This window comes from Phoenix dactylifera, chromosome 2 (genome assembly GCF_051530095.1).
Source record: "Phoenix dactylifera cultivar Ajwa chromosome 2, Ajwa_hap1_PhDact_Kaust_v1.1, whole genome shotgun sequence".
Classification (NCBI taxonomy): domain Eukaryota; kingdom Viridiplantae; phylum Streptophyta; class Magnoliopsida; order Arecales; family Arecaceae; genus Phoenix; species Phoenix dactylifera.
The window spans coordinates 405,565-507,275 of record NC_143191.1 but is presented as its reverse complement, the minus strand read 5'-3'; the positions used below and the strand labels follow the sequence as shown (position 1 = coordinate 507,275).

The window sequence follows — 101,711 nt, the reverse complement described above, 5'->3', positions numbered from 1 at the left end:
AATCCACAAAAATACTAGCCCGGCTCAATCTTGACTCAGAGAGTAATTGGGCTCCTAAATCGTGTTATCCCTACGCCTGAATGCTTGTGAATGCATACGCTTGGACACTTGATTTCCATTATTTCTTCATTGGCTGCAGGCAACCATTTATGATCTATACAATCTCTTAGACAATCTCGACAGTTTCAAAATATCTTCAGAAAGCATTTCTCTCCAAATTAATGTTTTCCCATAAAAATCAATAAGGGCTCCCTCAGTGAAAACCCATAGGATGTGTACACTAGCTATAAACTAAAAATTATACTTTATTCTTGCGTCGAGCAGATATAAAGAACTTTTTCTCTAACCATCAAAATTAATTAAGTTTTGATCTTTATAGATCAATAATTTAGGTTTGTAAATAAGATAGTCGAAGACTCTTTGTTTCCCCATTAATTATGTTATTACCATTAATTCTGTGCTTCTTTAGTGTGTAAAAGATATCTAAAGTAAATATTTTTTTTTGTTTTTAGAAATTTCAATATCATAACTTGTTATAAACAATGTGGATTTTTATATTAAAAAGTTATCATTAACTTTAATTGGAAAAGTTTTTGAATTAATATTTTCAAATATATGCTGGCCTAATTCTATAGGTTTGTGCCCACTTGTGTTTGTTTGCCCTAAGCGAGGTGTTGGCAAAAACATGCATCAGAATTGTTGCCCAAGCCAATTATTAATTATGGACTGAGAATATATATGGATCAGGAATAGTACATCTCACAAGGTGCTTGCTGAAAAAGATGAGGTGAGGCCCGCATGTTTGGCAGAAGTCATACTTATTTAATACGATTATAGCAAGATAGGTCATATGATCGTATCTAGCCCCAGAAAAGGCTAAGCCAGTCTGCCGTAGGGTCTACTTCCAAAAGCTCTACTGCCAACAATCCTTCCACATAGGGTTTAGAAAGTGCTACTTAGCAATAAGCACCAGTTCAAGCAAACGAGATGACATTTATTAGCCAAGCATGCGACCCAGCGTGCAAAGAGTTGCAAACACATCCATGGAAACCACGGACAACATGTTATCACTTATGAAAAAGCTTTCTTTTTTTTAGAAAAAATATATGTTTTTTTCTTTTATACAGATAGAAGAGGCCCAGCCAGCTCACTCTTACCATATTTCATCCTTCTAAGACCTAGACTTGGCTCCCGAGGACTGTGCCTAGCGCTAGCGGAACCTGTGACTTCAATCGAGATCCTTTTCTTTTCTTTTTCTAGATGTTAATGAACTTCATTAGTCACCAAGAATTTTATTAAAAGAAAAAAAAATATGGAAATGGAACGAAAAAATATATAGAGTACAGCAAAAGCCTCCAAAAAGTCATTATAGAAGTACTAGCGGAGAATCGGCCACGCACATTACGAACGGGAGCTATCACAATTCAAGGCTTTACCTAAAAGGCTAACCGAAAGATAATTTTTAAGTTTCTTAGTCTTGTATGAGTACACAAGATCTCTTCGACGAATAACTATTGTGGAACTAAACACACGCCTGCACGGATCCTCACATACTTCTCCGTTCAAGCCCTGATGTCTTCGTCAAGCTAAGAGTTCAAATCCATTCAAATCATACTATGATCGGTCCGTGGTTAGCCTCTATGAGCTCGTGATTAGTGTCCCCTCATTCACATAGAATTTTTGATAAATAACTGATATGGAACTAAATACATGTATGCATCGATATAGGAGCCTTTGCAAACGACCAGTAAAGCCGGACGCGAAGCAATAGTACAGGTGCCATCTGAAGAGGAGACTTGGGCTGGAGCGGAGGAGTAGGGCATGCAAGGTGAGCCATCGGCTTGGCCCAGAAGAGGCGATGTGGGGCCAGGGCCCATGAGATCTACAAGCGAAGCAAACCAAGATCGCCTCAGAACCATGGGCCGACTAGTCCGGCAACTAAGCAGCCGAAAAATGAGGCTCCGGATCCAATAACGGCCGAGTGTTGCCTAGAGATCGCTTTTTTTTTTTTTTAATAACAAAAACCACTCGAGGGATTTCAACCCCGAATCCCTGAGTCCAAGTATTGTGGTGTTATCACTAAAAGCAGTCACTGGGGATTTATAAGTTTTTGCATTCTTTTCAAAGTTACTCTAAATATTGAGGAGTGGATGTACAACATGTTATTTATCTAGTCACACCACATCAATATGCCACTTAGGTGTCTCCAGAGTGGAGTTCACTATGCTCCTATTGCAACTCTTGCATTATAGGTCCAATCTGTTGTGAGAACTATCTTTTCATAAATTTTACCTTGGTATATTCATGGTAACGAGTATATCCTATATGTCCTTTTTACTATGTAGAAAAGTATGAGAAATCTTTAGTTTAAAAGGCAATCATCTCACCTGCCCTCCTAATTCTCTCCAAAATGTCTTGCTTCTATTGAAAATTATCAAACTCCCCAACTTGTTGAGTTGGTAAACCCACAAAAGTTAGTCGATTGAACCATGTGGCTGGTGATCATTGATTTGGCACACCATGCATTCGCATGAATACTATCCTTGATTAGGTGCTCCAAGTATTATATATACATAGAAGGTTTTGTAGCTAGATTTTTCTCTATATATCTTTTCATCTCGAGAGACCCTTCATTGATTTCCACTAAAAACAATTGGGAACCAAATGTTGTTGGAAGCATTTAAGACTATATATGTATAAAAAGAGAGAAAACTTGGACACTGTTCTTCTTGAGAGGAGAGTATGTCTTTTCCTCTCGAGCCCAAAATCAATAATGAGGCACCTAAACATTTAGAAACTAAAAATCAAGTATTTTGATAATCTCTAAATGATGCATCAAGTGAGTGCAAAAATGAAAGGTTAAAATGATATGAGTCCATATTTTGTTATGATCTATGAAATAAAATCTATTTTTTTTTAATCTATATTTGTTTTAGTATGTATAGATTATGATTAATAAGATGGATTCTAAATATAGATACTTTATTATGTATTTTAGCACAATGGTATAATGAAAACTATTTCGTTTTTTGTATCATATGATATAGATGATAAAAACAAACAAAATATGTGATATTTGATTTCTATATGTTTAGTAGTTTAGATTATGTTCAACAACATAGATTTTCATTTTAAATGCTCTATTATTGACTTTCGACCCCTCCCGAGAGGAGTAGATTTCCTCTCCTCTCAAGAGGAGCAAAGTTGTCTCATATCTATAGGAAGGATTTTGCTCCTCTTAAGAGAAGAAGGTATCTACGCTTTTCAAGTTCCAATCAATAATGAGAAATTCAAATCAAAGATTCCTATCATGATCATGATCATGGTACCAAAAATACTTTTAAAAAATGACAAGTTTTGGTAGTTTGCAACTATGCATTAAGTGGGTCCAAAAATAAGAATTAAAATAATATGAGACTATTTTTTCAAAGACCTAAGTAATAAAATCTATTAATTGTCAATCTATGTATAATTTAACATGTATATATTATGATTGATTAGATTGGGGGATATGCTATTGTATGCTTCGATGTACCAAGAAATCGGTACATCCTCTTGAACATTAAAATAAACTATTAAAATCAATGATGCGCCAAACTAGTATAAAAACTATTAAATTCATGATGGAGTATCCAAATTCAAGATCCACACTATTAAAGATCCAAACTACATTATAAAAAAATCTTAAAAATCAAAATTCATGTGCTTTAATGGTCTCTAACCTAATCATCAAGTTGGCATCAAAATGAATAATACCAATTATACTAGTATAGTCAAATATATTGTAGGGCACGTAAATTAAAAATTACTTTTTGAATCATGATCTACATATCTTAAAATATGAATAGAATTCAATTAACTAGGTTATGATGAATAAATATGGTAAAATACGATATCATGCTATTACAATCATTCCTATTGACTCAAACGTGATGATCGAGTTTGAGATCACCAAGATACATGAATTTTAGTTTCTATGCTTATTTTGTGGTCTAAATCACATTTGAATATTCAGTAGTTTGGGTTTTGAATTTATATGGCGCATCATTGATTTATTTACATATACATACATACATGTATATATATATATATATATATATATATATATATATATATATATATATATATATATATATACTTTTATATACATATACAGATACACAAACATATATGCATGTATGTATTTGTGTATGTACTGCATATATGTATGCATGCTTGTGTCCATGGTCATGACATGTAATTAAAGGGGTTGGGGGGTATCATCGAAAAGAGTTGATTTTCATAAATAAATGCACGCTGGTTTAGTTCTTGCTATTTGAGGATAAGAGAAGTACCGACAAAAGTAAATTATTTTTATCATGTTAAATAGAACCTACCAAAATTTTCTAATATGCATTCTGTCAGCTGCATTGGGCCTGCCAAGGGCTAGTGATATATAGCAAGATTGATTACTTATCAAACACCAAGCTAAGTCCATTATTTTTGATAATCATAACAACCGGCTTTTAAGAAGAGGTAATAGAGGCCTTTGAGCAAGCGCTATGGATATTAAAGTGAGTCTAAGATTCTGACTAGCCTCCATCAACTTTAGCCATGGATATGAATGAATGATGCGAATCACCAAAAGTTAATTTATATTCCACAGTGATTGACAAAAGGTATCAGATTCCTTGGCGATTATAGAGGAAGATGATTGTTCCGATTGTAGTGCATTCCTTTCCATCCTTTCAGCTGCCGACATCTTATAGACAATTTAAAATGGAAAAACAAAAGAAGCCACATACTTCGCTGTCAGAAAGCTCATTATCTTTTGGGGATACTCTTTGGGTGGGAGAGAGGAAGAAGCTTATTATTTTTTGACTTTTTTTGGTTGTATTCATACCCATAATAACAAAAAAAAAAAAATCGTTATCATGCTGAGAATTTGACGAGGGATATATATATATATATATATATATCGCTAACTTTTTTTTTTTCTTTTAACGCTATTTGAGTTCTCATAACTCGTTAGATATTTTTTGTCAATACATTGACTCCTGAATTCTAAGCAAGGAGTTATAATGCTTAATTTTTTCTCAAAAAAAAGAATTTTAAGCAACGAGTTCTAATATTTCTTAGCATGCCGGTCTTTTCAAGGAACAACACTGGTTGCTGCTTGAGTGGTTCTCTTTGCGACAGAATTAATGGAGACTGTCCTATTTTTCCCCGCTCATCACCCAAAGCTAATCCTTATTATTATGATTTTGCTTTTGACTGCTTGCGTTGGGATTCAATTCATTGGTTGACTTCACCTAAAACAGCTCCATAGCCAAAAGATCATATCCTGAATTATATATGGTTTATATTAGTTTCTAGAGATGGATTCCTGTGTCCATGATTTGAACTTTATATTTTCGCAGCCACGACATGGGCAATGCTGGTAATTCCGAGCTCCCTCCATCATGCTGAGATGGATCAACAAGCAATTCTGATGGCTACGAATCTCGGAGGTCTACCTACTCCTCCTCCAACAACCACAATTTGATTGACTCGACTATGAAGTCTATATTTGAGATAGCCTATCCATCACAGATGCTGATGGAGATGGTAAACACTTATACCAGGGCCTTTGTCTTAATTTGGCTTCCACTCTTTGATTGGCTTGGCTCTCCATCCTATCTCTCCTATAGCCTTCTCTAAAGATCCACCCTCTCATGAGTCTCATGCATCCATCTTTCTTTATTTCAAGTTGGCGTCGGTATGCGGTGACGACAGAGTTAATGTGACGAAACACTTGATTAGTTAAATCCCCTTGGTCCATCTCTGTCCCTGCCGTCTTTGGCACAGTCTTTTTTCCTTTGGCTTCCTCTTCTGAAGGCGCACCAAATCCATTCTAATGAAGTTTGTTATTTCTTTTGACTCCATCCATCATAACTTTAAGCGTAGTTTGCGCTCGCCCGTTGTTTCCACTTGAATTATTCTCTCCTCCTTATGATTTGATGAGGCACCTTTCCTCTCACATGACAACCCATCGGCCTGCTCGATCCAATGGGTGTTCGACGCCTCGCTGGGTCGAGGAGAAACATGAACACGTATGGAATCTTCAAGCATTATTATTGTCTAGCAGGCTCATCAGGGCCTAATCTCCCTCAAATCCCTTGAATTCTTGCCAATGATGTAAGGTGTGATGAAAGATGAGTCTCATTTTCCACTAAACAAAAGAAGTGGGTGATAATTGAAGGTTGGGGGGAGACATAGCAGCACTTTCAAGCAGACAAGGGTGGGGTTATAAATGTGTTAACAAACGCTTTAGACCTTTTGAAAGTTCTGTTTCGCTTCTTAAAGTCAATAGCCATCATACTTTTGGGCCTCCACCAACATTACTTTCATGGATCAAAAGAGAATCCCTTTTTTTCTTTGTTCTTACTTCTCCTGCGACATCAACCCATTAGACTAACTAATTCTCGAAATAACATCCTGAAATGCTTAAGGGTGCAGCATGCAATGATGGCTAGGAAGTGGGAGCTGGGTGTTGCAAGTCATGGTTCTACCGCTACTTTGTAGACCGCCATCGAATTATAGAATGATGAACGAATCGCGCACATGATCATCGAATTTTATTGCACGGTCTATGGAAGAGTTTTCATGGCATTCAACAAAGAGTGTGATGCTCAGCTTTGTGGAGGCATGATTTGTTCCTCTGCTTGCTTATTTTCGCACGAGGCCATCCAATATGTCATGTGCCCATGTTATCGAACTCTCAAAGACACAGTTCTTGAACAAGGGACATAAAGTATTGCGCCGAGTTATCTCATAATGTGAAAATCATGTGCTGCTGCCATTATCCATTTACGATCGAGGACGCTAACAGCTAGGCTTAAGACTTATGAGCATCATCATCAAGTGACAGTTGCTCTTTCTTGTCAATTAGCCGTCTTCCTCAATGCTAATATTATTGTGGAACTCAAGAATGTTGATTAGGGGCCATGAACTGAGCTAGCACTTCCCATTATGGAATGCATTGCTGCAAAACTGCTGCTATTTCCACCTTTTGTTTTCTCTTCTTTCAAAGAACCAATTTGATTACAATTTTGTAATGCTTCAAAATCCAACCACAAGAGGCCCATCACAACCATGGGAAATGCTTGCATTTGAATAGCCCCTTTCCTTGATTTTTTTTTTTTGCCTTCTAGATTTTGACAGGAATAGGAAAAAGTAGCTTCTTTTATTTTGGTGAGAAAAATAACTTGCTTAGCGGACAAGTGAACCAGTGGCCTAGTCCATTTCGCGAAGTTTCCATGTTAAACCTCTTGACAAGTGACCATGGTGAATACCTCATCAAGATAGTAGGAAGCATGAAAAAGGGCCTCATGTCATGTGGTCTAAATAAGGAAGAAAGAGGTTCATATGGAGATCAACTCTCAAGTTCAATTCTAATTGTCCTCCTTAGCTAGGTTTCTTTCCTCCAAACTGCCAAATTAATTTGAAAATTCTCCATGTTATAAGCTATACGTAGGACCAACCAAAGATGGCCTTAAATGATCGAAGATGGTTAAATCTAAAGGCCATCTATAGATTTTTAGATTTAGAAATCACTTGACACGATAATCTTTGCATTGTGGATGCGCAGATGGTTAGAGTTGAAGAAATAATGCATCTATTTGATTTGTGAGCCATAGGAGGAGATTCACTACTGTTTTCTTTTTCCAGACCTAGCTAAGCTCAACCTCATTAGCTCGGACATCTCTCGAAGTTGAATCAGAAGTTTTTTTGTTTGCCAACTTCCTAGTGGTAGATAGTGAAGCTCCATCAAATGATTGGAAGTACACTCCCAAGTCTGCTCTCAATTACATTGGCATAGACATGGAAAGATAGAATAAATAGATTATAAATTATGCGAAACAATAGAATCATCCAGCATCATCAGATGCCAAAAGCATTGCTTGTTTTGAATTCTTTGGTGATCCATTTTCCAAAAGAGTAACCAGCTCAGAATTTTCATAAGAATTAAAAGGGAGACAAAAGCCACTTTTTTTTGCAAGCAATAGAAGCCAGCTAGAAGTTTATTAGTGAATGATCCTCCCTTCCCCTCTATAGTAACCAACATATCCAGTTATTTTTGCAAAAATATCTATAAAAAAAGCACAGCAAAAATATCTTACCGAAGAATATGGTATAAATTATTTTGGTATGAAATGCATAACAACAATAAAATGAACATATTAGTTTAACAAATTTACCATGGACATGATGATGGAATTAATTGACCAAAGATAATCTTTTAAATCTTCACCAATTCTCTTAACATGAAATATACAATTATGAATAGCCCTTCTATTCAACTTCAAGGAATTTCGAAAGAGAAAATTCCACTTTATTTTCTTTCTTTCTTTTATATTTGCAAAAAATAAAAAAATAAAAAAGTTGGTTTAAACTTTAATAGACAGTATATTCCAACATTAACATTTTTTTGCATGTATATCAACATTTTTTTTGTGCATCTATGTCTCCACCAACCATCATAGCATGAGATATATATGGATGTTCATTTAAGAATAAGCAAAAACAGCAACAATAATTGTAGTAGTGGCTCATTTTCTTAAAAAAAACATATCAACAAAACTGAAGTTTTCTTTAAAAAACAACTAGATTTGTTAATGGACGCCCTTATCTTCCTTTCAGATGATGGGCCTTTGCAGATCCTGTGGTCTGTTTCCCGCTTTCTCACCCTCTTGCTAGGAGAGCAAGATGATGTGGGCTAAATAAAATATTCGTGCGCTGCCTTCACGGGGCCCACCGGCCTGGCGCTGACTTGGAGGCCCCTCCTCCCGACAGCACGATTCACGGAGGGAGAGGGCCAAACAAAAGACACCCGGCAGCGGGACCCGCCGCTCCCAGCGCGCCACTCCGAGGCGGACACCTCGTGGGGGTGTCGCAATCCGGAAGCGGACGTGCTCGACGGGAACCCCAACCCGGCGATCCAGCTGTCTGATAGCGAGTACGACCCGGAGGGCGGGCCCACGAGCGTCCTTCTGTAGTCACACGTGCTGGTCCGGTGATGAGGTCCCTTTCTGAGAGTGGAATAGGGGCATCCCGCGGGAATCCCGAGGGTGCCGATCCTGGAGAGCCGTCGGCAAATGATTGCAGGCCGTTAGGAGTCCCCTTCTCAGGGGGCCCACCATGGTGGGTCCCACAGCCCACCATCAATTTCCCCGGTCCCTGCTGCCGGGAGCTCCGCGCTCCACTGGACTCGCTTTTTCCACACGTGCCCTACTCACGTTTGCTTCTGCTTTTAATTTATAAAGATTTTTATCGATTGTGGCAGTGTCTGACAGCTAAATAATTTTTTTAAAAAAAAGATTCCACTGTTAAATATTTTACTTGCTGATTTTCATGCTTATATTTATTTTTATTGGGTTTAATTTATTCAATTTATCATTTTCTACCCTATTTTATGTCCATAGGTTGAATTGCTGCGTGCTCGTGGAACCGAATAAATTAGTTAAGATGAGAAAAAGAAAGAAGGGCTATGTCTGCATAGAATTTAATTACTAATTATCTCGGTGTCTAAACTAACATTATTGCTTTACTGGTGTAGGATGATATACGGGTGAAGGAATAGTAGAGAAGTCATCCTACAAGCGAACGGGTTTGCTGCCGATGAGAAAGACGACAAAGGTTGGATTGGTACGGCGAGGGGAGGAATGATGCATAATATGACATATTGAATTGGCTGGAGAATGGTGGATAAAAGTGCATGCTGTTTTGCAGCATATTTTTATCTTTGTATTGGTTTTCTGAGGTCATCGTCCCTCGTCTCTTTTCGGAGATTGCAGACTCAAGGGGCATGGCGTGCATGGGCCGTCGGCGGATTTTAGTGCGGAAAAAGGAAGGTAGCCATTGCAGCAGCAGCAGCCTGATAGAGAACACGTAGCATATCCTGAGATCCCAGGAAAAGAAGTGGAGTCACACATCAGTTCAGTTGAAAAGATGAGAACCATCAAAAGTAGCTTTAGGTCGAGGTAGTCCCGTTAATTTGCACTGAAGGGACCTGACAAGAAAGTCTTCATTGGCGACGCTGGTGATAAGACAGCGCATTGCAAAGGAAACCAGCCTTCGTTACCCAACTTTGTAAGGACCTATGTGCTGTAATTTTTCCCCATCATCATGCTATTGATAACTGTCATGGAAATGACACCATGAAAAGATGGACGTTCGATTTGTCATGATCCGGTCCTCGAAGCATTTCTCTGATCAAAAGCTATTTAACGTCAGCCATGCTCATAAATCCTTTAATTACATGATATCATTGCGTAAAATGCGAGCAGCAGATGATCCCCTGCAACCAAAGCCGCAGGAATTTTCTGCAAGATATGTACGTGGGAGCCGGAGAAAAAGAGAAAGTTAGCAATTTTTTTCCCTCCTCGTAAATATTAAATCCAATGATAGACGAAAGAGCCTTCTGGAAAATTGGTAATTAATGAAGTTAAAAGATAACCCAAAGGAGACATTTTTATTAGGTATATAGAGCACAATTAGTGCACAGAACAGTTAGGATCGAATAGAGTCTTAATTTTCTGCAGCCACATGCTGCCCATGCACTACCTAATTTTATTTAGGATATATCATCAAAAACTAATGCCCGTCGAAGATAAGCAAGAATTATACATATCAGCAGCACAGTTACATATGATGGAGAGAGGGCGAGGCAGGATTTTGAGTCCGGACCAATGGAGGACCCATGAATTAATGCAGCTTTTCTGTGGTGATGCGGAAGGTCTGAGGTTCTTGGAGGGGGAGGTGGGGGAGGGTGGGCGACATATTCACGGTCCACCTCTTGTAAATGGACAGTGGACCAAGGGCGTACGTGTCCTTCATAAGCCCTATGGCTTACAATTTCATGAAATTATTGGTGCCCTTTTCCACCTTATCCTCACGTATTGTTGCAAGCGCTGTACTTTGATTTGAAGGACATAACCTTATAAGATTGGTGGTGCATGGACGGGGCCACATTCTCTCTCGTGACCATCCTCGTGGGGACCCCCTTGTGTCTTAAAGGACAATGCCCCTTCCCCTTGGAGGATGAGAACATCAGAAACTATGGCCTTTTCATGTATATCATGGCGGGTGTCTTTGTGTCGGTACTTCAATTCATAGTTCCAACCGCATTTTTTCACACATATATATATTCTTGGCTGCTCATGATCTAGGGTATATAATTCTTTCATGCCCTCGACTATCGGGCATTGGCAAGATTCCTTTTGGTATTATCCACAAACGTGTGGCAATTAGGAGTCCTACCTTGGAAAGAGGGATAGGGTCCATTAATTTGTAGGGTAGTGCGAGCGAACTATATACATACATACATACATATATGTATATATTGGACTGTGCAAGTCACCTTGCCCCATCCCTATCTTCCGTTAATTCTCTCCCCTCAAGTGAGAAGGTCCGGCCGGGGCACAGCATGCTCACAAGTTTTAATGGTGGATGTAGAAGAGGACTAACTCTGTCATGCACGCAGCTCCATCAATGACACATGACACATTACCAGCGGCTATGGATAATAATGTGGGATATTATCGATCGTTTGGCATTGCCGTCTTCATTTGGCATCCCGGGAGGGCCCATGTCGACAAACCTTGGCGACGTGGTGTCAAATTTGGTGTGGAGGCAGCCTCCTTTTAAGTCTCGGAAGCTGGACAATATTGGAGGCCGTCGAGTGACACCTTGGGCGCATCATGACTTCACGGGTCCAGGCCCATTGGTGGGCCTAAACCTTAATCAATAGTGACTACGACAACAATATCATGCTCCTAATTAAGACATTCACAGCCATGAACCTTATACTTCCTTGGAAATATTACTAGTTAGAAATATTAATCTTGCAGCGAATAACAACCCGCGAATTTGGAGAAAACGGGCAGCGTGGTAAATGCATGTATTTCGCTAAGGTTGACTTGGAAGCAGCATCATGTGCTTCCATATGATAAGGGCCAATGAATGATGATGACTTTAATTCTTTGAACACTGGCCAGCATCATATATATGCTTTTCAATATTATTGAAATCTATCTCTGAATAATAACATGCTCGCACTAGCCTACATCGCTACGGCCAAGGGAAGCCACATAATTCACAAACAAGGAGAGGCAAGTTCCAAAGGAAGAAATATGATACCCTTCATGGAGTTCTCCCAAAAGGCTATCAATATGGAAGATGCCCTCCGCGAGCTCCGTTGTCCTGGTTGCATGCATATCTCGCATGGAGCATCTGCCTTTCGGAATGATATTCTAAATATTTCGGGCATCTTCCTACATGTACCTACATCCAAAAGGACATCACATATATACATATATATATATAATACTTTTCGTTTTATATATAAATTTCATCCCAGTTTTGTGATCTCGTAAAGTCATGCTTGACTTGATTGAAGAACATCCGGATTAAAAGCAAATAGAGTAAATTACAAAAGCTCCTTTAGAATTAGAGGTAAACTACACTTACATCCAATAATTTGAGAATTCTACTCTTAACTCTATGAAGTTTATTTCTATCCAATACTTTAACCTATAACTTAATAGTACGTTCGTCAGACCGTTAACTTTAAATAGAACCTAAATACTACATCAAAAAAAATTTAGAAATTACCTAAATAACCTTAAGTGACATAACAGTCATCCAAGGATCGATATAAAAAATGCCTGCATCATCCTCCTCCTCCTCCTCACCTCAGAGCAACTTTGACTTTTTATACGAGATAAATGGTCTCACTGATGCAGTTAATTTAACTGGACGTAAATGTAGGTTTTACAAACTATTGGGTGTAAGTATAATAAATGTAAAATCTTAAATATAATTTTGTAATTTACTAATAAATAAACTGCAGTTCCATGGACCATTTCAACGCATTCATAAAGCAAATATGAACAATCTCATGGTCGTCCCACACCATTGAAGAATGGATTGGATAGTTTCTATCGCTGGCCTACAAAACATGCACTCAAAAATGTACCAAGCATCCCACTTGGGGCAACTTTTGGTACCACCCCCTTTAGACAAACACACTTGGATGGAAAATGACCTTGTTTCCGTAGTTTGAGTGGTCTCTTCCATCTTTTACTAGTTTGAGCGGTCTCTTCCATCTTTTAATGTCTGCAGCAACTTTTGAAGGACCTTGCAACTTATATGTTGTGTAATTATCACATAATAATTCAGGCGAAACAATGATTTCTCCAAATTCAGCTCATGCATGCACCATAACCTATGTGATAGGAGCATAAAAAGGTAAAAAGGATGCTATATATATAAGAGGGTGTGATACCTTTTTGCTACCAATGTAAAATGGATTGAATCAGGGTGAGTATTCTCCCTCCCTTTTCTCAAAGAAAAAATAAAGTGCGATGAGTTGTCATTTTATCTGTAAAGGGAACACATATATACTATTCAAAACTCTCATTACAATAGCTTTTGAAGCAGGTATCTCCATAAATAATTAATGAAGTAAGACGAAGCAGAAGAAACATGGAAATGGACCTTTTGGTCATTGCAATGAGATAGTGGGAGACTTTTCTCTTTGTTCTCTGTCGGTGGGGAAGTGCAAGAACAATATTCCAATAAGCTCAGAGGGTCCCGCTTTTATTTGGATGAGGATACCTTTGTTTTTGTCTTCGTTTTCATTTATGTTATCCAAGAAAGGCCCAGCTATAATCCTTTAAAATATCCACATGTTATTCATCCTCACAAATAATTCATGACATTAATGTAAATGCAACCAAAATTGAAATCTTGGGGGTTAATAGATGAGAAGCAGACACTAGCTAGGCTTTCAGGTCTTGTTAACAAGAATGGACATGTTTCTTGCTCAGGCCTTCTCTTTCTCACTGCGGATAACATTATAATTTGATGACCGACCGTGGCTACTTTTTTCACATCATCTATTAAAAAATGGAGAATGCACAATAGATTAGCATGCAATTTGTGACCCTTGCATGACCATGATTGGGGCATCAGTTGAACTTTATATATATACGGATTAAGATGACAGACACTAGACTGATCAGAACACTAGGATGCTTCTTTTTTTTTTCTCCATCATGACCTGATATTTTTAAGGTTGTACACCTTAGCATGTCATGCACTTGAGACCCTTGACATGAACTTTGACGCTGGCACCAGTTGATATTTGGGTACATATTAAGAAGAGGATTCAGTTCGAACACAACGATGACAACTAGACTGAAACGCTGGGTGCTACTTTTTTATGTCATTGACTAAAACTTAGGACTGGACTCCTTATATTGGTATGCATCTTTCAATACTCTAGTCGCATGCAAGAGTTATCAAGCTAGTTTTTCATAATTAATATTCATCCTTAATTAATTGAGATTGCAATTCAGCTCAAACATTAGGATGACACTCCTGTAATTTTTTTTCCTGTAAATTCTTCAGTGTTAAAAAGAAATCGTATTAAGTTAGATTGCAATTTTCACATTTGTAATTTGATGGTTACACGTAATGAAATTGGTGTGACATAATATGTAAAAGTCCTAGTTATCGTTATTCAGTGGAGAATCATATGTTGTGTGACTTCTGATAGAACAAAATGGCAAGCAGATGACAAGCAAAATATTTGTCCCATTTTATACCAGTCATTTTATTAAAGACCTACTATATACAATATCTAGAGATGTCAGCCAAATCCCTAGAAGAGGCTTTGATATTAACACGATTATAGCCTAGAGAAAAGGCAAGGAGATATGTAATACACTATTAACTAATTCTGCTCTATTTCATGAACGCCGGATGAGCTTAGTTACAAAGCTCACCGATAGAACCTCAATTTTCTAAATACAAACTTAAAGTTCTGAAATATTGATTCACAATCAAGAAATTTCAATATGAGTAGCTTCTGTTTTTTTCATCTTAAATTTTTCAACAAACATGGACTACTTGGCCTAGCTGGCACATTAATTCATTAAACTCCATTATAAATGTGATGTTTTGGATAAAATTATGGTGATAATATGCATCAACATGACGATGAACACTTGCACTATGAATTAGGTCTCAATAAGTATACAACAAACTATAATGTGGTAGTTATCTAAAAATTAGACCCGTCGATGGGTTAGATTTGATAGGACCTGACCTATAACCCAACCCGACCTGAGATTTCAACCCAATTACCCCAAGCGAACTCGTTGGTAGCACCCCCGACTCGATGCTGGCTTCAATCGAATCTTCTGGTAGGAGTGGGAAGAAGGAGGAGGCTTTTGATGTTTGTATTTAAGGGAAGGGTGAGAACTTCGGTAAGAGAGAAGGTTGGAGAGGGGTTGGAGTTGTGGGGGTCTCTAAAGACGAGGTCGTCGTTAGAGCACTAGGGTTGAGGCCGTAGGCGTTGGCGACCCGGAGCTGGAGGCGGCGAGGAGGCATTGGAGAAGAAGGTCGAGCCGAGGGGGATTGGAGATGAGATGCCGCCTCGGTGTCCCTCCACGGCGAATCAGGAAAATCAAAGAGCGATGTTCAGGTCGAGTTCTTGGTCAAGGCTGGGTCAGGTCAGATTGGGTCTCGACCCTACCCACTAACAAGTATAGTTCAAACCGTGCATGTAAATTTGAACTTCTACATAATGTATTATGGAAGACTAGAAAATTGGAGAGGGTTAAGAGGAGACTGGGATATCCTCAGGAATCACAAATGCATGAATAGGCTATTTCAAGCACATGGCACTAGCCAAAAACATCTGAACAGAGCTTTGGACATTGCCCTAATTAGTGTTTTCACTGTTGCTTGTGCCGGTGGATACGAGATAATACATAAACTTTCAAGTTCGTCTTTGTGAAACCAGGAGATGTCGAAACAGTAACCTGACATTCGGCTTCCATAGAGGCTAGCTGTGGAAAGTTTGATGCAATATCCCCCCTAGCTTCTCTTTCATATGAAACGAACTCGATCTATGCACGACGCCAGCACGTCACTAATTTGTGACACTGTAAAGTTGGGCTTTAATGAGCTAGTAGTGTTGGTCGACCATGTCAATTTTGCTTTGCAGGGGTTCGGGGCTCGTTGGATGCTATTTCACATCATAGCTAGGGACTAAAGACAATGCATGTTGCTTCATCAGATTGCCACTTGCAACCATAACCGCCATTAATTAAGTTTTTCTTGAGCTCATAGAGAACTACCTCCAATCAGGAACTGTACCAGCTCAGTTGGATAAAGACTTAACCAATCTTTCTTCTTCTCAAAGTTGGGTAATTTGCACTCGACCCAGACAATAAAGTCCACAGCATTAGTGTACTATGTCCAGCACCTCAGTCTAGAGAATGGACCCCCAGGGTTTACTTTCTATATATTGCCTTCTAATTATTTCATTATGCCTATATAGTCCGTTCTATAATTCACTGCAGTTCTACCAGATCAGATGCACAAGAAAAAGTGCTTTCAGCTAGCCTTTGAGAACTCATACTTGCATACTGCATCGAGACTGCACCTTGTGTTGATATATAAGTTGCAATATGTACCTTGCTCCTTTCAGCTTGACCATCTCTTTTCTTTTTCTTTTTTTTTTCTTTTTTTTCTTCTTCCTTTTCTTAGGAAAATTCAGCTTGGAAGTGAGCGACTAGTAGTAATCTTAATTCCACAAATGCCAGCAACTATAAGTACTATGTTTCCAATCCCCCTACTACCTGCGTTATTCGAGCCCATTTCCCATGCTCGATCGATCTACCAAGTTCTCAGCAACAAATGGACTCTTAATTAAAATCTCTCACCACCATGAGCATTTTGCGCATTTAAAAGCTGTACGTCTTCGCCAGCTATCACCAAGCCTGTCTTAGTTGGCCATGTGGCCATGCATGTTTATCGCCCATAATCCAAGCGAGAGATCAACAACTAGCTCTCGCTAGCTCTCTCTAAATTTCTGGAGGACTATATCAAGATTCTCCTAATCATTTTTTCGAGCCAGGAGTGGATGAAGATAAATATCTCTTTTCTTCCATATCAGGTGCTCTGATTCCCATTCATTCTCCTGATATCATCCCCCCGATTCCCCAACGACCACCATAGTCAGATGGCCGTGCAAATCAAGATTTTCGAGTTAATTTTCAGAGAAATTGTAGGCACGCAAAGGTGGTAAAGACGGTGCCGGGACCATTCTGCATGAACTCACTGACGTCGCTTAACCAACTTCACGCCATGGTGAAAAGGGGATTTCGGTAAAATATCGTTCCTCCCGTGGGACTTTACTGTCATTTTATCGACAAAGATAAAATAAAGTGCAGCAGTAGTTGGTGGGCTGAGGGCCCGTCGATTCCGACCCTCGAATTGATGGACACCAGCCCGGTGCATCATTCTCGCTGATCCTACCGGGAGACTCGCGGGCCGGACGGGTCGATTTTGGATGCTGAGGCCGCGCATTATGGAATCCACCAATCAGAACCGTCTGATAGGTGGTCCTTCTCCAAATGGGCCCAAGGGACCACAACCAATTGGCTCTCTATAATCATGGATCAACTATGAGCGCCAGATCACGGCCGGTTGCACGATGTGCCCACAATTAGGCCCATCGGAGCTGTACAGATATGATCGATGTGACATGGATGGCCTAATACCAATAGAACATCACCACGAAACTGTTAGTCGAGATGCATATTGGATTTTCTGCTCCAAAAAAGAACATTAATCTACAAAGTTGTTATATAATTTTTGTATCGGATGGACTCCAGAGTCCAGACAAAAAAAGGGAGGTATCTGCTCCTTTCATATTAAAAATTAATAATCACGTATCACAATCCAACATCCATACCATTGATCAAGATCTGAAATATTGAGAATACCTATAAATCAAAAATCATATCTAATATAAGCAGCGAGCAGACAAAAATTAGATGATTTCTATTGTAGTAACGTGCTAAAACGCAAGATAGAATAATTTAAACAGTTATCTTATTGATCATGATCTGCACATATCAAAATATGTGTAAATTAAAAAATCAATGTTTAGATAATGGCAAAATATGTTTGCATATAATCTTAATTGTTCAATTTTGTAACTACTTCGTGTATAGGTTAGAGACTATCAGAATACGTGATTTCTAATATTTGAATATTTTTTAATGGTATAGGTCACGATCAATTATGTGAATCCATGATTTGGATGTCTGGTGATTAATTTTATACATGTGAAAAACAAAGTTCATCTCTTTTTATATTATTTGGATGCAGACTAGAAGTCTTCCATGTGCTTGGCGGATGGCTAATGTCAAATAATAATACGAAATAAACTTTATGATAATTTTCTCTAGGCTTGAATCTGTTCGATATTCGTCCATGGAATACTCAAATCTAGGATTTTTTATTATTATTAAAGTTACAGTAGTCTTCTATTTCCAAATCTTTTTCATGGTTAACAGTCAGTTGAATGCCACAGAGCCCATCTCACATCTCATTTGCTGGAAACAGCAAGGATCGATCTGAGATGCCTTAAGGGGTCCTATATATGCAACAGCAACCACAGACAGAGAAATGGCCAGAATCTACAACTATTATGATATACTTATCATGATTAATTTCCATCCTTTTTTTTAATCAAGAATTACCTAGGATCACATGCACTCAATCATGAAGCTGTACCCTTCTAATCATTTATGGGGAAATAAAATTAAGACGCCAACATATATACTGCGTGCATGTCTGATTATTTTATTCTTACGTTCTCCTCCCACAGCCAGTTATATACTGGTGCTAGAAAATTTCTTAAGTAAAACTTCACTCCAGCTTGTAGTCTATGATTAAGACTAGAAAGACATCAAGCTGAACGGCATCAGATAGAGAGACACAGCTTATTGAGTCCTCCCACTTGCGCAAATAAAGCCTAAGATAGCCTTTCCATTGCACCGTATTAAGCTTTCAGCTCACTGTATTACCTTTGCACCGCGCATACGAGAAATCATTAGAATTTAAGAAGCAATGCAGAAATGTGCGGGCACCGATCAGCATTTACGGAAACTACAGAACAAAACGTACTGAAATTAAGTTTTGTGATGAAATTGCAGGTGTCGCAGCTAGCACAAGTGATCGAGTATTAGGCTTAATTAAACCTGTATTTTGAGATTATGCGGTAATATGGGCAGAGCTAGCAGAGCATTATTTAATGACTCTGTGTCTTCGGTTATAAATATAAAACCGAACTTGTTCCATAGGTAAGTTTCACTGTCCTGAAAGAAAGCAAGGGGGGTGGGATCCAAGCTATGTATTCTCCCAAATGGAAGGATACCAAATTCCGAGGGAAGTACATAAAGAAAGATGCCATCTGTTCTGGAATAAAATAAAAAAAAAATATAGCATGCTGTTCTTTCGGAACAATGATGAAAACTTTCGGAAGGCGATCAGAGATTTGGGAATTTACCCAGAAAGTAAAGAGGGGCCCTGTGAGCTGCTCCCACCGTCACAGGATCATTGCGGGAATTCGGATGGGTATCTTATTTTTCTGGCTTTCTCGGGCAACGTAGAAGCAAACTACTATATTGGCAAAACGCTCTCAAACTAATCATAGATGGGTATTTCTTGCCATGACAAAACTTTCCAACCCCTTCCCCTTTTCCGAATCTGTGGGTGCTGTGGGACGAGATCTTCGTGATAAAGGGTAGCGAGAAAAGGCGAGAGGTTGGATTGCTTGGAGTCCAATGCAGAAGAGACTAATGGGGAGAGCTAGTTCAGAGTCAAAAGTCTTTCCCGATATGTTTTGTGTTAATTTGTTACCTTGTTACTTTTACTGGCTTGGTTGTAAAGCTAATTGGAGATGGAAAGGCTTGTAGTTCTCTCCATTAGAATATCGGGGTGACTGCCCCACCATTGCTGCACCGGAGGCATTAATTCTCGGAAGGGGATGAGACATTTGCTGCTGAGATGATTGAACCTCCTCCCCCTTTCTCGCCACCTTCAAAAGAAGGGGAGGAGGAGAGAGCGAAAAAGGTGGGAAGAAGACCTCGGCTGAATCCCCACACGCTTGACTGCGACCCCTCCCGCTCCCCTTTAAGGTCAGCCCCTTTCCTCCTAGTTCCATCCCTTCCTCGATCGCTGCTGCTTGGTCGATCTCCATCTCTTTCCCTGACATTCCTTGCGACAATCGAGCAGGACTGATACCGAAGCCTCTGTCGGTCGGAACGCATTTCTCGGCGTCGAAATGGGGAGGCACTCCTGCTGCTACAAGCAAAAGTTGAGGAAAGGCCTGTGGTCTCCCGAGGAAGATGAGAAGCTCCTGAAGCATATAACTAAATATGGCCATGGATGTTGGAGTTCAGTCCCCAAACAGGCAGGTAAAGTGGCACCACACCTGCCATACTCCACACATAAATAGCTGCCATGCATTTCTGACATGACCAAAATGGAGATGTGGACATGCTAATCTCTCTCTCTCTCTCTCTCTCTCTCTCGATTTTTCTCACAAATCCAACACAATTCAGGCCTTCAGAGGTGTGGGAAGAGCTGCAGACTGAGGTGGATAAACTACCTGAGGCCTGATCTAAAGAGGGGCACATTCTCACAGGAGGAGGAGGACCTCATAATTGAAGTCCATGCAGTCCTAGGAAACAGGTACAGAGCGCCAGAATCTCTCTCTCTCTCTCTCTCTCTCTCTCTCTTTTGGGCTTTTCATGGTACCACTACTGACTGACTGCCGAGTTCTGACATGTCTCGTTTCCCAACACATTCTTTCTGTTCCTTCTCTTTTTCAACATTCGGCAGGTGGTCGCAGATTGCAGCGCAGTTGCCAGGGAGAACTGACAACGAGATCAAGAACTTCTGGAACTCCTGCATTAAGAAGAAGCTGAGGCAGAGAGGCATCGACCCCACCACCCACAAGCCGCTCGCCGAGACGCAGCAAGGCGGGGACGACAAAGTCCCTGCCAACGGCGGCCGGAGCATTTCTGGAGCCACTGACCTCGGCCTCCCCTCCTCTGCTGCTCTTAATCCTTCCATACCCAAGTCCGCTCGATCTGTGATGCAGATGGTGGATAAGTTCGCCGGGGAGAGCTCGAACCCGAAGAATTCGGCGACAACGGGCGCTCCGCAGTTCCTTCTGGACCGGTTCGTCGCCAGCCAGGACAGCACATCAAGCTGCCGCTCATCCAACTCGCCTGGCTTCTTCCCTCTTCCACAGTCGAGTTATGCCTCCGACTGCGGTGGCAATCGGACTGCTTCGGTCGGCCTCGCCGTCACCCCCAATCCACTTCTCTGGTTCAATCACGGCAGCCAGTTAGTTGATTCGAACCCGGAATTCAGCTGCTGCAGCGCGATGTCCACTCTGCTCCCGTCTGCCTCCGGCTCAGCTCTCTCGACTTGGATGGGCTTGAAGCCTGTGATGGATAATCCTCCACCGAGCTGTGCCGGCATTTCCTCCTACTGGGAGGCTGCCAATTGCAGCAGCAGCAGCGGGAGCAGTGGGAACACCGGTGGTGGAATTGAATTGCAGAGCAACAGCTCCTACTTCGACAACGGAATCTTCCCATGGCCGGACTTGCCACCAGATAGAGACGCTCCAATCCAGCTCCAAGGGGAGCCCGAGGACCTGAAATGGTCCGAGTACCTCCACGGCGCCTTCCCGGCATCCGCAGCAATCCAGAATCAGAGCCAACCTCTATATGGCGACATCAAAACAGAGAGCCAGTTCATGGTCGATGGCTTAAGTACCTGCTACCTGAATCAGCAAGCACAGCAGCAGCAGCAGCAGCAGCAGCAGCAGCAAGCTTCGAACATCTACGGCAAGGATTTCCAGAGTGTATCTGTTGCTTTTGAACAGATTTAGATTGCGAGAAGATGAGTACAGTGGAGAAAAAGAGAGATACCGAAGCTGGAGCTATCCTACGAGGAGAATTTTCGACTTCAGAAGGCTCGAGTAATATAAAAAAGAAAAAAAAAACTTCTTTTAAATTTTTACAGGTGTGCGCGCCATAGATTTTTCTCTTGCAGATAGGTCTGATGACACAACAACTTTCAGCAGCTCTTCAGCCCTGAATATTTGTGCAGACTGAGTGAGACTAGCTAGGCGCAGAATAAAGATTGTTTCGGTGTTTTTTTTTTTTTTTGTCTGTCCCTGTTTTCCTTTGCAAATTCCCATATCGATGTTATCCCTTGTAAACAATCAAAATCTCTACTTTTTGTTTGTCCGGGTCGTCTTCCACTCTCCCTTCTTTACTGCAAATATCATATCATATCAAACGAAGAAATCACCACAAGGTATGGTTTCGTATCGGCAGTCCTCCGAGATGCGAATGGTTTCAACTTTTCCAGCAGTCAACATGCGCTACCTCATACTGTATACGTTCGCAAGACTAGATTTATACGTACCTGTCCGCCTGTCGCTGGCTTATGCGATAGCTGCTCGGATAAATGCATGCTTTCTACTTCATGGGGAGGCTTTGGAGGCAAGGGACTGAGATGCTTGGTTCTTACTGTCGAAAAAGGCGATTCCATCGCCCTCCCTCCAATGAGAAAAGCAAACCATCCATCCAATAATAGACGGATAAGGATCTATTGCAGCCACCTAATAGCAGGAAGAAAGTGACCCTCGAACCCATATCGATCACAAGCCATGTGATCTGGTCACCTTTACCTCTAGGCATTATTTCAAGCCCCCCTCACTCTGGAAAGCTGGAAGCTTGCAAATCAAGAGAAAGCATGCGACGCATGTCCATGTTTTCGAATGACATAGCATAGAGAAAAAGCAAAAAGAAGAAAAGAAGGCTTATTCCGCATTCCCAATATTCCTGCTCTCTCTCTCTCTCTCTCTCTCTGTGTGTGTGTGTGTGCGCGCGCGCGCGCGCGTGTGTTCTGCGTGCGCTCGCAGTAAGATGGCATCCATCGTAAGTTAGAACTTAACGGCAGACCTGATAAGGATGGGGGGCCAGCATGTCTTCAGAACTTTCTTACGTCTATTAATCAAAACGAAGAAGGTGACATCGGATGAAACAGGGGGCCCAACATTGACTTAGGATCATCAGCGGACAGAAGAAATACTAGAGATATGCAACGTTTTCACCTCAACGTAATTTCGCCGACTACATGATAATATCTAAAATATTCATCATCTTGCGAGGGCGTGACTCACAGCAGAGGATGACCTGAGGAACAAGCGTGGCATGCTCTACAGCATGCACAAACGGATTGTCCCCCATTAATTTATTATGGCCCTCATGTCTATTAGAAATGCATGTGAGCTGTGTGGTAAGATGCTTTTGCTTGAGCTGGAGGAGCTCATCACTTAAAAGAAGGGGATGAAACAAGAGGGTTAGATTCAAATGGTCCATAAAATTTGATCTTTATGCGCCCCCATAGCAATTATGGAGGTCTGTATGACGGTCTTTCCAGGCTAGAAACCTCAGGCCCCCACAGCATTTAAGCTCCACAACTCACCAATTTTTGTCCCGCAAATCGTTGCAAACCCGCAGAGATGATCTTCAGCAGAGTGTTCGAGCAGATGTTATTAATGGAGGGGGAAATACATCTATGATGCATGCGGAGAGAGCATAAGTAGGTGATGAGCATAATTGTATACTGGTGCCTCATTATCCAATGTATTGCACAGTATATGTAATTCAGTCTATGCGCATGTCATGATGTACTGAATATGTTTATAGAAAATACTGCCAGAAAGAGATCAGTCAGTCATCAAATGGCCATGTCCAAACCTATATAACAGATGAACACAGGCAAATCTTTCTCCCTTGTGCCAAATTGCCTAGACTGCAAAATATGTATCTTCTCTTTTTTGCCTAGACAAGTTCTATTTTGTATTAAATCATCAGTACGGTCTATAATAGAAGCCTACCTGGTGCATCGAGTCCTCTCTTCCTCTCCCTCTCCCTCTCCCTCTCCCTCTCCCACACACTCTCTCACAAGAGAGAGAGAGAGAGAGAGAGAGAGAGAGAGAGAGAGACCGAGCACCATAATTATCCAAGTCTAAATGCTCGAGCAATCGGCTCATTTATATCTGCAGTTATACTGCAGCCCCGGGTGTTTTATCTTCTTTCTGACAGGGGGTGCGACATGAGGACTTCCAAGGAAGTCATACATCATCTGCATCACATATGAGAAGTTCTTTGATGGATATTTGAAACTCTTTTTGATCATTTGTTAGTCAATGATGTATGGAAAACTTCACTAGCGAATTCATGCTATAGCCTATTAAGAGGCGGCCTATCAATTAGGTGCTACTGCTCGAGGTTATGATGTGGAGGCAAAAGACGGAAACAACCACTGTTGACACCACCAGGCATTAAGAGAAACCAAGTTCCCAGCCAAACATGCATTCCTCCTCCAGCAGCAGCGAACATGACACAGACCATGTCTTACAAGAGAATGAATGGATAGGGAAAAAAAGAATGTGAAAAATAGGACATGGGTACCAGGAGAGCTGGGAGAGAGAAGAGACAATCAGTGACCCATGGAATAAGTTAAGATCTTTTATTCCCTCCACTGTTATTGTCTTGACGCAAGCAAGGACAACGAGAGCAACAATGGAAAAAAGAAAAGGAACAGATGTCATCCAAGCTTGGGCAACCCCAGCTCTGGGCAATGATATCAAGATGACTCGAGCGAATGTTATCAACTTCGAAGGCTTGAATAATAAAAGGCTTCTTCTAAATCTATACAGGTGTGGAACAGATTTTTTGCGTCTCAATTGGCCCGATGTTACAAAAACTTCAGTAACTCTTCAGCTTCGAATACTAACTAGTTCAAACAAAGTGGGGCTAGGATAGGAGCGGCTCAACTCTTAGGTAACTCACCTAAGGCCCCAATCCAAAAAAGACCCACCGCAATCCGCAAATATAGTAGAGCTACAACAATTTCAGTAACAGAACATGCACCCGGTACTCCAGATTCATACTCCAAAGAAAAAAGGCGCTCGACGTGGAAGGATGGACGGCCGAAAATTGCTGTTGCTAATTCATTTTGGTACAGAGTCGGCTCAATTCTTAGATGGCTGAGGTTGTCGCCTGAGACTCCGGTCTGAAGAAAGGCCCACCACAGCCAACAAATAAAGTAGAGCTACGGCAATTTCAGAAGAGAACAAGCACCCAGTAGTGCAGATTTATACCCCCAGAAAAGAAGACGCTCGACATGGAAGGATGGACGGCTGGAAATTGCTATTGCTAATTCATTTTGGTACCTAGTACCTACCTCATGCCTTCAAGACGACAAGACGTCGGAAGGGGAAACGTCACCGTCCCAATCCCATCATAGCCAAGAACAGCCGAACAGGAGATCAAACTTTTCTTCTTTCGTTGTTAAGGAAAGGCGAGTCCTTTCCACTTTCCAGCTTTTCTATTGCTTATCGGACCTATTCCTTCTTCGCCATTCCTCCTTCCCCAATCTTATTGCTTCTCGCTCAGGGCAGTCAAGCTTCTCACAGAAGCGTGACCCGGGCCCGGCGACAACCTCCAAGTTCTCTCCTATTGGACCTCTCCCCCCTTCTCTGAGTTCTCTCCTCTCCAGCCCCCACCTCGCCGGCTCGCCAAGAGGGAGAGAGACATGGACTCAGGGAGAGAAAGTGAGAAATTGAGAAAGAGAGACTGAGAGAGTAGGAATACATTATACATGTAGGGAAAGAAGCGGAGACGGAGAGAGCGTGGGATAAGAAGCAGAGAGGCCCAAAAAGAGCCAGAGAAAGCGTGGGGTTTGTTGGCTTACTTGGCTACTTGGCTTCTTCTACTTCGTCTTCTTTTCACTTTTCTTGGGGAGCTAGAGAGAGCTAGAGACCCAGAGAGTACCACGTTGTTTAGATCATTTTTCAGTTTCCTTTTTTGTTTTAATTTTCTGCACAAATAGTGATTTCTTGATTCTCAATTTCTTCATCCAAAATAAAATATTTTTAACTAATGAAATATATTTTCTTTTCTATTCTTTTTATAATCTTTGAATCTAGGATTATTTTGTTTCTCAAGATTTCAACCATTCAAGTGTGTTCTTGTTGTCAATTCTGCTTGGTTGATAACTGATAAGGATTTAACCTTTTTTTTATTCGCTTCTACTGTTGATCTGGGTGAGATAATCAAATGAAGTTTTAAGGGTCAGGGCCTCTGAGTCAGAAGTTAGAGTTTTAGTGGATTATTCTTGGATTTCTTGTTCTCTAAGTCAAAAGTTAGAGTAAAAATTAAAATTATCATGTATTAAGTGAAAGAAGTGGAGAAGAATTGAAGATCTGAAGTGTTTTTGTGTTATGCTTTGGTGTTGCAGGGAGCTGCTGGGCGTTCTCAACAGTTGCAACTTCGGCCACTTCTCCAACTCCACCCTTTCTCGATCATTTATTATTTTTAATTTTTTTATATTTTTAATTATCTTAATTGTTTTGATTGATAATATTATTTTTAGATTCAAATGTCTAATAGAAAATATAAATATGAGTATGAAAAACTCAAAAATAAAGAAAAATCGAAAAATTCATTCAATCTCAAAAAGAAACTCTAGATAGATTTGTTATCACAAACAAACAAAACATCACATCAAATTCAACTCAAAAAATAGTAACAGAATAAGCATCCGAAATAGTATTAGAATATAACATTAAAAGAATGAAACAAAATGAGATTGACAACTAGATTCATAGTAGTATTCAAACATCTACTGAAACAATCTCTAGTAAAGAACACAATGAGGAATTAGATGGAGATAGGATAAACAAGGATAGTGTAGAGCTTAGTGAAACTAATTTTATTTATACAAATATATATGATCCTGATTAATGGAAACAGATTGATACAAAGTTGAGAGAGCTATTATTGGAAAGAAGTTCAATTAGAGATTATGATCTTCATTTTTCTAGGGATGAAAATAATAGATACTTCTCTATGATATATTACATTCATAAGTTACCTAGTGGTGAAAAATATGATAGAAGATGGTTAGTGTATTCGAAGAATTTGGATAGGATATATTATTTTTGTTGTAAATTATTTGATTCAAAGTTTAGCACGAGTCACTTAGTTAATGAAGGAACTAGGAATTGAAAAAAATCTAGGTATTAAGCTCAAAAATTATAAAATAACTAATGAACATATTACTAACATGAATAGGTGGATTAATTTAGAAGTGAAATTGTTGAAAAATAAGACAATTAACAAAAGTCTCCAAAAACAAATAAACCAAGAGAAGGATTATTGAAAAAAAATACTATTGAGAATTATTGTTGTCGTGAAAAATCTTGCAAAAAATAATTTAGCATTTTGGAAAAAAAATAAAAAGATCTACTAAAGAAATAACGAAAATTTTCTAAGTCTTATTGAAATGATTGCAAAATTTGATCTAGTAATGCAAGAACATGTTCAAAGCATTCAACATGGTGAAATTCACAATCATTAATTAGGTCATAACATTCAAAATGAATTAATTCAAATGTTAGCATCTGAAATTAAAACTATAATAAGTAAAAAGATTAAATAAGTAAAATATTTTTTTATAATACTTGATTGCACTCCTAATGCAAGCCATCAAGAACAAATGATCCTAGTTTTAAGATGTGTAGATACTTCAACAAGTCCAGTAAAGGTAGAAGAATATTTTTTATAATTTTTAGAAGTAGATGGTACCTTTGGAAAAGGCCTTTTTAGTGAACTTATAAATACAATAAAAAAATATAAAGTTAAGGTTAATGATATAAGAGGACAAGAGTATGACAACGAGTCTAATATGAAAGAAAAGCATCAAGGCGTACAAAGAAGATTATTGGATATAAATCCTAGAATATTTTACACACTATGTGGGTGTCATAACTTGATTTTAATATTGTGTGGTACTGCTAACTCATATCTTAAGGCTATATTTTTTTTTGGAGTGATACAATAAATTTATACCTTATTTTCTTTTTTATAAAACGATAAAAAATTTTACAAGATAATGTATCCACATTGACTCTTAAACTCTTGTCACAGATACGTTGGAAAAATTGTAATAAAAGTGTCAAAGCAATTAAATACCAAGCTCCTTAAATAAGAGATGCCTTAGTTCAATTAGTAAAAACTAGTAAAGATCCTAAAACAAAGAGTGAAGCCACATGTTAGCCACATATGAGATTGAGAATTTTGAATTCTTATTAGGCATGAATATTTGGTATCATATATTGTTTGTTGTTAACTTAGTTATTAAGAACTTACAAGCTGAAGACATGTATATTAATGTTGTTATAAATTAGTTAAAAGGTCTTCTTTCTTATTTAAAAAGTTATAGAAAAAATGGATTCATGGCTGCTTTGATTTTATTTGAAGAAATTGTAAATGAAATGAAAATAGAACCTACATTTCGTAAAAAAGGTATGATCCATAAAAGAAAACAACTTAATAAAAATAGTGATGATGAGACAGCAAAATCATTTAAAGAATCTTTCTTCAATTCAAAAAGGTGAATCTTTTTTTATTTTAGAATTGATTACGTTTTATATATAGGAGATCAAACTATTTCTTCAATTCAAAATACGTTTGAACAATTTACCATATATAAAGATGTTTTTGGTTTCTTGTTTAATTTTAGAAAGTTAAAATCTTTGAATAAACAGGATTTGAAAAGGTATTGTCTTAATCTTGAAAATTTTTTGAAGCATGGTGAATATTCTGATATTGATGGTTTTGATCTATTTTCAGAGTTAAAACTTTTAAAAAAAATTTACAAACAAAAACTTGTACCCTATTAATACTTTAAGTTTTATAAAAAAATAAATTCTTTTCCAAATGCATACATTGCTTATAGGATATTATTAGCAATACATGTAACAATTGTTTCTGTTGAAAGAAGTTTTTTAAAATTAAAGTTGATAAAATCTTATTTGTCGTCAGCTATGTCACAAGAAAGATTAAATGGATTAGCTATATTATCGATTGAAAATAGTATTTTAATGAATCTTTAGTACAAAAATTTGATTAGCAATTTTGCATCTCAAAAAATTAGACGAATTATTTTTAAATAAATTTTTAAAATATTTTGCATTTATTAAATTTTTTTCATCATTTTTTTTTAAAAAATGTTTCTCTTAGTGAGTTCGTCTTAGCCTCTTAGGCACCCAAATGCATTAAGCCGCCCCCGAGATAGGAGCAGAAATAAAACTTATTTTGGTGATTTCTTTGCTTCTGTCCTTGTTTTAATTTTCTCTGCAAATTTACAGATTGCGAGGCAGGAAGAAAGATTCTCACTTGGACAGGAGATGCGGACGAGTTTTGGCCGAGCTCCAAGAAGCCTGGGAGAGAAGGAGTCTTGTAAGCAATCAACCGTCTACTTCTGGTTCTTTTGCGTCCATGCATTGCCTTAAACCAACAAGGTAGAGTTGTATAAGTTTGGAGATGCAAATCCCTCCCTCTCTCTCTCTCTCTCGATACAGTAAGGATGCCACCACCAGGCTTAAAGCTTCAAGCCTGGACATCTCAACAAACAAATCCTAAGACTTCTCATAAGTGGAGAGAGATGCCAACCAGCTTAGGAATGCTGGTTCAGATATTGTATATACTTCCGAAGAGTTGATTTGATGTTGTCTACTGCTTAGTAAATATAACTTATCGAAAACAGCTGCTCTAATGAATTCACAAGGAGGATACAAGTTTGATCCGGAAGTTGGGCAGAAAGCTGCGCATATGATCTCGACCAGAGCGTTCAGGTAAATGCTAATTGATGGAAGAGGAGAATACATATATTATGCATTTGGAGAGTGTTGAAAATAATCTTTTATATAATTTTATTGTTTTATTTTAAATATTTAATTAATAGCTTTCTATCCACACTAAATGAATAAATTAAGTTTTGATGTTATTCGGTTCGAGGCACGCTATAGAATGTGCTTCCTTTAGAGTAAAATTCGCCCTGTCTAGATGCAAACAGTTGATGACGGTCCGCTCCTAAAATACAACGAAGCACTTCATATTTTTCTTAAAGTGCACTCTAACAAAGGAGAATCGGGATCGAATCCGAACTAGCCAAATTCGGATATGTTGAAAATCAGCAAAATTTGATTGAAGCAATCTCTTTCATTCCTCTTATATGTGAACACAATTTCCTTCTCAAATACTTATTGGGAGCACTTGAGTTTACTTACTTAGTGCTCTCAATTCTCTTCTCTAATTTTAATGTTATTCAGATGGAAAGGAGATGTTTTGATAGATGAAAAATACGTTCTCTTTTCTATTTATAGATGTGAAAGGGTAAGTATGATTAGATACTTAAGCATCTTTTTTCGTTGTATGTTTTGGTCCACTGTCTCTTTGAGAAATGCTGGCCCAGCAGACTTTTTATCTTCATGTGCTTTCTAGTTTCTAGGGTTGTAATCTTTCTATTCTGGTGCTCATGCATCACATCTGAGAAGCTCCTCGTTTAGATGTTTGCATTCTTCTCTTTGATCACTTGTTACTAACATCAACAATGCATGATCTGGGAAGGGAGAAAAAAAAAATCGCATGTAAATTCATACTATAGCCTACTTAGAAGGCTTATCAATTAGGCCTCACTGTTAAAGGTTTTCACAGGGAGGCAAAATGGAGAATCAGTTACTGTTAATGCAGTCATGCATCAGAAACTCAGTTACCAACCAAAGATGCATTTTTGAAGCAATTAGGGATATGACAACGACCATTGTCTTATGCAAGTACGAATTCAATTAAAAAATTTAAAATAAGACTTGGATATTATTGGCAGAGCAAGAAGAGAGAATAAACCGTACCAATAATACAAGCAATAGGCCAAGATCTTATATTCCATCAACCGTGAGTCTCAAGGAAAAGGAAGACAAATTCTTACGAATACCAAAAGCCAAAAAGAATGCAACGAAAACAAGCAAGCAAAGACCAAGAACTATCCAACACATGAAGCAGAAGCCAAAGTCACATAAATACTCTCAATCTGAAAGGAGCGGGGAAATTAATTCAAAGCATCAAGGATACTTGTGATACATATGCGATGAAAGTTTTCCCAAGCGTTAGGCCATCTATTATGCGATATTCCATTGGCTGGGGGCATCCATACTGACTCCATTGCTGACTTCACAGATTCGTTCATATTCCTACCAAAATTAGCCACAAGTTTCATTGAATGAAGTTCCCCGACATCATGATTACTACCGAGTCTCTCTCAGCTTACCCAGACATGGCATCCACATAAACATAAGTGCGACACAGTTGAAACCTGCAGTTGACTCAAATTATGCTCTTTTTACAAAAGAATGTCTTCCATGAAATGAATTTTCATTCAACTCAGCAAGAGTTGACACCAAAACCAATGGTTCTGATAAATTTAAAGAACAGACTGAAATGGTTGCCACTGTTCAAATGTGGTGGGCAGTCCTGAGAGATCAAACTCAGCAATAAATTCCACATTCCTGAAAATTTGGTCCGGTAAACCTTGTAACATATGGATTCATGCGAATCCACAACAAAGAGAATATTGCAGCAAGCAGAAGTGACCAAACTATGACGACTGTTGGGATTCGTTGCTGGCGGACTGCCAAGGCCTTCAAGAATGGGTATAGATGGATGATCACCAAGGATGAGAAGAACAGCTTGGCAAACAGTAGACCCCAAGATCCATACCCACTATTAATAGCAGAAGAGATCCCAGAGACCATAGCACATAAATTAATGAGAATTATTGTTGTTGGCAATATCAAAAGAGAAGTCCATCTGAAAGCATATAGCTCCTTGAGATCATTTTCAACAGAGTTTTCAGTCAGCACAGTCAAATTAGCTTTCTTCCCCATTAAAATCTTCATTGGTCCATAAATAACTGCAAACAAGTGGGGCGAGACCCCTCCAATCACCCACAACTGCTGGCTTCTCCACCACTTTTGGGTCCCAACACCACTCCACCTCATTTCAAGAAAACCCGTGGCAATAATTGAGAAGAAAAGAAGTGTGAGCAAGATGCTTCCAACATCACCGATCTGCAATTTTGAAAATATAATAATAATAGTTGTTACAAGATTTATAACATGTGTGGCATTCAAAACAAACACCTTCCAAAATTTCCCTTTTGTTTTTTCTTGGTTCATAAAGAAAAATTATTTAGCAGTTGAAGCTTTTTTCTCAGTTCATGCAACATACCGGTGGAACAATAAACTTTCCGGTGATAAGGCAGACAGCTGGTAGAGTGCAGTATATAACCAGGGGAATGGATGTGATGGGGTAAATGGTAGCATTGATGTAAGCTATTCTTTCTAATAACCTAAGCTTGCCACCATATGCATACCATACCGGGCAATGCCAGCTTAAAAGGATCTCAACTGAACCAATGGCCCACTGAAGCAACTGATTTAAACGGTTAGAGAGGCTGATTGGTGCAATTGCCTTGAAAGCAGGAATTAATGGCATGCAATATATGGACCTCCATCCTCGGGCATGCATCTTAAGACCCGTAAGGATATCTGAAGTCAGAGAGCCATACATCCAACCAATCTGTGCACAACAAGGATAATTTAGCAATTCAGAGAAAAATTAACCAGAACATATTCAAACTTCATTTCTTAAAGATACCTTGCCTCCCACTGGCCATTATCTAGCCATAATTAACTTTCATTCCAAACATATGCATTAATAATTAGGTTTTTTTTTCAAATTATCAGAAATTTATAGACATACAAATTCAAAAACATACACCCAGAATAACAGAATATACAAAAAAGTAAGAATTCATAGCAGATTATGGGGATCAATTATTGTACAATAAGCAATTACCTCTCTTCCCCAAGCAGTATTCTCCTCATAATCACAGCTTATTACGTGAATTGCTTCTTTTAAGAGATCCTCACGTGTTGCAGATGTTGAGAATCTATCATCCTTGACAATTATCGAAGCAATGAGAGTTGGTGACCGACCAAAAAACTTCTTCAAGCTCAGAAAAAGAGAAGGATTTTCCATTTCAACACTACTTGGTTCCATGTTGTATATACTTAAGTTGTTTGATTCCAGATATAGGGTAGGGGCATAACCACAGCCATCAGCAAAGTATTTCTTTCCTGGTCTACCCCAGCTAAATCTGCAACATTTGGGTTCTAAAGGAGGGTCATAACCATATAAAGCTTTCCTGTTAAAGAAACATCCAGTGCCCACATAAAAGGGCCCTTGTATTCCATCAAGACCCTTTAAGTTTATCTGCACAAATAACAAGGACTTCCATAGATTATGATAACAAATTGCAAAACAATTCATGAAGAAACCCATCTATCAAATTGGTTTATTTGAAAAGAAGTTTATCAAATTGATTTTTTTTCCATAGCAACAGTGACACTACACAGTTATAGTAGGCAAGTGCCAGAATTGCCACAAAGTGGCAATCATATATTACATCTATACCAGAATTACCCAGAGTAGGTTATTTGGTTATCAGCAATACCTCATGTATATAAATAAACATATTGGCGCATGTCAGCAGGGGAGTACTATCTAGAACGGACTGCATTCCACAGAATTGGAATTTGCAAGCAAATGTTCTTGACTGCAAAATGACACACTATAGCGCAGATGCAACTCGAAGAATGTTGTGCTCAGATAATAAAACTTACAGTAGTAACTATTGATACATCCATTTACCTATGAAAACCATTCTTAATTATATAGATACTTTCATATTTTCCCTCACAAATAAAAAAAAACTATATAGATATTGATCATGAAAAATCATGGAATATGTGCTATTAAATACTGCATAAATTTCTTAGCACCCTATGCAAGTCTGCAAGCACAAAATTTTAATCCTCTAACAAGTCAGTTACCTAAATGCATATGGATCAATTCTCCATATTTAGTCAGTTCTGGATAAGTATGTTGGAAGCATTGCTGCTTTGATACACATATGAAATGTATAAATGCATCATGGATGAATATAACTGCATACATGCTTTCTTAGATGCATGCAATTTAGGATGTGCATCAAACATGCAAGCATATACATCCAGATCAAGAATCAAAACATCTTCATACATCTGCAACACACAATCAAGTTCCAGCTAATGCTTGGATTGGCTATGTTATCAGGGTTAATAGCATGATACCGAATCTTGATGGCCTTTTTAAGATATGTAATTGAGATTGCAGTTCTTAAGTTTGTTGCAAGAGGCATTTAAATCTGGTAGAAAGCAACACTGGTTTATATGGATGTCTTGACTCACATCATAGAAGATTGTATTGTGGCTAGCATACCGATCACTGGAATCAATACCATCAAATCTTTGTGGAAACTGAACATAGCATGCCTTCTTTGTGATATTGGGATCCATCATAAAGCACATGGCTTCTAGGAAAGCTTTGCTGTTGTTGACATAGTGATTGCAGTTAAGGTTTAGAATATATGTCCCATTTGTCAGAATGGCAGAAACTCGAACCTGCAGGTTGATCAACAAGTTCCTAAGCTTTTCTTGATGTTATATTTACAATGCCTCAATTGATGAAACATCACAAATAATTTACCAGAGAATTCAAAGCTCCTGCCATCTTGTTGTGCTCGTAACCTGGACACTTTTCACGGGAGACATAAACAAGCTGTGGAAGTTCTTTACCCTCATTGTCATGTAGACCACCATGGCCTAATAGTATCTAAAGCAAAAAACTCATTTCAACACATCCCAAAAGTTGGTACATGGGGCACATAAACAATAAGTGTACACAGCCTAACATATATAAGCACAAAAGAAAAGGAGATAAAAACCTGTATCATTCCTGGATGATTTTGAGTGTTATTTCCCGGCCATGGAGTGCCGTCTCTCATAATCCATCCATCACAAGGGACATTTTGAAACTTCACAACTAAGGAATTAATTTGGATTTTGAATTCCTCGTATTGCCTCTGAAGACAAACGAAGTCAGAGAATATGTAAGTTACTGTGACCACACATGGTTAAACAAGAGACAGAACCTTCTGAAAGTAAAGCCAACTGCAATACTCATTCTTTATGTCTTATCTATTTTTTTGGTCATAAACAAGATTTTATTCATGTGAAGAAAAGGTACACAAAGGGATGACTACAAACAAATCAAACTGACAGCGCAATGACATCTCATAATCGTGTAACCGTCCTATGAACAACTCTCTCTCTCTGTCACTTCTGCATGGCTGCTACCAGATTTAGCATCCCTACTACTATTAGCAGATAAAAAGAATCCATGGAGGCAAAGGAAGACCTCCACAAGATTCACATAACTGACCTTCTATATGCATCCACCGAAATGCAAAAAATCAAATCAACTCGTACCACAGACTTCACAAATTGCAAGGACTAAAAGTTTTAAATGACGATCAAATTTCAAGTTTACTGGAGAAAATAAAGCTAGCTAGTCCTGATGAAGTAATCACCAGGAATAAGATATTGTTTATATGAAATTCTAAGATCAAATTAACTAAGCAATATTCTTTACCAACCTAATGAAATTAAATAATCTAAATCTTTAGGAGGTATTGTCTTCTTTCAATTTTTCCTTTTAAAATTTTGAAAAGAAAAATCATTTTGCTTCAAGAAATTAATCTTGTTTACTTCAAGTAATATAGGCTCTGCAGATGCACTTCAAGTCCCCAACCTTTTCCAAAGCCACTAAACAATGTTCTTGTTCTCCAAAAAAACCAAATTCTACAGGAGTTCAAATGCTGCAGAATCATGAAGCCTTGTAAGGGTAATCATTGGAATTGATCACCAGACGCTTTTGCCAACAATTTTAGGCTACTTTTGAATGCATTTTAGGTACCATGGAGCATAGATAATCATATTTTTTTCAGTAGTCCAATCATTAGCAAACCATGAGAGAAGCTCTGATCCTAGAAAAATGTTGATTCCAAATTATGAAAATCCTTACATGTACTCAAAAGGAGGGTAAAATTGAAAGAACAGGGATTGCATGTAGAAAAAATAGGCGATCAGAACTACAAGGGTCATTATTTAACAGAATATATCTTTTCCGTCAAGAACTATTTTACAAGTTATTGAACAAAGAGAGCGCCCTGTAGGAACCGCCAACTATATCACAGATTGATCAATCAAAAATGGAGCACTTCAAACTTGTTGCTTAACAAAAGATCATAAAACCCCCAAAATGTCAATATGCTTTGCCGTTTAATGGCTTGCAGCAGGAACAAGATTAAGAGACAAAAACCAATGATTAAAAAGTCAGCTTAAGTGTTGGGGGACCACACACAAAATTCAAAAAATATGATCTCAATAAGTAAGCTTATATACCCAATCTGAAAAAACAACTCAAGCCAGCAAATCAACTACTAGTCGCGCACCAAACTAATCAAATGTAACATTGAGCTCAGAATAATCAGCTAGATTAAATAGTCAAATATGCCTACATTCAACCAAACAAATGCAGAGGATCTCTAATTCCTCATGAATTCCACAGAAAATCATGTTGCTCTTTGACCTTGAGTTGTCTTTCTTCTTTGGTTCCACATCACCCACAAAATTCAAAAAATATGATCTCAATAAGTAAGCTTATGTAACCAATCCGAAGAAAACAACTCAAGCCAGAAAATCAACTACTACCCGGTGCATCAAACTTATCAAATGTAACATCAAGCTTAGCAAAGTCAGCTCCATCAAATGGTCAAATATGCCAATATCCAAACAAATATATGCAGAGGATCTCTCATTCCTCATAAACTCCACGGAAATCATGCTGCGCTTTGACCTTAAGTTGTCTTTCTTCTTCTGTCCACATTTCCTAACAATTCAACTCATGAAAAGATACTTCTCAAATCTAATAGACCCCTACTATGAAAAATCACTTGAATTTACAGCCTAAAAGCCACAGCATAACTTCCCTCCAAATCTAAACCTTCCATATCAGTTTCTTCATTAGTCACCAACTTAAAATTTATGGTTATCTCACTTATTTGTTGATTGTTGTCGCTCACAAAATCTGAGCTATTAAGCTCAAATCTTGGATTGTTTTTTCAAAATATCTGGCTCTCCCTTTAGTCTATATAAATTTGATTTGCCATTGAGGATTTTCAGTAATGAATCATGAAAGATAAAGTCATGTAGTTATGTATCAATATAACAATCCTAAATCAAATCTTATGTAATGACCCATGACCTCATCCAAAAAGACTATCCAGAAGGTACTATTTGAGTCCCTTGGTCCGATAAAAATACCCAAAATCTTTTCAGCGCACAACCAATGTGGGACAAAACATGTGCCTGCGTGGGTCCCCACGTACTCTCCCAATTTAAGCCCTGACATTCTTGCAAGGCAAAGGTCTACATATAGTCAAATCCAATCGAAATTACCATAATTGGCCCGTGGTCAACCCCAAAAGAGCCCGTGCTACTGTGTTCCTTTGTCACACATGGGTTGTAGCTAGGTCCATTTGATATCATTTATAACAACTCAGGACCTCATCCCAAACTAGAAGAAATTATTTAAGTTTCTTGATCCTATATAAATATCCAAGATCTCCCTATAGCATAACTGATGTGGGACTGAACACACGCTTGCATGGGTCTTCACATCTTAGTTCACCGACCATCCTTAGCTTAGTTGGTCGCCATCCCTATCCTCTTACGAGATATCTAGGTTTCAAAACCTGGTGGTGGCATCTCCATTGTATTTCTTGAAAAAAATGAATTGCACCTTAGTTCATTTGTAAATAGGCTTAAATAAATGTTATCTAGTAAATCACGTGATATACCTTGATATAAAGCGATATGAAGTAGAGGTTGACAATCATCAAAATGCGACACCTACGAGTGACCAAAATTGAAGGGTAAGGTACAATACACATGGACATGTTGACCCTTGGTACTCCTTTAGATCTTTAATAATCTATTAGGACAGAAGTAAATGATTTTTGTTCATTCCATGGATAAATAAAAACATTATTACTTACACAATTCATGTACAATTTGGCAGTCATGCGTGTATGCAGCATGAATAACTCATACACAAGTTTCTACCTGTTCTGCAATTAAATGTAAGTGGTCAATAATGATTATGATTTGTCCAATAGACAATTATGGAGATTAATTTTGGTTTCACAAGCACACAAATGTATATTTCCAGCAGGCTACAGGCAGTTACCATAAAGGTAGTTCCGATATAACAATTAGAAAATAAATGAATATAAAATCAAACAGAACAGCCACGAAGACTTAGTACCTTCATTGTCCTTCGTTCCTTAGCAAATGTTGGCCATATGTTGTGCTTTAGATAATCCACCTTCTGTGAGAAATAACATTCAGGAGCCCTTGGTTCAATATTGAATTTTTTACAGAATGGCACCCATTTCCTAGCAAACTGACAGGTTAATGATAGGGTTTCAAGAGTCAACAGTGAAGCCCCATCATCAGAGACATAACATGTAACCCTCTCAGATGGATAATCCACAGCCAGGATTGAAAGCACAGTGTTTGATGTGACAAGGGGTGGTTCTTTCAATGGATCCACAGTAGTAACAAACACATCAATGCAGGCAAGCTGACATGGTTTTCCTGGTTGGTTATGTCTGAAAAGAAGATGATTCTGCACCTTATACACATATGTTGGACAGGAAAAACTTAGAAAATTAAAATAGATATCCAGAAATATATACACGTGCACGAGCATGCACGCACGCGCACACACACACACAGAGAGAGAGAGAGAGAGAGAGAGAGAGAGAGAGAGATTTACCTCAAACATAAGCGTTCTGGATATGTTGTCCTGGTAATAGGTTGCATTTTGGGGAGCTAATTCAGAATCCAAGATAAAGCAAACCAGGATTCACAGATAATTGAGGTTAACCAAAGTCCATATGCATTATGGACTGGATTAACAAGCCGGTACTGGAAAAAGAATGCTAATGCTACAATCTGAAAGATTATAACAACCCTATATGGATTAATCTTTGAGGAGGGGATAGACACCTTTCTAGAAAGTGGCTGACGAAGTTCCTCATCCCTAGAAGCAGGGAAGAAAATAACTCAAAAGCATATACTGGAAAAAAAATGTACAAACAATTAATGAAACAATAAAAAAATAGGCACTTTCGAATCGTTTTACAAACTACCTAAAAAGAAATAAAACCCCATAACAATTCAGAAAGTCCTTCGATGTCATTCCATCCTCTGATAGTATACTATTGAGACAATGAAAACAAAATTAACAAATGCTTCAAAATATCTTATATAAAAACAAAGTTTCAAAATATCTTATATGATCAATTTTATCTGATGCACCATCAGCATATTCATTCTTAACCGGACACTTGCTTCATATAACTTCATTTGTTTCGAACAGACTTCAAGACACTTATGTTTGTAGGGCTCTGCAACATTTTCAGATACCAATCAACACCCCTTGTTTCAAATAATACATGACATGAGGATAGCCGTATTTTTTTTCTTACAAGTTTGTAGACATAAGGACTACGAGTCCCCACACTCGTCAGCACTCCATCGTCCAGTCATAATTCAGGATTTGCAATTAAATCTAAAAACTTGATTGGCAGCCAAAAAATTGGGCAAATTGCTAGAGAAAATCAGGAATAATGAAAACTATAATGATTGGATCTAAAAACAAACAATAAAAACATGTCAGTTAATGCATTGACTTATACAAGAATTATAAGTTCAATATTGAATGTTTAGATATTCACTGTATTTTGTGAATCATTGGTACATAAACACTTATTTGAATTTATTTATAAAATCAAGGAGAAACATTTGACAAAAGATTCCAGTAATTTCAGAATCATGCTATAGATTATAGAAGCATGAGTTGGAAGCATCATGCATGTTATTAGCATTGGGTTTTGTTTATTTATTTTTTGGTAGAAGTTTTTTCTTCATTATGATACATTTTTTCTCAACATCAATTGCCAGAATTTGTTAATTATCCTTGTCATATATTATCATGCATGAACTGTTATCACTCATTTCTTTATTTTTTTTTCAACCCTTTAATCCTTTGAGGATAAATAACAGCCTCTTATCCACCAATATACATGCATGGCAACTCTTCATAAAAATGGATTACAAACCGCTTAATAAAATTTTTACTCATATGTAGAATTCTTTTGCTAAGAAACAGCCCCGTTCAAAATGAATTAATCATAGATCTAGTGACAATGCTTAAACTTGTCAAAGTAAGCAGAACTCTTATAGTCGCAGACAACTAAAAAGAGAGGCAAAAATTGTTACCAACTTGGACACATCATTCATTTGAGATTAATAAAAAAAATCTTAAAAAACATAAACTGAGGAGACAGCAATCAAAAATATATTCCATAATATTAAATTTTACTAGAACTTCTACCAAGTTTAAAACTAAAGTTACATAACTGAACATTGTATAGCTTATTGTAATAGCGAGAGTTCCATTGCTTTACCCATAAAACCATGAGTTAGACAAAGTTTCCATGGTAAATCAAGAATCATCCGGGCAGATATGAAAACTATGATACGTCAAAAACTTCATACCTTTCTAATTGATCCCTTTCCACTTCCAAAAGAGGACTAGAATCATTTACTTTAAGAAATGCTGTATGCCCTCTAGTTGTGCATGACATTTTCTGCTGAGAAAGCTTCCACTGCTGAAGCCTTTCCTTCCAGAAAGGAGTATTGAAGCTCATAAGGACTGATGCCTATGGATGTACTTCTGGATATCTGGAAATGATACAAAGGAAGTACAATCATGAAACTTCAATGAGCAGAAAGGTTGAAAATGAAGATGTAAAGGCGCATGCACAATTCCCTGCAATTTGGTGGAGAAGAAAGTTTTAAAACTAAAAATGCCTAGCAAAGCAAATACCAGAATAGCATGGTACAGAGAAGGAAGGAAATAATCTGTTCTCCCACCCCAAATGCCAAAAGATGGATATGAGAATGTACACCTCTTTATGAAATGAGAGGGTAGCCCAGTATATGCCTGTCACCAGCGAAAACACTGCTTACAGACTGTGATGAGTCCAAGATAATGATTATAATGGATAGCCATTCAAATGACGTAAAGCAAATGCAGAAAGAGAAAGGTGACTATAAATACTAAGTTTTAGAGCCTTCCAGATAGTTCTCCTTTGAGGAACATCTAGTGGAACAATTGTCTTGCTTGGATAGTGTGATATGTCATTATCACTATAAATAGCTAATTGCTGGCGATCTTGCTAAGAGAATTAGCTCCATTCTCCTTCATGTTTCCTATGCAATGATGCTACAGATATTGAATTTCGTTTGTCATGTAGACATAAATTGACAAGAAGAATTCAGAAGAGTTGTAAGGAAATGTTACAATTTAAAGATTGGCCTGGATCTGTACTTCTACTTGCAACAAGTTGGTTATGGCAATCTAGTGGACTATATGGAAGCAGAGGAATAAGAGGATTTTCAGTTTTCCACAGATAGATCCAGAAGAGACAGAGCTTTTGCAAGAAATTACCAAACACTAGTACGAATGGCTACATCTACATCTTCGAAGCATGAAAAATCTTCGAATCATGTTAAGAATCTTTACTTTTCTTGATGCTGTTTTCTGAATGTTTTGTACTTCATTTCATTAAGTCATAAAATGCACTGATGGATACTCCCGGCCTTCCAAAAAGCTGATGAAACATTAAGGAGACTTAATTATGACCAAGAAGGCGACAACATAGGTCAGGGGTTTAAATATCAGTGCTAGGCTTCGTCTTGGTATGCTCCTGAGAAGGTATGGTATTGGGATCGGATATGGTTGGGATGGACCAAAATAGTCAAAAAAAAAAAGAAGTAAAAATAATAATAATAAAAAAAGTATCTAGGTTCATCCGGACCATCCTACTGCAGGGATGCAACTCAGATGATTGGGACAGGTCGGAACATCCAAATTCAAGAGAGAATTAGTGTTCCACACCTGTCTCAATCATGTTTTCCTATGAGAATGGTACCATGGACACTGTCCCGTTTCAATAGGACCTTATTCGTTGATGCCTGTAGGAGTTAGAGTGAATTTGGGACTTCCAAGGATCAGAGCTAAGTTCATTACGCGTAAGTTTTAATGCCTAAAGCACCTTCAAACCTATTTTCACAACAAGTCTTCCAGTTAACAAGGAAAAATCTCTTTAAGTATTTCCCTTACAAAGGCCCAATGTATCATATCAATTCTTTTTACAACTAAGATGGAGTAAGAAAAACAAACACGAAGTTCTCTAACAGAAAGGAAACAATGAAGTTGACAAGATAACCCAGCCACAATGTATTATTACCTTTTCAACCAAAGAGCATGAATTAGACCAAGCTGATGAGGGAAGACAAGTCGTCCTTCTTAGGGGGTCCAAGGTTATAGGCAAGGCCAAGACACTTGATAAGAAGAGCTCCAGGTTTGTAGTCAAGGGAAGAAGCAAGCTTGCTATCTCTGGATGCTGTGAATATATACAAAAGAGAGCCCTTGCAGTTTACACTAAGTCCCTGAAACTTTTGAAGCTAAGATGGAAAAATTTACTTGCCATGATCTGGTCCAAAACTGGAGCTGGTTGTACTTCATGAAATTAATTCATTCAAGCATGACCTCCATATGGCTAGATGGCAGACAACTTTGCATATCAAATTACAACCTGTGAAGTTTGAGATTGTCAAATGGCCTCGGAACCTAATGCCAGTCATATGACTAGGTACCAAATACACAGCCAAGGTTCCTGTAGGCAAGAGGAACCTGAAGACCAAAACCAAAAGGCTAGTTGGCAGGAAATATATTTTAATGTTAATTTATTTCAAGCCAATGCAACAAGGGAGATCTCTAGGCTTCAATGGAGTCTACATGACAAAGAAAAGTATTTAGATTAAGTTTCAATTTGCCTTTTTGGCTTGTAAGTTATGCGTTGGAAATGAAAGGCATTTCTTTTGTAAGATATTTGTTCCTTTCTATTTCTCCTAGACTCTTTCCAAGTCTAAATTAACCTAGCATGGTTGCGTTCCACGAGAATGAACAGTTAGCACAACAGCTCTCCTTGCATGCAAACAGATGCACAGGTTTCTTGCCAAGCCCCTTTCTTATGCATATTTGCCTTAGCTAGGAATTTGACTTCCAATGCATAAAAGGATATGAATTAAGATCCAAATGTAAAATATTCTCTAACCGTTGTCTATCTAGTACTTCCATACATGTAACCATGCTTGTCTTCACCTAGTAAGCTTTCAAGTACTTCAGCCAGTCTTGCAGATCACATTTAGCTTATCTCAAATGAGAAAAACCTTATAAAGTGCAGTAGTACATGGACATTCCAGTCTACGTTTAGACTGCATTAATTATCCTGCCCAATTATCTTTGTAATTTACCATGTTTAGGGGGTTCATACGACATTTCATTCCACCAATCATGTAGTCCGACATAAAATTCTATGAACCGGCCAAGTTTCCTACTGATGAGTTATGCTTGTGCGAACCGATGTCTTTCGACCAAGCCACTTAGACAGCAGAACGCCAAGAACTTTGCAGAATTTAGCGGAGACAAAGGAAGAAGGGAAAGAAAAGAAACGATCCCATCTTTCATCCCTCAATCAGAACAAAGTATTGCAGAGCAACAGAAAAAGGCAATGTTTCCCAATAATAGGCAATCCAATCACGGTAAAAGTTAAACAAGGTTAAATGCAGCATGTTACCACAAACCCCATAGCCTCAAAGGACAGCGCTGTAAGAGATGATTCAAGGTAAACAAGGTCGAGACGTTCTCTCACCGGTTTCTCCATCAGAGGGAGATAGCCCTCGCTGGACTATAGTCCATGTCCTCCTCTTCGTCTCCCCCGTTCCCTTGGAGATGGCCCGAGAAGGTAGCAAGGAGGAGGGCGTGGAGCGCCGGGGGACCGGGAGAAGAACGGAAAGAGGAACAAGACCCGGTCCTGAGGGCAGGGATGCGGAGCTCCATGGGCGGGTCGGGGAAGGGGGGGAGAGCGAGAGAGAGAGAGAGAGAGAGAGCGCCACGGGAAGGGGATCAGCTGCCATGGAAAGCTCCCTGTAAGACCGAGTTAGTTATATAGTTCGCGAAAGACAAGCCCTGGGGGGGGGGCTCCGAGGGGCAGGGAACTGGAGGAGGCCCAGCTGCCGCTACCGGTGAGAAAAGAACCTATGCGGTTGCGGTCTCATGGAATGCCGCATATTATGCGACATGACAGATGATGCGATCACCGGTATCACAAAGGCAAACCCATGAAAACAAGTCATATTTTATCTTTTTTCTATAATTTGTTTACTTTTTTTTATTTTATTAAAAGTAAATGTCCTCTTGTTAATCCAGAGGGCCAATCTAAATATATAAGTTAGACTTAGAGATGAACTTAATGGGAGTCAATCACCTTTGAAGAGGTAGGATGATCTAAGTGATCCATCTTCTTTCTCTTTCTCCTCTTTTCCTATTTTTATTATTTTAAACACAAAAAATCAGAAATTGCAGCAATTCATAGGATCAGCCCGATGTAGAAAGGTGCTTATCTAATCCATTGATATTTTTGTAATGCATTGCCCTGAAGCTTTCTTTTTGAAATAAGAATTAGAGCTATGGCATGTTTGATTTTGTTATTCTCTTATAAATTCTATAGCGTGATTTTATTATAATTCACGATGAACTTGAGCTCATTACCAAATAAATAAATAAGTAAATAAATATCCGCTTGATTTCCAGTTGGGTTCTATGTTTGCGGTTTGGATTAAAGACTTCGATAACCAAATCAAATCTTTACGCAATGGAATTTTTAACTTAATCCAGACATCAATACTACATTGATTAAGTGCTTGCCACCTGATCTTGCCTAAATCAACCATATTCAGGGAACTTAACCCACCTTAAACATCTCATATCCAACATAGCCATATCAATCCTTTCTTCAGAATTGTTCATATAGTGGAAGACCACGATGCCAGTTAAAGTCAAAAGTTTTCTTAAGCTTGTTGTGAATAATAGGACAAATTATTAGGTATACCCAGTCTGCTAGCTCGGCTATAGATACCAGGCATATCCAATCGTACCATGTGGACTGAATATTCCTTCCCAAGTTAAAAAATAATAATAATAATAATAACAAAAGAGCGTGCCACCCTTTCCCTCCCTCTCCCTCCCAACGAAATTTGAAACCTTAGCTGCTTCGGCTCTCGTGCACCTCCAAAGTCCTCTCAAGCGCCCCCCCACTCCCAAGTGCTCCGTCCTCTCTCGAAACCATAGCTGCTCCGCCTTGAGCATTCCTCTCGAGCGCCCGCCATTCCCAACTTCTCTATCCTCTCCCAAAACCATAGCTTCTTCACCTCGAGCATCCAACATCCTCTTGCCTCTCGTGCACCGCCCATGCACCGTGTCCTCCACCTAACAAGCACCCTCCACTTCTGGGCTATTCGGAGGATGCCGGCCAAGCCGAATTGTTGCTCAAGCGCCAGATCTGCTACCCGAGTGTCGGATCTGCTACCCCTCTATAGGGACAAAGTTTCATGAGCATATTCTCTAGGATGGATCATCCGACCTCATAATTCAATACCATTATTCAAAAAAATTGATAGTGTTTTTAACCAATAGAATCAAAGTTTCATAATATTTTTAGTATCATTGCACAAAGAAATTGATAGTGTTTCTAACTAGTAGAATCCAAGTTTTCACGATGTTCGTTTAATACCATTGCTCAAAGAAATTGATAGTGTTTTTGACTAGATAGATCTAAGTTTCTATAATGGTCAAGTCCATACATGTAGAATTGCACATCTTCCCCTCTACCAAAGATATAGATAGAAGAGAAAGGAAGAAAAAAATAAGGATAAAGGAAAGGTGGACGGTCCTAGGGTTGAAGAGAGAGTTCACAATGCCCATCCTCATCGGAAGAGATAGGGCGGAGCACTGGCTTCAAAGTGGGTAAAACACTCTCTTTTTTCTTTTATTTTTAACCTAAGGTGGAACATTTTGTCCATGTGGCAAGATTGGATGGGCCTGGTCTCTAGCCAAGCTGGTCGACTTGATCTACCTAATAATTTCACGGACGATAGACATCGCCTACTGAGAAAGAAAGAATGGCCTATTGTAGATGGTTGTGTTTCATGGAATTTTTTTGTATTTTTCCTAAGCTTGGATTTTTTGTTAGTTGGTGAGAATCTGGTTAGGTTTAAAAGAAAGGATAGCCTTGATTTGTTTGTTATGACATGTCTGGAGGAGGAAAAATGTCGGTGGGGGTGGGGGGAGAGACGTGGCTAGAATATGTTATTTGGATTTTTTTAGTCTGTATAGGTACTCAAGATTTATACAATGCATAACAGGTGTAGACTAAACATACTTATGCATAAATTTTTATATACCTTTTCCTTTTAAACCTCGGTATGTTTGCTGAAAGATGTTATCTAGATTTTTTGATCATGTATAAGTATCAAAATTTATCTAGTGCATAACTAATGTAAAACTAGGTACATATTTACAAAGGTTCTCATAGCTTCTACATGTATGGTGTTGAGGATGGATGGTTTTGTTTTGTCCTAAATGCCAACACAATAACTTACGGGAAACATCGGTTTGAGATGGATGGGAAAGAACCCAGGCCATTGTTCTCTTGGTTCGGGTTCCATACACCAATCATGAGTTATTCAAGTTCAAGAGAGGAAAAGAAGAAGTGTTGGCTGTTTGTTTTCAAAATTCAATTTTTTATATCAATTCTCTCCTTCAGTTTCCATTATAACAGCGTATAATATCGAACATTATGATAGTGATTATTTTTTAGGATAAAGAAGGACTGTTGCAACCCTTACAACAATCAACAATGGGACGGCTATCACCTATCAGAACACATTGGAGGAGTTAAATGTGAAGCCAAAAAGAATAAATTATAAGCATGCTCATGGTGAATTTGAATTGTTGAACTCTGCTGGACACAAGCCCATGATAGATTACCATGCATGCATCAAAGGCAAGCGACCTTTAATTATTAATCTCTACATATAATATATATATATATATATATATATATATATAGACACACACACACACACATAGGAAGGGAGAGTAATACCTTGAATGGAACTTGAAGTTTTAGGTGACCCCTCTGGTGCAAGCCCTTCTTCCTCGTACGTGGAGATTAGGTGGGTGCGGCGACACGCATTCTCACGGCGGGTCCATACTTATAGAAAAGCATAAACCAACTTCCCTCCTCGCCAAGGATCCCTCCCACTTTCTGGAAAACAGGTTCCGTCCTTTAATAAGAAGCAACAGCACCCAGAAGGGCCTCCTCTCACACTGTAGTAAATTGCTCATACCACCTGTAATACCCCGGAGAAAAAAAAAACTTTTGGACTTGTGGGCCGACTTGGACTGGCCAGGCCCATCTCAGACTCAGTAACCAGCCCAGTCTCATGGGCTTGTGGGCCGGCCCAAAAGAGGCTAGGCCCAGCCCGACCATGCTTGTGGCGCAATAAGAAGACTCCGACTCCTCCATTTCTGGCTAGAATCGAGGATATCCAGACAATCCGAGTTTGAATCGAACTTAAAAGACCTTGCCTCTCTAAGGCTTCTTCCTCCTCTTAGTTCCATTGACGAAAATCCGAGATATTGCCGCTGATTCCCTAAGCTCTTATTTCGAGTCTCCTCCTCGAATCCTTGCCGGAAACATCGCCGAATCTTCATCGGGCACCCAAGCCCATTTAGTGAACACCAAAGTTGCTTCTAGTCGCTTTGCACAAGGAGACGGGCGTAAATTCTCAAAAAAAATTAGTGCAATACATTAGAGTAGCTACATGCGAAGCCACCGAGCCAGCAAAGTTTGCCCCAAGAAACTTTTCATGTGTAAATAATGGATGGCATTGTTAATTAGAATCTATACACATCAGCATTATGTGTCAATAACTATTCATCTACATGGAAAAGAGGTGCTACCATCTGATTATTACCCGCTCACTGTATCTTTTTGAAGAACTAATTGGTTCGCCTAGATCTTCCAAACAAAGACTAACCCGACGCAAGAACAAGACAATTTAAACTTAGACATATGGATTCAATAAATTAGGTTAGGATAATAAGGTTATGCTGGTATGCTGTTTTGAAGGCCGACCGTGTGAAGCAATGCAACCTTACAATTGTCGATTCATTCTGCTTAGGTCAAGGGATGAATTGAAATGAATAAGATAGGACTTGTGTCCCCATTCTTAGATATCACTAGCGAGCTAGCTATACTCTTTACCTTTTTCTCTGATTTTTTTTTTCTGATGAAAGAGGAGAGAAGCTCCACCACCTATATCTCTTCATTAGGTAGATGATGGTAACATACATATCATGCTCTAAAACAAAGGCAAGCAAGCAAACAAAATAAAAGGGAAGTACAAATTTTATTATAAGATTTTGCATTCAGTATCTTAAATTTCCAGCTAAATTTGAAGCTATCTCAACAAGTGAACTGCAATTAGAAAGTAATGTCGGGGGAGTGGAAAGCAGCTTTGCAATACGAAAAGAATTAGCCTGCAAGACCGTAAGGTGGCATGAGAAGGGCAAACAAGTTAACTTGCGCATTCATATAGCCCATAACTGGTGATTAATAGGCACTGTGTACGTATGCTCATGTACCGAGAACTAAGAAAGAGGAAACTCCGAGCGAAATCAGAGTTCGAGAACCCAGATTCTTGATACCAAAGCCAAGGGCCTAAACTTATAGATGTTACGTAATGTAAATACATGACATATATAGACTAACAATGTGGGCCGAGTTAAGATTGTTTTGAGCCCATTTCAACCTGGACCCAGCCCAAGTTAGCTTTGGAATAAGAAATCCTGGCCCAATCTGACCAATAGGCAAAAGCATCACATTTGCTTGTTGTGCAGTGACCTTGCTTCTTTCTCTCATCGTTGGAAAATAAGGTTGAAATCGGATCGGATACGGATCAAATCCTACTATATTTATATTCATATTTATTTTGTTTGACAAACATAGATACCGATACCAATGTTAGTCGTATGCAATAATTCATATCCATATATGTTTTAAACGAATAAGAATGCAAATCGAATATCGGAAGCATAGATACAAATAGGAACATAATTTGGATAATTAAATTTTACGGCAGCAGAATCAAGGATATTATTATTACTAAGTGATTGATAAATTAAGTTAATATTATGTTAATATAACTATTTATTTTTTAAAATATTATAAGTATTATATAAAATTAGATAAAATTACAAATAAAAATGGATATTTGGATATGGATCGTAGAATTATCTAGCGATATCTATATTTATTTTTCTTTGACGGACATACGGACAAGAATATTAGCCGGATTCTTAAATTTTTTTTATCGATATTCAAATATATTCACACATAAAAATAAATTCGAACAAATATCATCCCACTTACTTCTATCCCCACGGAGAAGTTCCTCGCATGGGTTTACTATGAATTGCCCAATCCTCCCATCTGGCGTTCCATATACGAGAATCCATTTCCAGACGTTGACATGGGAAGCATGGAGTGAAGCAGGTGGGTCTCCTTTAGTTTTGTGGTCCATAGCCTTCGTTGCAAGGGAACACTTGTCCTCCTCCTTGCTACTGTCACCGGCACATCCCATCGAGTCGCCATCGACGATTGGTACATGACCCATGGCAACCACATCATCACAATATCACGTGGAAACAATATGATAAAAATTCACCATGCAGCCCTGTTTACACCTTGAGCTCCCCTAGTATCAGGGCCGCGTTTCCTTCGCTTGCAAGCCTCTTGCCTGACCAATAAAGGAGAAGATTATCTCTCCACCATGTAGTACTGATGTCCACCTTGTATCTAAATATATATATACACATAATAATATTCATCAATTATCAAAAATAAGTTATACTGATGTGCACATCAGTATTTCTTTCTCCTGATCTGATCTAATTTACCATCGTGATCGATTCTAAATGGAAAGAGACGCGCACGAGACCCTGCTGTCCGTCCATTCAAGTTGTACGGATTGCCTGCTACTTGGACGGTAATGGATCCGCCGGCTGGCTGGCGGCGGCTGCCCAAACAAAGGATCTTCCCGGCCCCCATGTGGGACCCAAAAGGCTCGCCCGATCAAATGGAAACGGTCCACGCAGACAAGTCCTACCCGGTCAATCTCGGACCGGACATACGCCTTTCTTCCCCACCTGAGTCCCCGTGGTGGATGCGAGTTGGTCGCGGGTCCTTCGCTGTCGGCCGTCACCTTTCAACGCAATAATTTATGGCGTTTGGCCGACATTAAGCTTACGATCACCGAGCCGCGTTCCCAAAAGGACGGTTTGAAATTTTCAAAGCATTCATGAAATAATTTCCTGGGAGATATCCTTGAGCGATCTGGTTGAACGGCCGAATCCATGATTCATTCACCCTCTCTTTTTTTTTTTTTTCTTCCTCTTGCTTGGATGAACGACCCCATGACCTGATGCAGCAAGCTGCAAGTCAGTACAAGCGTCTTGGAGGATCACTTTCTCTATTCGTTATTCCCTAAAAAAATAATCCCATATAGAGATTGATGAAGGACACATGTTAGGAGGTGGGCCTCCTTATAGTCTTACGAAATGTGGATGGGTTAAAAGGGTAGATTCTAACAGGCAAAAAGAAGAATAATTAGTTATTTTGCTAGTTAATTCAACAGGCAGCTGTGGTAGATTCTAGTAATCGTGGAGCAGTGTACTTAGCTATCAAGTCATTTCTAGTGAACTTTTACTTGCTACTCATGGAAGATATATACTTAACATGACTTACATGTCATAAATAGCTTCAAATAGCAATGCTTTAAAATTTTAAATCAATCATATATTAATCATCCATCCAATGGAAATCGATTGTTTTGCATTGATGGCTCAGCATTCTGTCAAACCGAATATATTCTTTGTCTCACTTATCCATCAAATGCCTCGAACCTAGGCATAAAAATGATCACTCACTCTTTTTTTAAGGTATCTTTTCATCATTCTTGTTGACGTAGCCTCCAAGTCCACGTTAGCATCCCCTCCAAATGTTCAAGCTGCGTCTTTGTTTCCATCTCCATGAAGTTCCAACACACAAAACAGCGAAAACTAGCTCTCGGCCAGCAGGAGCGCATGATTCTGAGGGGTCCACAAAGTTGACGTGGAAGCAGACTGGTGGAAAGGTTTGGTGAACGTGTTCCGAGGACGGCAGTAATATTGGCCATCACGGTCGGCCCCCAACTTTCTCCTTCTCCCCCCGTAGTAATTGTAAATTCTAAATTTAAAATAGGATTCCAAGGAGGCGCGTCTCTTTCGCGCATACGTGTCAGCCCTTCGCTTGCAACGATCAAAACGCGTGGAGATCAGACGGCGGCCGAGCCGTCCGACGCGGAGATCGGGCGGCCTGGAAAGCGATGGTTTACCCGAAGGGTGTCGCGTCCGCGCCGTGGGCCGCCCCGGATAAGAACCCAACCTCGGTGGACCTTTCCACGTGCGCCACGTCGCAGGGCTGGGTGGTTCCCCGCGTTGGCCCGCCTCGCCCCTCGTCGCCTTCCGGCTCGGCGTTTACGGCGCGGTGACGACGGAGAGGAAACTACTACCCGGGGATTGGAGCACATGGAAGAGTGGTCCATCTTTTTGAGTGGGGACCACCGTAGCTCCAGAGGGAGTTGTTTGTTTTGTAGGAAAATTACGGTCTCGCTCTCTCATATTTCCACAATTCTCACGTACCTCCCTTATTTTTCTAAAATTTTTGAAATTTTTTTTTCATAATTTAAAAATATTCTAAAATGACCGTGCCATCCATCTCTATTAACGTTGCTGGTGCAGGACGACCGCATAATAAGAAAAAACTGTTGTTTGATCAAAATATCTTTATTATCACTTGTTTAGGGTGGCCTATCTCGAGGCTGTATCTTCGACGATCTGGATGTCTTCGTCCATATCACAAACCTTCTTGATTGTAAGCTCATTGACATCTCCGTCATCTGCTATGAAGAAAATGATCTCTATATTGTTAGATAAACTATTACCTAGAGATTTCTATATCGTTATTTTATAATAGTATTATAAAATAATAATTTACTAAAATAAATTTATAAAATTAAAAAGAGTGATTCTCTTCTATGTGCAGGTTTACAGCAATCTCGTTTCCAATGTATAATAATCTAACTTGGTGGAGAGGCTTGACCTGATTGACTCTTTCAGATATAAAGGAAAAAAAAAACATTGAAGAGTGGAGTGGAAGAAACTCTCGGGAGAGAGTACTAGAAAGAGAAAAAGAGATTGGATTGAATTAGGATTAATTCCAACGTCTATTTATAGACTCTATCCAAAGTCTGAAGAGACGCAACAGTAATGAAAGGATATTTTAAAATATTAAAACAACTAAAAATTAGAAGATTAAAAAAAATTAAAATTTTTAATTAAAACTCCAACCTATATCCTATTAAATGTTTAAAAAAATATACTTCATGATGAATGGATTCCTAGAAAAGAATTAAAATGTGAAGGAAACTAGAGGCGGAGCTTGGATACTCGACAAGAAAATTTAGAGCAGCGAAATGGACTTCAAGGATGTTTGAAGTGGACGAGGATATTTTGGTTTTTTTGAAATGATGGGCCAATATCTTTGGCTGGCTGATGAACCGCAGAATCGCTAGGTTCAAAGGTTTTTTCCTTTTTTGTTTTTTTTTGTACCAATAGGATGTGTCGCGTCCCGCAGCGACGAACAGATTCCGTCGAGCACCTTCGGGAACTCACGTGGTGACACGTAAATCTTTCTTTTCTTTTTCTTTGTAATTATGTGGCTGCCTGCCTAACCTCACTCGTAAAATCATGTCCCATCCAACTGCCCTTATTCCATGGAGCATCAGAACAATTTTTTTTTTTAAAAAAAAAGAGATAACATAAGAATGCTTTATAGATAAATAGATAATTGGATAGCGATGGAAAGATTCGGATATGAAAATTAAATATTTAGAATGAAGAGTATATCCTTAAGATAGCTCAGATAACCTCAAACTAACAGCATGATTAAAGCAGCAGCGACGGTTATTCAATTAGGGATTAAGATTTATATAATTCCGTGATAAGTACGAAATAAGCAAGACTAATCAAAACTGTCTAATGTGCATGTTGGTAGCTCTCGATATCCCGTCGATTTAACAAAGTTTTCTAAGAACTTCTCAGGAGACTATTGGAAGATAGTGTGCTACTGTGCTTTTTCAGGAGACTATTGGAAGATAGTGTGCTTCTGTACATGAAGCTCTCAAGATTACATCCACATATAAACTAGTCCTAAAAGTTTCGTCCTTTAATCTTCGACAAAATGATACAACTAGGTGAAATTTTCCTTTTTTTGTAAATTTAATGGTTGAAGAACTCGATTAATTTGTAATTAGTTGCACAACATGCATCAAATATTCCGTGTATTACTTTAATAAGAGTGCGAGCACTACAGCACCCAGTGAGAGGACTCCACGCTCCACAGGAAGTTGTGTTTCCGTAATCGAATGTAATTCTTCTAAACTAATCTGATCCAAAGAGATAAATCATAAAAAAATTAAAATAATTCGTTGGCTTACCGAATCCAAAAAGGACATTATGGTAAGTTTCCAGTGCCGGACCAATCATTATATACTCCACCCACCGCACGCCTTCCGAGCTCCCACCAACGGAAAATATACTCCCCATCCGCTCCCCTTCGCCTCTGCTTCCGAGCTCTCTTCACTACTTCGATTGTCTCTCGGAAACTAATTGCCAATGGCTTTGGATGAGACCATGGCGGCCGCTCACGACTTCGTCAAAGATGATGATGATGATGATGATGATGATTACGGCGGGGCCGTCCGTTTCATGCCGGACGGCGGCGGCGGCGACATCGGCTATAGGCGGATCTCGCGCCTCTCGATCGAGAGCTCGGACGGCAATGACGCGGACGCCGAGGTATCGGAGGAGGAGAAGGTGGTGGTGAGGAAGAGCATCCTGGCGTCGCTGATGGAGGGGGAGGGGGAGGACTCCGGCAACGACTGGGCATCGACGGGGACGGCGTCGCTGCCGGGGACGCCTCTCCGGGGAACGCCGGGTCCGGCGGCGAAGGAGTACGCGAGCGAGACGGAGGCGCGTGGGCTGCGGGTCGGGGGCGGGGGGAGGAGGCGGCGGAGGGCGAGGGAACGGTGGCTGGAGCGGTCGTGGGAGAAGAAGAAGAGGATGGCGGAGGAGGGGCCGGCGGCGGCGGCAACGGAGGGGATGGTCGACGTCGGCGAGTGCAGGGTTTTGGTGCGGCCGAGAGGTGGGATGGGGACGCTGTGTATGGATATGGAGGAGGTGAAGGCGTGCCGGGATCTGGGGCTGGAGCTGCCCAGGGATTGGACGGTCGAGATCCCGTGCGCCCTCTCCGGATCGACGGTGGATACCAGCAGCGGCGGCAACTCCCCCATAGCTAACTGGAGGATCTCCAGCCCTGGTAAGACCCAGAAGCCCCCATATTCTCTCTCTAGTCTCTACAGTCACTGCAACCGTCGCCACCGCTAGCGTCTTCCGTTGCAAGATTTTGATGGACGGTGATGGAGTGAGGTGCCGTTGATTTACTGTGTACGGCAGAGTGGATTGGGTTTCCATAGGGTAGGGACGGGGAAGCGGAGGCCGAACTCCCAAGTGGAGCTGGAAAGATGATGGGAAGGGAGTTTAGGGAGGGAGCCCAATGATTCCTTACATGCGATTGCACGAGCTAAAGTAGATCATGCTTTACCAGTAAGATTCGATGGGGCCTGACCACGATGATGACGATGACACGTGGTACCGATCACGGGATTGCGATGTACGAGCGCCGTTTGCGAGGAAGGAAACATAGCCATATACACCACCTTAGAGCACAAATAAAATTTCACTGGATCTAAACAAAACTTAGCATAGGAATAAGAATGATGCTTTAGAAATGTATGGTTGGATGAAATTTTTATCAGTCCATGCTTTGGAGGTGTGTTCTTGCATTCCTAACAGCGGCATTGCTGTTTTTTTATTCTTGGAAGCAGGCGATGACCCCAAGGATGTGAAGGCTAGGCTCAAGGTTTGGGCTCAAGCAGTGGCACTCGCATCTGCTTCTCGTCTCAGCAGCTGACTCAATCCTACAAACTGCATTCACATGCATGTTTTCAATCGTTGCTTTCTGCACTCGGTTTTGAGGTTTGGATCGCGGATCTGATCTTTCTGGCTTTCTTATGTAATTTCCTTTCTTTGCTTCAGCATTCGGTGTGAGTTTCCCTTTTTTCTCGTTTTTTTCTTTTTTCTTTTTTGTAAATAATGTGGTGGATGATTAGATAAAACTAGGAGCATATATACAAAGAAAAAAGAGTATTGAATATAGCATGGTGATTTGGAGGTTTTCCACATAGCTCCAGTCCAAGTGGTTGCTGCACTCGCCCGTTTGGAGGCATTGCATCGACTCAAGCAGCATGGGGTTTCAAGCTGTGAAAGGGGTGACATCCTTGGAGGTTGATGACGAGATGGAGTCTCTTGGAACTAATTCTGCACTGAAACTAGTGATGAGATATTTTGCCCTTGTGCTAGAGACCAAGGTCCTTTGTATCAGCCTTTAGGCTCATATATAATTTGATAAAAAGGAACAAAAAAAAAAAGATTTTTCAAAACACTACTCTTGTGCACACTCTATTGGGTACTCATTTGCATACATGATTGCCATCGAGGCCAAATAAGTAGTGCCATGTAATGGCAGAAATCTCTTGAAAAAGATACAGGGGTTGAGTAAATCAATTCACTGATATGTGGTTGTGTATAGTCTTTTGATTGGTCAATTAACTGATATATTATGCATCGTCGAGTACTAACAAGCAGTCAGTCATCGCACCGACCAAGAAACATTTGCTAAACAAGATGAAGTTTTCAATGACACATCTCCATGTCCATTTGAGAATGTGCAGCAACATTGAACCAGCTGTGAAGGTTCTTCATGTATGATAAACACCATTGCTTCTTGTTACTTTATATCTGTCTCGAAGTTTCTTGAGTTTTTCTCTTGTAGTTATTTTCTTTGGGTCTTATTTTGCAGGTAGTATGTTAAAAGAGCCATTACGTGTGAATGCTGAAAAATGTAAAGCTTCTGATAATGAACCTGGAAAACTGAACTGAAATGCGCAATACAAAACAGCTGATCAGTGAAATTAGTTTTGGATCACCAAACAGGAGAGGTAAAAAAATCTCGAAATAGCAAAAGAAAAAAAAAAATCACCTTGCAACTGTTCGTTTTGGAAAGAGCAGACATAAATAATAGATGCTTTAATATATTTCTAAGCTTGAATCTGTTGAGTTATACAAAGATACAATTGGCGTGTGCTATAATGATAACTTTCAGATTTCTTTGCCTTCCATGAGCATGTGGAAGAATCATTTATTGGATGAATGCAGAATCCAACAAGTTAATTTCACTGCTGGATTCTGGCTTGCAGCAAGCAAGAAACTTACAGACCTCTGTATTCTTTTTTGTTGGCTCATGTCTAGTTATTATTTTACCTAAATAAGACTACGCAATGCTGCAAGATTATGAGGAATCATCAATGGTCGTTCACTGCCTTCTCCTGAATATCAGATTGTGGCAAGTCCTGTCACAAGGGTATGGGCAGTCTATTGTCTTCATGCTGGATCGATCAAAGTACCAGTCACCAACAGCTGTTGCAATTCTCTGTGCAGTAACAGGAAAATTTTGATAGTCGAATTGGTAAGTGGTCTATCAATTATACGAACAAATGAGTAATGGATGAAACAATGATTTGATTCATGGGTGGCTACCAAGAGATGAATGTACAGACAACCAGCATTCTAGAGAATTCGAAAGTTCATTTGTCACAAAAAATGAAAGCAAATCTGGTGATAGTACTGGCCTGATCAACAGAAACATCCATTCTGCACTGTCATAATTATGCCCCTTTCTTGAGCAAATAGCTTCATGAACTTTATGATGGAACGCAAGTTTTATGGGTTTTATGGAATTTTCAGATGACCAGTTTATCTTTTAGCTTTCTAAACCCATTTTTCAAAGGAGAATTGCAGAAACAGTAAATTAAAATGCGAGCCAGCCGATAGGGTTTCTTTTATGGCTTGCACAGATCAAATTGAGTCATATTTTTAAGAAATTTAAACAAACAAACTGTTTCAGTTGGAAATTTTTCTGAGTCTAGCTTACAAGAGTACCTATGGAGACCACAACCAGATGACTGAAGAACTGAAACAGTTAAACTTAAGGGAAAAGTAATAACTTAAAATGTGATAATCAGACGACAGGTTATAACATCAATGCAAAAACAAACAGCGACTAGTATTTTTTTCAATGCACAAAACTTCTTCATTATAACATGAAATTTGCTTCACTATTTCTTTATTTTTTTTCCTCTAGTAATTAGATACTCCATCAATGAAGAGTGCAGCTAGTTTCATCAAAATGAAATCTTATAGGAGCGCAGGCTTGAATTTTACAGAAACAAAAATGGAAGCAAGCAAGCAAACAGACAGACAGTTTCATCAATTATACATTTTTATGGAAAAAAAATGTACAATATGATGCTCCTTGACATTAAGACAGTCAATTGAATCTCCACAGAAACTTATGAGTTGGACATGTCAATACCATGAGCAGACAATGTTGAGAACTGCTTGAAAGAGCTGTTAAATTTAATTCAAAGGACCTAACAAGACTTACCAACCAAACTGCTCATTTTCATTATACTTAAGTGTGCCCTCTTCACAGCTTACCATTTGATTCCATAAAACAAATTTATCATATTTTTGCCAAGATTCATGTTTTCCCCATGATATGTCACCATTGCATCAGAATGTCAATCTCTGTTTCATCAATATTACTTAAATCGTATTTGAGGGGCATTCTGTTTTTTAACTTTACAGGAAAAACAAGGAGATGAAAATGAATCGTTTGGGAAAATTCTTATGCTTCTACAAATTTAAACTCTGCTAAAGCTGCAATCCGTGAACAATATATTGGTCTCTTAATTAGTCATACTGTTTTAAAAATCAGCCATAGGGCTGCCATAGAGATTTTGGACTTAAACCACTATGCTATGTGCTATAATACCTTGTAGCATTTGGGCCGATAACACTTAATATAGAGGGTAACAAAGTGTCATAGTGGCCACTACGCTTTTGGGTTATAGAGGGAACCATGTGTGAGAGCTAGATGCGATCAGTCTTTGGGATTCAAGAAGAAAAAAAAGATACCTGGAGGTCTTTTTTCTTCCTATAGGATTGGGACTGGGAGGTGTTTCGTTGATAGAACCATGCTTAAATGAACAGCCCATTCCATAAATCCTGCAAGATTTTCAGCTCAAATCTGTAGGAATATCCAAATTCGAAACAGGTCCTTCAAAGAATGTGGCAAGACCAAGATAGACTTGTTTTGTAACTTTTTTAAACTTGCAAAGTATGATGGGTAAGAGAAAGAGCTAGTGATTGGGACAATTCAAGGAAGCAAGATCCAAGGGATAGTTCTAGGCTCCAATTTTGGAATAATGTGGCATTTGCTTTGACATTGTGGGAGCCCTTAGTAGAAGTGCTTAGGCAAGGCCATGGGTTATATATGGGATGATTTGATGAATGCTGAGAAGATAACTTTCCATTTGAATAAAGATGAAAAAAAATACCTTCCAATTTGGGCATTTACTGATTTAAGATGGGATGTAAAATGCAAAGGCCCATTGCATAGGGTAGGGTACTTCCTGAACCCCTACTTCTATGCTAATAAGAATAAAATTGAACAATTGAGTGCATTTTAAAATTCTGTCCTAATGATCAGAATTTGCAAGATGAAATTTCAAGGGAGATTCCCTCACACACGAGTTACAGGATCTTTTGGAAGGGAGATGGCCATTAGCCACAGGTCACAGCCCAAACTTTTTAACGTGTTAATTGTCAGTAATATGTCTTTCGGTCGTGATATGAATATCCTATTGAGAATAATTCATCTTTTAATCAATGAATCAAATATATGAAGTTAAAAAACTTATTATGTGCATAACTTATGAAATTAGGTCGGTGATGTTTTATAGCTTTGTACTTAATTTGATGTAAAGTATTGCTTTGATACTTAGAAAATATATTGATATGTTTTGACAACCTACTTTGGGTTTGTAGCACCTGCTATGGTGCCTGCTATCCACTGTTCACTCTGAAATCCCCTAGCCACAACATGCCCATTTATCCGTTATCACACTTGACCATTCTTGAGTCATATCAGTTAAGAACAACAGGTTTTCAGTAAGGATTTAGGTTCTACAGAAATGAGATGGTACCATCAGCACCTCCAGTTCTGATAGGATTCAGGACCACAAATCTACAGGACATTGATCGATTAATAGGCCAGGATGTCCTGCCTATTCTAACCAATACGGTTTGAACCAACAAGTGCCAAGTGCGGTCGGCCGGTACCAGGAGCGATCTACCACGTTGATTGATTTCAAAATAAAAAAGAGAAAGAGAGCAATGGGGGGGGGGGGGGGGGGCATTCTCTTTTTCTCTTTGGCTTAGTGCAGGGGGCAATGCAAGCAGAGACAAAGAAAGAGAAGGGGAGAGAGAGAGAGAGGGGGGGAAGAAAAATAATGAGGAAGGAGAGGATAAAGGAGGGGAAGGAGTGCAGATCCAGCATATAGCATCCAGCCTGTTCCATGCTAGAAACCTCCTCGAAGACATATCAACATTCAGTCAAATACTCATTTAGGACAAAAATGAAATTCAACAAGAAAAAATTGAAAAAAAAATAGTGTCCTTATACACTAATTGGATGCCAGACCATCCCAAGAGTCGGGCTGGTAGCATCCCATACCATCCCAAACTAGGACAAGACCTTGGTAAGTTTAAAATACTCATTTTCGTACCCTTGATTGTACCCAATTGCTACAGTATCATTATGGTACAGTTTTAAGTATTGACAGTACGAGAGGCATATCGCGAATTCATTTTCTACTAATATATTATGATACAGTCGATACAGATCAATATAATGCATTACTCAAAATCATGAACACCATAGCATCTGTAAACAATATGAACCATAGAGGTCTCCTCATTGATTTCAATGATTGTGAAGTTTGCAAGAACCAAAAAGGGCAGCTTAAAATAATTCTACAATGTACACTTGTCATTATTGGAAACTCACCAATTTCCCATCAATCTATACCATTGGACTAAAGTCTTGTACAAGCCTATGACCCTGCATATATGTAAACAAGACAAGCCTTTCTCATGTCTTCTATGATAAAATCTTCCAAATTTCTATCATTCTACTTCCATGAACATGGAAGAATGATATATAAGATTATTGATTTGCAGAATTAACATGCCATTTGCTTGTGCTCGAATCAAACATATAGAAGAAACTAAAGGATTATAGATTCTCTTATCCATCAGCTCTTGCTATTTATCATTGAGATTAATGAACTAAGGATTGTTATTGTGCTTTCTCCTGTGCTTCTTAGCTTTTCTCTCGATGTTGACAGTTCTTGTCACAAGGGTATGTATGGAGAGCCTATTGCCTTGACTTCAGACTAATTAGAGAACCAGTCACTAACAGACTTCACAATTTCCTGCTCACTAAAAGCCAATTCATCAATGATGGGCTTGAATAGGAGTTCATCATCTACTAGAGAGAAATAGGGCATAGGATCTGCTTTTATGAATAGGAAGCTAACAATAAAGGCGGAATGTAATAAGGCCTGATTAACATCCTTTTTTCTTTTAGATGATGGAACAGAGTGATTAGCAGCTTTCCCCACAACTAATAACTAGAAATAATTGTAGGAGTTTTCCTCATGGTCTAGCTATTCTTTGTTTATCATTTGCAAATATTCTTTTATGGACTCTTGTAACTAGTTATTTCAGGAGGATTAATATATTGATCTAGTTCATAAAGATGAACCTTGATATCAAATAAAGAATTGTTGGCTTCTGGTATCTCATATAACCAGTCGATTCTCCATCCTTCCGACCATGACAAAGAAATGTATAGCAACAAAAAAATACCATGCAAAAGAGCAACTATATATGATTTTGTTTAGGATTATTTGACATACCATAACATATTTCCTAAAAATTAGAATAAAACTTTCCAAAATTCCACAACTGTCTCATCATGGTTCCATAAGACTAAAGCTGCAGCTACATAGCCATACATCTCCTAGTTATGGGTATGTGTCAATTCAAAAGATTTGGACTGTTTATAGTTCAACATTTTCGTACATCTTATGGGCAAAACTGGAGAGAAAGGTAAAAACTTTTAAAAATTGAGGATCGAAGTACATCTGCTTCAGCTCTAATCATTTTTCTAGGGTACACAACGTGGACAGTTCAAAAATGAAAGGTATGGTTATGAGCATATAAAGGCATCACTCTGACCAGGGAACAATATGTTACCATGATGAGATATTCCTTTATGTTCACCACTTATTCTATAAAGTTTTCTTTTTCCATCATTTCTTTCCTTTAATGAGTATTGAATGGAGGTATTTTAGCAAGGAATAGAGTGCAGTCTGTTTGATGAATTAGACCAGAAGAAAATTTCAAGTGGAAATAAAAAAATCAGGTAGTTTATGGAACCCTTTGTCATGGGGATAGTAGATTGCAGCTTTAAAGAATAATGAGGCCCCTAAAAGACTATCCACTTTATTATGTGAAGAGATACAACAAGGGTCGAAAAAAGAGTGGTTGCAATGGCTGGAAAATGGGCAATGACAGCTATATGAACCAAGGTCCGTAATCTCGGTAACGGATATTGTATCAGTACCTTATCGGTTCAGTTCGGTTCATTATGATACACTTCTGTACCGAAATAGCTTTCTAGCCACTTTTTTCAATTTTTATTTCGGTACGCCTAGATACAGGTCGGTAAGCCTCAGTACGGGCCGGCACGCTTCGGTACAGGCCGGCACGCTTTGGTACAGGCCGGTATGGAGCTTGTACCGACTTGAAGTTAAGTTTCGTACTAGTTTTCTTCCAGTACGGTACGATACGCCTTATACGAGACAGTATGGCAGACCATGGTATGAATATATGTAACTCTCCCCATACCAAAAAGAGCCTAAAAGTAGTTTGACGGATCGCTAACATAATCTACCACTTGCACTAGCAGTCCTACTTTAGTGATTACTCTTTGGAGCTACCAAGATCCGTCGTACCGGTACCGGTCGGCGTACCAGTGGCAGCCCGTACCGGTCCGAACCGGTCGCGTACCGGTCCGAACCGGTCGCGTACCGGTCCGAACCGGTCCCGTACCGGTCCGAACCGGTCCCGTACCGGTCCGAACCGGTCCGTACCGGTTCTCCAACAATAAACTACCGGTACCGGATTCCACACTGATCCGGTACCGGTCCCAGGCGGGACCAGTACGTACTGGCCCATACCGGCCGGCACGGACCAGTACGGCAGACCATGGAAGCTACTTTCTAGGTTCTTGTGTGTCGATTATTATAAAGAATGTCTACTATATGATAGTTAACTCAGTAGATAACCCATATTGCCCGCCATTACCGGTTTTCCAAGTTGCTCTCTGATATTTAAAAAGTAGCTAGACGAGAAACGTACAACGGATGAAACCTATCTACCATATTTATATTCAATATAACTGTCCCTGTCATAATCCACCAGTAGCTTTACATAATCTCTGTCAAACGTCTCTTCAGAAATAAAGATAAAAGCCATGTTGAGGCTCTTCCTTATTTCTTACAGATGTTCTCTTTGTTCATATCATTTTTGTGTTTCTTTTTTTTTAAATGAAGTTCTTCCTTTTTTCCTTTGGATTGGCATCCTTTTATCATTTGAATGAGTGACCTATTGGCATGAAGCCAGTTTGGATTAATGAAATTCTTCTTATTTCTCTGTATATCGTTTGACTTCCATCTAGATTTCTATGATATACTTAAAGACTTCATAAATTCAGCTTAGATGATAATGGGTTTGTTGAACCGATATTGGGGTCTATACTGGTCGGCAACTGGCATGGTACAGTATGGGTCCGTACCGTGCTGTTCTGGGATGAACCACATTTTTTTTCCTGGTTTCGAACTGAAGTCAGCAAATGGTCAATTTTTTGCCCATTTGGAATGTGAACTAGACAAACCATTTGCTGACTTCTATTTCAAATCGGCAAAATCATAGGGCATCTTCTATTTCGAAAGGAAACATAGGAACCCTGTACCAACAAGCTATGAGAGCTTTTAAGCCCTCCCTCCCCCTCCCTCCCTCCCTCCCTCCCCCCATCTTTTTTTCTCTCTTTCTCCCTCTCTCTCCGTTTCATAACAATGCACTGAATCGTGCCGGTAACCGACCGATCCGGTTCGATATGCCCCAAACCAACTAGTTCAGCATGGTTCAACAATCCATGGGCGATATGATACTTGTCTTCTTGGCTCATTCTTTTGAAAAATATAGCTAATTCAAATAGTGTTTGAAATTTTACCCATGGAAGGCACACATATGCATGAATATACTCTAACGTATAATATTACAACAATTTATTCTTGTATTCAAATTGAATCCAAGTAGTTTTAGTGTATGATACCTTGTTCCCGATAAGGGGAGAATTATTTGAATACCATGTATCCTGCCTCTCGCTTTGGCAATGAGCAAAACATGAATTTATAAATAACCCATGCTGCCCGGACATGGAGAATCCTTTTACAGCATTAAGCATTTGATTCCTGAACCCTGCATTATAGAAAGAAGCCATGTGCATGAAAAATGGTTTACCTGTTTTAACAAAGCCAAAGCTTGAGAAGAGAAGAAAATGAATACCTTGCAGAATCTGGATTTGATATGCATCACATTTTGCATAATTCATTTTACATTCTCGCCAGTAACCACGAGGATCAGCTGTTCTAGGAGCTAAACTTTCCTGAATCTGAAAATTCAGAAGCAGAGGAGCAATTCTTAGAGAAAATAGAGGTGGTCTAGTTACTTTTAAGTTTGCACCATTCATTAGTCAAGGGTTATTTGAAGTTATTATTCTGAAATATGAAAACTTAATAAGAAAAATTTACATTTGCAGTCATAATCTCATAACTTCATGGGTTCAGTCACAGGTTCCTTAAGTACCATTTCAGTATCAAAGGAAACCATTTACATGCTTTTAAGGATAAGAAAATACCTGCCATACATCATAGGCTGTATTCAAAAGAAAAAGTGGGGTCCGAACATTGGCCACAATGTTCTGTGGAAAGAAGCACTGCAAAGAGAAAATAAGGGCCAGACAAAAAAAAAAAAATCAAAACAAAGCAATTCAATTTAGTTGTTGTTTCCAGTCATCCATCTATATGGAGAAAGTAAATTACCGAAGTTGCATCCATGCGAGAAGTACAAGTCCTTGGCAAGTTCTTTGCCGCCCCCTGGGTAGTCATGAGAGTTTTCATAAATAGAATAGCAACATATCGGACAAATGAGCTAATAGTTAGTTCCTTACAACTCCAACATATATTACATAGATACCTGAAAGTTCACAACACCTCCAAAGAAGGATCTGAGGGTTCGCCCACCAGCAACATCAACTCTACAATTTGAAAAACTAAATGCTATCAGCAGAAATTAGAGAAAATACACAGATTAGAGGTGTATTTAGCAAATAAAAAAATCATACATTATTAAAAGTTTATTTTCAATTGCAGTAATGAACAGTGGATGCAATAACTTAGACGAGATGCAAGAGTAAAATTAATTTTGTCAAGAACATACGCATCAAGAAACATTCCAGCATCACCAAGGCACTTGACTTTTGTGCTTCCTGAAAATAATGCTCGAAATTCATCACAGTGCAGAATGGATGCTAGTCCCCCAGCAGAACAACCAGAAAGAAGGGCCTGAAAGCATTAATATAATATATTCAGTGTTGAACTTGAACCAAGATCAAGAATTCAAGATCACATCACATGAATAGGGTAAGAAGACCTGTTTGGCATAACGCATTCCCTTTGACATTAGATCTTCCATTGCAGCTAACCAGATACGCTGCCCTCGAAAATATAGGCCAGCAGCCTAAAAGCAATAGAGCAATATTTTTACATCTCTGAGCATATATTGGCAAGCATTTATTGGGCAAAGACTAAAGAAGGTGAACAATTAAAATCTCAGAAGTCAAAAGGCATTCGATAGAAAACAACAATAACAGAAACTGAACAAGGCTGGGCATAGCTTATTGAGAATGTTATTCCTTGCAGATGATATGATAGAATTCATCTTCCTGTAAACACTATAAACATTCCAAGGAAAATTTCAGAAATCGCAAAGCATATAAACAGTAATACTTCCAGTACTGCATCATTTTATCAATCTGTAATATGTTTCCCCAAAACCAGCTTAGGTGATGTTAGTTATGCGTTTTTCATGAGCTGCAGACGGAACTTTAAAACCTTTCCATAAAGTATCAATCATAAATTGCAATATGGAAAATTTCAGATCTCTGGAATTGCACCAGGTCGATTTTGGGAAGAATATATCACTTCTATCAAGAAAAAAATGGCTTCATTGTATGGGCCACAATTAGTAACTCTCGTGGATCATCTCATGAAAATACACTATGCTTTGAAGTTTGAACAAAAGAATATAACATAGAAAGCTCTATTTATGAATTCTGGTAGAAAGAGAATATAGATAAGAAATGTTCTTTCTCTGTAAGGACTACCACAAAATCCCTACATTTCTTTGAAGTGATGATGCTAAAATAATGATGAGCCCTTATATAATAGGCAAATGGCAACTTTAGAAAACGCAAATTGGATATTCGTTATGAACTAGGCAGCCATTTAGCAAGCTGAGAATAGTAGGAACAGGAGTTGGAGCTATAGCAAGAATTAGATATTTTAGAGGGAACAATCAACTCGATTCCTCATAGTCGAAAGTGGCAATGGACATGGGGGTGCAACAAAGGGTGCAACCAGCGGTCTTTTTGGTAGGAGCAATCTTACCTGTTCTTATTCCTGTCAGTTGCACCCAACAGTTGCTTCATAGCATAAAAAGCTTTGATCCAAGACAGCTGGGACAACCTTGTAACTTTCTTTCTTCAATATAAGTTGTTACTACTCATTCACTCATGGGCCATTTTTTCCAGTCCAAGGCCAAAGAAGATCCTTCCATCAATTTTTTTAATCAAAACACGATTCCACCTTTTATTCATCTCTTCTCTCTTTCTAAACCCTCTTTCACTTTTTCCTAAAGCCTCTTGTACTTCTTCTTTCATTGTGTGCTGGTTTCCGCATAGCGCTTCTAGCAAGATTCTTATTCAATATCTTCTTATCAAGGAGGCCTTTTTATCTTCTCGTGGTCTAATCATTTTTCATAGATCATTCTTGTGATTCACATACTCAGTGTATATAATATGGTCTAAATATTTGCCTTTTTCTCTCCCGTAGATTCTTTACTCAGTTTTGTGCTTAACTTGCACTAAAAAACACCAAAAGCCACATATTTCATTTTCGTTCTCACTTTGCCTTTCGTAATAGCAAACCTTTCAATTTTCACCAATTTTCGGGCTTCCTTTCATTTTTTTGAAGCACAAAGTTCTTCCTTTAATTGCGATCAAACTATTGATAAATATCAAAAAGAATAAAAAAGCAAAATCTTCATCATCAGAAATGTTTACAAGAGTTAAAGTGTCCTAGATATGCTTTCACAGTAAGAGAACATGTGATGATAAATGTTCTAGCTGACTCTACAAATAAACAGTTCACCATGATGAATCTGATGATATCAACACTGCATGTTAAAATGTCATCCTCCAATAATTATTGCTTAATCACATAGCAAACTAGTAATATAGCTGGAAATTATATCTTATACTAACCGCATTATAACCTTCACCAAGAAATGATGCACCATCACAGTAGCGAACCTTGACTCTGTTCCAATTAAAAAAATCTGCAAGTAGTACAAGAATGATTGGTAAAATAGTAAATATAAGGAAGGTAAGAAATACTTATTGTTAAATTCATAGAAAAGATAACAAGAATTAAACCCTGTTAAACAAAGAACATGGGGGATACTGTCTGAGACAGACCAGGATTTTCTTCACGCTTGTTACTCAATATTCCAGTAAATGGTATCATCTTCTCCATATGGTATGATGAACCGCGGTGAGTTGTCTTGCGGAAAACACATGTTTTTATGTCCTTGCACCAGCCTCCTCCCTGGTGTGTCCAAAGAAGAAATATCCCCAATAGGTAACAGTATGGGAGGAAAAATGGATGCCCAAAAGCTCTTAAAAATATCATCATTATAGTGCACTCTAAGTTGTCACTGTTAATAGTATGTGCAGGTAGTATGACTGTGGAATCAGACTTGACTATTAATTTTATATTTTATGTGAGTCCTCTCACCTCTAAATGGATGAGCCAACTGTTTGCTCCTGATCCATACCCACGATGTAGATGGTAACCCGGTAAGCTCCCATCCGAACATACTGAAAAAGGTACAAAAAAATAGGTACAGGTAGAAATTAAAACTGTATAAAATTAGTGAAATCAAGGCATTGCATAGATATTTTAGAGGCCAAGCATTATCATCTTCATCTCCAAACTTTTGTCAAACAAAAGAATGATGCTCGTACTTTGAGCAAATGGATCAGCACTGACTGCCTATATTTTAAATTCAGGTGAAACCATTTATGCTGCAAGCAACAAACTTTTCAATATGGATTTAACTTCTTTTTTGAGAAGGACATTTATTAAACTTCCGAGTTGGAACCTACTAGAAAATAAAGAAAACAGAGAGAGATGGTAATGGCTGATAAAAAGACCCGATCGCACCAAGAATTTATGTCCAAAGCTTTTCAATCTCATGTGAGGCTATTTAATTTCTGGTCTGTTATCATTGAAAACCAGGCGGTATACCAATCTAGAGTTATCTTCCATACGTTCTGATATGTTGATTAATTCTCTCACTATACATGAATAGAATGGTGGTATCGAGTGGACACAATAACCCCACAAGACAAAAGCAGGAAAAAAAAGAATTAGAAAAAAAATAAAACATGTTATGAGCAATCATTACATGATCTCAAGAAAGTAATGGAATGAGTGCAATGAAAAGGAGCAGCAACAAAAAACAAAAAGATCTTTTTTAAAAAATATATATATATAACTCGTAAAATTTATAACCAAATGATACTGATGCCCCAAAAAAAAGGTTATTTTTTCGGGGTCAGAAGCATTGCAATAAATAAATATCACAAAGATTGGCAATAAAATCAACATCATCAATTGTAGCAAAACCTGAGATTTAAGTAACTTCGGAACGAAAACAACAACCAAAAAAGAAAAATCAAGCGTCGGGCATAGATCCAATAATAAATAGACATGGAAGCACATATACCAGCTCCTTTAGCATCGGCACCTCGAATGAGGGTCAGACCCACAAAGAGAGGATTCCCGCCAACAAATCCATCAGTCACAGCTTGCACCTCGCTCACATTCCACCACTCAAAGCCGCAAGAAGACCTCACGAGAAGCAGAACCGAAACCCCAAGAAGCAAGAGAGCTTTCATGAGTTCTCTCCACCTCTTCCTCGCCTTCCTCTTCTTCACAGCTAAAGAAAAGAGGAAGAAGAGAAGGAGAGGGGAAGCAAGAGAAACAGATCTAGTCGGAAGAGGCCAAAGGCTTATATATAAGAAGAAGTGCCGGGTAAAAAATAAAAAGTTGGCACCTTTATTTAATATCTCAGAGAGAGAGAGAGAGAGAGAGAGAGAGAGAGAGGAGGCAATGTGAGTGATTTTTCCAGTTGAAAGCTGGAACTGCAGGGGTTGGGTTGTTTGTCCTGTAATAAGGAGGGTTGAGAGTTGGGGCTTTCGAGTGTCGGTGCTTTAAAGGAAGGAGGGGAGAAGTGAGGATTTTTTGCGCCCGTTAGCTGTTTATTTCAGTAAATAAATGCATGGGTTCTTGTGATCTCCTTTTTCTCTAGCCCATCTCTCAAACTCCCCCGGCTCCTGCGCCTAAACTTCTCCTGTACTGTTGTAGTGCTGCTAACTTCTTAGAGTTTTTCAAAAAAAAATAATTTGATATTATAATTAAAATTTATTTAGACTATTGAGTTAAAAATTTTATTAAATTTATGAATTGGATCAATATAACCAGTAAAATTATAAAATTATAAGCTAAACTAGAACTATATTGAAATAACTTTAGGGCAACCAATCCGAATCTCATAAAAAATTAATAATAATAATAAATAGTTGGACTTTTACACTACACACACATATATTGCGTCTTTTTTGATCTCCTGTACCGCACCAATCCTCTGGTGGTGGCAGATGTAAGCCAACGACGCAATGCAATTTTTTTTTTCTTTTTTTGTTGCTATTTTTGGCTATCATAATTAGGGCCAGTAGTGCTCTTTGGAAAATGGTTGCATTAGTAAAGAATCGAGGAAGAGCTTTTTTTTCTTCTTTTTTCTAAGGGAAAGGAAGGGCGGCTGTTTGATCTCTATTTTGGATCATTTGAAAGGGAAAGCTAATCTCCAATATTGTGGGTGAATAAGATAATATCATACAATTTACCATAAATCTACAAACTCCACAACCTTAACATGGGGGACAAAGGATACCCTACCATGCAAGTTGGTGCAAGGAATAGAACATTTTGATGTCCACATTGTCAGAAAGGCTCAAAGGGTACCCCATGCTGATGAGAATAGCAAGCTTTTGCTTTTATAATGGTTAGGTTTACGGAGAGCTTTTAAAATGGTTAGGTTGAGAATAACTTGCTCATGTGCACTTGTTTTGCCTAGCTTTCCAGTGGGACCTTCTGAGATGGGATCTGGTGCAATTTACTTTTATTTGGGCATCCACCAGATTTCCTATCCAAAGTTCTCATGCTAATGATGACTTCCAAAGCCGTCTCCATGTTCGTTCGTTAGAGCTGAAGCACTCTAGATTGGTAGCGTGGATGATGATTTATCCCCATACGAGCTTGCATGAACCTGTCGCGGTCTCGGGACGGCATTTATGGCCGCCATCACGAGAAAAGGGTGACCATGGGGATATGTAAAGCGACTTGGACTTGGAGCTCTTCCGGGATTTCTACATGGCCTTCCATCTCTCCTCCTTTTTCTTTTTCTTTTTCTTTTTCTTTTTTAAGTTAAAAAATATATTACAAATATATTTAATAAAATTAAAAAATAATAAATTTTGAAGTATTCTAGACAACTCTTCTTTTTGGGCTCATAGGGTGCTCCCGAAAGTGACAGACCGCATAAAAAGTCACTTAGTCCACGGCTCCTCCATTGGTATTTCTAAATACATGCCAAATCTAAAAGACCACTTTTTCACTCATCATAGCCCAAATATCTCGAAGCAGAAGTTTTCCTCCATTGCTACACGGGCATTCTGAATCCAACTGGCCATGATGGTTGAGTTTTTCTTCAGAATAATTGAGCTGTAACTCACGCCGCTCAGGCCGGCGAAATGCATGGACTTTCACCTAAAAAGAAAGGAACGGTAGTGGTGCATTCAGAAAATCGGAGAAATTCTTTTCAGCCCTGCCGACACCGAGATGATGTAGACAAGGGAGCTCCCTTTCAAGGGGCTGTTCCAGCTTTCTTGTTTTTATTTTTTTCTTTCGGCTGGGATGACCCCACCGTTGGATTGGTGGCTCGAGGACAAATCTGTCATGATCTTAGTGGTTAGACACGGCCACGAACGGCTTGCTATGTAGCTCTGATCTCACACCATGCACGTTATACACTTGATGATGCTATGCGAGAGCCTTAATCACACAGCGTTTTGGCATTTTGAAGTAAATTTTCCACGCATCATGATCACCGTTCGTTTTGCTGCTCCAAATAAATCTGTTAAATGTGTTGCAGGAAGGATTGTAACCAAAATCATGGTCCTGTACATGCTTGTTAAAAAAATATGTCTCTGAATATAGAGATGTAAGAAGAAAGATCGACATGCAGCTACAAAACTAGTGCACAACGGCACGCATGTAGGTCACCTTGCTCTAATGATTCCTCTCAGTTTTCTTAAATAGACATATGTATTAAACATCTAGATTCGCAAATGTCTTGATATAAATATAAGTTATTCCTCCCCTGTTTTATTATTATTATTAAGAAGGACAAGGGTCAGGCAGCCGGTAGGTCGATCGAGGGTCGCGAGGAACCTCTCTAGCGAGAAATTGGATCCGCACAAGGTTCGAAATGACAGCTGTTTGCGATACTTCCAAAGGCCGTCCCGTCCCCTGTATGGCGTATATGAAGAATCATTGTTATTTATCGTTAATTAAGGTTTAATTTTATTCCAGGCCTTCAGGGTAATGCCATGGGGTGTCGGCGCTGTGGGCCAGAATTGGCAGGAGAACAAGTTTTTCAGGAATAACTTATTGTTATCCCCAGTAGGCAGTAGCTAGAGCTAATACTGGAATAGATTTGGATATAGGGATGGTACAAAATTTGCACTTGGAATAAATGATTTCATCCTTTCCCTGCAAGCAACCTTATCCCCGTTTCAAGCCTACCCTAGTTTCCAATAGATTCCTACAGCTTCTCATGGTCCACCCTAGTTTCAGGCCCTCATGAAAATCTAGGCTTATGACAAACCTAGCATGGCTTTAACAACTTGGGGGGTTTGTACCCCAATAATTCTACGTTCATTATTTATGGAGAAAGAGGGGGCAAGGGAAAGAATACCAAGGATATCCATATATTGGAGATGCAGTGAGCTACTAGTGACGAGAGAGAGAGAGAGAGAGAGAGAGAGATTCTTTTATTTCAGCTGATTCTATCAGGCGCCAAAATATTGGCCTAGTTTGATTGGTGGGCTAAGAACCTCTACTTCAGCCTGGCCAACACCAAGCCTAGTGGTTAAAAATAATTGCTTAGGTCTAGATCAGATCCCCCCAATAGCAACAGAGTCATTTTTCCTTTTTTTGTCATAAATAATGATCAATCAAAGTTGGTTAGTTTACAATATTTGCGTTATGTATACACGATTAAGAACAAATGATTGCAAGTCAAACAAGTCTTCCTCATCTATTTTATAATGGATGAATAACAATAATAGAGTCCCAAAGATGTACGAAAATTCGCAAAACTTGCAACGAAGTCGAAGAGAATATCCTCATTATATAGAATATGTAGATTCAAATTTTATACAACTCTCAAGACATCGCCAAGTGATCTAAATGTTCATTGTGTTCTCAACAAGTTGCTGAAAAATCTCGTTTTACTACCTTTCTGGCCAGTTTGTGGAGTAAATAATATTTCTTTTCTATTATTGTCAACTATATTTTATTGCAAAAACTAATAGTAGCCATTAGTTACAAATACAATTTTACAAAAGGTTTTTAGTTGAAGTCTTCAATGCTCGACTAAAAGATGTTAGAATGGTAATTTTTTTTATTACATCAAAGATTTTCCGTCATTAAACTTCTTTATCACTACATGGGCACATGTCCTAAAATTTGACAGAATCTAAAGAAATCAAACTTTGCTATAGCGATGAATTAGTTTAGATTTTTTTATTTTTTTTATTTGGGTTGGGACTGATATTTTTTTTTTCTCGATGAGAAGCAGCAAGCTACCTATTAGAGTACGCTGTTAGTGCAAGTCAGCCATAGCTTATAAATCCCTCGATAAATTTGCATATCAACGGAATCGCATTGTTTCATTTGGTGCAGTCTACACAAAGTGTTTCTTTCCACTATTTTCTAAAAAAAAAAAAAGTCAAAGATTTTCTTTGGCTTACGTATATGTATATACTATTGAATTAGAAAGTTATATAAATTGTAAAATATTGTCCTTACATATAAATTTATATATATCAACAGATGGATATGACCAATGAAATTTTGTCCAGTGTTTCATGTCTTTATGCTCAATGTGAATTATTTAATTATATATTTTAAGAGAGATTTAGATATTATGGTTAAATCATTTAAGTATGCATGTGAAGAGTAAAATGTAGAGAGCATACGAAAGTGAAACTCCATGAAATAATGTTAAAGAACCTTCTTTTTTCCAATAAACATGCCTATACCTCACTAATCGCCGATAACTCTCCCCACTTTTTTTTAGCCACTCATGAAAAGAAGTTTATATATATATATATATATATATCAGCTACTCACACTAATCTCTCAGGCCAACAGAATCAAAAAAAAGAACACAGCTTAGTGAGAAAGAGGCAGTATGGTTGGTTCAAAGGGTCTCTTCGGAATGATGGACTGTGTATGAGGCGATCATGTTTGCCTCTTTGTATACATGCACGGTCCGAAAAAAGTTTCAAAAAAGTTTTTAATTTTTCTTTATATATATTTTTGGTAGAAGAAGTTTCCTCTTCTTAATGGTGGACAAAAGTTAATTACCTATCAATGGTCAAAAGTCAGGGTAGAAGTTTATAAACTTCGCTTTGTTGGAGCTGTCCATTTCAATTAACAGGGTTATGAGTTATGCCATCAACAACTGGACTTTCGCCTAAAGGAGATAGCATTAACATATTAGAAAATGATGGGCTAACTTAAAAGCATAGGTGGACTGTTGGAAAAAGGTAATCCATGCAGTAACTTCGATCATGGACGCAGGTCACATCGCTTTCCTCTGATTTGGTTATGAAGCAAAGCAGCAGAGCATAATGGAGATCTGGTGGTTCTCCCACCTACCATGGCAGTTCTTTTGTTAATGTAGCCCTAGCCCTCAATGCAGTTCTCTCACTCACCAAATACCAAACACAGCGGATGCAGTGCTTTTTAGCAATGGAATCATTGTAAATTTTTTTTTATAAAAAAAATACTTGTAAAATTTATGAATAAAAGTTGTCTGTCATGGAATACCTGAATGCCATTCAATTTGATTTTTTGCGCAAAAAAAAAATCATGTGGCTGCTGGGATTCGAGCCCAGGTCTCCACGGCCACAACGTGGAATTCTAACCACTAAACTACAGCCACTTGATTTTTCTGGCAGCGCTTTTATATGAATAATGTATCCATACTATCTCACCTTGTACTACGCAGTCCTTGATCGGCTTCGGTCTTCTCCAGAACACTCGAGCACATACCATCGATTAGAACGATCCAGGTCAACATTACTGCCACTGGGCACAAAACGAATAGTGCACAAAGTTGAGGCAGCCCGGTGTGGCCCGAAAGATCCAAGTTGTTCTTTGTTTCAGGTCCAGCTATCCCATGCAGCCGCCCATCCCCACTGGGTGCTAACCTCGCTGTCACGCCGTCAATGGCGCACACAAAAGCGGTGTTAACGAAGTACCCAAGGGAGAGGAGGAGCCATGAGATCGAAGGACGTAGAGAGGGACCGCATGCCGGCTGGGGGCCTCGCTGCAGAAGAACTCCATCAGTCCAACCAGTGTAGACTTGTCGGCGATACTGAAAATAGCATGCATACTGCAAGGATAACCAGAGGAGGAACACGAAGACGAGGGGGATGACCGGGATGGAGACGGCAGGGACGAGGAAGGGGGCGATCGAGCTGGAAGTCCATGATGCTGCCCTGCTGGATGGTGAAGCTCTGGAGCATCCGGACCAGGATCTTCACCCCTCCTCCACTTGGGTCGCCCAGCGCACTTTCCATGGCTCCGGGGTGGTGGCGCCTTGGATTAAGCCACTATTAGATTAGATTAAGCCACTCCTCTCCTCTCGGAAGGTGGCATACTGAAACGAAACGAATGAAAGAAAAATTTTGACTTGAGTGCAGCTCTAGCTGGAGTTGCTGATCCCACAAACTTAGACCATTGACCTTGATTTTGACCTGTTGACCATGTCAGGTTAAGACTTTTGTGTCGTAGCAAGTAACTTAGAATCCTTTTTAACAGTAGTTTATGAATAGTCGCATTAAGTTCATTGCAAATCAAATTCTCAATTGTTGCTTGCTCTCGTGATTTACATGACTTTCGACTTGATTTACAAGAAATTCCAAAAGAGCTGGACTCACGTTCTATATGGTTTGAAGTTTATGTTGATTTAATTTTGTTGGTTTCTGGTGGTAGTTGCAGGGGTGATGGCGTCGGTTTGTGTCAAGATAGAGGGATCGCTCTTTATTTTTACTGGTTGGAATACCAGCATATTAATTTGAGAGATGTAGAATGTGTTTTTTTGGAGGAAAAAAAAAAACTTTAGGGAAGGCCAAGAAACCTTCAGATTTTGAGGTCTAGCTTTGCAAATCTAAATATTGTACATAGAGATCTATATTTTAGGAAATGAAACAAGCTGGATATCTATTGACTTATCTTACCACTTTATCAGGGGGAAAAAATAAAACTCTATTAAGCTCAACATACATTGTCGACTATTTTCTTATTAAATTAAGCTTTTTAGGTCAACTGATCAATTAACAAGGTATTAGAGTTTAGACTTGCAGTAGATCAAAAATTTAATTCTCTCCATGCTAGTTATTATATAATTTTTCATGGTCATTTGCTATTCTAATTCTGATATTTTCTAACTCATTAGACCATGTAAGGTTGTAAGCCTGTATACATTGCTGACTCTTTCCTCATTAGCTTAATCTTTTTAGATTAATTAGTTAGTTGAGGGTTAGTGTGGCATCCTTGCCATATTTTACTTTCTGTTTTTTGTTTATGACAACATGAAAACAGAGGCAAAACACTCATTTACTATTTTATTTTTTTTGAAAAAACATTCCAAGTTTTTGACAAAAAAAAGAGAGAGTAAAAGCTGCCAATTTTATAGCTTACAATTTTTCTGAAAACGGAAATCTCACCACCACCACAATGCAAAGTGACTTCTTGTATTCTGATTTTCAAAAAAAAATAAAAAGAAGAAGAAATAGGTCTTGGTTTCATTAAAACTAAGAACAGAGGATGATGCTAAATGGTACTTAACCATGCAAGTTAGGGGAAGTCAAGCAGCTTAAGCTCATGGGGATCAACTGGTCAGTTGACACTAAGAATATCAAATACATAATGTACAATGACGACAAACTGGCTAAAATGGCAGCTACCTTAGAAAAGAAGGAAATAAAATAAAACGAAGCATGTACCAAAAAAAAAAATGTGTAACACATGGCCTAGATTTTTTCTAAGCTTTGCAACAAAGAACAGTTAACAAATTTTTCTTTTTAGCCTCTCTTTCTTTTTAAGGATAATATTGGCTGTTCTAAATTTATGCTGGAAGTGTGAGGGGAGGGTTAAATCCAAGTGGCATAAAACTAAGATTACTTATGAGAATATAACTTATTCACAGATATTTCCTGAAGTAAGACCAACATTCAAGGCCCTTGCATCAATGAGCTCGAATTGATAAAGAAAAAAATGGAGACAAATAATTTAGGTAGATTCCAATTTTAAGGAGAGTAGATGAATGAATTATATATTTCAATCGATAATCAACAATTCAACGTGCCAAACTATATTCACAAATCATCAATAATCATCAAATCTTGCAGCCTTCCTTTACATATTCGTAAACCTTTTGAGTTTTTGCATCAAACTTAAGAATAGATGTCATTCTTAAATAATCCAAGGACATTGTGATGTATTAGGTATGTCGTCATTATTTACAAAATATGGTGCAATGGTATTCTGATGGAAATTATGAATACTCTTCTGGTGATATTATCAAATATAGGATCTTAACGAAATACGCTATCCCATTTTATTTTCCCATTTTCATAATTTTTCTAGAATTATTTTGAGTTAATTATTAAGCCCACTTTCTACGGGATATTAAGCCAACAGTTTAACCAAGCCCACTGAAATTGGATTCGGAGGCCCAAATCCTATGCTCACAATGATTTTTTTTTTTTTTTTTCCGGATAAGATCCACCAGGAAAAGTTAAAGCACACGAGCACCTGTCCAAGCTTCTCCAACACTATATATTTCTATCAGCCATTGTGTCACTCTGCTGCATTATATATATATATATATATATATATATATATATATACATATATATATATATATATATATATATATATATATCTGTGTGTGTGTGTGTGTGGTCTTTGTCTGCGCGGGAAGGCACTTGGGCCTTAGTAGAAAGTGACCACGAAGGCACAAACTGGAAAAGGAGAGGGCATCAAATAATTCGGTGCACTAAAAGATGTGCTCCCTTCACACTCAAGTGTCATCTATTATCATACAAACTTAGGTTTCCTTAGATCTGCATAAATAGGAGCACCTGAGAAGTTGATTGGAACCAACCAGAGATAGAGTTTTAGGAGCCGTTCTTTTTGCATTTGGGGGCTATTTTTTGGGTGGTAACTTGGTCTGTACTTGTCCATATTTTCATTTGATTTTGCCTCTTTCTGGTAATTATATGATGCCTCACTGTGTTTGGGCAGAAAATGATTTCTCTATACTGCTTTTTGCTTATTGATATGTTTCATTCCTGGATCTTCTCTTGATTTTTGATGAGTTTTTTGAACCTTTATATGGTTTTCTTTGTGTCGATAAATTCTACGGAATTGCTCGAGTCTTGACTCTTGTGCTTGTTTGCTCTCTTGATGGTTTCTCTTTATCGTATTTAATAAATTTATAGTTTATTATGTGCTCTGAGCAGAATACTAGTCACTATGTCCAAACCATGGTTACATTGTATTATTTAATAATTTATCTATCCTTTATAGAGATCAATCGGTTGAATGTCTCCTTAAATGTACTTGCCTCCCCTTTCTCTCCTTGAACTATGTTGTTTGGATTCTCAGTTCAAAGTTTTAATAATTTCACATTTCCTTCTTCTCCTTCTTCTTTCAGTTCATTCTCACAATTTCCCTGTCATGGATTTCATCAAATGCTCCCCTTTCTTAATTAGCAATCTGTTAACTTGTTTAGTGGCCTTCATCGAGTAGAATTCCAGTACAATTCACATACTGAAACCGAATATCTTTCTTTAGCTATGTTTTTTTGAGCGGAATACTTCTGCCACTGTGTTACACTGAATTTGCCATGAGGATCTAGTTACTTATATGACCTGAAATTTCCTCCCCTATGGACCTCACTCTAAGACTACTCATGAATGTGGCCTAATTCATAGATGGAGATAGTATTTTCAGTATATAACTTTGGTTGCATGTTGTTTTAATGTTTTAAATCCCAGTGGGATGGTGGTGCCCTAGCTGTCTTGCCCCATTTCTGTGAGAAAACAGGATTAGGACCAAAGCAGGATTCTGAAACAGGAAAGAAGGAAAGACGAAGAAGATTAAGAGTAAAAAAAAAGAAAGGAAGGAAGGAAAGAATAAGAAAAAGGAAAGAAGGAAATGAAGGGAGAAGAAATGAAAGGAAAGAAAGAAATGAAGGAAGAAGAAAAAGAAAGAAAGGAAGGGAAGAAGAAAAAATAAATGAAAGAAGGTGAGAGAGACGAAGAATACCTATCAGAACAGCTGCCGAGATGGGGCCGGACAGCGGGGAATCTAGTTTTGCGAAGAAACAGGAACACCCTATCCGACGAGATTTAAAACCTTGGTTTTGAGTTAGTTCCCTCACTTGCAAAGCTTATGTTTTTTATAGAATTCTTGCAGGATTAAAAATCTCGGATGGATTCTACTGGTACTGGGGCCAAGTATGAGTGCTTGCTCTTCGGTAAGCTGAGAGTCTAGGAATTATACTTCGAAATTTCAACAAATTTCAAGGAACAGGGAAAAGAAAACATGTTTATAGATATTTCCCTTCTTCTTTACACAACAATTAGTTGGAATGAGTTCTGTAAATTGATGGTGCTTTAATGTTTTTTTGGGGATAACTGCTTGTTTGTTTCATATCCCTAGATATGGATGATACCTTATATCCCTCAAGTTTGGGCCTCAACTTAGCCTGTCGCAAGAACATACAAGGTAAGCTCAAGAGTACCATGAGATTCACAGATTTATTATTTTAATCACTTCTCCAGAGGATCAGAAGAAGTCTTGTTTAAACAAAAGTACTCATTCATAAACAATTCGTCTATTGCTACTTTCGTGAAAGAATAAATGATTAGTCTACAGCTAACGAGGTATCATGTCAGTATCAAAGCCACTGAACCATGTTAAACCACAGATTACATGCTACACCATCTCCAAATTGAAGAAAGCCAAGTCCCAAAGATGTGCATGGAATTGTACATGGAATATGGAACAACAATGGCTGGGCTTAAGGTACAATTTCTTAGTCGTCGATGAACCCTTAGTTAAGTTAGTTTGTAATGCTCCTGATTTCTACCCATGGTTCTTGTCGATATTAAATATCTTATTTTTGTTTTTTTCTGCTCTTCCTTACAGGCACTGGGATTCCAATTTGACAATGATGAATTCCATGCGTATGTTCACGGCCAGCTGCCATACGAGATATTGGGACCTGATCCCATGTTGAAGAATCTGCTTCTTTCAATACCCCAACGAAAAACAGTATGAAAATCTGCAAATGAATTCCCTACTTTTCGATAATACATTCTTAAGATGGATATAATTGTTTAAAGGTGAAGAATCTGCTTCTTTCAGTACCCCATCAAGAAATAGTATGCAAATCTGCAATTGAATTCTTTGTTTTTCAGTACTACATTCTTAAAGTTGGATGTGATTGTTTAAAGGAGTAATTGTTTTTTTAACACAAAAGAACTATAGTTAATCTTAGAACAGGTTGGAATATGAGAATCTGTATCCCCACTAGTGGAATGATTAAAATGTCCAATCAGCACTACTGGTTTGACTTATGATGCACACACTGCATTAACTTGTAAAAAAAAAGGAGTATTGAATCCTTTTGGACTGCCATATCAATTAAGTGGTTGATGCCTTTGTGCAGATCTTTACAAATGCTGACAAAACTCATGTTGAGAAAGTTCTCAGAAAGCTAGGTCTAGAAGACTGCTTTGAAGGTGTAATATGCTTCGAAACTCTCAATCCACCTCCTAGACCTATTGACCATCATGATGAGAAGGACATTACTGTGCCTTCAACTGTTATTCAGTCTATGGGTCAAAATGGTGATGGATCTTTCAGTGTAACCAATTCAGAGACTGATACAATTTATTGTGGCGATCCAAGTAATGTGAATTCCAATACGCTGATTCTATGCAAACCCTCTTTGGAAGCCATCAAAGCTGCAATCAAGATTGCAAATATAAATCCCAGGAAAACAGTAAGTCAACTTGAATCCGAGATCTTAGGTTTGATTTGCTGATGTATCTGAACATATTGGGACTGATAGTTTCCTACTCTTAGATCTTTTTTGATGACAGCGCCAGAAACATAGCAGCAGGAAAGGCAGCAGGCCTGCACACTGTCATTGTAAGTGGATGCTTTCTTTTATAAACTCCAAGGAGGCTGCTATTCCTATTTATGAAACTCAATTGTAAAAATATTTGTGAAAACTACTAAAAGCTTATCTATTGTTGATTCCTTTCCTCGGCCTAACAATTGTGAAGTTATCCTCATATAACTGACTTCATTAAAATCTATTTAATGTTTCACGAACTTTTCATTTTTCAAATTATTTGCAACCTATTCAATAAGTAGTATCAACTACAAATTAATAATTGTACCTAAATTCTTGGAAGCGGTCTTTGTTTGTATTTTTTTTCCTGCTTTTGCGTTCCATGTTTATTGCTACACAAGTAAATATATCAATAAATCAGTCGACTTTATTCTCTGTTTTTTTCATTGTTTTCTGATTTTAGTTATCCAATTCTTTCCACAGAAACCTTTATTCTCTGTTGTTCATTCTTTTCTAATTGTCAATTATCTAACTCTTTCTAAACTTCCATTAGCTTCTTATCATTTTTCAAATTTTCTATTCCTTGCCTCTAGCAGGGAAATTATACTTTTCCCTGAAAAACTAAATAGGATGCTATTTGATCTAGAAGCGACATTTTTTTTTCCGAACAATACCTACTATTTTAGACATTGGCCTCCTCTGAGGGCAAGCATTGGAGGATATAAGTGACACAAGATGGTAGATCCATCAACTCTAGGACTGCTATTGTATTTAGAAACATAGTTTCATTTAATGCATTTTTCATGAAGTGCAGGTTGGGAGCTCAGTGCTAGTTCCGGGAGCTGATCACGCACTCAGGAGCATCCACAACATTAGAGAAGCATTGCCTGAGATATGGGAGGGTGGAGATGATTCCAAATCAGTTCTTACATCCACAACAGTTGAAGCTATAGTTCTTGCTTAAACCTTACCGTATATGGCTTATTTGTTGCCTTTTCCCCCCTTACTGATTGAATGTAACCTCAGAGATTTGTAACCAACCTGCATGAAAAAAAATTTAAGTGAGGGACAAGTTGGATTGAGAATGCCAAGTGCCAACTAGTGAGGATGCATGCTTCACTATCTATCGATCTCCTTTTCTTATCTTTTTATACCAGAGAAAGTACCTTTTTCCATTCCATTTTGGCCTTTTATGCTTCACGAAGGATGCACTTTGTTGAGACTAAACTTTTATAGCAGAAACTATTCAGAAACCCTGAGTAGGCCAAGACACACTAGAGAGGCTCCAGAGACTCGTGGAGACGAGGAGACTTGTTAGGGTCCGTTTGGTATTACTTCTGTTTTCTGTATTTGTTTTGAACCCAAGGAGCGATTGATGAGCTCCAGCAATTAATGGAGACACCGTTCCGGAGTTCCCCTGCAGGAAAACGCCAAGCTTTGAACTCCATTCCGAACCTTCGCATGTTGCTGGTTCTGGAGCGAGAGGGGCGATGATATTTAGTCCCACATGGGAAGCGAAAAGAGAGGAGCCGAGCATCTTAATTGGGACTTGGAGGCAAAATCTATGGCGGCGTGGCGGGATCTGTTCGGTTTGAGTGCGGGGAGACTGATGACGTGGCGTCCATCCAATAGGATGGAATATTTAATCTGAACCAAGTTGGACTTTTGCTTCTGTTATGGAAGGCCCGCCCAACCTCAGAGAGAGAGAGAATAGGAAGGAAAACGGCCGGTCTTCTTCAAGGTTCGGGGAGGCCCTGGCTAATTCAGGTCCGACCCACTCGGATTGCCTGTTTCGGATAGGTTAGGGATGCGGCCTGGGCCAACTCGGCCCACCTCCAGCACTAGTGGAGGATGAGGAGGAGGAGCGGAGGAGGTGTATAGGGCCTGCTATAGATATTTTCTCAAAAACGAAAATACGTCAGCGAAAAAGTATCTCAAGTGAACAACGAGTAGAGCCGGGAGAGATGCTGGGTTCGGCCGTTATTCAATCACCGTCCTCTTTCCCCCTCTCTCTTCATCCCTTCTCCTTCCCCCGGAAGCAGAAGTATCCCTCCCATACCCGCTGCTTCTTCTTCTCGTCCACCCGCCCCGAGACCGTCTTCCCTCGCCCCTTCAGACGCTCCCTTGTCTCCGAATCCACACCCGAGCCGATCGGATTCACTCCTCCTTCCTCGCCGGAAGACGGCCTTGAGGAGCCGAAGCCGGCACCGGATCCCGATTCCGTCTCCGGCGACGACGGTGGTGATGGAAGCTTCGAGATCGAGATCGAGAAGCTGGAGAAGAAGAATGGGCGGAGAATCCGGGCCAGAATACGGGTGGAGGCGGACCTGGAGACGGTGTGGAGCGTCCTCACCGACTACGATGGCCTCGCCGACTTCATCCCCAACTTGGCCGTCAGCCAGCTGATCGAGAAGAAGGACAAATTCGCCCGGCTCTATCAGGTAATTAATTTCGTGTGCTGAAAAAAATCGTTATTCTCTAATTTTATGATACAGACTCGTGAACTTTACTCGATTTTTTCTTGATAGATATGCCACAACATTACGAAATATTTTTATGACCAATTTGAGTAGGCCGGCTGGGAAGTCATGAACTGTACTCGATTTCTCTTGTATACATGTGACAAAGTTATGAAATTTATAATTAAATTTGAGGAATTTCGTACACGGTGGCGCGGAACTTCTTCGCAATTTGACAGAGTATTATGAACTTTACGTGATTTCTCTGCGTATGTCGTAAAGTTACAAAAGTTACAATTGTTTCTGAAATTTGGTAGGTTTCGGACTAAGCAATTTGACAGAGTTATGAGGTCTTCAACTTTGCTTGATCTCTCTATAGGTTCCTTTTGCAAATTACAATTATAACGAAGATTCTAGTAGGTTTCAGATGTAGCAATTTGACAAAGTTACAAGTATTAACTCATGAACTTTACTTGATTTCTCTGTTTATGAATTTTCATTGGAAGCTATTAGGTTTGGTATGGAATTTCGGGAAAATCTATCAAAGTTTTATTCTTGAAGACATCAATTTTACTAATTTCTCCAACGATAAACGTCATAGATTTATGGATTTTACAATTTCTTGGAGGAATGAAGAATATTTGGAGTGAAATTTCTTAGCAATTTGAAATAGAAGTTGGAAAAATTGCTGAATGAAAGTTTTTGATACAGGTTGGTCAGCAGGACCTGGCACTTGGTTTGAAATTTAATGCCAATGGTGTGCTAGATTGCTATGAGAGAGATCTTGAGATCTTACCTTTTGGTCGGAGGAGGGATATTGAATTTAAAATGGTGGAAGGTGACTTTCATACCTTTGAAGGAAAATGGTCCATCGAACAGGTGAGCATCTCTTGCCGTTCGTTTCATTTTTCTGGGAACTTTATTTTTCTGAGGTCATGCCTTTTGTTAGGCGTTTAAGAACCTTTCACTCACCAACTACTAAAACCAGTAGAAAGTAATGGGTTGTAGATAGGCCTTTTTTAAAAATTCTTTTATAACAACAGAAGAGTTGATAGATCAAAAAGGAAGCTAATAAAATAAGAGAGAGAGGGTGAGAAGTAGAATAAATTCTGTCCCTTTTTCAAGGGAAAGCTAGGAGGCTCGCCTCCTTCACCTCCATGTCATAAAAGTTCTTCCTAAAACATGAGATAGGACATCATACATCTCTTCCCTCCCCTAAAGTCCGATAGCCCTGCATCTTCACATTAGGACCTGAGCAATACAAATTTGCATAGAAGATAGACAAGTAAGTTTTTCTGAGAAATCCTTCAATATTCCCTTAATATTTTCATCGCGTCTTCCAACTTTTATTCTTTTGGCCATTCTAACTTAGCTGAAGTCCCAAGCAGGTCATACAAAAAAAAAGTACATTACATTCATTGCTTTTGCTTCTAGGACAAGCATTTTGTCTAGGATCTATTATTATATATCCTCTAAGAGAGATCTTATGATACACATGAGTAGCATAATGAGAAGCCCAAATATTACTTGATTGTAGAGAATAATCATAATGTGCTAGCCGCTGGGACAAACTTATGATGCTTCAGTGGGGCATAGTCCACAATCAAGTTAACCATGGTCGTTAGCACTTGGTAGTTACCCATTTCTTCTACTTTATTAGTTCACAGGTGTCTCCTTTGGTTGCCAGATTTAAGAAGTACCAAGGATTGAATTTCATAGTGAGAATTTCCATTTGAAGTTATTGTATGCTAATATCATGCTTCTGTACATGTACCCACATCTTGACACTTTTGGCCGATGCTTCAATTACACTTTTTGTCATGGCCAAACCTAATGTAGCTTAATTATATAATATTATTATACTACAAGTGCTCTTGACTGCAGCCACCATATATTGATTTTATAATTCCCAATACCGTTGTTGCCTTTTAAATTGAAAATCATATTATATTTCAAAGCCTCTTTGACAAACCCTCCATTTTTTCATGATAGCTTGCTCATGATTTAAGATACTTATATGAACAATGAATACCTGTTCAAGCAAAAACTTATTATCATATTTGATCTCTTATTTGAAAGATTATTTAACGTATGTTATGTACTGGATATTGGAAAACAAAAATATTTTTGGTTGATTGATAATCAGCAAAAAATAATAAGGTAAAGCTTTTTTTGTGGCATGATGTACTAAATTTTACTTAATAGTAGCCAAATACAATTACCATCTTAATTATGGCCGAGAGGTGAGCGGCATGGTGGTTGGGTGTGAGGAGAAGAAGAAGAGGAGGAGGAGGAGGAGGAGGAGGAGAGAAATAGGAAGGCATCATGAATTCATAATAAGAACATGTATAGAAACTAAGTTGGTTGGATTCACCGAATCCCAATACCTGACTGAGCCAATCTTTATCAATATCTGACCTAGCCAGCGAACCCAATTCAGGCAACAACGAGTTGACCTTTGACCATCCTCTTTTATCTAGGGTTATAGATTTATGGTGGATTTCATGAAACCGTGGGTGGTACTATCTTGCTTCTCTTTTTTGTCTCTGGAATTATTCCCTAATGTCGGCACTGGTTCTCATTTATCATTTTGGGCTGTGTATCTCTAGCATGGCAAGTAAGGCTAGACCAAAATCACATTCTTTTTCGGATTAAATGTTGTAACACAAAAGAAAACAGGAATCGGCAGAGAAAATATTTTGTTCACTGACATCATTATGCAGCTACCATGCCAGTCAGATTTTGTGCATTTAGTCAATGTAAGATTTATATAATGCTGTTTGTTTTCTCAGCTTTTGGATCCTTTAGGTGTCCAATGATTGCCTGCACCTATGATTGTTTAAGATAAATGTTACTATTTCCTTCATCTTAGTGTAGGAACCTTAAGCAACAAACCTGATATGCTTATGCATAGGAAAACCCAATCTGCAGGCAAGAATTCTTTGGGCACTATATGATAGCCATAATCTTCTGTAGTTACTATTTAGACATAAATTCCAGATACAAGATAATTATATATTTTTAGCCTAGGCTTTAAAATAAACTAAAATGCTAACCTGGGGTCTATGCAGATTGACAATGACATGTGCAAAGATGAAGAAACTATGGAGGGGAAAGGATTCCAGACAACACTTTTATATTTTGTAGAGTTGGAACCAAAGCTTTGGATTCCTGTGCGCCTACTTGAAGGGCGCGTGTGCAGAGAGATCAAAATTAACCTTCAATGTATTCGAGAAGAAGCCCAAAGAGTTCAAGAAGTGGGGCATGAGGCTCTTCCTACCTGGTAACAGCAGCAACATTCTCCATTTGTTTTGCATGTGTTGTTAAGTTCTGCTAGGTTATCCATGAGAACTTCATTTGTTGTTGGGCATTTTTGGATTGCAAACATTTTCCTGGTAAGCTTATGATTGCTGCATAACACCTACAGTTCCTCTTGAACTATTCAGTTTCTATAGACTAGATCCCAGTGTTCATCCCACCAGATCAGCCCATACAGTTGAAGCTTCCTATGATCATTTTGTTGATCAGGTCTTCTGTCCTTGCAGTTTTTACTTGACAGATATCAGTACTGTCTCTTGTAATAATGACTTCTACGTACCACCCACATGTATTTTTTGAATGCAAGCCACTTTTCCAGACCTGCCAAGGATTCTCTTTTAACTGTTCACTTCAAGAAAGCTAGAATGGCTGTCCCTGGCCTCCCTCGTGGTCCTGCCTTTTTATCATCTGTTTTATTTTTTAAATCGACGGATAAGCTGCCTCTTACCAGGTGGATGATGCAGATGAAACTTTTGAGGCCATCTTTAGACTGTGGGTATAATGGAGTGTGTTAATTTAGTGATTGGGTGCTGAAACGACAATAACTCAATACTCTGGCATCATTTACTGCAAAATATTTAACTGGCGGACGAACTTTTACTTATAGTAAAGGAAACTTATTTATCTTCCTTCCTTTTCATTTGAAATAAAAAGGAAAGGTTACATCAAAAAAAGAAAAGTTACAGCAAAAAGACATAAAAAGAAAAGTAGTTTATGCCATTTGCGATGCTTGATGATTGCCTGGAAGTCTTGCTTCTTTCTCAAACCAAGCACGACTTCATGAAAATTAACTGTACGTTGTGAGCTCTCATAGGTCTTCTTCGTGTGTAGGCCGTAGCGTCATAAGAGCTCTCGAGAGATGAGTTTATTATAATTGGTCAAGGAAGCTGGGAGAAACAGAGAATGTTACCGGAGGACAAAGGAGCAGTTCTAAAGCAGCACAGGGCCAAGATGAATGTCTTATGATCTCACGGTGCAATGAGCTATAAATTTAAATGAAGTCCTATGATGACAGCAGCATCCAAACTGGTCCTTCGAGAGATCGATGTCGTGGTTTTTGTCGAGGCAAGAAAAGATGACCACAGCAATCATATTATATATACCTTGCAGAAAAATAATTATTTACGGCTTCCAAGCTTAGTGTTGGCTTCAAAAGAACAAGCTTTTTGTTTTTCTTTTTTCTTAAAGTGTAACATGAAATGTTTTTCCTTTTCCTCTCTTTTCCATCTGTGAACTAGTAATGCAAACCAGTTATATATTTTTTTTCCGTGTTGATTGAATGCTGACTGAAAGTTCAGGGATTTATATTCAGTAATGGTTTGTTGTTAATGAAAAAAGGGCCACCAGCATCTGTGATTGGTCAGACAAATTGGTACCCGTGGTGGAAGAGTTGGGGATACAATTGGTGCAGCTTTATGAGGTAAGGTATTGCACATTTCCAAAACGTGACAAATTTCAGATTGATAAGAAAATACGGCCTGTTATTAGACTTTTGGGAAGTTTGATTTGGTGGTGTTGTTTTGATATGGCGGTGTTCTTTGAAGCTGGTGTAAGTTTTGTAGAGATTGGTGGTTTTGTTATACTGTAAATATTTTTTGTACCCATGGGACTGATATTTTTTCAGAAAAAAAGGGTTTTGCTGATTTGTTTATGGAAGCTTTCATATTTTTGTAATATGTAATTATGTTTTAATCCTTGAAATCTTGAAACAGTTCTGAAGTTAAATTAACTAGATTAGAGCGAAATATTCATATTTTAATCTTCTATTGGTATTAAAAAAATTTATCTTCTAGACATGTTTGTCTCTATTCCTCAAACTTAACTAATCTCTTAATTCCTGCCCCTCCATTATTGGTTCTCTAGCGGTTAGGTCCTGAGTAAGAAGAAATCTGAGTGGGTCAGGCAGGGCTAAGTACCGAGCCTCATTTGTTTTCAAGTTTAAGCCATAATTGATGGAAAAAGTTGAAAATGTTAAAGCCAAGTATAACCACCTACAGCGGCAGTTCTTTGTTATCGTAAAAGTATTTCTAGCTATCGACAATGCCATATGAAATGCCATGTTTATCCTTTAACATTTACTGAGATAATCATCCATCGATGAATGATTTGTTCTAACAATTTATCTCTAGTGGGGTGATAACCGTTGTTAATTCCCTATTTATCGAAAAGGAAATTCAAATTTGTATAGTCATTCTAAGTTTGTAGGTCTATTAGCTGCATGCAATGATAAAACCTACTATGCGGCGCACAATGCAGCCGACTGGATCGCCTCCTATGCAGCACATCACTCAAAAGAATTTTGCTGGGAGAGCATGGAGTCTGCACCCCACCGTTTTGCTGACTTTTTCTTTTTGACTCTTATGTGTGCACTCATGCACGTATGGTGGGAGTTACCATTGTATCAAAATAAAATAAAATAAAATAAAATAAAACCTACTGTCTGTTTGATACACAATTACAGCCATATAATTGTATTTACATCCACAAAGAATGGATTGTTGAATTTAGTGGACATACGACATAGGCTGTGGACTGTATTTACTTCATGAAATGGTGATAAATCCCCAGTTTGGTCTGTAAGTACAACGTCGGCTAAAACCACCTCTTGCATTCATTATTGGGAGTTTCCTTTTGAACGGCTCCCTATTCGTTTTTTTTTTTCCAAATATTTCTTCAATTGTTTTCATTAAAATACTACCTCCTATCGCTCCTTATGCTCCCTAACTTAGTGTCTATTCTATGGATCATCATGTGGGAAAACAATACGGTTTTAGAGGTTTTGAGGGGGAAGAAGATTGCTTTTGAATTTGAATTGATGTGCTTGTATCCAACTCCAAAACCACCTCTTCTATGTGCTTCAACCGAGATCCATGCTTGGAGCAAAGTTTGGCCCATCGCCATAATTCTTACAAATCTTTTATCGAACTCAAGTGTTTCTATACTTTAAGCTTGTTTATTTTTGGTTTTTGCTCTTTCCTGAGAGTTGTAGTTTGTGCGTGTGGGAAGAAGAATTACAATGATGTTGCATGGTGTTGCCTGCCCCACTTGATAATTTAAGATGATGTCTTGTCCCCTTCATCCTTGGTCCCAATTCTTCGAACCTCAAGTGACGACAATATGTGCAATGAATGAGGATTTCAGGCAACACTTTCGTATGTCATGGAGTTGGAGTCAGAGCTTCTGTTGTCCATGCACCTACTTGAAGGTTGGCTTTGCAGAGAGATCAAAATTAGCATTCCAAGTGTTTGAGAAGAAGCTCGAAGAGTCCAAAGTGAACGCGGTAGGCCACTTCCTGGGAGCAAGAGCAACATTCTCCATTTGTTTTTGGATATCTTTCTAGATTGTTGATGGATGTTTTCCAAAATAATAGATAATTTCTCCAGATTGGTTGCCGATATAAGACGAGTGTTTTCGTGCTATGCAATTGGCTGCTTTGCTAAAACAGAACTTCTCATTTTTCCTCAGACATGATAATCCCATACGGTTGGAGCTTCTCATGTTCTATCCTTGCAATTTTTATTTTGACAAGAAAAAAAATTAAAAAAAAAATAAAGAGAGAGAGAAAGATATATAGAAAAGTATTGGATGTCTTTTGCCTGCCCACATGGTCCCCACCTGTCTGGATATGCTGCAACTAAATCAAATCTATGAGGCTATCTATGTTTTATACGGAAGGAAGGCGATCTTCGGTGATTGGGTGGGAAGTGTGGTCAAAAAATTTGACCTAAAATGACAACAGCTCGATATTGTGGTTTGCTTCACTTCAAAAGTAACTAATAGGTGAAACTTAACTTTTACTTTTATAAAGGCGCAAGAATTTTATTTGCTGTCTTCTAGGAGGGAAGGAAAAAAAAAGGAGTCCATTATGCTTGCTGATTGTCTACAAAAAAAAAAAAAAAAAGAAAAAAAAGTAGTTTTCTCGAACCAGCCATGATGACCTCAGGAAAGTTGACAGCGCATACTGCAAGCTCTCATAGGCCTCGCTTGGCTGCAGCATCACAAAAGCTTCTAAGAGATGGACTGCATCGAGAATAGAGGAAATGATGCCGACCTCACTGAGTCACTGGATCGAGGTGTAAGGTGAAGTAGAAGCCGGTTGAGATCTCACGAACAATTCTAAAACAGCTCCACACTGACAAGATTATTAATTGCATGCCCTGGTGATGATGCAATGAGCCATTAGTTATAAATTGAGAGCTTTAGCAACAGTAGCAGAGGCCCATGTAGAGGTGTTCGTCAGGATAACAACAACTTGGTGACTGCAATCATATAGAAGTATCTTTGTGAAAACTAATTCTTTACAGATACCGAGTGTGTGATTTTGGCTGCCATTTTTTTTTTTAAAAAAAAAAAGCTTTTCTTTCGTGTAACGTGAAGCTGGTTCTTTATTAGTTCGGTTCCCTTCCTTTGTTTTTTTAGGCTTAATTTGGATTGGAAATCTGAACCAGAAACACTCATCTTATGCTGGTTTGATCCCGACTGAAGGATTGATATCAGACTGACGATCGTTGGTTGCTTATCGAGAAAAGGGTCAAACTATCTCACGAATCTCGAATTATTCAAAGTTTCTTAACAGAGGGTTGTACAGTCGGTCTATAAGAGACGATTGCTTAATCGACCAATGTAAAGTGGGATGTAAGAAATCTTTGTTACTGAGGTGTCAGGTTTTGGGCCTGCTGTCTGAATCTTAGGAAGGTAAAGATGGCACAGACTAAACTAAACCTATTAGCTATAATTATCATTATATATAAAGCCTTAAGTAGATGTTGTAACTTACCTTTGACCTCCTCCGAGAAGGCCAATATCTGTCTGTTGTGAATGGTCCCCAATTGCCATGGTTAGCCACCACAGTGGAACACACAATATTCTTCATCTCTTTCCTGTTTATTAAAATAAATTGACGGGGCTGGAAAGGCAAGTATGCTCTCTCTTTTGTCAAATTGAGTTATATATATGATGAGCAGGTCCCTCATGAGTCATCGCAAGTCAAACAATAATAGATTAGGATATTGGATCTTACCTCTCAAAGATTTGAATTCCCTATTTGGGGTCGGTTCCATCCAAGATTCAGTGGCAGGGACAAGTACCTGCTCTGACTCAAACCCATGTATATTAAATTCCCAACCGCAGCTATGCTGAGTTCTTAAAATGCGTTGTAGTTGGGGTTCCCAGTTCCCACCTAATCCCTCCTTCATTACTGTCGCAATGACTTTGGAGGATGAAACTAATCCCCCTAGTTTTTTTTTTTTTTTCTTTTCTGATTCATTCTCTTCTTTAAGCATGGCAGTAGTTATCGTGATACTTGTTTGCTAGTTGAGTAATGAGTCTGACCTGGGAGGGGGGGCAAAGGTCAGACCAAGAGTTAATTGTTGGTGACATGGTCCAGCCCTCATTACCTGGGGGGATGGGTGCATTCAAAAGAGTAGGTGTCATGCGGTGGACTTGGATTCAATTGAAAGGCGCTCAAGGGGTGGGGGCCTCTTTTTTTTTTTATTTGAGCAGCTGCGCAGCTCTCGACGGCCGCTATCAAGAGATGAATGGTCATCAAACAACACGTACCATGAGCGACACGGTATGTGTTTATGGATAGGTCTAAGGCTGTCTGATCTCTGGCGGTGTTGTTATTGAGCCCAAACCAAGCATATTGTGGGACATATGCATGGCTCGAGACTGTATGTGGTCCAAGGGGGGCATTGTTCATCTTCCCCCGAATTTGTGGGGAAGGTTACTTTATGCAGGACTCCATTTACATCACCTTTGCTGTGAACTGTTCTCCATTCTGTGTCATTGTACTGAATCACTACTCACTAGCATCTATGTTTCGAGGAAAACGTTTTTCTCTATCATGCACTGCGCTCATGTGGTCCAGAGAGATGCAGCAGGGATGCGAGGACAAATAGCAGAGGTCTAGGGGATTCACAATATATATAGTAGAATAGACTTCGGTGTTACTAAAATCCTGCATCTAACTTATTTTTCCGATGAAGACATCATTTTTGAAGGAGTAGTTACGCGATTTGATAATAGAAATATAAGTAATAAAAAAATAAAGAAGAGGAAAGAGCACTGTACGCATAAGAGAAGAAAGAGAAAATTTATCCAGGGACCAACGAGAACATGCAAATCTATAGTCGATTAAAAGTCTTCCAAGTGGATGGCAAGCAAGCAGTTCCATGCAAAAGGTCGTGCTTATCCTTGCTGATGCCGGAGCCTCACGTGGTCCAAATCTAAATTAGCATCCCAATGGATGGGGTAGGTAAAAAAATAAAAAGGGGAAGAGAGAGAGAGGCGAGATATTCTAAATTCTAATGGGGCAGACAGAGTCTGATGTTACGCCAGGGACACCCAAAGGCCAGAGAGCAGAGCAGAGAGCTCTCATGGCTGACTCTTCGTAAAATAGTAACCGACAACTACACTAAATTGTCCTTGTGACCCAATTTCAAAGGATAGGGATTGGATTCTTATGACACTAACATTGACCTTTTCAAGCTCAATCATGCAATCCCATCATTAATTTTAGAAAAAAACGAAGCCGCTACGAACCGAATGATATTCACCCTATAAGTGTTATACATAGCTGCATTATGATTGTGACCAAAATGTTGGCGGGCTGCTTGCAACTCTTCATAAATGATCTTATTGGCTCGGTGCAAATGGCTTACATTAAAAAAAAAATCAATTATGGATAACATTTTTTTGTGCCAATAAGATTTTGTTTCAATCAAGAAAGGCTAATATGGATGAAATCATTTGCAAGTTAGATTTCTCCCAAACTTTTGATAGAATTGATTCTAAATTTTTGCTCAATCTGCTTCTGATTAGAAAATTTTCTTCAAGGTGGATAGGCTTGCATAAAAACATTCTAGTATCTTGCAAAATTGTGATGAATGTGAATGACGAGATTGGAGATAGGATCTTTTGCAAGAGAGGGCTAAGGCAAGGAGATCCTCTTTTTTCATATCTTTTTTTTCTTGACGCTAGATTGGCAATATGGAAAAGCAAATTCTTGTCTTTTTGGAGGGAGATCAGCATCAATCAACTCCATACTCACCTCTCTCCCTATCTACTTTATGTCAATTTACAAGCTTCTAGCATGGGCGATCAAGAGGATTGATAAATATCGAAGATCTTTTTTATGGTCAAGCTATTCGAGTTGTCGTGGAGTATCAGTAAGGTTAATTAGAGTACAGTTTGTCTTCTAAAGGAGGATGGAGGTTTGGGAGTTGAGGATCTCGCTGAATTTAATATGTCCCTATTATCAAAATGAGGATAGTGGTATCTTTTAAATGACCTAGAAATTTGGAGGAAGCGTGTACAATTTGCTTACCATAAAAAGTCAAATTATTTATGAGTTGGAAACCTATTAGAAGGTGTTCTAATCTTTGGCATGACTTCATTAACGCTCTCCCTGCCTTTTAGAATAGAGCTCATTTTAAAATTGGCAATAGACAGAATATACTAGTTTGGAAAGATTCTTGGGTCTGTGATGCACCCCTCTAATTTCTATTCACAGCTTTTTACAATCTTAGCAAGAGAAAAAATGGCATTGTTGCCGATCACTATAACCCACATTCTATGTCTTGGAGGCTTAGGAGACCATCCTCTGCCTCCTTGAAAGCTCGAACGCGGTTCATTAATCTTTCATCTCTCTTGGTTTCGGTCACTCTTAATTAGGTAGAAGACTATATATATTAGAAATTGAGTAGCAATGGGTCATTCTCTACAAAATAACTTTACCATTTCTTGAATTTTAGAGGTATCAAATGTAAATTTGCTCACTCGTTGTGGAAGCTTTCAATACCACTTAAAATCAAATGCTTTCTTTGGTTGTGTTAGAAAAAAAAGCTTAACACTCGAGAAAACTTTGGAAAAAAATTGGGTAAGCATTTTGGCAGTTGTGTTCTGTGCCATAATACAAGTGATACTGTTGATCATCTCTTCTGTACTTGTAAGTTCTTTTCCACTATATGAAAGATCATTTGTTTTTTTGTTGGGGTGCTTCATCCTCAACTAAGTTTTGAAAATATATACATTGATTGAAGGTTGAACCATTTTACAAAATTTGCTCAGTCCACTATTCTCATGCTGATTACTGCTATATGTTGGACTTGTTGGAAGGAGCGTAACTCTGAAATTTTTCTAAATAAAAGATCTTCAATTGCTGCAGAGGGACTTAAATGTTTCAATGACTAGTCAGGGCTATGCAATCCTAATATGCAGATGGAGCTAGGAAGAATCTGGTCCAAAATGAAGTATGCTACCTCTAAGCATGTGGATGAAAGAATAAGATGAAAGAGAGTTTTTCCTTGATATTTCTCTCTTTGAAACACTTAAAATTGCTTTGTGAATTGAGTTAAGAAAACACACGGACAAAGCAGGGAGAAGGAAGGAAAAACTATTCTGTAATTTCTTTCCTCCTTCTAACCATCCTCTCTCATATTTGAATATTAGGTGATCGTGGTCGGGCTAGCCGGTCAAAGACGACAAAGCTATACCCAAAAAACTAACAGCTAACTTAATGCTAAAATTTTAATTATAGTCAAATGAAAACTTCAAATTGATAATTGTAAAGTCAACATGGACATCTTTTTTAAAATCAACTTGACAAACTTGGGTTACTGCTGCTAAGACCTTGAATGATTACACCAACATATTAACGATACTAGTTCGCTGGTGCAAGCACATTGTTGCCATCAAAATTCGGCCCGATCTACAAAAGAAAATTGGCGGACTTTGTCTAGTGGGATTCTCGAATATCTAAGTTAGGCTAAATTTGAGAAGATAGTGAAGATTTGAGAGTGTTAGGAAAGATGGACGTCCATTTTAACTACGTGGCGAGCAATAACCGTTTCCATATTATGAGACGTACGTTACGTGGGACGTACAATTATGGGCCGATCCGTAATGGCTGTCCGCGGGACGAGCTCTTAACTATCTTTATGGTGGCTTTAGTGGAGGCCATACGACAAGCTTCCATTGGACGGCCTGATTAGATCAGCAGCGGTCGGACGCAAGACGTATAAGACGTGTCAGATATTCATCTCCCTTTTGCTCTTTTTCTCCTCATGCTCTCGATTCATTCAATACTCATCTTTCAAGAAAATATATAAAATGGAGGTCAACAGCCGACCGCCGAAAGATATGGCCCATTGGTAGATGACAAGGTGCAGGAAAGATGTTGCTTGTGAATCGCGGCCATTTACTAACATTTCTTCCCAATACATATCTCCTCTTTAATACGGCAGAGAGATTCTTAGTTTGCTGCCTAAATTTTAGGTGAAACAGAGCAGTTAAGCGCATGAAGAAACCTTTGAGCATAAACTAAGACATGGACGGCAGGAGACGAGAGCATATTTCCAATGGTGGGGGATAATCCAGGCGCAAAAGCACCAAAATAATGTCTTAGGTTTGGAGTCGTGGGTCGGGCGGGCCGGGGATGCCAACCCCCAACCACTTTTTCCAGGTACTATCATATGATCGATGGTCTGTCCGCGCCTCCTTGGAAATTTGCTTCTTGGTAGGAGGAAAACATGGTCTCCGGTGTTGAAAAGAGGACTTGGGGCATGGAAATAAATGGCTGTAGATTATTAATTAGTCAAACCGAGACACAGAGAGAGAGAGAGAGAGAGAGAGAGAGAGCGATGGGTTTGGTGCTTGTGGCGTTGGTCCCGGAGTGGGGCCCTCCCGGCCCACGGCTGGGATGCTCTCCTGCCCCAACACTCGAACTCATGGTCCCCACCCCAAATTTATTCATACAAAAATCATGCGCTCGCTCATGTATGCCTGCATGTACATGCCATTTCATGTCAGCCACACATGAGACTTTTCTTTCATTCATTCATTGGAGATGAAAGTTTCTGGAGTCGGTGATCTGAGTACATCTGGGTCGAAGAGGCGCTACAGAGGATTTCTGAAAGAGTGTGGCTCTTATATGGCCACGCATGTGCAAAAAAAAATTTGATGTTATTGGTTGGATTGTTTTTTTTGCTGCTCACTATTTTGATGGCTTTGTATGGAGAAACTAAGACTTTCTGCTGAAGCTCTTTAGTGAGCGGCTTTGTAGGAGGTGGAGAAAAAGAAGAGCTCTCGCAAATCTTGAGATGTTCAGGGTTTTTTTTGTTTTTGTTTTTTTGATAAGATAACGACATTTCTTTCGAGTCTTCATCTCGTAGCCTGGAAAGTTAGACGTGATCCGGTCACCAATGAGGAGCAATCATGGAGGTGTTATGCTGCAGGGCCATTTTCGCCTGGTTAGATGCAGGTCTCACCTACCGCTTAAATATTATCAAAATAATAATAAATAATTTAAAGAAAAATCGAGGAGGAAACCAGTGGGTCTTCATTCCCTTCTCCCTCTCAAATCTGGCGGCCATCAGGGGCTTTAGCTCACCTACCGTGGCTTCTCGGGCCCGGCATTACCTTTGCCGCCTCCGTCTTGCCATTCTCAAGCCCTCCAATACACCATCACCATCACCTTGAGCCTTGGGATCAATCAAATTAAGGATGGCTCTATTTTTGAGATCAAGTCATTGATTTTTTTAATTAAAAAAGAGAGTCGTATTGTTTAACTTCGGATCGATGCATCTCAGCTTTCTCCTACACTATATATATAAAAGAAAAAGCTAAAATTAGAAGGCATACGGTGCATGTATGAGAGGGAAATGCAGACAGGCACGGGCATTTAGAAAGCTTCGTATTCTATCTTGGGCAAGAGGTGGGCTGCATGGTCATGCTATTACATGCCAGTTCCATGTATGATGAAATGTGCTCAAAATCGTGCAGCTGGTTGTGTGGAGGAGAGACCTTGGGATACAATGTATGGAGAGATATTTCAGGAGTTGCATCAAGATCCTGCCAAAATTTAAATATAGTATCAATATGAGAGACACATTATTATTATAATCATGCTTGTTCATAAATAGTTCACAATCTAGGATGCTAGAAGGCGCATTCAAAACTATTTTAACTTCGAACATTTGTTTATTCTGTAAAAGATCTTTAAAATGATCATGATAAAATCTTAAATAATCCTGGTATAAAACAAAAGGAGGGAGCTATCTTATATAGCTTGGACATGGGGCCATCCAACATCTGTTTGAGGCTTTACCTCTGCACATGCAAGTTGCACTTGGGATGCAGGTTAACTAAGAGGGCCAAGTCAGCTGTCGGAGTAATTTCATTCTTTTTGTATTTCATGCATGTGTCGACCTTAGGGATATTGTCTGATCTTTTATTACGGCATGCATGAAATGCAGGCGAAAAATACATGATCCGATATTGTAATAAGAATTCTCAACATCTACAACGTTTAACACTATAGTAAACAAATAGGATTTTAAATCCTAAATACCTTGTGGAAATATGATGAATCGCTCTAATAACAAAATCTAATAATTGATTTGATTTTATATTTTAGGACCCATCAACTCTTCTGTATTTTAAGATGCATGTGTTAATTGATTTGGATTGGTTGATATTTATTTGTGCTGCAAGCAAGAAGTTCTGTTTGGTACATCCTTTATGGTCTACATAAAGAATAAATAAACAAAAAAAATACAAAAAATATATTTTTTCTATTTTAGATTTCAAAATTTCTAAATATTAAAAATGATATATTACCTAAAGTTAATTATAGAATTTTGGCTTAAATCTTTGAGATAATATGCGGTTTGCTTCATCATGCACGCATCCATTGCACACTTGCATGATTACAAGAAAAGATTTCTTTGCGTTTTGGCATCTTAAAATACTGAGTAAAAAACAAAAGTCCACCCACTCCATCCATTTTATGGACGCGATGATGATGGCGACCATGATGATATGACGATGGAGGGCATCGGGCAGCAATTTTGTTACATCTGGACATATATATATATATATATATATATATATATATATATTGTTTTAATTTGACTCTTGAGACCATCAAATCCAATCATGCAAGCGGAAAAGAAGACGACATACGACCCATGTAAATTCCCAAACCAAAACCCCCCATTTCCACTTTCAACTCCATCCCCGGAGACTCTCTCTTTTACCCTCCCAAACCATTTGAAAACTCCGAGAAAGAGACCCCTCCCCCAGTCCCGGTCCCTGACGGGGATGAAGTGAACTCACTCTCCCCTCTCTCTTCCCCCTCCTCACTCCCCCAAAACAAACACCCACCCATCCATTTCTTTCCTCAGGATCCAAACAAAAACCCCATTTCCTCCTTCCCATCCCCTTCTCACCTCCCTTTCTCCCCTCCAAGCTGCCTCCTTTCCTTCAAGATCTCCGCAAAGGCGTCGCCTTTCCTCCCCTTTCCCTCTCCCCAGTCTCCCTTCCTCGCCCTTTTCTATCTTCTTCTCGCAGGATTCGCCAGTTGTGCGCCTGGATCTGCTGTCTGAGGTGCTTGATCCAGGGATCCGTGGGAGCTTCGCCGGCGCTTCGCGAGGGCACATGATGGCTGCTCCTTTTGCTAAATCTCTGTTAGTTTTCTATGTTCTCGGATCCGAGATTTGGTTTTTCTAGCCTGGGATTCTTGGTGGGATTTGGATGCCGTAGTTGCTGAGCTGCTGCTTATGATGCAAACGCACTGGAAAGGGGCTCATAGGGTTGAGGGATTCTTCGGGATTTCGCGGCCGCCGCAGTCCGAGCTGAGCTGCTGGCTTATGGTGCAGAGCCGGAGAACCCCCCCTGTCCAGAGATCTCTCGGTAGAGCGCTCGCCGGTGGCCGGATGGTTATTTCACGGTGTTAGGGAAGTGGGTAATGGGGAACAGTACTTCTCGAGTCGTTGGTTGCTTCGTGCCGCTAGGAAATGGGAAAGAGGGGGTCAATTTGGAGTTCTTAGAGCCCCTTGATGAAGGATTGGGCCATTCCTTCTGCTATGTTAGGCCAGTGATTGCTGATTCCCCTGCCATAACCCCGTCAAATTCTGAAAGGTATACTGTAGATTCGAGCATCCTTGATTCGGAGACGCACAGCGGCTCCTTTAGGCAGGAGATAGCCGAGGATTTGGCTGCTGGGGTGCAGAGGGTCAGCAAGAACTTCTCTGAGACCACCTTTAAAACCATATCAGGGGCTTCGGTCAGTGCAAATGCCTCGACTGCTCGGACCGGCAATCCGAAGATGCTGCTCTCAGGCGATGCCCAGGAGCCTGCTGCTTCGTTCGAGAGCACGGCATCCTTTGCTGCGATCCCTCTGCAGCCGGTGCGGCGCGGGTCTGGGCCGTTGAACGGGTTCCTGTCGGGACCCTTGGAGAGGGGATTTGCTTCAGGGCCTCTGGAAAGAGGGGCGGGTTTCATGTCAGGGCCTTTGGACAAGGGTGCTTTCATGTCCGGTCCTCTCGACGGTGCTGATAGGAGTAACTTCTCAGCTCCACTTGCTTATGGCCGGAGGAGGCCGGGGTTTGGACGGCTCATGAGGAGCATGAGTAGGCCCATGAAGATTGCGCTCTCAAAGACTTTCACAAGGCGCTCTCAGGGTCCTCCTGGATGGGTGCAGCGGTTCCTTTTGCATCCGATGACGCAGTTGGTGTGGCATTCCAAGGAGGCAAGGTTTCGAGCGGAAGCTCCACAGAGTTGTGTGGAGGTTGGGCCATCTGAACCCGAGTACAGCAATACACGTAATTTGCAGTGGGCTCATGGCAAGGCCGGAGAGGACAGGGTGCATGTCGTGCTGTCTGAAGAGCAAGGGTGGCTATTTGTTGGGATATATGATGGTTTCAGCGGTCCCGATGGACCTGATTTCTTGATGAGCAATCTGTATAAAGCTATAGATAAAGAGTTGGAAGGATTGCTATGGGATTATGAAGACAAGCCTGGAAAAAGTGTACCTTCATCTGGTCTTATTGAAAATGATGCGGTTGGGGTTTCTTCAGAGTTTGTAAAGGAAGAATGTGTAGGTTCTCAGTTGCACAATGATGTTTTGGAAAAACAAGGTGAAAATCCTTCTCAAGCACATGATGAATGTTCCAAAAAGCAGTGCAATGAAGAAGTTGTACCTATCCAGTCAGACGAGGATGCAACTGGAGTGGAAACTACAGTGAAAAATGGGTCAGGTGAAGCATTCATGGAAGCTGATGAAATAGTAGAGGAAAAAGATGGATCTAAGGACATAGGCCAGCTGCAAAGTGAAGCTGGCCAAGACTATAGCACAAATATGGGTGATAGAAATTCAGAAACAGCAAGCCATGTCAATGCACCGGAGAGCGAAGCCTCCTGCACTGCAGCAACCAAATTGGCAAGCCAATGCAGAAAAAGCAAGCGCCTTTATGAGCTGCTTCAGATGGAACTGCTGGAAGACTATGGTTCGAGGGAGCCTTGGTTAGCATCAGAAATTGGAAAGAAGAGGAGTTCCTGGGATTTGCAATCAAGTGCCAGTGAAGACTTGAGTACCAGAGAAAGCTTACCAACAGCACAGCCTGTTTCTTGCTCTTCAAGTATCAAAGGAGAAAGTTCATGTCATGTGGAAGATGCTGGCAGTCCAAGGGAAAGTGAGGGTGTTTTGGGGAAAGATTCCAGAGATTCAAAGCACAGCTCTGTCGCTTCATTTTCTGCTTTGGGGCATAGGCAGATGATGAAGAGATCATTGATCGGGTTGAAATTGAGGAAAATGTACAGAAAGCAGAAGTCATTGCGTAAGAAACTTTTCCCCTGGAGTTATGATTGGCACAGAGAACAGCCCCAAGCTGATGAGAGGGTAGTTAATCCGTCAGTAGTCATTAGGAGATGCAAGCCAGGGCCAGTGGATCATGATGCGGTACTGAGGGCAATGTCACGAGCTCTTGAAGCAACAGAGGAAGCTTACATGGAAATGGTGGAAAAGGCGCTCGATAAAAATCCGGAGCTTGCACTGATGGGCTCATGTGTTCTTGTGATGTTGATGAAGGATCAGGATGTTTATGTCATGAACCTCGGTGACAGTCGTGTTATCTTGGCACAAGACAGGCTAAATGATCGCCATGTTAACCAAAATCTTGTAAAAGATGATACGAAGCATCGAAACCGGTCAAGGGAGTCAGTTGTTCGTGTGGAGTTAGACAGGATCTCGGAGGAGTCTCCTATGCATAACCCCAACAGCCGTGTCTGCAACATTAACAAGAATAGGGAACTCTCTCTTTGCAGATTAAAGATGAGGGCTGTACAGCTGTCTACTGATCATAGTACCAGCATCAAGGAGGTAACTGATAAATAGTTATGAATTATTTGCTTGTTACCTTAGAAGTTTACTCTAGCTAGTTCTCAATTAATCTATTACATAGAACCTGGTTGGATTTATGTTGCAAAATGCCTTAACATATATGCAAAGTCACTTGATATCTTTGTGAAAAATGCTTATCTTTTCTAATCAGTCAGTGATTGAGAATATATCAAAATGCTACTTTTGTTTATATTGTTACATAAACTATTGCAAGCCTGTTTATAATCATAGAGTATCCATGAAGTTGTTGATATTGTTGAATTTTCTTCCCGTTTTAATGGATTACGTACATCTATATCGTCATATTTAGCTACATGATATTGTTCATGATAATTATTAGCATCGCATAATCTTCTACATCTAGCAATTCTTCACACCCTGCCCCCCCATTTCCTGCGTAAATCAAACTATATTAATCAATACTTAGCTAATGGTGATGAAATTGTGCTTCTAATTTATTCTTTTGCTGCCAGAAAGCAATATTTGAATTAGTTCTATGAATTCTGTAGTTCTTATTGGACTCAATAAACTTTCCCAGACAGAGAAAGGTTATATATTGAAATGGAATTTGTGTTGTTCCATATTTATCACACCGTGAATCAGAGCATAGCTGATGCTGCGTGCCTACAGGGTGGACTGTACAAGCATGTAAGGCTATTGATCAAATCATAATAATTCAGAGGGATAACAATAATTCTTCAATCCTTGAACAATCAATTTAATAAAGATCCAATCAAATCATTCTCGCAAACAAATATCCCAAAGTAGCAAGAGTCA

The 101,711-nt window shown here is 39.0% G+C and overlaps 7 protein-coding genes, 1 long non-coding RNA gene and 1 other non-coding gene across 22 annotated transcripts in view; 6 read left to right on the top strand and 3 right to left on the bottom strand.

Annotated features, from left to right (window-relative positions):
• The first annotated feature begins 19,335 nt into the window (after window positions 1–19,335).
• On the top strand, window positions 19,336–22,151 carry LOC103714738 (transcription factor MYB61). The gene is made up of 4 exons (XM_039114647.3): window positions 19,336–20,024; window positions 20,122–20,303; window positions 20,451–20,580; window positions 20,731–22,151. The coding sequence occupies exons 1-4, from the start codon at window positions 19,894–19,896 to the stop codon at window positions 21,788–21,790; spliced, it is 1,503 nt and encodes a 500-aa protein (XP_038970575.1). The 5' UTR covers window positions 19,336–19,893; the 3' UTR covers window positions 21,791–22,151.
• A 3,042-nt stretch (window positions 22,152–25,193) lies between these two features.
• Window positions 25,194–27,659, top strand: LOC148714490 (uncharacterized). The gene is made up of 2 exons (XR_015974841.2): window positions 25,194–25,660; window positions 26,221–27,659. It is a non-coding gene; the product is annotated as an uncharacterized LOC148714490 (long non-coding RNA).
• A 2,954-nt stretch (window positions 27,660–30,613) lies between these two features.
• On the bottom strand, window positions 30,614–43,992 carry LOC103714737 (putative cellulose synthase A catalytic subunit 8 [UDP-forming]). Of its 8 annotated transcripts, none has more exons than XM_089928611.1 (10): window positions 40,725–43,990; window positions 40,394–40,579; window positions 38,607–38,909; window positions 38,094–38,439; window positions 34,651–34,788; window positions 34,413–34,538; window positions 34,115–34,327; window positions 32,682–33,098; window positions 32,052–32,402; window positions 30,614–31,891 (listed from the first exon to the last, which is right to left on the bottom strand). In XM_089928611.1, exons 3-10 carry the CDS (start codon window positions 38,651–38,653, stop codon window positions 31,310–31,312), a joined length of 2,220 nt encoding a protein of 739 aa, XP_089784737.1. In that variant the 5' UTR covers window positions 38,654–38,909; window positions 40,394–40,579; window positions 40,725–43,990; the 3' UTR covers window positions 30,614–31,309. The 8 variants fall into 8 exon arrangements, with proteins under 8 accessions (XP_089784737.1, XP_089784739.1, XP_089784740.1 ...); XM_089928613.1 differs by having other exon boundaries at window positions 38,094–38,462; window positions 38,607–38,873; XM_089928614.1 differs by having other exon boundaries at window positions 38,094–38,456; window positions 38,607–38,873.
• Window positions 43,993–53,465: 9,473 nt separating this feature from the next.
• On the top strand, window positions 53,466–55,187 carry LOC103714714 (uncharacterized). Its single transcript, XM_008802084.5, has 2 exons — window positions 53,466–54,288; window positions 54,857–55,187. Exons 1-2 carry the CDS (start codon window positions 53,586–53,588, stop codon window positions 54,940–54,942), a joined length of 789 nt encoding a protein of 262 aa, XP_008800306.1. The 5' UTR covers window positions 53,466–53,585; the 3' UTR covers window positions 54,943–55,187.
• Window positions 55,188–55,483: 296 nt separating this feature from the next.
• LOC103714715 (pectin acetylesterase 12) lies at window positions 55,484–68,803 on the bottom strand. 3 transcript variants are annotated; one of them, XM_039114665.3, is made up of 13 exons: window positions 68,193–68,600; window positions 67,199–67,281; window positions 66,880–67,009; window positions 66,667–66,740; window positions 64,776–64,862; window positions 64,563–64,687; window positions 64,320–64,380; window positions 64,166–64,219; window positions 63,982–64,059; window positions 63,630–63,735; window positions 63,397–63,542; window positions 60,001–60,054; window positions 56,103–56,520 (listed from the first exon to the last, which is right to left on the bottom strand). In XM_039114665.3, the coding sequence occupies exons 1-12, from the start codon at window positions 68,362–68,364 to the stop codon at window positions 60,016–60,018; spliced, it is 1,155 nt and encodes a 384-aa protein (XP_038970593.1). In that variant the 5' UTR covers window positions 68,365–68,600; the 3' UTR covers window positions 56,103–56,520; window positions 60,001–60,015. The 3 variants fall into 3 exon arrangements, with proteins under 3 accessions (XP_038970591.1, XP_038970593.1, XP_008800308.1); XM_039114663.3 differs by lacking the exons at window positions 56,103–56,520; window positions 60,001–60,054 and adding an exon at window positions 55,484–55,966 and having other exon boundaries at window positions 68,193–68,493; XM_008802086.6 differs by lacking the exon at window positions 60,001–60,054 and having other exon boundaries at window positions 68,193–68,803.
• Window positions 68,804–73,688: 4,885 nt separating this feature from the next.
• Window positions 73,689–73,760, bottom strand: TRNAH-GUG (transfer RNA histidin (anticodon GUG)). Its single transcript has one exon. It is a non-coding gene; the product is annotated as a tRNA-His (tRNA).
• A 3,141-nt stretch (window positions 73,761–76,901) lies between these two features.
• Window positions 76,902–81,154, top strand: LOC103714736 (uncharacterized protein C24B11.05-like). Of its 2 annotated transcripts, none has more exons than XM_089928607.1 (7): window positions 76,902–78,368; window positions 78,554–78,619; window positions 78,822–78,919; window positions 79,043–79,168; window positions 79,566–79,901; window positions 79,985–80,050; window positions 80,791–81,154. In XM_089928607.1, the coding sequence occupies exons 1-7, from the start codon at window positions 78,323–78,325 to the stop codon at window positions 80,938–80,940; spliced, it is 888 nt and encodes a 295-aa protein (XP_089784733.1). In that variant the 5' UTR covers window positions 76,902–78,322; the 3' UTR covers window positions 80,941–81,154. The 2 variants fall into 2 exon arrangements, with proteins under 2 accessions (XP_089784733.1, XP_089784734.1); XM_089928608.1 differs by having other exon boundaries at window positions 80,786–80,940.
• Window positions 81,155–81,295: 141 nt separating this feature from the next.
• Window positions 81,296–87,045, top strand: LOC113463225 (Polyketide cyclase / dehydrase and lipid transport protein). 2 transcript variants are annotated; one of them, XM_089928609.1, is made up of 4 exons: window positions 81,296–82,417; window positions 83,147–83,314; window positions 85,507–85,718; window positions 86,585–87,045. In XM_089928609.1, the coding sequence occupies exons 1-4, from the start codon at window positions 81,941–81,943 to the stop codon at window positions 86,589–86,591; spliced, it is 864 nt and encodes a 287-aa protein (XP_089784735.1). In that variant the 5' UTR covers window positions 81,296–81,940; the 3' UTR covers window positions 86,592–87,045. The 2 variants fall into 2 exon arrangements, with proteins under 2 accessions (XP_089784735.1, XP_038970611.3); XM_039114683.3 differs by lacking the exon at window positions 83,147–83,314.
• Window positions 87,046–97,767: 10,722 nt separating this feature from the next.
• Window positions 97,768–101,711, top strand: part of POL (Protein phosphatase 2C family protein) — a 21,655-nt gene continuing 17,711 nt past the window's right edge. Inside the window, exon 1 of one of the 3 annotated variants that reach the window (XM_088714794.2) lies at window positions 97,768–100,913. In XM_088714794.2, coding sequence (XP_088570920.2) covers window positions 98,502–100,913 — 2,412 coding nt within the window. In that variant the 5' untranslated portion in view covers window positions 97,768–98,501. The remainder of the gene's footprint in view (window positions 100,914–101,711) is intronic. The other 2 variants (XM_008802081.6, XM_088714793.2) reach the window with 2 other exon arrangements.

Coding starts and splice junctions, on each gene's coding strand:
- LOC103714738 (XM_039114647.3), top strand. CDS start 19,894: ATGATTGAACCTCCTCCCCCTTTCTCGCCACCTTCAAAAGAAGGGGAG. Junction 20,304..20,450: donor TTCAGTCCCCAAACAGGCAG/GTAAAGTGGCAC, acceptor AACACAATTCAG/GCCTTCAGAGGTGTGGGAAG. Junction 20,581..20,730: donor CATGCAGTCCTAGGAAACAG/GTACAGAGCGCC, acceptor AACATTCGGCAG/GTGGTCGCAGATTGCAGCGC.
- LOC103714737 (XM_089928610.1), bottom strand. CDS start 38,653: ATGCAACCTATTACCAGGACAACATATCCAGAACGCTTATGTTTGAG. Junction 34,789..38,093: donor AGGAACGAAGGACAATGAAG/GTACTAAGTCTT, acceptor GTTTGTCTTCAG/AGGCAATACGAGGAATTCAA. Junction 32,403..32,681: donor ATACTGCTTGGGGAAGAGAG/GTAATTGCTTAT, acceptor TGTTGTGCACAG/ATTGGTTGGATGTATGGCTC.
- LOC103714714 (XM_008802084.5), top strand. CDS start 53,586: ATGGCTTTGGATGAGACCATGGCGGCCGCTCACGACTTCGTCAAAGAT. Junction 54,289..54,856: donor CTGGAGGATCTCCAGCCCTG/GTAAGACCCAGA, acceptor TCTTGGAAGCAG/GCGATGACCCCAAGGATGTG.
- LOC103714715 (XM_008802086.6), bottom strand. CDS start 68,364: ATGAAAGCTCTCTTGCTTCTTGGGGTTTCGGTTCTGCTTCTCGTGAGG. Junction 67,282..68,192: donor TGCCGATGCTAAAGGAGCTG/GTATATGTGCTT, acceptor TACCTTTTTCAG/TATGTTCGGATGGGAGCTTA. Junction 67,010..67,198: donor GTTGGCTCATCCATTTAGAG/GTGAGAGGACTC, acceptor TGGACACACCAG/GGAGGAGGCTGGTGCAAGGA.
- LOC103714736 (XM_089928607.1), top strand. CDS start 78,323: ATGGATTCTACTGGTACTGGGGCCAAGTATGAGTGCTTGCTCTTCG. Junction 78,920..79,042: donor CAACAATGGCTGGGCTTAAG/GTACAATTTCTT, acceptor TCTTCCTTACAG/GCACTGGGATTCCAATTTGA. Junction 79,902..79,984: donor ATATAAATCCCAGGAAAACA/GTAAGTCAACTT, acceptor TCCTACTCTTAG/ATCTTTTTTGATGACAGCGC.
- LOC113463225 (XM_089928609.1), top strand. CDS start 81,941: ATGCTGGGTTCGGCCGTTATTCAATCACCGTCCTCTTTCCCCCTCTCT. Junction 82,418..83,146: donor AATTCGCCCGGCTCTATCAG/GTAATTAATTTC, acceptor TTTTTGATACAG/GTTGGTCAGCAGGACCTGGC. Junction 83,315..85,506: donor GAAAATGGTCCATCGAACAG/GTGAGCATCTCT, acceptor GGGTCTATGCAG/ATTGACAATGACATGTGCAA.